This window comes from Grampus griseus, assembly GCF_964374135.1.
Source record: "Grampus griseus genome assembly, chromosome: 3".
In the NCBI taxonomy this organism is placed as follows: Eukaryota; Metazoa; Chordata; class Mammalia; order Artiodactyla; family Delphinidae; genus Grampus; species Grampus griseus.
In genome coordinates, this window is record NC_139019.1 from 126,294,259 (window position 1) to 126,400,225 (window position 105,967).

The 105,967-nt window shown below is 38.1% G+C and overlaps 3 protein-coding genes across 13 annotated transcripts; all 3 read right to left on the reverse strand.

The window, feature by feature from the left end:
• Positions 1-12,228: 12,228 nt before the first annotated feature.
• Positions 12,229-30,714, reverse strand: LOC309820825 (uncharacterized protein). Its single transcript, XM_082651835.1, has 3 exons — positions 30,612-30,714; positions 29,517-29,608; positions 12,229-12,593 (listed from the first exon to the last, which is right to left on the reverse strand). Exons 1-3 carry the CDS (start codon positions 30,674-30,676, stop codon positions 12,274-12,276), a joined length of 477 nt encoding a protein of 158 aa, XP_082507961.1. The 5' UTR covers positions 30,677-30,714; the 3' UTR covers positions 12,229-12,273.
• A 56-nt stretch (positions 30,715-30,770) lies between these two features.
• On the reverse strand, positions 30,771-49,824 carry LOC309819893 (uncharacterized protein; the record flags this gene model as incomplete). Its single annotated transcript, XM_082650345.1, has 5 exons — positions 30,771-30,883; positions 41,505-41,612; positions 44,612-44,766; positions 48,171-48,401; positions 49,819-49,824. The coding sequence occupies 5 exons, from the start codon at positions 49,822-49,824 to the stop codon at positions 30,871-30,873; spliced, it is 513 nt and encodes a 170-aa protein (XP_082506471.1). The 3' UTR covers positions 30,771-30,870.
• Positions 48,383-98,289, reverse strand: LOC309821276 (uncharacterized protein). Of its 11 annotated transcripts, none has more exons than XR_014296586.1 (12): positions 98,134-98,289; positions 97,271-97,394; positions 96,558-96,687; positions 91,352-91,478; positions 90,983-91,109; positions 88,088-89,859; positions 87,239-87,358; positions 87,060-87,112; positions 81,197-81,363; positions 61,417-61,552; positions 59,227-59,286; positions 48,383-49,060 (listed from the first exon to the last, which is right to left on the reverse strand). XR_014296586.1 is itself a non-coding variant. In XM_082652464.1 (6 exons), exons 1-6 carry the CDS (start codon positions 98,083-98,085, stop codon positions 88,311-88,313), a joined length of 2,034 nt encoding a protein of 677 aa, XP_082508590.1. In that variant the 5' UTR covers positions 98,086-98,127; the 3' UTR covers positions 87,509-88,310. The 11 variants fall into 11 exon arrangements, 1 of the variants encoding a protein (XP_082508590.1); XR_014296587.1 differs by having other exon boundaries at positions 96,558-96,677; positions 98,113-98,289; XR_014296588.1 differs by having other exon boundaries at positions 98,113-98,289.
• Between the last annotated feature and the right edge of the window lie 7,678 nt (positions 98,290-105,967).

Here is a 105,967-nt window from a genome sequence, read left to right on the forward strand (position 1 = left end):
TTTGAGCCTCAATGTCCTCACCTGTAAGACAGATGTAAAATTATACTTACATCACAGAATTGTTACGAGTATTAAATGAGGCCACAAATGCAAGGTGAAAAGGTAAAATACAGGAAATAATCAATGTGATCTATATGAATGAGTCTCAGTTTCTCGAGCCTGTCTGATGGTCGTGACAGTTACTTCTGAGTGTGGGGAGGATTAAATGAGATAATGTAAGTAAAGGATTTGGCCAGTGTCTGACTCATAGGAGTCTCTCAATAATGGTAACTATAAGGTAGCCAATAATGTAAAAACACTAAAGGCCTATGATCCTAATGGGTGGGATTTTAAAAATCACTAAAGCAGTGAGTTTAGCAGAAAACTTCCCCACTGGCACCCTGTAGAATTGGCACTACATTCACAAACGTCCTTAGAACTAATATAAAAATTGTACTTCTCCAGAAATTATTTCATAACTAACTCACAATAAAATACAAAGTTTTCCAGTTTTAATTCTTCACAGAAATTGCCTTCTAAACTTTTAAGAGTGCAAAAAAACATTTACGATCTTTAAGATAAAACTTTAATCAGGTCTCTACATAATTCTTGCTAAAGAGAAAGAATGGAAAAGTATTGTGAGATGAAATGATAAGAATAAAATTGCCTTTGAAACCCTTAATTCCAAAAGTTGAAGTAGCAACTTTTAAATTGTCCAAATCACACAAATAATTTAATTGAGGTGTATTGAAAGCTCTTCAATTCCCATAAAGATTTACATGCTAGAAAAAAAGTTTCTGTGTTAGCAGGTCTCTAACATTTTTTATGAAAATCATAAAAATTATTTTATGTATTTAAATTTGGACAGCTACCATTATACAGTGAATTGTTTACGTGCACAAACTTCTGAGTCAAGCAGACTGAATTCCCATCTGGCTCCGCCAGTGTGTTCTTGAAAGTAGCTGTCTCGGAGTCTTACTGCCCTCATTAGTTAAAGGGAAGGTTTGTTGATCGCTGCAGGGCTGCTGGAAGAATTAAGTCAGGCTCGGTACCTAAAATATTTACAGAGAGCCGGGCCTGTGTAAATACTCAATGCTTATGTTACCTAAAAACAAAGCAGGATTGTTAGCTCTGTCGTAGAGAATATAGATACAAGTGGGGCAGTTCTGCTGGATTGGTCTCCCTAGATTGGTTTCACCCAAATACCTCAGGGAACACTCATTCCCAGGGCATGAGCAGGAGAGTGGAAAAGGTGAGCAGGCTGGGGCGGAAGTGGGGTGGGAGACGGTAAGAGACAGCTTTTCTGTGCTCCTGGACCCAGTTCCAAAGTGCATGTGAGTTGTGGAGGTGCGGGCGTTCCCTGCACCAACAAGCAATGCTCAGACACCAGTAGGTGTCCAAGAGTTCAACTCAATTCTGGAACCTGAGAAGAGCACTAGATTCTACAGGTAAAGAACTCAGTCCCATAAGACCACCTTCTATTTTAGATGCCAGTGGCAAGCCTAGGTTGTTACCTGTCCTTCTGGCCCACTGGCTATAAATCAGGGGGTTTCCATGACCTCCTCCTTGGGTTTGATTAATTTGCTAGAACGGCTCATAGACCTCAGGAAATTTACTCCCTACATTACCCATTTATTACAATGGATATTAAAGGATTTGAATCAACAGCCAAATGAGGAGACATATAGGGCAAGGTCCCAAACAAAGGGGCTTCTGTCCTCGTGGAGTTTGGGGCTGGGTAAGGTAGAACATGAAAAATGTTCTCGTTCCCTAACCTGGAAGCTCTCCAAACCTCCTCCTTTTGGGTTTTTATGGAGGTTTCATTAATAGGCGTGATTAACTCATTGACCATAGGTGATTCATACAACCTCTAGCCTCTCTCCCGTACCCAGAAATCAGGAGGTGGGACTGAAAGTTCCACCCCTCTATTCCTGGCAGCCAGCCCCCATTCTTAAGTGCTTTCCAAAAATCACCTCACGAACATAACCCAGAAGTGATGAAAAGGGGCTTGTTATGAATAATAACAAGACTTATTTCACCTTTATGCTCTGAAGGGTTTTCAGGAACTGAGAACGAGACCAAATATCATAACAAAAGAGTATTGCTCTTATTGCTAAGGAAATTCCAAAGGTTTGGGGAGCTGAAAGCGACAACTGTGGATGAAGACCAAGTAAAATGAGGAACATATTTTGGTCATCTGAACAACCAAGTATATATATTTCTTATAAATTACAATATCACAACAGCTAAACAGTCTGAGGAGAAATTAGGGTAAGGTAAGCTAGCTAAGGCTGAGTTGGAGGGTTGTGATTGGTGAATGTCAGGGTTCCTTGTGGGTGTTTCCAGTAAACGACTGAGGTTTTGATCTGTGATGTAGGCTGGGCTGTGGGCTCACCCTCCATTTTGTGGCCCAATAAATGAACTCACTTTATCACAACAGTATAAGAAATATATATTAATGAATCTTTAAATTGTTATTAGTGGCTTTAGAATTTCCACTACTGGGGTTTTTTATACTTCATTACTTTTAATCAAGATTTGTACCTCAGAAAACATACTTAAAGTTTTGTTGTTATTGTTGTTGCTGTTGTTAGAAAAAATCCAGTATGACTGCTGCTGTGTCACTTGTTCACGGCAATTATCTGGGACATGTATAACAAAGAATGCATAACTAAAAATGAAGATATTTTGTGCTCTAGGAATCGAACCGCAGTTGGCCAAAGAATGATTTATGGAATCCCTGAACATCAGGGCAGTAGATTGCTCTTATTTTCAATTTTTCCATACTTAGTACTAAATTATTTTGAACTTATGGGAAGTTAGGCTAATAAACCACAACTTTTCATTTTGTTGCAAGAAGCCTGACACTTTCAAAAGGGACTAATACTCTTTCTTGGTGTAATGGATTGAACGGTGACCCCCCAAAGCTTTGTCCACTTCCTAATTTTCTGAACCTATGAATGTGAATTCATTTGGGAAAAAGGTCTTTGTTGATGTCATTAAGTTAAGGATTTTGAGATAAAGAGACCACTCTGGATTATTTGAGTGGGTTCTAAATCCAAAGACAAGCATCCTTATGAAAGTCACATAGAGGAGAGACACACAGAGAGAAGAGGAAGAGGCAATCTGACCATGGGGGAAGAGACGGGAGTGATCTGGCCACAAGCCAAGGAATGCTCAGAACCAGCAAAGGACAGAAGAGCCAAGCAATGCATTGTCCCCCAGAGCCTCTGGAGGGAGTGTGGCCCTGCTGACACCTTAATTTCAGACCTCTGGCATCCAAAACTGTGAGAGAATAATTTTCTCTTGTTCTAAGCCACTAAGTTTGTGGAAATTTGTTAAGGCAGCCCTAGGAAACTAATACACTTGGTAAACTGATGTGGGACAACAAAGTTTTTCAACAACTGTATGAATGGACTAAAAATTCTAAAAAGTAAACAATACTGGATAAGGAGAGATAACATTATACACACTAGAAAGGGAAAGGAGAAGGAGAAGGAAGGGGTTTGGGGAAGAGAGAAAAAGAAGGGTGGTAATCATAATGTGAGCTAAGATTTGTCAGGCTTCCAGCAAAAGTATAAACTGTTGGGGTCCAGGGCAGGCTGCTCCCAAATATTCCACAGTGGCACATTATTTTGAATTACAGTTATTTAAGAAGCGGCTAACACAAGAGGGACATGTCAACCCTCCTGTCTCCCGGAAGGCAGGAAATAAATCTCCCATGTGAAAGGTGCCCTCCCCACGTCTGGAGGTAAAAGGACACACTTATCGCCAGAGATAGGGAATTCAGCCTGAGAATCCTGTATAAACAAACCTGGTTACTTCTTTAATTCACTACCCAAGCCCCAAATCTGTTTAGATTCTTCACTAATTAAGCACCCAAAGCCTAAGTTTGTCCTGTTGATTCCTCACAAATTTATTGTTTGTCTAAAAAGTATAAAAGCTGCTTCTTTTGTAGGAATATGCTATAATTTGTTTAGTCGTTTTACTGTTTATGGACATTTAGGTTGGTTCCTATTTGGGGCTATTATGAACCGGGCTGCTAACACTCTTCTTTGAATCTTTTTGTGAACATGCTTTAATTTCTCTTGCATAAGTGCCTGAATGGAATTGTTTCGTCATAGGGTAAGATGCAAATTTAATTATATAACGAACTGCTGGACAGACCTTCAAAGGGGCTGTACATTTTATACGCCCACCAGCAATGCATGAGTGTTCCAGTTGGGTTACATCCTTGTCAACATTTGGTATAGTCTTTTTTATTTTACTCATTAATTTTGACATTTCTGTGAAATGATATATCATTGGTGGTTTTAATTTGCATTTCTCCATTGACTGAAGATATTGAGCACTTTTCCAGGAGTTTATTAGCAAACTACTGTTCTTTTCTGAAGTAACTGTTCAAGTCTTTTGCCTATTTTTTAAAATTGGGCTTTTTGGGAGACCCTCAGATGGCAGAGGAGAAAGACGTGGCAATCACCTTCCTCCCCACAAATACATCAAAAATACATCTACATGTGGAACAACTCCTACAGAACACCTACTGAACGCTGGCAGAAGACCTCAGACTTCCCAAAAGGTAAGAAACTCCCCACGTACCTGGCCGTGTGGCTGACAGGGTATTGGTGCTCCAGCTGGTGTCAGGCCTGAGGTGGGAAAGCCGAGTTCAGGATATTGGTCCACCAGACACCTCCCAGCTGCACATAATATCAAATGGTGAAAGCTCTCCCAGATATCTCCATCTCAATGCTAAGACCCAGCTCCACTCAACGACCAGGAAGATACAATGCTGGACACCCTATGCCAAACAACTAGCAAGACAGGAACACAACACCACCCATTAGCAGAGAGGCTGCCTAAAATCATAATAAGGTCACAGACACCCCAAAACACACCACCGGATGTGGTCCTGCCCACCAGAAAGACAAGATCCAGCCTCATCCACCAGAACACAGGCACTAGTCCCCTCCATCAGGAAGCCTAGACAACCCACTGAACCAATCTTAGCCACTGGGAGCAGACACCAAAAACAACAGGAACTACGAACCTGCAGCCTGCAAAAAGGAGACCCCAAACACAGTAAGTTAAGCAAAATGAGAAGACAGAAAATCACACAGCAGATGAAGGAGCAAGGTAAAAACTCACCAGACCTGACAAATGAAGAGAAAATAGGCAGTCTACCTGAAAAAGAATTCAGAATAATGATAGTAAAGATGATCCAAAATATTGGAAATAGAATAGAGAAAATACAAGAAACATTTAACAAGGACCTAGAAGAACTAAAGAGCAAACAAACAGTGATAAACAACACAATAAATGAAATTAAAAATTCTCTAGAAGGGATCAATAGCAGAATAACTGAGGCAGAAGAACGGATAAGTGACCTGGAAGATAAAATAGTGGAAATAACTACTGCAGAGCAGAATAAAGAAAAAAGAATGAAAAGATTTGAGGAAAGTCTCAGAGACCTCTGGGACAACATTAAATGCACCAACATTCGAATCATAGGGGTCCCAGAAGAAGAAGAGAAAAAGAAAAGGACTGAGAAAATATTTGAAGAGATTATAGTTGAAAACTTCCCTAATATGGGAAAGGAAATAGTCAGTCATATCCAGGAAGTGCAGAGAGTCCCATACAGGATAAATCCAAGGAGAAACACACCAAGACACATATTAATCAAACTATCAAAAATTAAATACAAAGAAAAAATATTAAAAGCAGCAAGGGAAAACCAACAAATAACATACAAGGGAATTCCCAGAAGGTTAACAGCTGATCTTTCAGCAGAAACTTTGCAAGCCAGAAGGGAGTGGCAGGACATATTTAAAGTGATGAAAGGGAAAAACCTACAACCAAGATTACTCGACCCAGCAAGGATCTCATTCAGATTCGATGGAGAAATGAAAACCTTTACAGACAAGCAAAAGCTAAGATAATTCAGCACCACCATACCAGCTTTACAACAAATGCTAAAGGAACTTCTCTAGGCAGGAAACACAAGAGAAGGAAAAGACCTACAATAACAAACCCAAAACAATTAAGAAAATGGTTATAGGAACAAACATATCTATAACTACCTTAAACGTAAATGGATTAAATGCTGCAACCAAAAGGCGTAGACTGGCTGAATGGATACAAAAACAAGGTCCATACGTATGCTCTCTACAAGAGATCCACCTCAGACCTAGGGACACATACAGACTGAAAGTGAGAGGATGGAATAAGATATTCCATGCAAATGGAAATCAAAAGAAAGCTGGAGTAGCTATTCTCATATCAGACAAAATAGACTTTAAAATAAACACTATTAGAAGAGACAAAGAAGGACATTACATAATGACCAAGGGAGCAATCCAAGAAAAAGATATAACAATTGTAAATATTTATGCATCCAACATAGGAGCACCTCAATACATAAGGCAAAAGCTAATAGCCATAAAAGGGGAAATGGGCAGTAACACAATCATAGTAGGGGACTTTAACACCCCACTTTTGCCAATGGACTGATCATCCAAAATGAAAATAAATAAGGAAACACGAGCTTTAAATGATACATTAAAGAAGTTGGACTTAATTGATATTTATAGGACATTCTATCCAAAAACAACAGAATACACTTTCTTCTCAAGTGCTCATGGAACATTCTACAGGATAGATCATATCTTGGGTCACAAATCAAGCCTTGGTTAATTTAAGAAAACTGAAATTGTATCAAGTGTCTTTTCCAACCACAACGTTATGAGACTAGATATCAATTACAGGAAAAAATCTGTAAAAAATAAAAACATATGGGGGCTAAACAATACACTACTAAATAACCAAGAGATCACTGAAGAAATCAAAGAGGAAATCAAAAAATACCTAGAAACAAATGACAATGAAAACACAGTGACCCAAAACCTATGGGATGCAGCAAAAGCAGTTCTAAGAGGGAAGTTTATAGCAATACAATCCTACCTCAAGAAACAAAAAACATCTCAAATAAACAACCTAACCTTACACCTAAAGCAATTAGAGAAAGAAGAACAAAAAAAACCCCAAGTTAGCAGAAGGAAAGAAATCATAAAGATCAGATCAGAAATAAATGAAAAAGAAATGAAGGAAACAAAAGCAAAGATCAATAAAACTAAAAGCTGGTTCTCTGAGAAGATAAACAAATTGATAAACCATTAGATAGACTCATCAAGAAAAAAAGGGAGAAGACTCAAATCAACCGAATTAGAAATGAAAAAGGAGAAGTAACAACTGACACTGCAGAGATACAAAGGATCATGAGAGATTACTACAAGCAACTCTATGCCAATAAAACGGACAACCTGAAAGAAATGGACAAATTCTTAAAAAAGCACAACCTTCTGAGACTGAACCAGGAAGAAATAGAAAATATAAACAGACCAATCACAAGCACCAAAATTGAAACTGTGATTTAAAATCTTCCAACAAACAAAAGCCCAGGACCATATGGTTTCACAGGCAAATTCTATCAAACATTTAGAGAAGAGCTAACACCTATCCTTCTCAAACTCTTTCAAAATATAGCAGAGGGAGGAATACTCCCTAACTCATTCTACAAGGCCACCATCACCTTGATACCAAAACCAGACAATGATGTCACAAAGAAGGAAAACTACAGGCCAATATCACTGATAAACATAGACGCAAAAATCCTCAACGAAACACTAGCAAACAGAATCTGACAACACATTAAAGGGATCATACACTATGATCAAGTGGGGTTTATCCCAGGAAAGCAAGGATTCTTCATTATACACAAGTCAATCAATGTGATAAACAATATTAACAAACTGAAGAATAAAAACCATATGATCATCTCAATAGATGCAGAAAAAGCTTTTGATAAAATTAAACACCAATTTATGATAAAAATCCAGAAAGTAGACATAGAGGGAACTTACCTCAACCTAATAAAGACGACATATGACAAACCCACAGCCAACATCGTTCTCAATGGTGAAAAACTGAAACCATTTCCTCTAAGATCAGGAACAAGACAAGATTGTCCACTCTCACCACTATTATTCAACATAGTTTTGGAAGTTTTAGCCACAGCAATCAGAGAAGAAAAAGAAATAAAAGGAATCCAAATTGGAAAAGAAGAAGTAAAGCTGTCACTGTTTGCAGATGACATGATACTATACATAGAGAATCCTAAAGATGCTACCAGAAAACTACTAGAGCTAATCAATGAATATGGTAAAGTAGCAGGATACAAAATTAATGCACAGAAATCTCTTGCATTCCTATACATTAATGATGAAAAATCTGAAAGAGAAATTAAAGAAACACTTCCATTTACCATTGCAACAAAAAGAATAAAATATCTAGGTATAAACCTAACTAAGGAGACAAAAGACCTGTATGCAGAACATTATAAGACACTGATGAAAGAAATTAAAGATGATACAAATAGATGGAGAGATATACCATGTTCTTGGATTGGAAGAATCAAGATTGTGAAAATGACTCTACTACCCAAAGCAACCTACAGATTCAATGCAATCCCTATCAAACTACCACTGGTATTTTTCACAGAACTACAACAAAAAATTTCACAATTTGTATGGAAACACAAAAGACCCCAAATAGCCAAAGCAATCTTGAGAAAGAAAAATGGAGCTGGAGGATTCAGGCTCCCTGACTTCAGACTATACTACAAACATACAGTAATCAAGACAGTATGGTACTGGCACAAAAACAGAAAGATAGATCAATGGAACAGGATAGAAAGCCCAGAGATAAACCCACACACGTATGGTCACCTTATCTTTGGTAAAGGAGGGAGGAATGTACAGTGGAGAAAGGACAGCCTCTTCAATAAGTGGTGCTGGGAAAACTGGACAGCTACATGTAAAAGCATGAGATTAGATCACTCCCTAACACCATACACAAAAATAAGCTCAAAATGGATTAAAGACCTAAATGTAAGGCCAGAAACTATCAAACTCTTAGAGGAAAACATAGGCAGAACACTCTATGACATAAATCACAGCAAGATCCTTTTTGACCCACCTCCTAGAGAAATGGAAATAAAAACAAAAATAAACAAATGGGACCTAATGAAACTTCAAAGCTTTTGCACAGCAAAGGAAACCATAAACAAGACCAAAAGACAGCCCTCAGAATGGGAGAAAATAGTTGCAAATGAAGCAACTGACAAAGGATTAATTTCCAAAATTTACAAGCAGCTCATGCAGCTCAATAACAAAAAAACAAACAACCCAATCCAAAAATGGTCCGAAGACCTAAATAGACATTTCTCCAAAGAAGATATACAGACTGCCAACAAACACATGAAAGAATGCTCAACATCATTAATCATTAGAGAAATGCAAATCAAAACTACCATGAGATATCATCTCACACCAGTCAGAATGGCCATCATCAAAAAATCTAGAAACAATAAATGCTGGAGAGGGTGTGGAGAAAAGGGAACACTCTTGCACTGCTGGTGGGAATGTGAATTGGTACAGCCACTATGGAGAACAGTATAGAGGTTCCTTAAAAAACTACAAACAGAACTACCATATGACCCAGCAGTCCCACTACTGGGCATATACCCTGAGAAAACTATAATTCAAAAGAGTCATGTACCAAAATGTTCATTGCAGCTCTATTTACAATAGCCTGGAGATGGAAACAACCTAAGTGCCCATCATCGGATGAATGGATAAAGAAGATGTGGCACATATATACAATGGAATATTACTCAGCCATAAAAAGAAACGAAATTGAGCTATTTGTAATGAGGTGGATAGACCTAGAGTCTGTCATACAGAGTGAAGTAAGTCAGAAAGAAAAAGACAAATACCGTATGCTAACACATATATATGGAATTTAAGAAAAAAAATGTCATGAAGAACCTAGCGGTAAGACAGGAATAAAGACACAGACCTACGAGAGAACTGACTTGAGGATATGGGGAGGGGGAAGGGTGAGCTGTGACAAAGCGAGAAAGAGTCATGGACATATATACAGTACCAAACGTAAGGTAGATAGCTAGTGGGAAGCAGGGAGATCAGCTTGGTGCTTTGTGACCGCCTGGAGGGGTGGGATAGGGAGGGTGGGGGGGAGGGAGACGCAAGAGGGAAGAGATATGGGAACATATGTATATGTATAACTGATTCACTTTGTTATAAAGCAGAAACTAACACACCACTGTAAAGCAATTATACCCCAATAAAGATGTTTAAAAAATTAATTAATTAAAAACAAAAAAAAAGAAGGTAAGAAACATACAACAAAATTATTCCCGATAAAGCAGTGGAAGGCACTAAGAGTAGATTAAGAAAACAAAGTAAACTAATAAAAATGATTGATTTAGAAAACAATGGTAAAATGGAGAGAATCAAGAAAGGCAAAAGAGAATTTTAAACATACATAACTACCAGGGCTTCCCTGGTGGCGCAGTGGTTGAGAATCTGCCTGCCAATGCAGGGGACACGGGTTGGAGCCCTGGTCTGGGAAGATCCCACATGCCGCAGAGCAACTAGGCCTGTGAGCCACAATTACTGAGCCTGCGCGTCTCGAGCCTGTGCTCCACAACAAGAGAGGCTGCGATAGTGAGAGGCCCGCGCACCGCGATGACTGCAATGAAGAGTGGCCCCCGCTTGCTGCAACTAGAGAAAGCCCTCGCACAGAAACAAAGACCCAACAGAGCCATAAATAAATAAATAAATAAATAAAAAAAATTGAAAAAAATATATAACAACCAATCCAGTATAGATTAAAATATAGTAAGAGAGTACCATCAAATAATTTATATTGATAATTCAACAGCTTAGATGAAATGACTGTTCCCGATAAAATATAACTTACTAAAATATATCAAGAATAAAAAACCTAAATAGTCCTATAACAATAAATGAAACTGCAAAAATAGTTATTATCTTCTCTTATAGGAAGCACAAGTACAGCAGCCATATAGGCAATTCTCCAACAATTTCAAAAAGAGTTAATTCCAATCCTTTACAAAATCTCTGAATATGAAAAAGGAGGGAACTACATCTTAATTTATTCTGTGAAGCTAGTTTAACTTGATAACAAAACCAGATGAAGACAGGATAAGAAAGGCACACTAGAGTGTCTTTTTACCCATGAGTGTATATATAAGAATTAAAACAAATTATTGGCACAATAAATAAAGCAGTCATTAGATGATTTTTCATTTTGACAGACAGACAAACATAAATGCAACTGGAGTCCTACAGGCAGAAGAAAGTAGAGAACAAGGTAGAAGTAATATTTGACTAAGAATTTTCCAAAAACAATGAAAAATATCAAGCCAAAGGTCCATGTCTGGAAAACCTCAGGTAGAATAAATAATGAGCAATATAGACAACAAAAACCTCAAATAACCAACCAAATAAACAACTCCACCCACAAATCTAAACTCGTCATTTTTGAACTGCTGACAATCAATGATAAAGAGAAAATCTTGAGACATCGAGAAAATAAAGACATTAAATCAGAGGAATAAAGGTAAGAAGTATATGTCATAACTGGAAGACAATGGTATGACATCTTTAAAGTTCTGAATCTCAAAACTGTCAGCCCAGAATTCTAGTCACGATAAAAATATTTTCAAAGTCAATGTGTCAGAAGCACAGCTGAGCTAGAGACAGCTGAGCTGCCAGGTGTTGGAGTAGCCAATTTAGACAACAAGGCAAAATGAAAATAACAGACAAGTTTTTAATCACTTACTGTCACAGTACAAGCAAGAGGCTAAACAGGAGAAAGCACTGACTCCTCCATTCCATTTTCCCTCAAGGAATGGTGCCTCAGTTAAGGGTTAAGTGGATTAGCACAGATGTGGGCCTTGTGTCACTGCTGAGGGAGCCCTGATCAGAAAGCTCCCGCAATTTCATGGACCTGGAAGCCAGGGGCAGGGAGAGTAGGCTAGACTTGGAAAAGTACTGAGTGCTGAGTCAGTGCGGAGAACAAGGCTTCAAGATTCCCTTCCCTCTTCCCAACAAAGGGGTTTCGGCAGAAGTGTCTGACAAAGGCTTCTGCCAAGAGCCCCAGTGAAGAGGCCTCCAGAGGCACTTGAAGTAGGAATGCAGATATACATAAGAGCATAGGTGGACAGGGGATGGGGGAGGTGGGGGTGGGGACGAGGGTGGGGGTGGGGGGTGGGGACGAGGGTGGGGGTGGGGTGGGCCTGCGTCACTGACTGCAATTCCTTTCAGAGACTGCAATGCACAGGCTGTGCTCCAAGTCTGGTGTGGGGAGGGCAGCCAGATAAAGCTATAAAAAATTAATAAACAGAAACCTCCATTAAATAGAGTTGGGAGACCAGAAAGGGGAGCTCTCACACCCAGCGCCATTGCAGAGCCCAAGAGGAAGAAGTCTCCTCTCCTTTCCTGGCAAGGACTCAGCCAAAGAAAACCACTGACTCTTTGTTAACCGCAGCCCTCCCAACTTCCTTTTCCCCTTTTCTTCTTTTGCTGTGTGGGGACTTGCATGTGGCTTGCCATGGTTGCAGATCCCAAATTGCAATTCTCTGCTGATCCTGAATACACCCATCTTTGCTGGAGAAATATCTGGCAGTCTATGTTTCAGGTCCAGAAAGACTTTGTAATTGCCTATGGCCAGATCTGAAAAAAAATCACACATAGGTTTTTAGTCAGAAACAGGACTACTTGAAAGGTAAAACAAAGACTCCATGACACAAATAAAAGTTGAGAGAATTCACTACCAGCAGAATGTGCTACAAAAATGTTAAGGACGTTGTTTAGGGAGGAGGAATATTATAGTAGACAGAAACTGCAACACCAAGAGTGAACTGTAATGTAAACTATGGATTTGGAGTGATTATGATGTTCAATGTCCGTTCATCAGTTGCAACAAGTGTACCCCTCTGATGGGAAATGTTGATAATGGGGGAGGCTGTGCATGTGTGCGGACAGGGGAGTCTATGAGAAATTTCTCTGCCTTCCTTTTCATTCTGCTTCATGTATGAAACTACCTTAAAAAAGTAAAGTCTCACAAAACAAAGAAACAGAAAACCAAACCACCACTCTTGCCATCATTTATGTTTTCATTAGTCTTGAGTCAGGGAGGCCTTAGACACCCCTGTACACCGGCTCTCCTGTGTCACGCTTACTGAGCACCAGGTGCTGTGTTAGGCAGTTTACTGACATTCTCATTAGATTCCTATGATAACTTATGAGCTGAGTATTATTTTACAGAAAACGGAAGTTTAGTTCTAGCTAACACAAGTTGAGCACTTCTTGTGTGCCAGGTATCGTGCTGTCTACTTTTCACAAATTGTCCTATTTATCCTCACCACCAACCTATGAGGTCACAGGTTCTATTATTTTCCTAATTCACAGTTGAAAAATCTTAAAGACAGAGTGTTTAAGTAATGTGCCCAAGCACATACAAGCAGGAAGCATTGGTGTCAGGATTCCAAAGACCCATGCTCTAAGCGCTAGCTACATGGTTGCCTGGGAAATGTGGGAATGACAGTAGAATACAAAGAGACACTAAAGCAACACAGAAACAGGAGAAAAGCAGAAAACTGGGAACTTTTCCACCTGGAAAAAAGAGTAAGATTAAATGTGGGAAAACAGTGCTAGCTATCTTCAAATATTTCCAAATTCTGAAGGGGAGAGTTCTCTGTGGTGCCAGGAACCAGAGCTGACTTGGCTCACTGGGGGTATAGTTTCATTTAAAGAAGAACTTTAAAGTACAAAGGTCCCTAACATCTCAGTGGGCAGCTTCAGTAGGAGGTGTTCTAATGTGCTGGAGTTAACCATAGTGAGTGATACAGTAGAGGGGATTCCTGCAAGTCAGGCATGGAAAGGATATGAGGAGTCAGAACTAGGTAAGTTCTTGTTCCCTTATAACTCTCAGTTTTGATTTCAATACTAACACTACAAACCTTGGTTGGCTAAAAATGTTGTGAACTTCGGGCTTCCATGGTGGCGCAGTGGTTGAGAGTCTGCCTGCCGATGCAGGGGACGCGGGTTCGTGCCCGGTCTGGGAGGATCCCACATGCCGCGGAGCGGCTGGGCCCGTGAGCCATGGCCGCTGAGCCTGCGCGTCCGGAGCCTGTGCTCCGCAACGGGAGAGCCCACAGCAGAGGCCCGCTTACCGCAAAAAAACAAACAAACAAACAAACAAAAACCTTTGAACTTCTGGAGTGACAACCTGGAACCAATGGCAAAGTGCTCCATTTGAAAAAAGAGCCACGCTGCCATCTGGTGATCATAATAATTGTTATTTTTATTCTTTTGTTTTTGAGCGTTTGGAAGAAAATCCATTAATACCCATCAGTAATTAAGATATAAAAGTTTCCTTAATTGTTGACATTTTTCCTTCAGTGCATTGTCTCTGTAACATTCCCTGCTAAAAAGGTCTATTTTGTTTTTACTTTTTATTTCCATAAGTAATAAAATTTTGCATCTATATCCCTATACAGTTGTCTGATCATTTCTTTGCAATAATTTCCTAAGAAAGGAGATGCTGTGTCAAAGAGTATTGTTTAATTTTTAAACTTTTGACATGCATTTTCCAATTGTTCTTCTCAGAAATATTGTGCCAACATGCCATCATTTTATAAGGGAACGTTCTTCCCTGCACCCTCACCAGTTCTACATAAGATCTTCAAGCTGTTTCTTTGCCTATTTGAGTTTATTTAATTATATATAGATAGAATTTCCTCTACTGTAAGTCTGTAGTTTCTGAATACTACTTATGTTTAATATTCAGATACACATTTTGTAAATTTTCTTGGTTTTCTTTTCTGCTGGTCTTTTCACCTGTTCTTCTTTACTTACTGATTTGAAAGAGCTCTTTATAAAATAAAAGAGTAATACTGTATTTTAAAACATTGAATATCCTTACAGGCCAGGCATACTGCTGCTAAAGCACATACTTGAAAATAGCTCAAATTCTCTAGGGGAGTTTTGTTTTCTTCTCTACCCCATGACCATGCAATCAATTAAAAAAAATTAACTGTCTAATATGCACTAGGCATATCACAGTGCTGGTGATATGTCCATGTCTTATCACTCAACCATGCCCTCTTATATAATACAGGAAATATTCGTAGTACCTTTACTAAATTGTGAAACTTTGTAGTGGTTCCAGGAGTCTAAGGGACAAAATTTTTATTGGAATATCAGGACTTCAATTCAGACTCTCAAACAAAAAATATATGTCTATTTTGTGCCAGTTACTGACCACAAAGAAGAGATTTACATAGGTAAATAAAACACTGCCCATCTCATTATGGGCTTACAGTCTAGTGTGTTGAAGGGGGGGAATCAAGCACAGAAAGCAATAATAATAACTACTACTTATGGTACAACTACGAATCAAGTACTATGCTTGTTACTTTTGATGCATTATCTCTAATCCTTACCACAATTCTGAGATGTGATTTTTGTCCGCATTTAAATAATAAGAGGCTGGAGTAAGATTGGTCAAGTTGGACAGTTCAGGTGAAATAGGGTGGTTTTTCCTGGAAGTAGGGAGTTCAACCTGGAGGAGGTTTAATGAGGAAAACAGAAAGATATTTAAGCTATGATTTAAATTCTGGCTCCAATAAAGAGCCTGAGTGTGACTATCTCTCTAGGGCAAAATGCTGGGGGGAAGTGGGGGAAAGCACAGAATGGGAGCTTCAGAAATTTTCACTTCAGAAACCATTAAAGTTGCTTTACATCCTTTGTGATTTACATCCTTTCTCTTTGAGAAAATTTTCCATTTTTTTCTGCCCTGACTTGAGTAAATGAGTCATTAAAAATAATTGGAATTATGGTTAAATAGGGAACAGTTAGCTAAGTTTGCCTCCTCTCATGTTCAAAACACCACTGTTATGACAAAAAATTTTTTAAATTAATAAATCCTTAGAGAGAAAATATGCCACAGGGATTACAAAATTCATATGAAGATACTGTGAACTAGTTTGACAATAAATTTGACACCTTAGATGAAATGTATTAATTCTTAGAAAACGTGACTTGCTAAAACCAATTCATGAAAAAATGAAAATCTGAACAAGTCTATCCATTAAAGCAACTAAATGAAACATTAAAAATCATCCCAGGGAATTCCCTGGCGGCCCAGTGGTTAGGACTCTGTGCTCTCACTGCAGAGAATGGGTTTTTCATCCCTGGTTGAGAAACTAAGGTCCTGCAAGCTGTGGGAGCATGACCATCAATCAATCAATCAATCAATCAATCAATCAATTTCTCATTGAAAAAAAATTAAAATAGGGCTTCCCTGGTGCACAGTGGTTGAGAGTCCGCCTGCCGATGCAGGGGACACGGGTTTGTGCCCCGGTCCGGGAAGATGCCACATGCCGCGGAGCGGCTAGGCCCGTGAGCCATGGCCGCTGAGCCTGCGCGTCTGGAGCCTGTGCTCCGCAACGGGAGAGGTCACAACAGTGAGAGGCCCGTGTACCGCAAAAACAATAAATAAATAAACAAACAAACAAACAAATAAATAAAAATAAAAATCATCCCATAAAGAAAGCTACAGGTCCAGATGACTTTCATGAGGAATTCTTCTAAGCATTTAACATGGAAGAAACAAAAATCTCCCACAAACTCTTCTAGAGAATAGAAAAATATGGATACTCTTCACCACATTTTGTAAGGGCAATGTAACTTTGATGCCCAAACTTGGTAAGACATTACAAGAAATGAAAATTATAGGGTACTACGTTAACAAAATAAATCAACTTATCTACTGATCTCTCTGTGTTACAACCATATTAAGTTTATTTTCGGAATGCCATGTTTATTAATATTTGAAAATAAATTGTTGAAAACCACCACAATGTTAGAGACAAAGGAGAAAAAACATGACAATCTCAATTTGAGAAGGACTTGGATGTAAGTATTTATTTGGAAGATGATCCTAGGAAACACAAATGAGGAAACTGGGAAAGTGAGACAAGGGTGGGAAAAAAGCTAAGGAAAATACATTAATGAGCAGGTTAATATTGTGGAAAATTGGAACTCTCTGAACACGTGTGAGAAAAATGGCTCAGAATCACACTAACAGAGGACAGGGATGCTGCGACATTTATCCACTGATTGCCATTCCCTGCACTTCTGGCTGCTCCTTCTAGCAGCTGAGAAAGCTCCCATGGTGCTTGAGAAAGCTCTCAGGCAGAGAAGAGAGATCAAGGCTCCTGATGTGGAAAGCTGCCAGGGCAAATACCTCTTGTGGTTACTGCTGAACCCACGTGGGCCAAGGGAATATGGGACAGGGCACCGACAGCATATGCTACAGAATCCAAGAGGATAATGTAAGAGACAAGAAGTCATGCACAAAAATCTGATAAAAATTTTAAGAGCTAATTTTTCTTTGTGGAAAAGAAATACAAATGTCAATCTAAATGATCAGAAAACACTGATATGGAAGGTGACAGAGGGTGGCAGATGCAGCTCCTACTTTCTATGTCAGGGGAGCTATGGAAATGTATTAGCTTTAGAAATTATGTTTACTGTTTAATAAAATAATAGGTAAGATTAATAGAAAGTATATTATATAAACATTACGACAAAACATATCAAATGTTTTTTACCTGAGATTTTTAAAAACTAACTCTGTTCTGTCAGATAGTTATGATAATTGCTATTATCATCCCATTTTCCTGTTAAGAAAATGAAGCTTAGAGAGGTTCAGAAACATGGTTAGGGTCACACCTAGCAAGTAGTGGAACTAGGAAATGTTCCCAAGCTGTCTGGCTCCAGAGCCAATGTTTTTACCTACAGTGCTGTATTACGGTTTGATGTTAAAAAGTTAAGCATAACTAAACAATAGATAAGTGAAATAGGAAACAAATATTGAGATGATGGAGCTAAACCAAAATAAACGTTGATTCTATTGAGTGTAAACAGACTACACCAAGTAGATGTAAAGATTGTTAGACAATAAGATACTGAACTACATGTTCCTTATGTGAGACATACATAACTTAAATATAAAGCAAACTAAAAATTTAGGTTAAAAGGTTTGGGGGGAAAAGCCCCATATAAGGTCTAACAAAAGGAGAGCTTGGGTGGCTTGCTAAAATTAGTCAAAGTAGACTTTATAGCATTAAGTATAACTAGACTTATGAAGAGACACTTTACAATTGTAAAAAGTTCAATTCACTAGGAACATATAAAAATTATTTCAGCCTAAATATCAGTAGTCATTGAATAATGGCATGTTTCTCTGTTGAGTGACAATATACTCAATTTCACTAAATCAAAATTGTAAATGAGATAAAATATACCCCCGATCAGGAAAAGATGTCTTTATGTCTTGAAGTAAAGGCAATGCATTCTATCAGGTGAACTCTGTTCTGCAGCTTAAGTTCGGTGGCTCTGTGATTCTGAGTTCCCATGGTGTTTGAGTCTCTGATTGTAATCTTCACCAAGTCAGTTGTTGAGGCAGCTAATTCATTCTCCCTGTCCTGTCTGGAAATTCCTGTAGCGGGAATGGACTCATGGGTTCCAGTGTGGGAGAATTCATCACCCTAACAGCTGGAGACAATGCACTTGCGAGGTGTCAGGATGACCAACTTGGGAAAAGAAGAGGACTTAGCAGCCTATGTGTTTTCTCCAGAGCACTGGCTTATCCTGATTTAAGACACGAAATTAAAACAGGCTTTGAGGGACTTCACTGGTGGCACAGTGGTTAAGATTCTGTGCTCCCAATGCAGGGGGCCTAGGTTCGATCCCTAGTCAGGGAACTAGATCCCACATGCATGCCACAACTAAGAGTTTGCATGCCACAACTAAGGAGCCCGTGTGCCGCAACTAAGGAGCTGGCAAGCCACAACTAAGGAGCCCACCTGCCACAACTAAGACCCAGTGCAACCAAATAAATAAATATATATATATATTTTTTAAAAGCAGGCTTTGAGAAGTATTGGAAGATTGGAATGTGTCCCTGTGGCTTGACTCAATGTGTCCCTATGGCTTAACCTCACAGTGAGGGACATAACTATGGATGAGTTGGATGATGTTAAATGTTGAAGACAGGGCACAATGACTGTGTTTTGTTAACCAAATGTGATTTAAAAAAAAAAAGCTTGACAAAGATACTGCTGACAAACTAATGGAAACTACACAGCTCTCTACAACCCATCTGGTCTACAGGGAAGGCGAAGCTGCTCAGGGGGTTGAACAAGTGAACTGCAATAGGCCTGGGGTGGAAAAGGCGGGGCGGGGGGCGGGGGGGGCACAGAATTCAAGTCTGAGGCCTGTGAGTCACTCTAGGGCCGGTAAGACCGTCCCATAATATTGTGTAGGTTGCTCACTGAACAAGGGCACCTGGTTCAGAGGTGAGGGTGAGAGTATACAATCCAGGCTGCATTACTTTCACCAAGCTGTATAGTCATCCTGGTGCTGGCTTGCCATAGCCTGGAGGAAAGGGCACCTGTCTACTAGCCAAACTGTGTGTCTGAGGGGCTGTGTCTGCCCAGAGGGCCCCTTTGTCTAAAAGGGCCCTATGTACGGGTTAACTGCATTTAGTAGGTGCTGTGCTTGTAGATGCTAGGGAAACAGACCCTTATGAGGCTGTTAAGGAAACTGGGACAAGAGATAATGTGTCTTTTCAGCTGTCTTGACAAAATATAGCCTTAAGCAATAAATCTGTGTTACTGCATTACATGGTTCAAATGGCTCAAGCCTGCAAAGACCTTAGAGCTGACCAGGTGAGTCTAGGCATTTCAGTCCCTCCCTTTAAGAATGATACAGCAGAACAAAGACAGTATTGCAAATAATACACTCCGACATGGAACCCAAGCTGTTAGGGGCCTCCCCATGGGAGGACTCCCAAATATGGCATGGATTCAAAGGAAAGAGAGATCTGACACAGCCCCAGAGGTTCACCAAGCCTTCATGGAGGAAGAGACCTTTGGCTGAGTGTGTAAGGGGGACTGTGGAAAGTAACACCAAACAAGGAGGTTGGGGATGTACAGTGGGCCTTGCATGCCAGAGTGAGGGAGGGAGGGAGTGATTCGCACGTACCTTTTTTCAGTAGGTGGCAGGGAGCCATTAAAGGTTTTTGAGCTGAGGCATGATGAGATCAGTGATGTACTTTATTAATCTGAATTAGGGCTCAACCTCTCAAGAAAAAGAGATGGATGTGAGAGGTGAAGTAGAATGTACAGGACTTGGTAACTCTTTTAACAGAAGGAGTGGAATGTGGCTGGGCCTATTTGTTTTCCTTCCAATTTTTTTCCACCTAATCTCCCACTCTTTGGCTCCCTGTAGGCTGTAGCCCTTCAACTTAATAAAGATATCAATCTGTAGTCATGGAAAAACAACATCTCCATCTGAAGGTTGCCAATAGCTGCTCTTTTTACCTCCTGGTGTGTTGCCCTGAGATCTTTTTGTTTATTGGGAAAACCTCCTGAGACCACCAGGGGAGAGTTCTAGCAGTGCTCAGGCCATCCCAGCTGGGACACAATGGATTTAGCTCCCTTTGAGGCAGAGGACAGGAAGAGTCTAGAAGTAAGACTTAGCAGATACTCTAGAAAATGGGGCCAGGGTGTTTTGGTTCCTGCAAAGCAGGTGGTGCTCTGGGGCTCACCTGAAAAATGAATTGCATTTGGAAGGGTTCGAGACCAAATGAGCCACCATTCAGAGGCCTTGCCACAAGGTTCCTAGTGCTTCCAAAGTGAGACTTCTTAGATACCAGCTCCTCCATTCGAATACCCACTGTTGTAATGCCTTCTAAATCATACTGACCATCCAATCTATTCTTGAACAATTACAAGTCCAATACAGGCAGTCTGATCTGTTGCGGGACATTTTTAACTAATAGAAAGTCCTCCCTTTATTTGAGTCCTAATCCATCTCCCTGTGACTGTCACGTATCGATTTTTGTCTACGTCAGAGGTGGTACAAGCTGTGTGCGTGTGTACAATTTGTTAGTCGCTATCAAAATGGCCAGCAGTCTCACTTCTAGGAATATATTCTGAAGATATATGAACAAAGGTATATAAAATAAAGGTCTATTGTGGCAGTTCTCTTTCTAACACTGGAACTATTCAAGTAAAACTTGAATCACCATCATATGGATACTAGAGAGGGGATTAAACAGGAGATTGGACTTGACTTCAGTCAAACTCTTGACTCATTCATCTACGGTAAGAGAGGGAGCAGGCCTTTCTGGTCTCACTCATTTTCTCTATTGGTTTTTTCCCCCTTGGCACAGGTCATGAGTATCTATGCAGAAGGGCATCAAGGTCAGGTCAGAATCAGGTGACTTCACATGATCCCTGAGATATTTAAGGTCATCTCTTCTTGTTATGCTTAGGTGGGAGCAAGGAGGAATCCAGTAGTCCTCCCAGACATACTGTGTTTATGGAAGCACACACTCTTTTGCAATCATGAAACCTATGCTGCCTGACTAAGGGGCAGCAGCAGGGGCCAGGGCGGCAGCACTAACAATAGGAGCCACAGCAGGTGCTATGGACATGGCATCCACCAAGTCTCCACACTCAGGACAGATCAACTGAGCACTGGCAGGAGCAGCCTTCATGGATCCAGGAGGAAGCAGAGCCAGCATGGCCAGGGCAGTTGCTTCTGACATGTCCCCACCTATGAGGTGAGGTCTTAACATGTTTGTGGCAATGGCTGTAAGCATCTTTTTGTCCTCAGAGGGCAATTCAGCATGTCAGCAGGAGGTATGAGTCTCTCCCCAGAGGGCAGCATGCATGTGGTGCTGGCAGGAACAGATACCACCAGCAAGCCTCTAATGGAACAGCTAAAGTTCCAGTGGTGGGACCCCTCATCTCAAGCTTGCAGACTGAAAGCTGCATGATTAACAGGATGGAAGCCAGAAGGTCTCCCAAACCATGCTGAAGCCTAGAGGGAAAGAAAGGAAAACAACAGAACTCCCAACAGAAGGCATTCCCGTCACCATATGACTGGAAGAGGACAAATCAACCTTAATATCATCCTCCTGCTGGCCCTTTGCCTGGCATGGAACCACTAGGGGTGGAAAAGAAAGAAAAAAGGCTGGAGCAGCCCAGGATGCAGAGGACACAGATCCTCCTCCCATGAAAAACAAAACAAAAACAAAAAGCCATCAGCCTCAGCCTTACCGAAAAGGAGTCTGGGTGGGTGGTCAGATTACTCTTCCTTTCCTACTTTCTACTGACTTCAATACAATTGTGAAAGGCCCTGTCCTCAGGTCTGGGTGGTGAATCAGGGGAAGTGAGAAACAGTAGTCCCCTTCTCAAGGAGCTTACAGTATAGTACAGTGTATTGCCATCTTTTCTCTTATTCTCTTTGCTTGCCCATGAGAATCACTAATGCTGAATCACAAATAGTACAAGGCAGATTGATGAGTGCCACAGGAAAGGAAATCATGTAAAGCTGAAATGATTGGAATGGTCTTCTCTCTGGACTATGGGCTCCAAAAGGATAGGGACATAGCACATAGGTCAACTCAATCGTGCAGTGGGAAGGAAAACAGTCTTGCTGCTGCCTACTCTGTGCCAGGCATTGTACTTGGCACTTAACCTACATACCTAATTCTCACAATTTTATAATGAAGGTATCATCATCTCAGTTTTACAGATTAAGAAAATGGAGGCCCAGAGGACTTGAGTAACTTACCCACAGACACACAGGTAATAAGTGATAAAGCTAGGATTGCAACCTATGTCTTTCTGACTACTTAAACTATGTTCTTGGCAGCAGTCCACAAAAGCTAATTTAATAGGCAAAAACTGACTTACATTTTAAAAAGCCTTATTTTGACCTACAGTAACGTTGCAAAAATAGTAGAGAGTTTCCATATATTCCTCACCTGGCCTCCCCTAATGTTAATATCTTAATACCATAGTACAATGATCAGAACCAGGAAATTAACATTGGTAACAATATTACTAACTAAACTAAAGCTTTCATTTGCATTTCATCAGTTTTTCCACCAATGCCCTTTTCTACTCTAGGATTCCATCCAGGATCCCACATTCATGACTTCTTTTCCACAGTAGTTTCATGCTAATGAGGCTACAAATAATGTACATACCCTGCATTTTGCTGAAATCTTTCTTAATTTTATGACACAGAATGTAAATGACACTTTGTAAATGGTCTGTAGGCACTTGAGAAAAAGTTGTATTTGTACTCTGCTGTTGTGTTGTGTTGTGGGATGTCCTATAACCATCGATTAGGTGAAGTTGGTTGAGAGCCATCTTTAAGTCTACTATGTCCTCACTGATTTTTCTTTCTACTTGTTCTATCAATTACTGAGATATTGTTATTGACATTTCTGAGTATATTGTAGATATGTCAGTTTCTTCTTGCAGACCTATCAGTTTTTTGCTTCATGTATTTTGAAACTCTGTTAATTGGCACACAAACAATTAGGATTGTCTTATCTTCTTGATAAATTGGCCCTTTATCATTTCTACATGGTCCTCTATCCCTGGTAATATTCTATATTTTGAAATCTAATTTGATTGATATTAATATGGCTATTAATAGAGCCACTTCCGATTTCTTGGATTAGTGTTAGCATGCTATATTCTTTACTATCTTTTTACTTTTCGCAATGTTTATTTATATTTTTATTGGCTTTCTTATAGACAACATACTGTTGTGTCTTGTTTTTTTATCCAATTTGATTTAGTTGGGTCTTTTGGAACATTTATGCTTAATGTTACTATTGATATGTTTGTGTGTAACACTTTTCTATTTGTTTTCTACTCGCCATCTGTTGTTTGCATCCTCTTTCCTCTACTTATACTTTATTTTTTAATTTTTTTTGTTACACAGGCATCTCACTGTTGCAGCCTCTCCCGTTGCAGAGCACAGGCTCTGGACGTGCAGGCTCAGCGTCCATGGCTCACGGGCCTAGCCACTCCACGGCATGTGGGATCTTCCCAGACCGAGGCACGAACCCATGTCCCCTGCATCGGCAGGCGGACTCTCAACCACTGTGCCACCAGGGAAGCCCCTTATACTTTATTTTTAATTAATTATGTTTTATAATTTTGTTTTACATAATGATGGATTCTTAGATAAATATTTATAGTATACATCTTTAACCACAGACCACCTTCAAGTAATATTAAACTTCATGGCACTTTAAGAACCATAAAATAGGACTTCCCTGGCGGTCCAGAGGTTAAGACTCCACGCTTCCAATGCAGTGGGTGCAGGTTTGATTCCTGGTCAGAGAATTAAGATCCCACATGCCCTGCAGCGAGGCCAAAAAAAAAAAAAACGAGAACCATACAATAATACACTTCCATTTATCCTTTCCTTGCCTAAGTACTATTCTTGTCACACATTTTACTTCTGTGTATGTCATAAAGCCCACAAATATGTCATTATTTTTGCTTTAAGCAGTCGATCATCTTCTGAAGAGATTTAATTATTAAAGGGAAAAAAGTCTTATATTTGTCTCTGTATTTATTTTCCTTAAATTTCATTCCTTGTACAAATCTGGATTTCCATGTGCTCTAGTCTCCTTGGGATTACAGGCCTTCCTTTAACATTTGTAGTGAAGCTCTGTTGGTAATTAATTCTTTCACCTTTTTTAGGGATGAATAAGTATTTTACCTTTGCTTTTGAAATTTATTTCTGGTGGGTAAATTGTAGATTGACAGTTAAAAAAATTTTTTTAATACTTTAAAGAAGTTACCCTTACTCTCTTCTGACTTGCATTTTTTCCACTAACAAGTCTGCTGTAATTCTTATTCTTATTACAGAATAAGAATAATGTATTGTTTTTCTCTTTCTAGTTTTTAGATTTTTCCTTTATCACTAGATTTCAGTAATTTGATTATTGTGTGACTTTATGTAGTTTTCTTCGTGATTCTTATGCTTTGGGTTCACTGAGCTTCTTAGATCTATGAGTGTTCACTATTTATCAAATTTGGGAAATTTTCAGCCAGTATTCTTTCAAAAAAATTTTAGCTATCTCAATGCAATGCACAACAGTTAATCTACAAGCAAAGTCAAGGATGGATAATGCTCATGATTACAATGCATTTACTTTGCACACAAGTCATGTCACTCAGACTGATGCAACAACAGGTGACTCATTACTGTGAACTGCAAATCATAATTGCCAACATCAGTTATCAGGGGAAAAAACAGTGACAGTGACTAAAGAAGGCAAATAATCTATGCTGTATTCATTTGATATTAAAAAGAGTGTTGCTTTCAGGGACTTCCCTGGTGGCACAGTGGTTAAGAATCTGCCTGCCAATGCAGGGGACACGGGTTTGAGCCCTGGTCCAGGAAGATCCCACATGCTGCGTGCCTGTGTGCCACAACTATTGAAGCCTGCGTGCCTAGAGCCCGTGCTCCGCAATGAGAAGCCACCGCAATGAGAAGCCCGCACACCGTACACCGCAAAGAAGAGTAGCCCCCGCTCACGGCAACTAGGGAAAGCCCTTGCGTAGCAACAAAGACCCAACGCAGCCATAAATAAATAAATAAATAAAAGCTAATAAGAAGCAAGTAATAAACAAAATTAAAAAAAAAAAAAGAGTGTTGCTTTCAGACCTAGTTTTTGGGCTGCTGCACTGGTTTTACAGTTTTCCTCCAACCTTCTGTACCCATTATAGAAAACTGGAGATTTCTGCATCATGAAAAGGGGTTTCCTGGGACACATGAATGTCATTACTAAAACCAGGCTCATCCCAGACAAACTGGGATGATTTATTACCCTAGGGCCAACCTTCTTGAAGCCTGACTGGAGAGCACCAAAGCTGCCAAAGCATGTTTTCACCCACCTCCCCAAAAGAGAGCTGATTCAGCTAAGGAGAGCACTTGGATATGGACGCCATGAGTCAGAGCCTCACAGGCAAAGGAGGAGCTCGGTGAAAGAACCCAGCAGGGGAAAGAGAGAGAGAAGCACCTGTATTAAAAATTGGAATCAATGTAGGGGTTTCCACTGTGATTCTGAAAATCAACTACATGATGGCCCTTTCAGTGGAATTTATTACTGCAATGATGGAAAACTGACAATATCAATTCTATTCCCCAGTAGACATGTAGCCTTCACATACTTCTTGCAAAAAAAAAAAAAAAAAGGTAAAAATAAATAATTTTAAAAGAAATGAAAAGAATCCATATTTTTCAACAAGTGAGAGACAGGATTCGAATGGACAGATCAGAAAGTATCCAGAAGTTTGAGCCGTATTTCCACCAATCCCAGACATACATACTGTTATGGGTAACCAGACTATGCAATGTGAAAAAAGAGAGGGCAAAGACTATAACAAAAATAGTCTGCCAAAATTTACTGTTTCAGATAGTCAAAACCTGGTAGAAACTCAATGTACTGAAATGTCTGTAGTTTTACTTTAGCTAAAAATAAGCATATTACAAATTGATGGCTAGTGGGAAGTTGCTGCATAGCACAGGGAGATCAGCTGGGTGCTTTGTGATGACATAGAGGGGTGGGATAGGGAGGGTGGTTGGGAGGCTCAAGAGGGAGGGGATATGGGGATATATGTATACGTATAGCTGATTCACTTTGTTGTACAGCAGAAACTAACAGAACACTGTAAAGCAATTATACTCCAATAAAGATGTATAAAAAAATAAGCATATTACAGAGACTGATGAAGAGTAAAAAGATGGAGTTATTGATTTTCAGACCCAGGTCAACTGTGATGAAGACATTTCTAGTAGACCATGGAAGTTCAGAAGACATAGAGAATGGAGAGACAGAAAAAATAACTTGGCACACAAGTATGAGTAATTACTAGCTCTCTGCTACTACAATTAGCAAAGTGAAGCAGACTGTGAATTCCTGGAAGTGGTCTCAGTAAGCTCCATAGAGAAATTTATTTTGACTATCTTTTGAAAGTTATGAGACTGTGAATCTAGGCATCAAAATGGTAACATTGCTTATGGCAAACAGATGATTAGATCATAAATTACATGTGATGTGTATTCAACTGAATATGAGGTTAAAGGTAAAACTGGCTCTTTCACACTGACCCGGCTGTGGATGAGAGGAAGTGAGAGGAAGGAAGGAAGCGAGGGAGGGGGAAAATGTTTAAAAAATTGTTCAACATGGTTTATATGAGATAGACTATGAAAACAAAGCTTTTGAATAATCTAAAATACAAAGGCCATATAGAAAAATGTAGAGAAAAAACTGGGAGTGAAGAAACTTTCCAAGTGTCAATTCTGAAGTAGCAAAAAAGGTTGGACAATTTTGGAGATGTGTTGGATAAAAGGAGAGGCTTGGGGAGGGGGTAATAAGTGCTCTAATTCAACTGGAGCTCTCTAAGCCCATCCAACCTTGGGGCCAGGCAAGCCCACTCCATGGAAGATGTTCACGTCCTCCAAAACTGAAGAAAAAGAACTAGGGCAAAGCCAGAGAGAGGTTTGCCCCAAACTACCCAGAAATCAAACTTCGGAAAGATGCAACAGAAACTATGCTTTGGGTAAAAGGATCAGTCCCAGAACAACTATTACAACTTTTAAAGCGTTTTGAGTCTTTCATTATATTGCAGAACATTTTCTCTCCCTATCGAAATAAGTGTGATAGGGAAACCACATGGCTATTTACCCCATCACTATTCTAAAATATGTGTTTTGCTTAATATGAATTATTTGGCCAAACTGGACAAATTAAACATATGAAGTCTTCCTCAATGGATGATAAGTGCCAATGCTAAGCCATGTTCTCCTGGATGACTGTTGAGGGTGACTTCACCTATTTTCTAGCTGTCACTCTGGATAACCAAGTCAGCACTGTGAAGTATAAGGGTCCATAGCAGGTATATTAGATTGAAGAGGATGTGGGATTAGGACAACGCAGCAGCATTTTGAGCACAGATTTACTTAGATCATGGAAAGAAGGAAGCCCCAACTGGCAGCTGCTGTTGAACACAAATATTACCAACATTGTATTTCAACTCAGAATTGCCCTTGCCTGAGACAGACACCACGGCAGAGAAGGGACTACAAGACTGCAAGTTTGTGTGTTCAGAATCCCCATCTCAGTTCTGTTACTAGGACTAAATTGGTCCCTGAATGTCTTTAGACCTCAGTTTCCTCACAGGGAAAATGAGGGATTGGGTTCAACATGTAATTCAACACAACATTAATCAAGTGCTTCCTATGTTTCAGGAATTTTACTGGAAGAATAAATTGTTAGGATTCTTACCATTTGGGGCTCCTGTTACAATTTTATGATTCTGTAACAAGAAAACGGACTGTTGTTTACACCTTTATTTAGTGTCTGGGTGGAGAAACCACAAATCCAGTTCCGCATCCATGCTAACATTCTTTGGTTTCCATGCTCGGGATGCCAAATGTAGAGGAAGTGGTCCAGGATGGGAAAAGGCGATGTCATGTGAAACAACTGGACCAAATCATGAGAGAGGAAGCAGGCCCCTCTTGAGATAAGGGGTTTTTTGCTCTTCCTCATCCACCCCTTACCCTCTCAGCATTCTCAGGTGATCCTTCCTGGTGGGTCTGCTCAAGCAAAGGAGAAGGCAGGGACCCAGCAAGGAGGTCAGAGTCTGTGGAGAACTGTGGCTCAGCAGAACATCTATTAAATGATGTTTGCTTTGCAGCTGATCCACCATTCTCCTTAAAGAGGGATCCTCACCTTATGTCTGATTAACTGATATGCATGGAAAGTATAACTAGAAAAAAATTATTGACTCTATTTTTTCTACAATTTTTTTTCAGAGTATTATACATTCTTATTATGGATAATAGGGAGGATCAGAAATATATGGAGAGTGAAATAAATATCAGCCATGGATATAAAAAGAAAACTCTGATTCATTCCAACTTATGTATTTTTTCAAATTATAATTAACTTTATAAAATATGGACATTTATACATTTTAAACTTAATATTTTCTTAAGTATTTTTTCATGAAATTCAATGCTTTTAGAGATTCATAATTCATATTATCATTTAATATCTCTGATCATTTTTAAAGTAAGAAATTTCAACTTTCTTTAATCAGGTATTTCCCCAAATCTCCCCTAATTAACATCTGGGGAAAGTGTTCTCCAGGAGAATGTTTGAGAAAGTTTAAATTATCTCTAAGTTATCCCCTTATTCAAATATGGGTTATATCTATACTTTTGGCTTCTTTTTAATTAACTTATTTTGGTAGTTTGTTTTTCTTTTGCTGCTGTGTGCACAGTGGTGTCCCACACTTCACTGCTGGACATCTCATCTGCTCCATTATGGGAACCAGGTTACTCAGGGCCCCTATATAAATCCTAACTGAAGCCAAACTAAGGGAGGCTGAAGGACTAGGGTCCATGTGGTAATCTACTCTGTTGGGCAAATAGCATTTTTTCCACAATAGCAAGACTGAGAATAACATGCCATTCAGTACCAAGATAAAACCAAGATTCCCAACTGAAGAAGTGCTACCAAAAAATGACCCTTCATATTCCTGCTTTCCAAGCCTTCAGTCTCTGTCACCTACATATCATTTAACTCTTTTAGATAACCGTTTTACTCTTCCAAGTCACCATCTTACTCCACCCAGTCCCAACAATGGACAAACTCAAATGACAGTCATCACATTTCCCCAGCCCACTTACTTTTAGATCTTCTTTGCACTGCAATGAAGAAAACAACCACGGAAATGCAGACCACAGCTAAAATAATACTCAAAGTTATCCATATATTATTTCTGTCATGAAGGAAAATATAGACATCAATTACGACAAGTGGCAATGTGTGTCAGTACATACTTAATTTCTCAAAAGAGCCAGCTATCTAGTTCATGCTGACCTTAAAGCATCTTACATTTTCTGTCTTTTTTTTTTTTTGTAACATTTAAATTCTCTACTGTAGCCCCTGTCTACACTAGATGGGATGGGTCAGTCCTAATCTGATCACTCCACACACACATGCCTCCACCATTTTTTTTGCCTCCACCATTTTCAAATCGACCAGTAAAATAATACAAATAACTTCCCTGGTGTCTTACAGACAAAACAATAATTTCAATGATTTTAATATAATTCAACTATTTACTGTGCCATTGCATAAATATTATGAATAAAAGAAGTGCTTATGTAAGGATAAAGGAAAGCTTCAACTTCACTGTGCTTCCTGTCAATTTATGGGGAGGGGGAAGGGTAAGCTGTGACAAAGTGAGAGAGTGGCATGGACATATATACACTACCAAATGTAAAACAGATAGCTAGTGGGAAGCAGCCGCATGGCACAGGGAGATCAGCTCAGTGCTCTGTGACCACCTAGAGGGGTGGGATAGGGAGGGTGGGAGGGAGGGAGACGTAAGAGGGAAGAGATATGGGAACATATGTATATGTATAACTGATTCACTTTGTTATAAAGCAGAAACTAACACACCATTGTAAAGCAATTAAACTCCAATAAAGATGTTAAAAAAAATGAGACTCTGGTAAGAAACCCAAGCTCAAGAAAGAATATTGTGAATTTTGAATTTCATATCACACCTCACTTAGCAAAGATATGCTAGCAACTCTAGTCCAAGTAGGAGACTTTGAATAGAATAGTTCAATTTGGTATTGGAAGGTTGCCTAAAAAAGTACAGTTCAGGGACTCAAAATCATTTTCCTTGCTATTAGAAATTCAACAATACACAAGAAACACCGCTTTTAAAACACTACTCAAGGCCAATGAGATGTAATAATATAGAAACTAACCTGACAACAGAAATAGTTATTTCCTTCTTCTCGTTGAGCCTGGGGTTGAGGACCAAAGAGGTCATGGCTACCAGGACTGAAGACTCAGTGGAGAACAGGCTGTTTCCACCTGCTCTGTTGTTTTCAGAGTGCGGCTTTAAATTCTGTCCTTAGGGATCTCCCCAGCTTGCCTCAGGCTCTGGGTACCAGCCTGCAGCCTGACACACCAGATGGACCACTCTGGCATCACTGTTCTTGATGAGAGGGTGTGGGGAACTTCCTAATCCTGTGAACTGTGAAGGGGACAAGGAGCTCAATTAAGAGAGCAACAACCAAAAATTGTTTTGATCCTAGGTTTTAGTACATTTAACCAAACAGAATGATTGCTCATCCCTTGTGTAACTTAGGTAGTAAGAATATTCTGTGAACAATTTCCTCAGAATGAATGATTATCCTAAGAGATCAAAGGTAGCAGAAAAAGGGACGAACAAGAAATCTTGAAGGAATGAGATATTAACAAATAGTCAAGCAAAGAAGGTAATAATGAGAAGTCGAGTGTTAGGATTTATGGTAATCTCAGAGGCTTGCTGAAGGACACAGTTCTGATTAAGTCATTACACTACCACAAATGTTCAACCGTCAGAACAGATTCACAGCAATCACATGCTGTACCTAGCATCAAACTTTACTATGATTAGTGATAGACACAAAAAGCAAGAACAGAGACAGCGACATCCACCTCTGAAATGGTCTAAAACCATCTGACGTACTTCTCAAAAAAGTCATTTTTCCACCCTGGGATGTATTTTGGTTTTACATTAAGAGATGAGTGCTAACAATATGTGTAACACATGTGATTTAAAAGTTAGAGCCTGAGGAAGCCACTTTAGATTCTTAGCTTTTACATTCCATCAATCACACAGGTAGGGAACCTACATGACTGACTTTCGCTCTCTAGTGCCCTCTCTAGTGCCCTATAAACCATAAATTCCAGTTTTATGTACAATAAGCAATGTAGAAAGATCAAGTATCCAGAGAGGCTGTTAACTCCTCCTTTCCCAGTTATGAGTGGGTGGATCAATGCTGTAGCCTTCCTTTTTGGGGATGTGCATGAGTTGCAGTCCTGGGAGTGGCAGGAGATTGAATCTGCATATGGAGGACGATTATCTACTCCCTAGACACCCTACTGTACATTGTGGACCCTGGGCCCTCTCAGGACTCCTGATGGAAGACATTGACAGATTTCTGAGCATCCATGAGATGGGCCTTGAGCTCCAATGAAAGTGCCTCTGGCCCTCTACTCTCTTACCTTTCTCCTGGGCTCAGAATTATTCAAGTTAGCACTTCTTTTTATACATCTTCCAGGTCTCCATCTCTGACTCACACTGAGGCCTATAATGCTAAACATATAATACTAAGAAAAAAGCAAGGCTACAGGCAACAGAAGAGAGTGTGAAAAAGGAATGAATACACTGGAGACACTAAACTGGTCCTTGGGATGCTCCTGGAAATGTAGTAGGGCTGCCCACTAGACAGTGCCCAGTGGTTTGGGAGACTACAAGGTAATAGACATTTCTGGATCTCAACACAATTTTTAAAGCACACAACACACAGAAGCACCATTCATGGTTGATATATTTGGCGAAATCAGGGAACAATGCTGTATTCTGTGTCTGGAGTGATATTTTGGAAACTAATAAAAGCAACTGAGGGAAAACAAATTGACCACTATACTTAGCTACTATTAGAATCCAGATGCTAGTAGCAAATTTGAGCTTTAGACTGTAAACATGGAAATATTTGGAGGCGGCTGTTAGACTTTGATATGATTTTTTGGACTAGAGGTTCAGGGCATTGTTTATTGTCAATGTCAAGATGATTGCTGCTGATATACCAAGGGTAGATCAGCAGCAGCAGCATTTATTGTGCACTTACTATGTACTATGAAATGTACTAATTTCTTTGCATGCATTCTTATTTAAATTACATAATATCTCAATGAAGTAGGTAGTAGAGTTGACCCTTGAACAACACAGGTTTGAACTCTGTGGGTCCACCTACATGCAGATTTTTTCCAATGATTTTTGTATTTTCATTTTACAGATCTTCATACTAAGTGTGGGGAAAAGTATATTCGATTAGAGATCATAATATGTGAAATCAAGAGAACCAGGGTTTGAGTTCTGATTCTGTTCACACTGGTTCAGCTTTCTGCCCTTGGGTGAGTCATTTATCAATTCCTTTGAGAGACAGCAGTACCCAATTTTCAAGGGCAGTGTTGGGGAGTGAGGGGTTGGTGCCTCAACCCTCACGTTATTCAAGGGTCAGCTGTATTTTTCTCACATTTGTTTAAATAATGGAAAAATGTTAAAGGTCAAGTAACTTGCATAAAAGTGTATTTCTAAAATATAGTAGAGCATGAACTTCTTCCCAATTTCTTTTTTATTCTTTGTTACAAAATAAGGAATGAATATTATCTTCTCAGAGGTGACTTCCTGTGAGTTTATTTGTGCTCCATCAGTAAGGTATAAAATCTCACCTTGAAATGATAAATAACATAATCTTAGAGGATTTCATCCCTGGAATTATACATTTTAGGCCAGTGTCCAGTTGTTCAACCCTACTAAAATCCTCTGTGCTGACAGGAAAGAGATGATGTGTTACTTCCTCCTACATTCTCTCAGGCCTTCTGCAGTGTTGTTGGGATAACATTTATTGATTGCAATCGTCAGTTAATAAAATTTAAGAAATGTACCAGTAAGTCACTTTGATATAAATATTTGATACTGAATTTATGAAAATATTTGTGGAGAGATTAAATTATAGACATCTGAGAATAGTAAACTTGAGACAGAGAGATGAATATAACATTTCACTGGTCTCATACAATGAGTTTATGGGGTTCTTACCATGATTCAAGGGGAGGAGGGATGTGCTACAAGAAAATTGCATAGAATGGAGATATACTGCACAAAATCACCAGGAGGAGGTGGAATTCCATTTTCTCTTGCCAGTTCTCCTTGTATGTGAGCAGAGTGGTCATGTGAGAAATGACAGGTCTTATCCTAGAACTCAGCCACACAGACTCCTATCCCAGAGACTCATCTGCCACATACACTTAAAGTACCATTACTGTGACAGGATAAATGCTCAAAGCTGCATCTGTACTGCTCTTCATCAGAAGGGTGTATCTTGCAGCCTCAGAGCAACACTCCCCATGGTGTTCCCTGATGATCAGACATTTAAAAAAACTGTCTTAGCTAAGGGGTGATCTTGAGTCCACTCACTCCATGTATTGGGCATCCACTTAGGGGGAGGGTCTGAGGTGACAGGGGAGCACAGCCTTGTGCCCCATCAGGGCAATGATTGGCTCGTTGGCTCCAGCACTGAGAACTTCCCTGGGAAAAAGGAGCTTTGCAAAAAAACACAAACAAACAAAAACTGTCTAAGTGAATCCTAACTGAGCCAAAGAAAGGAGGAGTCAGAACTCTCAGAACTTTTTGGACTCATTATAATTGGCAAGGATATCACTTGCTATTTCCAGAAAACTGCCCCATGTTAACCATTTTTCAAGCTCCTTTTGTATTAGCTAGAGCTTAGAAAACCTTTGTGGATTTTGAATCCACACCTACATAACTCCAAACATTCAGTCAGGCTGGAGTGAACCCTAGTTATAACTACAAGAAACACTAAAGTTTCAGAACCATATTTCTAGATGATAATCAAAATTTGACAATAATTTAAAAACAGAAATTACTCTGCATTATGATTCATTTAGCTCTTATCTATGAATAAGATATTTTATTGATGGAGTCATGATACTTAGCTTAAGAAAAACCCACATATTCTGGAATTCTACTTTCAGAATCCCAAAGAACTTATCTTACTCTGGAGACACTTGCAGCTTAAGGATTTATCTGGACTTTCTCTACAGACTTTGCAATTTGAATCAGATGCCAAACTTATTCTCTTATAATCCCCTCTCTGACAGTATGGGCATCAATGTCTCAAGAGCCACCCTCTCAGGCCAACAATAGCAGGTCTGATTCATGGAGCTTTCTAGTCAACAAAGAGGGCAGATACCATGAACATAAATAAGTAATTATACAGGTGAATTAACCTGCCATAATTAGTGGGTGATTCAGTCCCTTCACAGTTGCTGCTGGTTTATTATAGAATCCATCTCTGTCCTCCCAATATCAACAGATGCTCACAGACTCTTAGATCACTGTCTCTGAGCTCTCAGATCACCCTTTCTCCCAAGTGCTGCCTCCTTAGCTATATGGAATCCCAGGTCAAGTTCTCTGCTCTGACAAAATATATGTTAAATCACACTTAATAACCTGAAGAGCCTCAGCTACCAAAATCTCCATGTTCTCATGCTCAGATGCAAGAGACATTATTTATTCAAATTATTTGGCAAATTATTATTTATTGGACGTACAGCTATAGACTAAAGTTTGTGTCCCCTCAAAATTCTTATATTGAAAACTAGCCCCTAATATGTTGGTATTTAGAGGTGGGGCTGTTAGGAGGTGACTAGTCATAAGGGTGGTGTCCTCATGAATGGAATTAGTGCCCTTATAAAAGATACCCCAGAGAGCTCCTTCACATTTTCTGCCTTGTGAGGACACAGTGAGAAGACCACCACCTGTGAAACTCTTAAGAAGAGGGCTCTCACCAGAAATTGAATCTGCCAGTGTGTTGATCCTGGACTTCCCAACCTCTAGAACAGTGAGGATAAATTTGTTTTTAAGTCAGTCAGTCTATGGTATTTTTGTTATAGCAGCCCAACAGACTAAGACCTCTACTATGTGGCAATCATGTTCCAAGCCTTAGGGACAGAGCGTGCATTGCCACGAACAGTAAGGAGGCCAGTGTGGCTGGAGCACTGGGAGCAAATGTGGTTAATCATGTCTATATTCCTGTTTCTTTCCCTTCAAATAATGCAAGTCACTGTTAATATTCCTTCAAGTACAGCTGAAGTGTGACTCCAGCACACTCTCTGTCCTCTTGCCTGGACTCCTGTACAATTTAAGTGTTTTCACTAGAAGTCTGTGGACTCACTATAACAGATTTTCCCTTTCGAAACTGAGACTTGATGCCAACTCAAGGACTTTTAAAATTAAGTTCCCTCTGTCTGTACCACTTTTCTCCATGCAGGGCTCACTCCTTCACAATCTTCAGTATCTGAAAGTCATTATAGCAAATATTTTTATAATGAAAGTCCAGATAACAAGAGATCCCTATATTTGTGGTGTGCGCCCCCAGTGGTAGCCCCAGGATAGCGAACATACTGCCAGTTTGAAACTTTTATCTTAGTCCCTTTTATTTGCCAGACATTTTTTCTGTCTTTTACAGATTCTTCTGCTAATGCTATGAGAAAGGTGAGTACTATCATCCTCATTTATAGTTGACAAAATTGAGACAGAGGGAGGCTAACAGATTTGCTTAGTGTCTTCTTGGCAAAGAGTGGAAGAACAAGAATTCTGACCCTAGCTCTCAGCATACAGATTTAACTAAATCAATAACTGTATAGGAAAAACAACCAAACCAAACTAACCAACCAAGCCAAACCAACAAACAAAAGCACCTAGAATTCTAATATTTCATCACCATTAAATGAAAATAACTGATTCTGGGGTTATTGAGTAGAGACAATGTGGCTTCCATCATGAGTTGGGTGGAGCCAACCATGTCACTCACTATCACTCACTTACCCTGCCTCCTCCTGGATGCCACTTCAGAATATTGTGTCATTTTCATCCTAAGTAGTAGAACTTCCATCTAACACACACACACACACACACACACACACACACACACACACACGGTAAACACTTATTTTGCATAGATAGAAGAAAGAAGTTGAACAAACTCAATATATTTCTCTTCTGCTGAGCTTGGATTTTCTTGGATATAGATAAATAGTGCTTAAATAATATTCCAAAAATGTTCAGAGTTTTGGAGATGGAATGGAGCAACTCTGTTGCTGTTTGCTTTTTGTCTCTAAGCTGAGAGACACCAGCAAAGGGTGTAAGTGTAAACAATATGGGGAGGGATTGTTTGGTTCCTCTCAGCCCATCAGATGCTTTTCCATACTTTAAAGGCACATTTTAGCCAACATTTCACCTTCTACCCAGTACTAAAATCAGGCCTTCAAATGGATATCGAGGTCCAACCAATGATTCAAATGTAATGTGAAAAATGTATTTAAATACAAATAATAAACATTCATTGTAGAAAAAAGGGAAATAAAAACAAGAATAAAGAAAGCAAAATAATAAATAAAGGGAATTTAGAAACAAAGTGAGAGAGATGAAGTATTGCAGCCAGAGGAACATGATACAAGCAAATGCCCAGAAGTGGATACGTGTAGATGTTTTGAGGTCAGGGCACAAAACAACTGGGGAGTGTTGTAGGAAACTTGCATCACAAAGGTAATTAGATGTGTCAGTTCACAGAGAACACTGAGTGTCAATAACAAAAGTTTTCAATTTACCATGAAGTCCTTAGGGAAATAATTTTTGAAGAAGAATTATTTGCACAAACTTGTCAGTGACTTCATTTTTTACGTTTAATGAAACTATATGTTCACATTTCCACTTTGGTTATTTAATTAATTCACCAAGTCAGTAATGCAATAATGCAATAATGTAACAGAAAATCCATTACAAGTAGACTGTAAGGAATTGAGAAATTATAAAAGCAAACGAAAACAAAAAAAAAAATGTGTCCAAGAGCAGCTGTCCCTCCCTGTTTCCTCAAGTTTCAGTATTGTTTAAATAGTGCCTTTTTTTGAAGCAAGTGAGGTAATAAAGTAATAATAATACTTTACAGAGTTTGTAATGAAAGGACAAGACACTTCATTAGCTGGAACCTGGTCTAAATTTTTGTCTTATAGAGTGAAACCTCATTAAAATGTTTTATAATTGACTGTGCTTCAGTGGAGAAAGTACTTGGATTTCTATAGGAAATGATTTCATTTTAGTAGCTTGAAACATCATCCACTGGAAATCAAAATTAAAGTTTCCTAATTTACAAACTACTTTACAAATTATTCATAGAGGTTATCTACCTAAATACACATTGCTCATTTGGTACTAACTCCCCTGCCCACAACCAGATTCTCTGAGAAGATAAAGAACAAAAGCTAGACAAGGGAATACTCTTGGGAAGACCCCCCCAGAGCCAAACTGAACCACCAGGCAGCTGCAAAGTTGTTGCTGGGTGTGACATGCTGGGAATGATCCATGCAGGCAGCCTGAGGGTTAGACAAATGAGAGATAGATAGGGAGATGGAGATGGCAGGACGGCATGGATAAGAGAAAATAATTGTTTCAACATTGAAAAATTGGTGTCTCCAAGAAGTTTTGTGATACAAATAACAGAAGAGGGATGCTGATTTTAATAAAGCTGTGGTGGTATCCATACTTACACTATTTTAAATATTTTCAAAATAAATGATTAAAGTCATGACTAGGTGAGATATGGCTTACCAGCAACAATAGGGATTTGTATCTGTGTCTATATAAAGTGTTCCAAAACACAATTTTACTTTCTGAATATCTTTTCTACGCCAAATACCACAGGCTTTTCAAATAACTATGAAAAATTTGCACTGTTGTCATTCCCCTCTCAGTGTGAATGGTAGGAAATTCAGTTTTGTTTTGCTTGAGTGAATTTTTATCAAACTATAAGCAACACTAAGAGACGCACGATCCCGTAGTCAGCCAAGGAAGCTCCAGTTAGCCTGGGTTATGATATACATCAGTGTAACTTTCTGGTTGTCCAAGGCCGAAATCAGTTGCAGTTGCAGGGTGGTCAGTGAAAGAAGATCCATTCCATTGTCTAGGATCTTAAGGGAGAAATATAAGAGATTGGAGGAAGGTGTAATTAAAACTATAAATATGGGTCCACTCTGTCACATTATAGACTAGATCCTCTCCATAGTGATAGGACTGTCTGAAGGAAAGGAGGGCATGCTGAGAAAGAACTTCAAACGGATTGTCCTTGAGGCTCAGTGAATAGGAAACCATGGTCAACTGAGTATCTACATCCCTTCCTTCCCAGTGACCTGAGTCCAAACAAAAATTCAACAGACTTTCTTGGGACCCTCACCTCCCAGTAGTGACCACCATCAGTAAACATCTCTTCACCCAATGTACATATCAGAGTTTCAAAGTGTTTCCTGTTCTCTGAAGGATGATGCTTTTTGAAACTGGAGAAAACCAGTTTCCTATAACTAAGTATAACAAAGTAGGGATCCAAAGTCACCACATTTTGAAAAGGAAGGTCATTTAATGTACTTTTACTTCCATCCATGCAAAGGTAACAGCTACACAGAAAGTTCTCTCATCATAAATGAGTAAACTGAATAAAATTTATGAGACAGCTACTTTCAGACAATGGACAACAGGTAATAGAGGACTGGGATCTTTGAGGAAGGGAAACATAAGCTGAGCCCTAAAGTCACCCCAGCTTTCTATCTCCTCGCCATCCATTATTTTTATGCAAATGAAAACACCATAATCTTACACTCAGGGATCACCACAAAGGTTGACACCTTATTATATGTCTTGGTGGATCTTCTTCTACACATGTACGTATACCTGTAAGTGTTGGTTTTTAACCAAAGTGAGAACATAGTGTCTCTGCTGTTTTGTAAATTGTATCCTGGACGATAATATCGCCTCTGTGTTTCAGTAATTTAAAAAATTTCTCTCGTGATCTTGAAATGTCTTTACACTTATGTCCCTTCCTATTCCAGGATCATACTTTAATCATACTCTTAATCTAGCATAGTCCCTTTCTTCTGTTTCTGACTTACTGAACAGATTGGGCCAATTTTCTTATACTGATACCTGGCGATTTCCAGGCACCCGCACAAAAAGTGGGAATCAATAGATACCCTGCCATTCTTACTGAATTGAGTCCAAAACTCTTTAAGGGAATAAAACAAAACCTGTCACCCAATAATGTAAAAATCACACATCCAGCATCCAATTAAATTAAGTAGACATGGGAAGGAGTAGGAAAATGTGACTGGTAACCAGGAGAGACAAACAAAGAAGAAAAAGCAATGACGGAATGAGTAGAAAAGGACTTTACACATATGTTCAAGCATTTAAAAAATAAACATAATGAGATAAATGGACAGTATAAAGAAGAATGAAATGGAACTTCTAGAAGTGAAAATCACAATATCGGAAATTATGTCACTGAATGGAACTAAAAGCAGATCTAACTCTAAGGAGGAAAAAAAATCAGTGAAATTGTAGGTGTAATAACAGACATTTGGCAAAATAAAAGATTTTAAAACAAATTTACAGAATGATCAGTCTCAGGACCTGTGGGGTATATCAAGCAGTCTAACATACATGTAACTGGAGTCTCAGGAGAGGACAAAAAAGAAAAAATAATTGTTGAAAATATTTAAAACAAGTTGAAAACCATAATAAAATTCTATACAAGAGATAAAAAGAAATTCTAAAGCATCCAAAGGAAAAAGAGAAATTACATAGAGAAGTAAGATAAGAATCACTGCAAACTTACGGTCACAAACAATGAAGGTCAATAGAGAGACAGTTTTAAAGGGTTAAAATGGAAAAATTTCTACCTAAAATTCTATACCTAGCAAAAAATGTTGCAAAACACTTAGATTCACTTTCAAATTAGTTCTTTCAAGCTCAAACATTTTTAGGATCCAACTGAAAATGCGTACGACCATGCTGAAGTAAGGGAGGCACTCCAAGATCAGCAAGTGGGTCTGACCTGAGGTCCTTTCAAATTACTGCCCCTGCATTGAGTCTTGGAGCATGTAAGATTTTGTGTGAACCCTATAAGATTGGAGTCTCTGTTTCCTACAGTCCTCTGGCTCTCCCATACACAAGCCCCACTGGTTTTCAAAGCCAGATATTCTGGGGGCCTTCCTTCCCATGCAAGACCCCTGGACCAAGGAACATGATGTAGGGCTCAGACCCTTTGCTCCTTGAGGAGAACCTCAGCAATTGTGATTCTCCCCCTGTTTGTGGGTCCCCCAACTTGAGAGTGTGGGTTTCGACTATACCGTATCTTTGCCCCTCCTACCTATCACTTCACTGTGATTCCTTCTTTATATCTTTAGCTGCAGAAAATCTTTTCTGATAGTCTTCAGGTCATTTTCATCGACAGTTGTTCTGTAAGTAGTTGTAATTTTGGTATGCGCATAGGGGGTGAGCTCAGGGTCTTCCTACTCCCCCATATTGGCCACCTCAGCTATTATTTCTTTAAATAAACTATGTGCTCCCTTCTCCTCTCTTTTCCTTCTGGGATACCTATTACCCTAACGTTGCTATTCCTAAAAAAGGTGGATAGCTCTTGTAGACTTTCCTCACTTTACAAAATATTCTCTTTTCTCTTCCACTTATATCATTTCTATATTTCTATCTTCAAGCTCTCTAATTCTCTCTTCCATATGGTCTGCTCTATTTCCAATGCTTTCTAATGCACTCTTTGTCTCATTTATTGAGTTCTTCAGCTCCAGGATTTCTATTTGGTTCTTTTTAGAATTTCAATCTCTTTGGTAAAGTATTTCTTATGCTCATTAACTTTATTCCTGAGCTTACTGAACTGCCTTTCTGAGTTTTCTTGTAGCTTGTTGAGTTTCTTTATGACACCTATTTTGAATCCTCTGTTTGATCATAATATTTCATGACCTTAAGTTTGGTTTCTGTAGAAGTGTCATTACCTTTTTGTGGTATAGTGTTATTATTACTGTTGTTACTGTACTGCTTGATGAGTTGTTCCTCTGCCAGTGCGTTGAAGTAGCCAACTTGCTACTTGATTTTAATGATTCAGTTGTTTAGAAATTAGAGGACTTTCTTTTCATTTCCAGTAAGTGGCGCTATAGCACACCTTTTTGGTTTCTCTTACCTGAGCTGCCTCTGATTCACCCTCCACTGCCTCAGACAGAGGTGTCGCCCCATGCCAGCCTTATCACTGATTGTGCCTCTGGGGTTGTTCGGTTTGCTGGTGCCACCACTGTAAGTGAGGGAACGTAGGGTCAGAGTCATGGGTGTCTCTGCAGCTGCAGGGACAGGGTCCTAGGTCCTGCTGCTGCTGCTGCTGCCTGCTTACCTATGACCTAGGGCACTGTTGCAATCAGGAGGCTGGAGTCATCTTACATTTAAGTCTTTAAGTCATTTTGAATATATTTTGTATATGGTGTGAAGCAGTGTTCTAACTTCATTGATTTACATGCAGCTGTCCAGCTTTCCAAGCACCACTTGTAAATTCTTGCCTCCTTTGTCAAAGATTAATTGACCGTAGGTGTATGGGTTTATTTCTAGGCTCTCTATTCTATTTCATTGATCTATGTGTATGTTTCTGTGCCAGTATCATACTGTTTTGATTACCGTAGCTTTGTACTATTGTCTGAAGTCTGGGAGGCTTATGCCTCCAACTTTGTTCTTGTTTTTTCATTGTTGTTGTTCTTTTGTTTTATTTTCAGGATTGCTTTGGCAATTCTGGGTCTTTTATGATTTCATATAAATTTTAGGATTACTTGCTTTAGTTCTGTGGAAAATGTCATGGGTAATTTGATAGGGATTGCATTAAATTTGTAGATTGCTTTCCGTAGTATGGCTCTTTTATCAATATTAATTCTTCCAATCCAAGAGCATGGGATGTCTTTCTGTTTCCTTGAATCATCTTCAGTTTCCTTTATCAATGTTTTATAGTTCTCAGTGTATAAGTCTTTAATGTCCTTGGTTAGGTTTACTCCTAGGCATTTTATTTTATATTTTTGATGTGGTTTTAAATGGGATTGTTTTTAACTTTCTCTTTCTGATATTTCATTGTTAGTGTAAAGAAATGCCAAAAGATTTCTGTATAATAATCTTGTACCCTGCTACATTTCTGAATTTATTTATCAGTTCTAACCGTTTTTGTGTGGAGTCTTTAGGGTTTTCTATATAGAGTATCTTGTCATTTGCACATAGTGATAATTTTACCTCTTCCCTTCCCATTTGATACCTTTTATTTATTTTTCTTGTCTGATTGCTATCACTAGGACATCCAATACTATGTCGAATAGAATTGGTGAGAGTTGGCATCCTTGGCTTGTTCCAGATTTTAGCAGGAAGGCTTTCAGCTTTTCACCATTGAATGTTATGTTGGCTGTGGTTTTGTCATAAATGGTTTTTATTATTTTGAGATATGTTCCCTCTATATCCACTTTTGCAAGAGTTTTTATCATGAATGAATGCTGAATTTCATCAAATGATTTTTCTGCATCTACTGAGATGATCATGTGGTTTTTGTCTTTTCTTTTGTTGATGTGGTGTATCACATTGATTGATTTGCATATGCTGAACCATCCTTGTGACTCTGGGATGAATTCAACTCGATCACAATATATGATCCTTTTTATGTGTTGTGGGATTCAGTCTGCTACTATTTTGTTGAGGAATTTTGCACCTATATTTATCAAAGATTATTGGCCTGTAATTTTCTTTTTTGGTAGGGTCTTTATCTGGTTTTGGTATCATGGTGGTGGTGGCTTCATAGAATGACTTTGGGAGTGTTCCCTCCTCTTCAGTCTTTTGGAAGAGTCTTTTCGGTATAAGTTATTCTTTGTGTGTTTGGTAGAATTCCCCAGTGAAGTCATCCTATCCTGGACTTTTTTTTCAGGGAGTTTTTAAAATTACAGATTCTATTTCACTTCTAGTAATCAGTCTGTTCAAATTATCTGTTTCTTTTTGATTCAGTTTTGGCAGGCTGTATGTTTCTAGACACTTGTCCATTTCTTCTAGGTCATCCATTTTGGCATATAACTGTTCTTAACATTTTCTTATGATTTTTTGTATTTCTGCGGTATCAGTTGCTATTTCTCCTCTTTTATGTCTTTTTTTAATAAGTAAAAATTCTTTTTTAAAAATTTATTTATTTTTGGCTATGTTGAGTCTTCATTGTTGCGCACGGGCTTTCTCTAGTTGTGGTGAGTGGGGACTACTCTTCATTGTGGTGCTCTGGTTTCTCATTGCAGTGGCTTCTCTTGTTGCAGAGCACAGACTCTAGACATGTGGGCTTCAGTGGTTGTGGCATGCAGGCTCAGTAGTTGCGGCACACAGGCTTAGTTGCTCCGTGGCATGTGGAATCTTCCCAGACCAGGGATCGAACCTGTGTCCCCTGCATTGGCAGGCAGATTCTTAATCACTGTGCCCCAGGGAAGTCCCTATTTAGGATTATTTTTGTTTTTTGAGGAAGACCTGCATCACTACAAACTTCCCTCTTAGGACTATTTTTGCTGCATGCATAGATTTTGTATGGTTGTGTTTTGTTTTCATTGTTGTTTGTCTCGAGGTATTTGTTTTTTTATTTCCTCTTTGATTTCATCATTAACCCATTGGTTTTTTTAGTAGCATGTTTCTTAGTCTCCATGTAATTGCCTTTTTCTTTGTTTCTCCTCCTGTGGTTGATTTCTAGTTTCATGCCATTGTGGTCAGAAAAGATGCTTCAAATAATTCTTACTCTTTAAATCTGTTGAGGCTTGTTTTGCATCCTAGTATGTGAGCTATCCTAGAGAATGTTCTATCTCACTTTTGCGATCTAAAATCTGAAGATATTTACATTTAGAAGTAAAAGTATTTGTACTAAGTAAAATAATTCCATGTAGAATAAAGAAATAAAATTCAAGGAAAAAATAGCCACATGGATTATTGGGAACTCTACATAAGTCTTAAAATTTTCAAAGAAGAATGAATTCTCCTATAATAATACAAATACAAATTATTGGATGAAAGTCACTGCAGAAGACAGTGGAGGTTAGGATGTTAGATGTATTCACCTCTATCTTCCTTACTGACTCATTATTAATTAAATTCTAATTGACATTAGATACTGGAACTTAACCTGAGCCGTTTTCCTCAGTTGTGTAGATGGGTCTGAGTACAGGAAGCAACAAGTCACCTGCCAGGCTTGTTAGGAACACTGATGATTCATCAGTGGGAGAGGACCACACTGCACAATATTGCACTTACCTGAGCCAGGGCAGCACCAGAGGAAGGCAAGGAATGCAGGCGAGCCAGAACCCAGCACAACGGGGGAATTCCCTCAGCTCCCAGAGGCCTCGTGCTGTGGTCAGCACCATCAGAACCAGCCAATGTATGGAGAGAAGTTTGCAAGACATAAGGGCCTTGAGGAAGAGAGAAAATTGTAAGAAATATGATATTTTTGATTATGTTGCCAAACCCTGTGTTTATACACATTGACAAATTAGAATTCTGTGGTCACAGAGGTGAGTATATATAAGACACAAATTTGAGCAAATTTCCACTGGAGTAAATTAACTTCTAACTGTGCCTAAATTTTAACTATTGTTTGAAAGATTCTTATATCAAACAGGTCTATTAAGAGAGCAGAAGGAACATGTAATTTTCAAAAAACATTTGTATCATTTGAGTACAACATAATTATACTACTGCAAATATTTTTTCTTGAAAATTCTCCAGTTTAAAATAGAATTACCTTCATTGTCTAAAACTAATGATCAAAACCATCTCATGAAAGCCTCGGACTCCTTCTCTATATCTAAAACTATCCCATTCCCTGAGCTCAGTTTATTAATTAGTCATCATGAATTAAGGAGAAAGCTCTACAAGTCATAGAAATTAGGTTCCCTGATCTCTAGATAGTAGGATTACTTAAAATACTCCTGAAATTCTTCATGCTACCTTGGTTCTTCCTGTTCAATCTATTTTGTTCTGTAGGCTAGGAAGCTCCCTGGCATGAACAGCATTTACCAAAACTTTTCAGAGTGGCAGAGTTATATATTTTACATCTGATTCCCTAAATTAGCTAGTCCATATGCTTCCGGTCACTTATTTCTTTTTTTGAATCATTCTGCCTTCTGGTGTTTCTCTGAAAATACTTTGAAGCAGTTACTGTACTCTCTGCTGTGTTTGCTGTGTATGAACTTACTGGACTTTTATCCACTGACTCAGTAACTGAGATCATGAGGTAAACACTGTTCTCTTACTCCCTCTCCTTGAAAAACAAAACCAGTTTCCAAAGACAGTCACATTGTCTAGCCAGTTTCAGCTTCTTTTTATAAAATTCCCTAGGACTCATTGGCTTGCTTAGGAAAAACGTATTGCTTATTTCTCTGATCCTTTCCTGCAACAACTAGAATTTCATCATATAAGATAACATAATCAGAACTTGTAGGTACAAGCCTCACTTCAGCTGTTTTAGTTTTGCTCTAAGATTGTACAGAGACAAAACATCCCCACGCCTCTCCCTCTGCAGATGGCAGAATGTCATCTGTTTTTATCATTTCTATGGCTTGCAATACTCAGAGCAGTATCTTTGGTCAAGTCTGTTTTCCACAGTCTAATTGGCACTCACTGTTAAAAACAACAGGTAATAATCACGTGCCAAATTTTAACTTATTAATGAAAAAACCAATTAGAAGACAATGGGGTTGGTGGCAAAAGCATTTGAAGAACATAGTTCTGTACTATGCAAAGGGAAAAGAATCAAAAATTGCTCAGTCAGATGAAAATCTATAAATATTCTTCAAGAGAACAAGCCTATAAACTTTAGGGTTATCTTCTCCACAATGCAGCAAAATATCAAACCCTATAATTTTCAATAAACTAACCGCTAACTTTACAGAGCTGTCTGTACCCTTGCCAACTGTTAATTGTTAGTTATATTCCAGAGTCAGATGAAAGCCTAATTGATTTCTCTGATGAAGCTTTAGCATGATATGAAGGAATCAAGCAATGAGCATTTTGCCTTTTTCCAGGTTTGGAATAAATTTTTCCTCAGCATCAGCTCAGTCCTTTCAACCCTCAGAGGATACTTCCTAGTTCCTTGGTCCACTGTCTCAAATCACCTGCCTGCTACTCATCCATGGACTGAGGTCTACAGTCCAACAGCTCTTGAGTAACTGAATGAAATAATCACTTAAGTGAACTTGGGAGCAGATCCTTCCCTAATCAAATCTTCACACGAGTCCTCAGCACCTGAAACCTTGACTGAAGTCCTGTGAGAAACTGTGAGCCAGAGGACTCAGCAAAGCCATGCCCAAATTCCTGTCCCACGGAAACTGTGAGATAATAAATGTTTGTTATTTAAAGATACTAAACTTTCACCCAAGGCAATCTACAGATTCAACACAATCCCTATCAAAATACCAATGGCATTTTTCACAGAACTAGAGCAAATAATTTTTAAATTTTTATAGGAGCACAAAAGACCCTGCGTAACCAAAACAATCTTGAGAAAGAAGAATAGAGCTGGGGGAATCATACGTCCTGACTTCAGACTATACTACAAAGCTACAGTAATCAAAAGAATATGGTACTGGCACAAAAACAGACAGAAAGATCAATGAAACAGAATAGAAAGCCAGAAATAAACCCACACACTTATGGTCAATTTATCTATGACAAAGGAGGCAAGAATAGACAATGCGGGAAAAGACAGACCATTCAATAAGTGGTGGTTGGAAAGTTGGACAGTTACATGTAAAAGAATGAAATTAGAACATTTTCTGCGACCATATACAAAAACAAACTCAAAATGGATTAAAGACCTAAATGTAAGACTGGAAACCATAAGACTCCAGGAAGAAGCATAGGCAGAACACACTTTGACATAAATTGTACCAATATTTTTTAAAATCTGTCTCCTAAGGCAAAGGAAACGAAAGCAAAAATAAACAAATGGGATCTAATTAAACTTAAGAGTTTTTGCACAGCAAAGAAAGCCATCGACAAAATGAAAAGACAACATACCAAATGGGAGAAAATATTTGCAAATCATACATCTAATAAAAGGTTAATATCCAAAATATATAGAGAACTCATACAACTCAACAACAGAGAACAAACAATCCTATTAAAAAATGGGCAGAGGAGCTGATAGACATTTTTCCAAACAAGACTTTCAGATGGCCAACAGGCATATGAAAAGATGCCCAACATCACTTATCATCAGAGAAATGCAGATCAAAACCACAAAAAAAATCGCCTCACACCTATCAGAATGGCTATTGTTAAAAAGACCACAAATAATAAATGTTGGCAACTATGTGGAGAAAAGAAAACTGTTGTGCACTGTTGGTAGGAATGTACATTGGTGCAGCCATTGTGGAAAACAGTATGAAGGTTCCTTAAAAAACTAAAAATAGAACTACCATATGACACAGCAATTCCATTCCATAGTATATATCTGAAGAAAACAACACTAATTTGAAAAGATACATGCACACCAGTGTTCATAGCAGCATTATTTACCATAGTCAACAACAGATGACCTGTCCCTCAACAGATGAATGGATAAAGATGTGGTACGTACACACACACACACACACACACACACAGTGGAATATTACTCAGTTGTAAAAAGAATGAAATTTTGCCATTTCCCACAAGATGGGCAGATCTGGTGGGTATTATGCTTAGTGAAATAAGTCAGCGAAAGACCAATACTGTATTTTACCATTTATATATGGAATCTAAAAAATACAAATGAATGAATATAACAAAACAGAAACAGACTCACAGATATAGAAAACAAAGTAATAGTTACCAATGAGGGTGGTAAGGAGGCGGCAGCATCCCGGGCGGGCGGGAGGTGCACCAGCAGCGGCAGCGCGAGGGCTGTGAGGGCTGGGCCGGCCGGCTGGCAGACTACGATGCGGAACTTCTGCGCGGCCCCCAACTGCACGCGGAAGAGCACGCAGTCGGACCTGGACTTTTTCAGGTTCCCATGGGATCCAGCCAGATGCCAGAAGTCGGTGGAGAATTGTAGGAGAGCAGACTTAGAAGATAAAACACCTGATAAACTAAATAAACATTACTGATTGTGTGCCAAACACTTTGAGACGTCTATGATCTGTAGAACTATACATTTTGCAGAGGCATCAGAAAACTAAAGAATGATTGGGTTATTGTATTTCTCAAAATTAATTGAAGCAAATACATGTGAAGTCATTGGGAGAGTCCTTATAGGACAGTTCTTCGAGATAATGCAATGCCAACAATATTTGATCTTACCAGCCATTTGAATAATCCACACAGTAGACACAGAAAACGAATAAAAGAATTGAGTGAAGATGAAATCAGGACACTGAAACAGAAAAAAATTGATGAAACTTCTGAACAGGAACCAAAACATAAGGAAATAAACAGCAACAATGCTCAGAACCCCAGTGCAGAAGAAGGGAGTGAAGAGCAGGGTGAAGACATTTTAACTTTAACCCTTGAAGAGAAGGAAAACAAAGAATACTTAAAATCTTTATTTGAAATTTTGATTCTTATGGGAAAACAGAACATACCTCTGGATGGATATGAAACTGATGAAATCCCAGAAGGTCTCTTTACTCCTGATAACTTTCAAGCACTGCTGGAGTGCCGGATCAATTCTGGTGAAGAGGTTCTGAGAAGGCGCTTTGAGACAGCAGCAGTTAACACATTGTTCTGTTTGAAAACACAGCAGAAACAGATGCTAGAGAGCTGTGAGAGCTGCATTTGGGAAGAAACCCTAAGGGAAGTGAGAGACTCACTTCTTTTCCATCGTCACTGACGATGTGGTGGACTTAGCAGGGGAAGAGCACCTGCCTGTGTTGGTGAGGTTTGTTGATGAAGCTCACAACCTGAGAGAGGAATTTGTGGGCTTCCTGCCTTACGAAGCGGATGCAGAAATTTTGGCTGTGAAATTTCACACTACGATAACTGAGAAGTGGGGATTCAACATGGAGTACTGTCGTGGCCAGGCTTACATTGTGTCCAGTGGATTTTCTTCCAAAGTGAAAGTTGTTGCTTCTAGACTTTTAGAGAAATATCCCCAAGCTATCTACACACTCTGCTCTTCCTGTGCCTTAAAATATGTGGTTGGCAAAATCAGTGCCTGTTATGGGAGTATCTGTCACATTAGGAACAATTGAGGAAGCTTGTTCTTTTTCCCATCAATCACCACAACTGCTTTTAGAGCTTGACAATGTAATTTCTGTTCTATTTCAGAACAATGAAGAAAGGGGCAAAGAACTGAAGGAAATTTGCCATTCTCAGTGGACAGGCAGGCATGATGCTTTTGAAATCTTAGTGGACCTCCTACAAACACTTGTTTTATGTACAGATGGTATAAATAGTGACACAAATGTTAGATGGAATAACTGTATAGCTGGCCGAGCATTTGTACTCTGTAGTGCAGTAACAGATTTTGATTTCATCGTTACCAACATTGTTCTTAAAAATGTTCTATCTTTTACAAGAGCCTTTGGGAAAAATCTTCAGGGGTAAACTTCTGATGTCTTCTTTGCAGCCAGTAGTTTGACTGCAGTGCTGCATTCACTAAATGAAGTGATGGAAAATATCGAAGTTTATCATGAATTCTGGTTTGAGGAAGCCGCAAATTTGGCAACCAAACTTGATATTCAGATGAAACTCCCAGGGAAATTTCACAGAGCTCAGCATAGTAACCTGGAATTTCAGCTAACCTCTGAGAGTTACTATAAAGAAACTCTAAATGTTCCAACAGTGGAACACATTATTCAGGAACTGAAAGATACATTCTCAAAACAATACCTCAAAGCTCTTAAATGCTTATCTCTGGTACCCTATGTCATGGGACAGCTTAAATTCAATACATCAGAGGAGCATCATGCTGACATGTACGGAAGTGATTTACCTAATCCTGACACACTCTCTGCTGAGCTGCATTGTTGGAGAATCAAGTGGAAACACAGAGGGAAAGATATAGAGCTTCCATCCACTATTTATGAAGCCCTTCATCTGCCAGACATCAAGTTTTTTCCTAATGTTTATGCATTGCTGAAGGTCCTATGTATTCTTCCTGTGATGAAGGTTGAGAATGAACGCTATGAAAATGGATGAAAGCGTCTCAAAGCATACCTGAGGAACACTTTGACAGACCAAAGGTCAAGTAACTTGGCTTTGCTTAACATAAATTTTGATATAAAATGTGATTTGGATTTAATGGTGGATACATATATCAAACTCCATACAAGTTAAGTCAGAGCTTCCTACAGATAATTCAGAAACCATTTAAAATACCTAAGAGACTTTTAAAATAGGCTTTCTCTTATATTTGATATTTGAAAAAATCTGTAAGAAATTTGAAAATACCTTTCAGAAAAGTTGTAAGGTGTACGTAGGCCACTTAATCACTGAATATCTTGACCTGTAGGCCTCGCATTGAGTACATTAGTCATTGATAATCTTCCTGTTTAAATGGCCCGTTTGAAGTCCTATGCTTTGGAGACCTAACTGTTCTTCCAGAAGATAGCATTGAAAGTACCATGTTACACTCTGTGTGATCTCTGCTAATGGCACTTTGAAATTGTATTAGTTAAGTCATTTTAGATATAACATTTGTCACTGCGGATCCAATTGTCAGGTACTGAGTTATCAGTTCTTTGAAGAAATAAATTTTGAGGAGGTATGGGAGGAAGGAATACATTTTACAAAACATTACAAGGAAGCTCATGACTGACCTTTGAATAGTAGGAGTTTTGAGTATGCTGTTAAAAATCTGTAAGGGACAGTTAAGAAAATTATCAGACCATAAGAGAAACGTGTGAGTTTGCCAAACAAGGATTTCAGTGTAGATTTTGTCTTTATCAAATGAAGTTGAAGGAACAAGTTATAGTTAAAGTTTGAATGGAAGAGTCTTCCCTTGTTGTTCCACATCTGATTGTTGCTGTTTACATTCCTTTATTGAGCCTACATCTTCATAAGCTTTTTGACAGGTATATGTTGAACACTTCTGTTTCATGGTCAAGACAGGATCAGAGGCCATGGATACTGACAACTGATTTCTCTGTTTTCTTCTGTCTTTTTCCATGACTATATCTACTGCCTCACCTTGGTTTACAAGCAAAACCTAGAAAACCTACAAAAATAAGTGTTTTGTGGTTTATCTAGGAATAATACAGAAAATATTGCTGTTATTTTTGGTGAAGAAAATCAATTTTGTATAGTTTACTTCAACCTAAATAAAATGTGAATTTTGTTTAAAAAAATAAAAGTTACCAATGTGGGGAGGTAGGAGATTAAGAGGTACAAACTGGGTACAAAATAAATAAGCTACAAGGATATATTGTACAGCACAGGGAATACATCCAATATTTTATAATAACTTTAAATGAAATATAATCTATAAAAACTTTGAATCACTATGTTGTACACCTGAAACTAATATAATACTGTAAATCAACTATACCTCAGTTTAAAAAAAAGGAAAAAAAGATACAGATTAAAATTAGCCAGGAAAAAGATACACAGGGAAGAGTCTAGAAGAGCCATCAGATGCGAGCTTCCATCTGTCCTCTCCCAGTGGATTGATACAGACAACATTTAAGTCTTCTATCAACAATGAGAGACAACATGCACAAAGTACTGCCAACCCATGAAGTTCACTTGAGCCTTGGTGTCCAGAGTTTTTATTCAGGGTCAGTCATGTAGACAAGGTGTGCATACATGGCTGACCTTCGTTACTTAGTCTCTAGCCTCTCAGAGGCCAAACTGATACTAAGTGTCCCAAAGCCCCATGTAAAAAAGATGCTTTTATCAGGCAGGATATTCCAAAAACTTAGAGGTTACCTCCTGGGAGCCTGGCAAGTGGTCAAACCTTTCTTTGAAATGTGCAGGTTTTAGGCAACCCAGGCCTACTGAGTTTATCTTTTACTGCAGAGAAGCACACTCTTTCTTGAAATCCAGAGACTTTTGGTGCCTGACAACAACAGGAGTGGCAGTAGCAATGACAACAGGCACCATGCACCACTACAGGTGCTAGAGACATGAGAGCAACTGAGTCTGCAGACTCAGGACAGTTAATCTCAGCCCTGGCCAGAGCAGCCTTCATAGACCCAGGAGGAAGTGGAGCCAGCATGTCCACGGCAGGCACTGTGAAATATACTCAAGAATGTTTAAAATGGCTGCAGCAAGGGCCACAAGCCTGGCCTTCTAGTATGTCAGCAGGAACTGCTGATCTCTCCCCAGAGGGCAGCATGAGTGTGGTGATTACAGAAGCCTGTTGCAGAAACAGCTTAAGATTCAGTAGTGGGACACCTCATCCCAAACTTGCAGGGTTAAGGCAACACAAGTGAATGGAACAGAAGCCAGAGAGTTTCCCAACCCAAGAATGAAACCCAAATGGAAAGAAAGGGAAAGGATAAGTTCCAATTAAAGCCATTCCAACACCATAAGGTGGGGCAGTACAGAAAAACCCTCATATTATCCATATGCTGGTTAGCCTACCAGGGAACCACTAAGAGTTAAAAAGAAAAAAAGGAGGGAAAGGCCAGGGCATCCCAGGGAAGAGAGGATGCAGCTTCTCCCCCATCATAAATACTGGACTCAACCTACCACATAGGAGTCTAAGTGGGTGGCCAGAAAGCCCTTCCTTCTGTGAAAGGGCCTATACTAAGGCCTCTGTGAAGAATAAGTGAAACAGTAACCCTCTTCTCAAGGAGCTTGCAGTGTAGTAGAGTGGATTGCAAACTTTCTTTTTTTTTTTTTTCTTCAGCTGCTCATGAGGATCACAAATACCAAATCATGGGTCATGCAGGGTATATATTGATAAGCACAAGAAAGAAATTGAGTGAAATTGAAGTGATCTGACTGCATCCCTCTCTGGACTATGATCTCCATAGCACATGATCTCTGGACCATGATCTCCTATAGGGCACTGGGTCAATTCAATTGTGTAGTGAATTGACTGTCTCTTATGGGAAGAAAAACTTAGACTTGCTGCTACCTGTTCTGTGCCAGGTGCTACACCTGGTGCTTTACAAGCATAACTCATGCTTGTAACAATTTTATGCTTAAGGCATTGTCATCTCAGTTTGAAGAAAGTCATATGAAGAAAATGGAGGCTCAGAGGACTGAAGTGACCTGCATAAGTCACACAAGCTAATATGTAGTAGAGCTAGAATATCAAGCTGTGTCTTTCTGACTATATAACCTGTGCTCTTTGCCATATACTGGGAATTATTTCTTTTAATTACTAATGTAATAAGTGAAAATGGGTATTCTTTTTAAAGAACAAGCATATAAAAGTTATGTAAAAGTTGCAGGACTTCCCTGGTGGTCCAGTGGTTAAAAATCCATCTTGCAACGCAGGGGGATGCCAGTTCGATCCTCAGTCAGGGAACTAAGATCCCACATGCCTTGTGGCAACTAAGCCCACACACTGCAACTACTGAGCCCACGCACCACAACTAGAGAGCTTGCATGCCACAACTACAGAGCCCTGGTGCTCTGGAGCCCGTGCACCACAACTAGAGAGAAGCCCGCACGCCACAACTAGGGAGAAGCCCATGCACCACAATGAAGCACCTGTGCGCCACAATGAAAGATCCAGTGTGCCACAACTAAGACCCGACGCAGCCAAAAAAATAATAAATAAATACATAAATATTAAAAAATTAAAATTGCAAATATAACAGTGTCCTGATATCTTTCAACCAGCTTCCCCTCATGTTAACATCTTACATAACCACAGTACAAGCATGAGAATCAGGAAATTAACATTAGTACAATGTTATTGACTACTGTAAAAACTGTATTTGAATTTCATAAGTTTTTCCACTGAAACTATTTTTGAAAAGGTCCAGTCCAGGATCTCACACTGCACTAGTTATTTCTCCTTAGTCTCCTCTAATCTGCAGCAGTTCCTCTGTCTTTCCTTGTCTTTCATGACCTTGACACGTTCTAAGGGTGTTGATCTCCTATTTTAATGTTCCTCAATTTGGGTTTGTCTGATATTTCTTCATGATTAGTCTGAGGTTATGCATTTTAGACAAGAACACTGCAGAAGTGATTTTGTGTCCTCCTGAGGGCATCCCATCACAGGATTTAGGTTGTTGATATGTCTTATTACTGGTGACTTTGACTTTGATCACTTGGTTAAGAGGGTTTCCATCAGGTCTCTCCACTCTCAAGGTAATATATTTTCCTTTGCAGTTAATAAATATTTTGGAAGCGATGGTATGAAGCTCTACAAGTATATTTCTTCCCAAATTTTCACCTCCTAATTTTAGCATCCATCAGTGGATTTTATCTGCAGTTATTCCTGTGGTACTGACCTAATGGTGATTTTCTGTTTTCCTCATTCCTTTCACACTCATTAGTTGGAATTCTACAGCAAGGAAGAGCTATCTCTTCTCCCTCATTTATTTATTCAATTATTTATATCAGTATGGACTCATGTATAAGACTCTGGAATTTGGTTGTATCCAGATTGCCAAAGATCTCAAATACTATGTTAAGAGTTTGCACTTGATTCATTGGGCAATGGAGAGCCACTGTGGCTTTTTTTTTTTAAGCAGATAATTAATATAGACAATATTAATGGCTTTTGAATCAGAATCCATCAGTGAATTAGTTGAGGATCAAAGTAAGAATCCCTTCCTTCCCTCGTTGTCCCTGTAGGTCCTTTGTTGCTTATAGCTCTGGCTCTTCTATCTAGGGCTTCAAGTAAGAGCCCCAGTACAATTGGCTTTTTAAAAAAATAAATTTCAAAGCCTACCCTATTACACAAACAGTAGTCCCATGTTCTGAGTAAGAAGATACAGCAGTTTTGGCTCATTGTTAAAGAACCTCAAATCCCACACTACTCCATAGTGGCCCCAGGTTCTGAAAATAAGAGACCCAGAAGGACTGGCTCATTGCTGACAAAGCTCAAAGTCTACCTTATTGCACAGACAGTGGTCTGGGGTTCTGCAAGAACCTCAATGCCTACTGTACTGTGCATAATACAGAGGTGGACATCATCGGGTTGCAAGCTGTGGAGGAGAGCAGCACGTAATCCATCACACAGACAGAAGAGCATGGGGAAGGGCTGGAGGTCACTGGTGCCATCATATCTAAGACAAGGAGACAGTAACCTGTTAAGCCCATCAGAAGAAGAGCCAGAACATGAAACCAAGCTGTTTTCAGTTTAGTGTCCCTTAGTTTTAAATTCATTTTTAGAATGAATTACTATCTTCTTTTTGAACTTATGTATTCCACAGCATAGAAGTGACCTCACAGTGGATTCTGTGACATCAACCAAGCTTCAGCCTGAGACGACCCTAGTCTCCAGTCAAATGGAGCCTCACCTCATACCCATGCTCCATGGAGCTGATAGAAACACTCTACCTCACATTAACCCCTGTCTATCTTTGGTTCCTCAAGGTTATGGTTGAAAGTCACCTTCTGTGGGCTGGAAAGCACCACCACCTCCTTCTCTTGCTTGTCTTCCCTTTGAAGGTCCCTGAACATAGATACTATGTCTGGCCTGTAGATCAAGCAAGAACAAGACTCATGTTTCCTCAGTATACTCATGGGAGGGAGGAGGGGAACAGTAGTATTTGTCAGGCTACCATCTTGACTTGACTTCGCAATTCCACTTCTGGGTATATGAGAAACTCTAACACATGTGTACCAGGAGACAACTGTAAAATGCAACAAAATATAAGGGCAAAACATTGGAAATAGCCCCAAATGTCCATCAACTGGGGAACTGATAAATTATGGACTACATATACTGTTGGATACTATACAACAGTGGCAGACACACAGGCATGAATGAATCTCACCTATGGTAGGGTAAAAACAGTAAGTCACAGAACACATGTGCTTTAGTTCAATGTATAAAACAGTTAATAATAATACCTAGCAATAAATTATTTAGAGTATATATTTGGCAAAATTAGAAAAAAGGAAGTATCTATAGGGTATAAAGGAGGGAGATGTTATTAGGGAAGTATACACAACAGCTTCAATAGTGTTGGCGACTGTTCTATTTCATAAACAAGGTGGTGGGTACACAGGTATTTATTTTCTAATATTTTCACATTTCTGAAATCTGGATGGTCTTAAGATATAGCTGTCATTATCATGAATACACCTTAGTCAGTTTTTTAATACATTTTACTTTGTATGTATTCACAAGGGTGATAAATGTTAAAACCAAAGTCTGAAAAAAAATTTAATACGTATAAAAAATTCAAAATGACAAAAAAATCATTGTGTCAGTTTAATTGGTATAATTTTTTCTTTTTTAGTGGTACATAAAATACAATATGTATTATACTTGATGACATCTTATATTCAGAGGGATACTAAATTTTTAACCATATTAACTGTATATTGTATATACAGTTTTGCAAGTATGGTATATTTTATCATAAAAATCTATTGTCTGTTATCATTTTTCCATTTTTCACAGGGGTAAGAAAAAACACAAATACCTATGGGAAAAGGTATTTCATGTAAAAAGTAACTAAAGGAGAGTAGGGTTGGCTATACTACTATTAGACAAAATAGACTTTTAAGTCAAAAACTGTTACATGAGGGAATTCCCTGGCAGTCCAGTGGTTAGGACTCCGTGCTCCCTGCTGAGACCACGGATTCAATCCTTGGTTGGGGAACTAAGATCCTTAAGCTGTGTGGCGCAGCCAAAAAAAACTGTTACAAGAGACAAAAAAGGACACTACATATTGATAAAAGGATCAATTCACCAAGAAGATATAATAACTATAAACATATATGCACCAAATCACATACCTCCAAACTGTATGTAGCAAATATTATTAGAATTAGAGAGAGAAGTAGCCCGATCTACAATAATAGTAGACTTCAATAATCCACTTTCAATAATGTATAAGACAACCAGACAGAACATCAGTATGGAAGCAGAATACTTGAACAATACTATAGACAAATGGACACAACAGACACCTATACTCCTCTCAGCAACAGAATGTACATTTTTTTTCAAGTGCACATGGAACATTCTTCAGGATAGACCCCATATGTTAGACTACAAAGCAATTGTTAATAAGTTTTAAAAGATTGGAATTATGCAATGTATCCTTCAAATCACAATGGAATGAAACTAAACATTAATATCAGAAGAAAAACTGAAAAATTCACAAATATGTAGAAACTAAACAACATACTTTTAAACAACCAATGGGTCAAAGAAGAAATTGCAAGGGAAATTAGGAAATATATTGAGACAGATGAAAACAAAACACAATGCGCTGAAACTTATGAGAAACAGTAAAAGCATTGCTAAAAGGACAATTTATAACTGTAAATACTTACATTTAACAAGAAGAAAGATTTTAATTCAACAACCTAACTTTTCCTCTTAAAGAACTAGAAAAAGAAGAACAACCTAAACCCAAAGCTAGCAGAAAGAAGGAAGTAATATAGATTGGGTAAAGCTGCCTAAAAAGTACAGTACAGGAACTCAGTATCATTTCCCTTTCAATTAGGAACTCAACAGTATGCACTCAGTCTTAAAACACTTCTCCAGGCAATGAGATATAATTATAGACAAACTAACCTGAATCAGAAATATTTGTTTCCTTTTTCTGGTTGAGCCTGGAGTTGAGGTTGGAACAGGGCACAATCTTTTTGAGTTCAGTTACCAGAACTGAAGACTCAATGGAGAGCAGGTCTTTTCCATTTGCTCTGTTATTTTCAGAGTGTGGTTTTAAACTATGTCTCTGGAGATCTATCCAGCTTGCTTCAGGGTACCATCCTGCATCTTTACATACCATACGGACCACTCTGGCATCACTGTTCTTGATGAGAACATGTGAGGAACTTCCTATTCTTGTGATATGAGAAGGGAACAAGCAGCTCAATTAAGAAATCAAAAAGTGGTTTGATTCTAGTTTCAGTATTTTGAATATGATGGACCAAATCAAAGGATGGTCCATCTCCTGTATAACTTAGGTAAAAACAATGAAAAATTTCCATCAAAATACATAATTATCCTAAGGAATCATATATAGCAGAAAAAGGCAAGAACAAGTAATTTTTAAGAACTGAGATAATTGAAAATATGGAAGAAAAGAAGATAATAATGAGAAGCTGAGTCTAACAATTTATAGTAATTTCAGAAGCACCCTAAAAGCTGGTTGAATGGCACAGTTCTAATCAAAAGTTATTATACCACAACAGAAGTCAAATTGTCAAAGCAGATTCAGAGAAATTAGGCACCTTACTTAACAGCAAATTTTACTAATGATGAATTAAGGATACAAGCAAAAAAGCAAGCATAACATCTATCTCTGGAAGGGTCCAAACTATCATATGCACCTCCAAAAAATAGATTTTTGTACTGGGATGTATTCTGGCTTCAGAGCTAGAGATGAGTGTTCACTGTGTGTGCTGGACATGTGCTGTAAAAGTCAGCTCTAGGGAGCTATTTAAGTTTAGAGCTTCTTAGTTTTTATATTCCACCAGTCATGCAGAGAGGGGATCTACAAGACTAATTTCTGTTCTCTAAGAGGTGCTCCATAATCAATAAATTCCAGATTTGTTTACAATAAGCAATGTAAAAATTCTGGTAAAAATATTCTCACATGAGACCTTCTTTGGCTATCCTCCTACTTGTAAGTTTACATGGAGGAGAGAGTTACAGAGCTGTTGAAGGATTCAACACAATTCAGCCCATATCACAGGAGCAAACCAACTGGGCCTTCAAGAGACATGCAGTAAGGCACCAAGGGGAGGTAAAAAGAGTGTGTGAAAAGGTATGTTTTTAGAAGTATCATCTCATTGTACCTTCTCAGAGGTAAGGTAAGGTTTGGGCAAAAGTATTTGTAGGAGAAGAACATTACCTTGTCAGAAAACCTCAATTGCTTGTCCTAGTCCAAAAAATATTTGAATAACAGGATCTTCTGTAAAAAGAGTGGATATTAGGTTGAGAAAGGGAAACCAGAATAATCCAGAATAAAGAGAAGGCTGAAGGCTCTTCAGCAATGCCTTTCTAGAAGTTCCAACGTTGGGCCTAAGAGTTAGTTAGTGAAAGAGGACAAACAAGAATATTTCTCATTCAAGGGATAGTATATCCCAATTCTGAGGCTCCTGAGAGGTTGAATATACAAGGTTATAAATTTTTAAAAATCTGTATTATCCAGAATTTTAAATGAACAATTATAACTGCTCATAGTATATAAATGTGCCACTTTGGACATTTATATTCATTTTCTTATTTGATATTTACAACAGGGTATGGAGTTGGCATTATGGTCCCCATTGTATAGTGCAAGAAATAAGATCCAGAAGGCTCATAACTGCAGAGGCTACCATGAACCCATGTTTTCTGTTCCCAAGTGCAAATGCTATTCCCTCTTAGTCTAATCGTCTAACATTTTCTAAACATTCTTGACAAGGAAAGGATAACGAAGCACTGCTTTGAGAAGGCTAGTTTTGAAAGTTTCTTCATTTTTGGAGAAATATGATTTAAGGGACAGATTTGGAGGTGTTAGTACCAAGCAGCCTATGACAGGCCTTGTGGTGCTCAGGTTGCACAGCTCACTCTGGCTGCCTCTTCACCTTCATCTTGAGCCCACATGTAACAGCCAGGACCTAGTTTTTCTTAGCCTTTGGATCCACCTCCTACATAAATGCTACTGTACATTTCTCTTCCAGCCGTAGATCTTGGGCACAGGGTTGGGAATCTGTCTGGGGTCCTAAGGAAACACACAGGGCTACAGTACAAATTCTTTCACTGGGGGATTTAGACTTAGATCACTCTAGCCCTGCCAACCATCCATCTTCTGCTCTGGCCAGCCAGATACTTCACCTTCCTCCAAAACCTTATCTTGCCATTTTTTACTTTTGTTGATATATCTTTCATTATTCACTTAGTTATTGTATTTCCCTCTATTCACCTGCCCCATTAATGTTAATTTCTCCTGTTGTAAAAAAGAGAACCATTTGCTTCCCAAGATTCCCTTTCATGTGGATTTCCTTCTCTGCAGCTCTTGTACCACTTCTTTCCGAAGTGCTGTATTTCTTATTTCTCGTCTCTTTCACAAATACAGACTCATCCTAACTTCTGTATCTCTTCCCCATTGCTAGCCAACACTTTCAAATCTTTTCCCACTTTAGTCTCCTCACCTGAAGTTCCTCTCTTCCTTCAACAGGGCACACCCTGAGGGGCTAAGTTAAGGGGTCTGCTTCAAAGATATACATTTTAAATAGAAGATACAGAAATACTGAAAGTAATGGAAAGAAAAAATATATATCATTCATATACTAATCAAAAGAAAGCTGTTATATAGCTCTTCTTACACTGGACAAAATAGAGTTCATTAAAAGGGAGAGAGATCACCAGGCAATAAAAAGGGAAAACTCACTACAATATAACATTCAGTAAATATAAGCAATGAAGAAATATAGGCATGTTTATTGTTATGTGAAATGTACACATTTCTAAAATAAGGGTATATATAAGGTAAAATATTCTCTATCATCAGACCAAAAAAAAAGTCCTTTTAACTTCAAGATAAGAAATTATACTGTCTTGAGCTCCCTTGTGCCTTCAGTTCCAAAATTCCATGGTTCTGTAATTCTGAGTTTCCATGGTTTTGTGAACTTCTGATTCCAATCCAAAGCAGTTCATTTGGAGAAAATAGGGCTATTTTCACTATTCTTACTGAGAATTCCTGAGGCAGGTATCTTGGTTACACTGGTGTGGGACATGGGAAAGCAAAGAAGGTGACTTAAAAGTAGCAAAAAGTACACCTAAAAGGTGTGGAAGTAACCAAATTTAGGAATAACAGAAAGAAGAACCAACACATTAAACCACCAGATTGATTAATGTGGACACTGCCATACTCTAATTTAAAACTGAATGAAAACAGCCCTTGGGAAGTTTTTGGAGAAGATTCGGAGGTTCACTTCCTGCTTGACTTCTGTACCACCACTGCAGTGACTTTATCTTGAATGAGGATGTCATTAATGAAGAATATCATTACATATGGATGAGATGATCTGAATTATTTTGTATGTTAACCCCTTACCAGACATATCATTTGCAGATATCTTCTCCCATTCAGTAGGTTGTATTTTTGCTATGTTGATGGTTTCCTTATCTCTGCAAAGGCGTTTAAGTTTAATTAGGTCCCATTTGTTTATTTTTACTTTTGTTTTCCTTGCCTGAGGAGATAAATCCAAAAAAAATATTGCTAAGACTTATGTCAAAGAGTGTACTGCAGTCCAATGTTCCTAGTATCATTATTTACAGTAGCCAAGATATGGAAGCAACCTAGCTGTCCATCAAAAGATGAATGGTTAAAGAAGATGTGGTATATATAATACAATGGAATATTACTTAGCCATAAAAAAGAATGAAATTATGCCATTTCCAACAACATGGATGGATGTGGAGGGTATTATGCTTAGTAAAATAAGTCAGAGAAAGACAAATATTGTATGTTTTCACATATATGTGGAATCTAAAAATTAAAACAAAGGAATGATAGGGTCTTTGAGACAATATGGTATAGTACAATGGTCCTTAACACTGGCCTCACTTAATAATCACCTTTTAAAAATAAAATTACCAGTGCCACATTCCAAAGGAATTCTCAAAATTTTGTAGAAAATTTATATTTAAAATATAATATTATGTGGCAATTCTGGAAATCAGATTCCACCCTCTCCCCAGGGTTTGTTGTTGTTGCTGCTGCCATTGTTGTTGTTGTTGTTAGTATACTGACTTAAAAAATTGAAGTATACTTGATTTACAATATTATATTATTTTTGAGTGTACAGCATAGTGATTCATTATTTTCACAGATTGTACTCCATCATAAGTTATTACAAAATAATGGCTGTAACTCCCTTTGCTATGGAATATATCCTTGTTGCTTATCTATTTTACACATAGTAGTTTGTATCTATTAATCCCAAACCCCTAATTTGTCCTTCCCCTATTCCCTCTCCCCTTTTGTAACCACAAGTTTGTTTCCCTTATCTGCAAGTCTATTTCTGTTTGCATATACATTCATTTGTATAATTTTTAGATTCCACATAATAAGTGAACAATAAGTCTTTCTCTGACTTATTTCACTAAGCACAATATTCTCTAGGTCCATCCACATTGCTGCAAATGGCATAATTTTGTTCCTTTTACGGGTGAATAATATTCCATTGTGTGTGTGTGTGTGTGTGTCTTTGTGTGTGTGTGTGTGCACATTTGCACACGTGCACCACATCTTATTTATCCATTCATCTGTTGATGAATACTTAGGTTGCTTCCATGTCTTGGCTGTTGTAAATAGTGCTGCTATGAACACTGAGGGTGCAGTACACGTGTTGACATAAGTCTTAGCAATATTCGTTTGGATTTATCTCCTCAGGCAAGGAAAACAAAAGTAAAAATAAACAAATGGGACCTAATTAAACTTAAAAGCCTTTGCACAGCGAAGGGAAACTATCAACAAAATGAAAAGACAATACTGGAGTGCATGCATCTTCAAATTAGTATTTTGTTTTTTCCAGATATATGCCCAGGAATAGAACTGCTGGATCATTTGGTAGTTCTAATTTTAGTTTTTTGAGGAATCTCCATTCTGTTTTCCATAGTGGCTGCACCAATTTACATTCCCACCAACAGTGTACAAGGGCTCCCTTTTCTCTACATCCTCTCCAACATTAGTTATTTGTAGACTTTTTCATTACAGCCATTCTGACAGGTATGAGGTGATATCTCATTGTGGTTTTGATTTGCATTTCCCTCGTGATTAGTGATGTTGACTTTCTGAACAAATTTTAGACGAATGAAATCAAAAACACAATACACCAAAACTTGAGTTCAGGTAAAGCAGTACTTAGATGGAAATTTATAGCTATAAAAACCTACATAAAGACAAAGATAGGCTAATGACCCAAGCAAGATGTCTGCCTCCAACAAGAGTTCAAGTAGATGAACACTCTCTGATATTTCTGCCACCAGCTTTTAGGACCCCAGAGAGAGCAACAGCCATCCTCTGCCTCTGCAGGACACACCCCAAGACCAGCAGTGGACAAATCTGGAAGACACCATCTTAACCAAGTGATTAAAAGTTTACGTCAACAATAATGGGACAAATCAACATCACGTGCCTCCTGGTATGAGAAGAACAAAGCACCACTTCTCAGAAGGCAGAAAGCAGAAGCAAGAAGAACTACAATCCTGCCGCCTGTGGAACAAAAACCACATTCACAGAAAGACAGACAAGAAGAAAAGGCAGAGGGCTATGTATCAGATGAAGGAACAAGATAAAACCCCAGAAAAACAACTAAATGAAGTGGTGATAGGCAACCTTCCAGAAAAAGAATTCAGAATAATGACAGTGAAGATGATCCAGGACCTTGGAAACAGAATGGAGGCAAAGATCGAGAAGATGCAAGAAAAGTTTAACAAAGACCGAGAAGAATTAAAGAACAAACAAACAGAGATGAACAATACAATAATTGAAATGAACACTGCACTAGAAGGAATCGATAGCAGAATAACTGAGGCAGAACACATAAGTGACCAGGAAGACAGAAGGGTGGAATTCACTGCTGTGGAACAGAATAAAGAAAAAAGAATGAAAACAAATGAAGACAGCCTAAGAGACCTCTGGGACAACATTAAATGCAACAACATTCGCATTACAGGGGTCCCAGAAGGAGAAGAGAGAGAGAAAGGACCTGAGAAAATATTTGAAGAGATTATAGTCAAAAACTTCCTTAACATGGGAAATGAAATAGCCACCCAAGTCCACGAAGTGCAGAGAGTCCCATACAGGATAAACCCAAGGAGAAACACGCCGAGACACATAATAAGAACATTGGCAAAAATTAAAGACAAAGAAAAATTATTGAAAGCAGCAAGGGAAAAACGACAAATAACATACAAGGGAACTCCCATAAGGTTAACAGCTGATTTCTCAGCAGAAACTGTACAAGCCAGAAGGGAGTGGCATGATATACTTAAAGTGATGACAGGGAAGAACCTACAACCAAGATTACTCTACCCAGCAAGGATCTCATTCAGATTCGATGGAGAAATCAAAAGCTTTACAGACAAGCAAAAGCTAAGAGAATTCAGCACTACCAAACCAGCTCTACAACAAAGGCTAAAGGAACTTCTCTAAGTGGGAAACACAAGAGAAGAAAAGGACCTACAAAAACAAACCCAAAACAATTAGAAAATGGTCATAGGAACATACATAACGATAATTACCTTAAACATGAATGGATTAAATGCTCCAACCAAAAGATGCAGGCTTGCTGAATGGATACAAAAATAAGACCCATATATATGTCATCTACAAGAGACCCACTTCAGACCTAGGGACACATACAGACTGAAAGTGAGGGGATGGAAAAAGATATTCCATGCAAATGGAAAACAAAAGGAAGCTGGAGTAGCAATACTCATATCAGATAAAATAGACTTTAAAATAAAGAATGCTACAAGAGACAAGGAAGGACACTACATAATGATCAAGGGATCAATCCAAGAAGAAGATATAACAATTATAAATATATATGCACCCAACGTAAGAGCACCACAATACATAAGGCAACTGCTAACAGCTATAAAAGAGGAAATCGACAGTAACACAATAATAGTGGGGGACTTTAACACCTCACTTACACCAACAGACAGATCATCCAAAATGAAAATAAATAAGGAAACAGAAGCTTTAAATGACACATAGACCAGATAGATTTAATTGATATTTATACGACATTCCATTCAAAACCAGCAGATTACACTTTCTTCTCAAGTGTGCATGGAACATTCTCCAGGACAGATCACATCTTGGGTCACAAATCAAGTCTCAGTAAATTTAAGAAAATTGAAATCATATCAAGCATCTCTTCTGACCACAACACTATGAGATTAGAAATGAATTACAGGGAAAAAAACATAAAAAACACAAATACATGGAGGCTAAACAATATGTTACTAAATAACCAAGAGATCACGGAAATAATCAAAGAGGAAATCAAAAAATCCTAGAGACAAATGACAATGAACACACGAGATCCAAAATCTATGGGATGCAGTAAAAGCAGTTCTAAGAGGAAAGTTTATAGCTATATAAGCCTACCTCAAGAAACAAGAAAAATCTCAACCTTACACCTAAATGAACTAGAGAAAGAAGAACAAACAAAACCCAAAGTTAGCAGAAGGAACGATATCATAAAGACCAGAGCAGAAATAATGAAATAGAACCAAAGAAAACAATAGCAAAGGTCAATAAAACTAAAAGCTGGTTCTTTGAGAAGATAAACAAAATTGATAAACCCTTAGCCAGACTCATCAAGAAAAAGAGGGAGAGGACTCAAATCAATAAAATTTGAAATGAAAAAGGAGAAGTTACAACAGACACCACAGAAATACAAAGTATCCTAAGAAACTACTACAAGCAACTCTATGCCAATAAAATGGACAACCTGGAAGAAATGGACAAATTGATAGAAATGCACAACGTGCCAAGACTGAACCAGGAAGAAATAGAGAATATGAACAGACCAATCACAAGCACTGAAATTGAAACTGTGATTAAATATCTTCCAACAAACAAAAGCCCAGGACCACATGGCTTCACAGGTGAATTCTATCAAAAATTTAGAGAAGAGCTAACATCTAACCTTCTCAAACTCTTCCAAAATATAGCAGAGGGAGGAACACGCCCAAACTCATTCTACGAGGCCACCATCACCCTGATACCAAAACCAGACAAAGATGTCACAAAGAAAGAAAACTAGAGGCCAATATCACTGATGAACATAGATGCAAAAATCCTCAACAAAATACTAGCAAACAGAATCCAACAGCATATTAAAAGGATCATACACCATGATCAAGTGAGGTTTATCCCAGGAATCCAAGAATTCTTCATATATGCAAGTCAATCAATGTGATACACCATATTAACAAACTGAAGGAGAAAAACCATATGATCATCTCAATCGATGCAGAGAGAGCTTTTGACAAAATTCAACACCCATATATGATAAAAACCCTGCAGAAAGTAGGCAAAGAGGGAACTTTCCTCAACATAATAAAGGCCATATATGACAAACCCACAGCCAACATCATCCTCAATGGTGAAAAACTGAAACCATTTCCACTAAGATCAGGAACAAGACAAGGTTGCCCACTCTCACCACTATTATTCAACATAGTTTTGGAAGTTTTAGCCACATCAATCAGAGAAGAAAAAGAAATAAAAGGAATCCAAATTGGAAAAGAAGAAGTAAAGCTGTCACTGTTTGCAGATGACATGATACTATACATAGAGAATCCTAAAGATGCTACCAGAAAACTACTAGAGCTAATCAATGAATTTGGTAAAGTAGTAGGATACAAAATTAATGCACAGAAATCTCTTGCATTCCTATACACTAATGATGAAAAATCTGAAAGTGAAGTTAAGAAAACAATCCCATTTACCATTGCAACAAAGAGAATAAAATATCTAGGAATAAATCTACCTAAGGTGACAAAAGACCTGTATGCAGAAAATTATAAGAGACTGATGAAAGAAATTAAAGATGACACAAATAGATGGAGAGACATACCACGTTCTTGGATTGGAAGAATCAACATTGTGAAAATGACTCTACTACCCAAAGCAATCTACAGATTTAATGCAATCCCTATCAAACTATCACTGGCATTTTTCACAGAACTAGAACAAAAAATTTCACAATTTGTATGGAAACACAAAAGACCCCGAATAGCCAAAGCAATCTTGAGAATGGAAAACGGAGCTGGAGGAATCAGGCTTCCTGACTTCAGACTATACTACAAAGCTACAGTAATCAAGACAGTATGGTACTGGCACAAAAACAGAAATATAGATCAATGGAACAGGATAGAAAGCCCAGAGATAAACCCACGCACATATGGTCACCTTATCTTTGATAAAGGAGGCAAGAATATACAGTGGAGAAAAGACAGCCTCTTCAATAAGTGGTGTTGTGAAAACTGGACAGCTACATATAAAAGAATGAAATTAGAACACTTCCTAACATCATACACAAAAATAAACTCAAAATGGATTAAAGACCTAAATGTAAGGGCAGACACTATCAAACTCTTAGAGGAAAACATGGGCAGAACACTATAGGACATAAATCACAGCAAGGTCCTTTTTGACCCACCTCCTAGAGAAATGGAAATAAAAACAAAAATAAACAAATGGGACCTAATGAAACTTAAAAGCTTTTGCAGAGCAAAAGAAACCATAAACAAGACCAAAAGACAACCCTCAGAATGGGAGAAAATATTTGCAAATGAAGCAACTGACAAAGGATTAATCTCCAAAATTTACAAGCAGGAATGTAAATTGATACAGCCACTATGGAGAACAGTATGGAGGTTCCTTAAAAGACTAAAAGTAGAACTACCATACGATGCAGCAATCCCACTACTGGGCATATACCCTGAGAAAACCATAATTCAAAAAGAGTCATGTACCAAAATGTTCATTGTAGTTCTATTTACAATAGCCAGGACATGGAAGCAACCTAAGTGTCCATCAACAGATGAATGGATAAAGAAGATGTGGCACATATATACAATGGAATAATACTCAGCCATAAAGAGAAACGAAATTGAGTTATTTGTAGTGAGGTGGATGGACCGAGAGTCTGTCATACAGAGTGAAGTAAGTCAGAAAGAGAAAAACAAATACCGTATGCTAACACATATATATGGAATCTAAGAAAAAAGAAAAAAAAAAAAAAGGTCATGAAGAACCTAAGGGCAAGATGGGAATAAAGACATAGACCTACTAGAGAATGGACTTGAGGATATGGGGAGGGGGAAGGGTAAGCTGTGACAAAGTGAGAGAGTGGCATGGACATATATACACTACCAAAGGTAACATAGAAAGTTAGTGGGAAGCAGCCGCATAGCACAGAGAGATCAGCTTGGTGCTTTGTGACCACCTAGAGGGGTGGGATAGGGAGGCTGGGAGGGAGGGACACAAAAGAGGGAAGAGATATGGGGACATATGTATAACTGATTAACTTTGTTATAAAACAGAAACTAACACACCATTGTAAAGCAATTATACTCCAATAAAGATGTTAAAAAAAAAAAAAGAGGGCTTCCCTGGTGGCACAGTGGTTGAGAGTCTGCCTGCCGATGTAGGGGACACGGGTTCGTTCCCCGGTCCGGGAAGATCCCACATGCTGTGGAGTGGCTAGGCCCAGGAGCCATGGCCACTGAGCTTGCATGTCCGGAGCTTGTGCTCCACAATGGGAGAGGCCACAACAGTGAGAGGCCCGAGTACGGCAAAAAAAAAAAAAAAGAGAGAGAGAAAAACAAATATCGTATACTAACGCATATATGTGGAACCTAGAAAAATGGTATAGATGAACTGGTTTGCAGGCCAGAAACTGAGATAAAGAAGTAGAGAACAAACATATGGACACCAAGGGGGGAAAGCGGCGGGGGGTGGTGGTGGTGGTGTGATGAATTGGGAGATTAGGATTGACGTGTACACTGATGTGTATGAAATGGGTGACTAATAAGAACCTGCTGTATAAAAAATTTTTTTATTATTTTTAAAAAGATAGATGTTAAATCAATAATGTAACCTTCTCCCTTAAAAAGCAGAGGAAAAAGAACAGATTAAATGTAAAACAAGAAAATCATAGGATATAATAAAGATTACAGAAGAAATAGAGAACAGAAAAACATTAAACAAAGTCAATGAAACCAAAAGTTCATTCTTAAAAAGATCAATAAAACTGAGAAACTTTTAATTAGGCTGATTAAAAAAAGGACTCAAATTACTAAAATTAGGAATGAAGGTGGGACTATTACCACTGACTGAACAGAAATAAACATGGCTTTAAGAGAATACTATGAAAAACCTATGCCAACAAATTAGATAACCTAGATGAAACAGAAAAAATTCTCAGAAACACTCAAACTATTGAAACTGACTGAAGAATAAATAGAAAATTTGAATAGAATTATAACAAGTAAAAGATTGAATTACTAATTTTTAAAAATCCACATAGAATAGTCTAGGCCCAGATGCTTCACTGGTGAATTCTACCAAATGTTGAAAGCATGAACACCAATCCTTCTCAAATTCTTCTAAAAGTAAAATAGGAGGGAACATTTCCTAATCCACTGTAATTATAAGGCCAGTAGTACCCTGATACCAAAACCAGATAAAGACACCACAATGAAAGGAAATATATCAATATCTCTTATGAATATTGCAAAAACCTCAAGAAAATAGTAACACACTGAATCCTGCAACATATAAAATAGGTTTACACACTATGATCAAGTGGGATTTAACCCAGGAATGCAAGGTTATCTCAACATATGAAAATCAATGTAATACATGATATTTATAGAATAAATGATAAGAATCAAATGATCATATCAATTGATGTAGAAAAAGCATTTTAAAAATTCATCTCCTTTTCATGATAAAAATGCTCAACACACTAGAAATAGAAGAGATCTTCCTCAACCTGCTAAAGGTCATCTAGGAAAATGCGACAGCAAGCACAATACTTAATGGTGAAAGAATGAAAGTTTTTCCCCTAAGATCTGGAACAAGATATGGATGTCTGCTCTCACCACTTCTATTCAACCCTATAGTTATGGTTCTTGTCAGGGCAAAATACTAGCAAATGAAGATACAGTACCTTTCCAACCATAAATATTTCACTATATATCTCTAAAAAATATAGAGGGGTTTTTAAAAATTCAACCACAATACCACTATCCAGAAAGTTAACAATCATTACTTAATATAATCATTTTAGTACCTATTTAGATTTCTTCCTTTGCCTCTTGATTTTTTTCAGTAGGTTCATGCTAATCAGAGTATAAACTAAGGTTATGTCTCTCAATGTTATGGCTTACAATGTGATTTGTCTTTGTAAATGTTCCATGCACACGTAAGAGAAATGTTTGGTGAAGTGTCCTATAACTGTCAACTAGGTCAAACTAGCTGAGTGTTTTTAGTTCTACAATATTCTCAAAGAACTTCTTTTTACGTGTTCTACCAATTACTGAGAGATTGCTATTAAAATATTTTTAATTCTGGATTTGTCTATTTCTCCTTGCAGGTCTATCAGTTTTGCATCATGCATTTGGAAGCTCTGTTATTTGGTACATAAAAATTTAGTATTATTTCATTTCCTTAATAAATTGGCCCCGTTATCATTATGAAATGACCCTTTTTATCCTTGGTTATATTCCATGCTCTGAAATCTGATTTGCCTGATATAGTTACTCCTTCTTTGGATTAGTGTTCACATGGTATATTTTTTCATTCTGTTATTTTTAATCAATCTGGTCTTTATGAATTTCTTATAGACAACATATAGTTGGGCATTGTTTTTTTATCCAATTTGAAAATCTCTGGCTTTTAATTGGGTCATTTGGATCATTTATATTTAATACTATTAATGATACGTTTGTGTTTAAATCTATCAACTTACTATTCATTCTTTTTGGTCAATTTATTTTTTTTCTCTTATTCAGTCTTTTTTGGAATAATCAAGCATTTCTTTTATGATTCTGTTTTGCTCTTGTATTCTTAACCAGACATTTATAGCATACATCTTTAACTTATTTTAAACTATATTCAGGAACTATTGTACCACTTTAGGTACAGTTTACGAAGCACACAAGAATATACTTCCGTTTATCTTCTCCTTGCCTTTGTATCACTCTTATGCAGAAACAGTAAGTTATACATATTACTTACACATATGCTAGAAAACCCTCACTACATTGTTATTATTTTTGCCTTAAAAGGTCAATTATCTTCTGAAGAGATTTTTAAATAAAGGGGAAAAGTCTTGTATTTATCTATATGCTTTTTTTTCTCCTATAGATCCAGATTGCATCTCCTCTATTTTCCTTGCAACTGCAGGGCTTTCTTTAAGCTCTCTTGTAGTGCATGTCTGTTGGTGATAAATTTTCTTTCAGCTTTTGTAGGTCTGAAGACATCTTAATTTCACCTTTGTTTTTAAAATGTATTTCTGATGCACCAAGAATTCTAGATGGACAGTTATTCTTTTTTCTTTTCTTTCAGTACTGTAAAGAAGTTACTCCACTGTCTTCTGACTTGCATTACTTCCACTGATGAATTTCCTGTCATTCTTATCCTTGCTCATCAGTACATAATACATCTTTATTCTCTTTCACAGTCATTCTGCCTGTATATCCAATGTTCTTTTCTCTCTGTTGAATATATCTAAGTTAGGCCTTGTTGCCAGTCATGCAAGATTAATAAAACCACCCAACACTAAGAAGACATTCAAAGAAAGCATCACTGTTATCTCCAAACTCATCCAGTTGTATGTATTACATATGCACAGCTTTTTTTCAGTCATGAAGTGGTCTTAGGAAAAAAAACACTATTTTTCATTTCATTTCTCTTTTGCAAAGAAGTAATATCTCACTGATACTTACCCTAGATCAGTATCAAGGGAAGAGTTCAACAAAGATAGGATGTAGGGAAGAGAAATAAAATGTATTGATGGCAACTTTTATGCCACCTATAAGGTAAATAATAGACGACCTTACTTAATGAAACAGTCATTTTGGTGAGCAGTCATACTATCAACACTATTTTACAAACAAAGAAAGCAGGACCCTGAGAGATGGAATGATCTATTCAGGGCGCACATTCAGTGACTTGCAGAGCTAGGATTTGAACCCAGTTGTGCTGATGGAAACTCTTAAGCCTATAGCACTAAGTGGATGCTGTTCACTCTTCCCCAAAAGTTACTGTGAGCTGCAAGGACAGGTAACGTGTCCACTAGTCACTCCTACCAGATCCCCTAATTCACAGAGAGCCTCTGTCCTGCTCACCCTCTGCCTCATTCATCTCCCTAATTCTCTTATCTTCCTATAGCATCTGCCTGGACTGTAAGAAAATCTCCTATCACCTGCATGAGTGCCGTCAAGAACCCAGACTCCCCCAAGGAGTCTGAAGAGTCAAGTTTCACCTAAATGTTCAATACAGAGACAAGGACTAACTAGGACTTTATACAAGTTTAGCAACAATCACATGTAGAGTGCCAAGCTGGACCAGCTGGAGACAGGACAGTGTTACTCATTTAACCTCTCCTGGCCTCAGTTTCCTCCTGTCTTCTGAGAAATGCAGAAGAAAATAATGTACCCTAATCTGCCATGGGCTCAAATCTGTCTCTGCTCCTTAACATTTGTGACCCTAGGCAAGTCCCTCCTCTCAGAGTCTCACGCCTTCGAACAGTGTTCTGAGCCACAGGTGAAAGGATATCAATTAAGAGTATGTTTGAAATCCTGTGCAAAGTGCTAAATGGAGGTAAGTCTGACTGCATTGATTTGGACTGTTGATACAGACTGCCATGATATTTTACACAACACAGTTTGGTGGTAAAGAATGTGACTGGAGCTGGAGTTCCCAGCTTGGATGCTGGCTCTGCTATTTGCTATCAGTGTAACCTTAGCAAATAACATAAATTCTATGTTCCCTAGTTTCCTTATAGTTAACATGGGGACAGTAATAGTATTTAAACAATAGGATTATAATGAGGATTAAATGAGTAAATACACATGAAAGGCATAAAAGTGTGCCTAGCAAAAGTAATCAGTTCACATATATATAAAAAAGGTTGAAAAGTTGTTGGTAGAAAATGGAAAAACCAGGAGAGATATAGGGGCCATGATGGGATCTGCTAGGTTAGATAGTAGGGGATGGGGATTGGGTTCATCTTCCTCATTTTCCCCTCCCCCACATTCCAGAACCCTTTGTGACTGTTCCATAGCTCTGTGATGCAGGTCTGGAACTCCAGACTGGAGTGGGTAGTCTCTGTGCTCAGCTTCCTGAGGTGGTAGGGCGTTTTAGATGATGGAGAACTTTGGCTGGTTGTTTCTGCATTTTAGTGAGTCCGGGGACCTTGGTTCCATCTTTTACTTTTGTACAAAGTTGGGGTCACCTTTTTGTCTTGTTACTGCACCCAGTGGTGTGCATAATTACCAATGTTTGAATAAAAGCAGAGACATTAATCAGGTAAGGGAACTCGGCTCAGCCCACAAAAGAGACTAACTTGACTCTTATTTTTCCTTTTCCTACTCCCACTATTCTAAATCAATTATTGGAATGGAGAGATAACAGGAATGGGAATTCTCAGGAGAGATTAGCACATCATTTGACTAGGAAAACTGGTTGGGTGGACAAGGGGTATAGTGGAGACTAGAGTTTCTATCCAAAGTTCACAGACCATCTACCTAGATGTGGTAAAGAGTTCCAGGTTAAAATCCAAACGCTGTGATTCATGGGTCATGGATTGGATCATAAAGAGAGTTCAGGGCACATGAAGAGAAGAGGCCTTCAATGCTTGTTCAGCAGCTGCTTTCCCATTATAGTGTTACCTGGCCAAGCCTCTCTCTTGTGTTTGGGCTGACCCAGAGAGCAATGTTGAGCCTCTGATACAGATTCTATTCATGGAGCAGAATCCTATAGAATGGAGCAAACATGTTCCAGAAAATGTGAGTTTCTGTGCCCCTTTACAGTAGAGGACTACTATCTGAAATACCAATTGAGGACCAAAGGCAGTAAGCCCATTCTTTGAGAAAGATTCTTCTCAAAGAATTCTTTGTCATTCTTCTTTGACAAAGGAGAATCAGCAGAAAACATATCTACTTTACAAATAAATAACATGGAAACAATACAGGACTCAACTTTATCAATATAGAATGTCACTTTACTCATTAATGAATGTCTGCTGCTTGCTTAGAATAAGGAGTATAAGAAATGAGTCCCACTTCTCATTTTTTTTCTTGTCTTATCTTTCAGCATCAACTCAGTGGCAGGAAGAGAAAGTGGGAACTTTAAGAGCTAAGGTTTTGCTGTTCAACCCAGGCCTCTCCCATTGATATCCTTTTTGCTCCTTTCATTGTGGAGCAAATGGTCTCAGGTCCACAACTGTTGGGATGTCACTTCCTAAAGCCAATCCTCAAAAAACATAGCCCTCTGAGGAGAGCTCATTGGAAGTAAATCAGAATTGGGGACACTTCTAATCCCTTCTCTCTCCTCCACAAGAATTTAAACTGGTGGAGCTGGGCAGTGGGTCGTGTCCATGGGGTGGGGTGGTGATGTGAGATAGTAGAAGCAATATAGGTTGTTTTGGAGGCAACATTTTGGGGCCTGACTTTGTACAAGTTGTTATCTTCCCTAATATTCAGACTCATCCTTTGAGAGAGCATCTGGCTTGCCAAGAGCACAGCAATGTTGTGATAATCAGTTGGGAACAATGTGCATGGAAGCACTTTGTAAATGACAGCATTGGACCTATATCAGCCTTATGATTTTCTCACTGACCTTTTGACCTTAAGTCTTAATTCCTGGGGCTCTTAGGGTAAATTTTGAAATAGTCTTTTCTCAGTTGAACATTCTACAAAGCCTCCTATAAGATCCCTTACTCCTTCTTTCAACCAATAGGCTATTTTCCTAACTTGAGAGCTTCCCTTAAAGGCACCAGTTTTCTCTTTGGAAATGATTAATCTCTTATTTTTCCACATATCCCTCTTCCCGGCTTGCTTCTTGGAATTCCAGGACCCCATAGCAGTCTGGGGATGGCACAAAAAGGGGACACATAGAGAATGGAAAGTGAAAGGAAGCCTTGGGTTAAGTGATATAGGAATGAGAGAACAGGAATGTGGAGACACGTGACCTTTGCCAGGCCTGCTAGGCCAGCTTGTCCCCATTCTGCTCCTGGATGCTATTTTTACCTCTGGTCTCTTACAGGCGCCTGCTCAAGCTCTCTTTTGATGTGGCTTTCTAGAGCAGTCAGGGCAAGATCCTGCTCTGAGGAGTGTAACAGAGCAACCACAGAAGCAAATATTCTGTTATGGGAGAAGCTGGGGGAAATGTTGTTTTGACTCTACCACCTTTGGGATTCACTAAGTCATCACACACTCTGGCCTCCAACTTCCCACTGGACTGAACCACCTTCTCAGTTTCCTTGTTTTCACCATCAACACTGGGTGGCCTACTTCCATCAGAGCTCCATTAAACGCTGAATGCAACAATATCCATGGACTTTCTTTCACACCATCTCTTCCCTTTTCCTTTGTACCCCCAGAGAACACTCAGATCCTGGACCCTATTTCACAACTAGGCCCCCTTTGCCTCTGTACCATATCTCCTTACCTGACCCCACACTTCTGAAGATACCTTTCCCTCTTCAGTCATCTATATTTAAAAGGCTGACTAAATAGCTGAAGCTCCAAAGTCCCTTGGAGGAAACATTCAAGCAGATCAAGGAGAAGAAAAAAATCAGTTTTCTGCATGCTTACCTGTGGGTGAAGAGGGCCAGATGGCCATGAGGTCATCCCCCTAAAATTTTGCTCATAGGCTCAGGCTGGGGAGGGGAGCAAACAGGACAAGAATCTATCACCAGCTTAATAGAGAAAAGGTCCTAAGCATCCTAGGAAACCCTTAGCTGGAGAAGAGCAAGAAGGGAATGCAGACTGGAGACCCCAAGGAGAAGAGTCTGCTCAGGATGGCCAATTGCAGAGACTCCTGGGAACAAGTCATCCTACTACCTATCATAGGGTCCACCAAACAGTACTTGGAAAACAGGAATAAGTGTGTGCTCCAGTGGTTTCATCCACTGGATGAACATAGATTGATGGCACAAAACCAAGACACTGTCAACTTCTGTGCAGAGCTCAGATCCACTAGAAGTCAGAACTGCCTCTATGGGCAAAGGGGATATTGAAACTCAGAAGAACAAGTCAGTCACTGGCTAGATCCTAAAGAAAAAATGGGATTATGTACAGAATCAAGGAAAGGAAGTCTGCCTGAGGAACTCAAGGCCCAGGCTGAGTTCAAAGATATATTTTCCTGTGATTACAAAGATCCCTACATCCCTGTGGAAATGAAAGGGCTGAGGAACACATCTTGATACCTACAAGTAGACTCTTAAGTTGCTAAATGCTCTAAACAATAGGCAGGTCACAGTCAGAATAATAAAACTCATGAAAATTGTGAGCTTCCAGAATGAGCTACTGTGTTTGAAGTTGATCAGGGAGCCTGGACCAAGAATGCCAGGTCTAACAGACCATCCTCATACCTGCCCCAGGATCTGTCTCTGGGGGTGGGTGTTTCTTCTGGTCAATCATAAACTCCTCCTCTATTCCCTCCCTGTTGCCAGCAAAACTTCTCTCAAATGTTTCCATACAATTAGAGAAAATTAACTGGATTTCTCATTACTGAAGAGGATGTGCTCAGTTTCTCATGATCTCAAATATGTTTGTTTCTTCTAAAAGGAGAATAATGTCCTTTGTCTCTGCTGCACTTCTGAGAAGTTTAGAGTATCCGAAGATCTAGAGCTTGGAGAAAAAAAGAGGCCAGTTTTATCTCTTATTGAGAGCTGGCTTTGACTTCTTAAAGCTGATGAGGGTTAGGAAGGGCCAGTGATGGTGGCATGGCACCTACTGTCATCTCAGGTTGCTCTATTTATCTCTCTGAAGATATCCTGCTTAATACTTATTATAATACGCCCTTATAAAACCAAAAAAATATATTCAGAAGCTTTGAAAAATGATAAAACCCATAAATACCATGCCCAGGAGCTGGACTTAGCCCTCCCCCTGTTCCATCATTATTTTGAACTGTATACTGCCATGGTTGGAATGGTTGGGGTTACACAGGCATCAAAGGGCCAGAATTTTCCACTGAACCTCCAGGAATAGTAAGCAACAAACTTCTCATGTCTCCAAAATGGAACTGGAGTTTGAGAGTCCTAAGTTTAGAAAGGTAAGGAAGAATTCTCCGTGACCCCGAATATTTTGGTGTAGAATAGCTTCCACCTGCCCTCCAGACCCCCTTACATTCCTGATGTAGGCTGGGAGAATAAGAATTGCTCTCCACTTCTCATATCTTCCTTAAAATGTACAATGGACCACTAACTCTCCTTTCCTCTCTGCATGCAAAAGGCTCTGGAGCAGCAGGAAACACAGAATGCCTGGCTGTTTTATAGTAAGTGGGAGACAGGAGGAAAGTAGAGGAGGGTTAAGGTCTTAGCAAACCTGATGATTGAAGGAGAACATAGTTTTATCAGGCTTGGGAAAGAAATCTCCTCACATCTCCAGGTAGCACTCAGGAAGTGAGCTGAATTCAAACTGAGAGACATAAAAATTGCTGCATGTCCTGAATCACGATCACCCATCCTGCAGAAGATAGCCCCACTCTGAAAGTGTTTGGAAATGAGACCGTTTTCCAGAAAACAGTGTTTTTTGAATGCTAGAGAAACTAGGCCCATCTAGTGTACACAGAACTGGATGAGCTTGAAGGTGTCAGTTGTTTGAGAGTTATGCTAAGATGGATCATCAGACAGGTATGGCAAGACCAAGGAACAAATTAAGGATTGCCTGAGTCTATGGTATTCATTGGTCTCAAAAAAACCTTTAAACTCTGTGAATTCTCCCTGCTGAGTAGATATCTTATGGAAGGAAGCCCCATTCTACAATGCTTGACTTGATGATGTCATTGCAGGGCAAAGGGATCATACAGCCTTCAGTGATGGGAAGATTCATGGGGCAGTCATACAGCATCTACAGAAGAATAAGGACAAGAGTGGGGAAAGGCTGGGGAATGAGTGGGAAGGGAGGAAAAATAACCCAGCTAGTGGGAAAAAATTGGAACGTTTTCATCGTCACTAATCATGACACACCCTACCCCACCAAACAACACATGCGTGTGCACAAAGACACACACACAGACACACACACAGACACACACACACACACCCTGACCTGTTTATGAGTGTCTTAGACACCACAGAGTGTGCCTCAGAGCATGGAGTTAATGTACCACAGAAGGTTAGGATGGAATTTAGATTTTTCACAAGGAAATAAGCATTTTTCTCTCTCTAGGTTAAGTGTAGAACATCAAATTTCTAAATGCTTCATTTTATTAGGTTCTAAATTTACATCTTAATATAATCCTTAATGTGATCATCACATTAAAATTATAAATGTAAAAATTACACAACAGAGTTTCACTTGGAAAAGTAGTGTCTAGCAGCATGCACAAAGACTACGTATTGCCACATCAATAGGCACATAAATAAGACTGGTAATAGTTGTGCATAATGCCCACTTCAAAATAGTGAAACAAAAAGGTAACAGTGGGTTCCGTGGTGGCGCAGTGGTTAAGAATCCGCCTGCCAATGCAGGGGACACAGGTTTGAGCCCTGGTCCAGGAAGATCCCACATGCTGCGGAGCAACTAAGCCTGTGCGCCACAACTACTGAGCCTGAGCTCTAGAGTCCACAAGCCACAGCTACTGAGCCCACGTGTCACAACTACTAAAGCCCGCACTCCACAACAAAAGAAGCCACCACAATGAGAAGCCCCCCACACCACAACGAAGAGTAGCCCCTGCTCCCTGCAACTAGAGAAAGCCCAACTGCAGCAATGCAGACCCAGCGCAGAAAATACCTAGGGATAAAAGACATACCAAAGGAGGCAGGAGACCTGTACTCCAAAAACTATAAGACACTGATGAAATAAATTGAAGATGACACAAACAGATGGAAGGATATACCATGTTCTTGAATTGGAAGAATCAATATTGTTAAAATGACTATACTACCCAAAGCAGTCTACAGATTCAATGCAATCCCTATCAAATTACCAATGGCATTTTTCACAGTAGAACAAAAAAAATTTTAATTTGTATGGAGACACAAAAGACCCCAAATAGCCAAAGCAATCTTGAGAAAGAAAAATGGAGCTGGAGGAATCAGGCTCCCTGACTTCAGACTCTACTACAAAGCTATAGTTATTAAAATAGTATGGTACTGGCACAAAAATAGAAATATAGACCAATGGAACAGGATAGAAACCCCCAAAATAAGCCCACGCACCTACTGCCAATTAATCTATGACAAAGGAGGCAGAATAGACAATGGAGAAATGACAGTCTCTTCAATAAATGGTGCTGGGAAAACTGGACAGCTACTTGTAAAAGAATGAAATTAGAACATTCTCTAACACTGTACACAGAAATGGACTCAAAATGGATTAAAGACCTAAATTTAAGATGGGATACTATAAAACTCTTAGAGGAAAACATAGGCAGAACACTCTCTGACATAAATCAGAGGAGTATCTTTTTCAATCCATCTCCTAGAGTAATTGGAATAAAAACAAGAATAAACAAATGGGACCTAATTAAACTCAAAAGCTTTTGGACAGCAAAGGAAACCATAAACAAAACAAAGAGACAACCCACATAATGGGAGAAAATACTTGCAAATGATGGGACCAACAAGGGATTAATCTCCAAAATTTACAAAGTGCTCATTCGGCTCAATATCAAAAAAAACAAACAACCCAATCAAAAAATGGGCAGAAGACCTAAATACACATTTCTCCAAAGAAGAAATACAGATGGCCATGAAGCACATGAAACAATGCTCAATGTTGCTAATTATTAGAGAAATGCAAATCAAAACTACAATGAGATATCACCTCACACCGTTCAGAATGGCCATCATCAAAAAGTCTACAAATAATAAATGCTGGAGAAGGTGTGGAGAAAAGGGAACCCTCTTGCACTGTTGGTGGGAATGCAAATTGATACAGTCACTCTGGAGAACAGTATGGAGCTTCCTTAAATAACTAAAAATAGAGCTACCATATGATCCAGCAATCCCACTCCTGGGCATATATCCGGAGAAAACCATGGTTCAAAAGGATACATGCACCCCAATGTTCATTGCAGCACTGTTTACAATAGCCAAGACATGGAAGTAACCTAATGTCCATTGATAGATGAACGGATAAAGAAGATGTGGTACATATATACAATGGAATATTACTCAGTCATTAAAAAGAATGAAATAATGCCATTTTCAGCAACATGGATGGACCTGGAGATTATCATACTAGGTGAAGTATGTCAAACAGAGAAAGGCAAATAACATATGATATCACTTATATGTGGAATATAAAAAAAGATACAAATGAACTTATTTACAAAACAAAAAGAAACTCACAGGCTTAGAAAAGAAACCTATGGTTACCAAAGGTGAGAGATGGTGGGGAGGAATAAATTGGGAGTTTGGGATTAACATATATACACAACTATATTTAAAATAGATAACCAACAAGAACCTACTGTATAGCACAGGGAACTCTGCTCAATATTCTGTAATAACCTAAAGGGGAAAAGAATTTGAAAAAGGATAGATAGATGTATATGTATAAAAGAATCACTTTGCTGTACACCTGAAATTAACACAACATTGTAAATCAACTATAGTCCAATATAAAATAAAAATTTTAAAACAAACATTTGTACAGGAAAAAAATAGCCTATTTGTGTCTTTATATTTAAAGCATGCTTCTTGTAGGCAGTACATAGTTGGGCTGTGCTGTTTTAGCCAATACGACAACCTCTTCCTTTAATTGGTGTGTTTGGACTTATATGTAATGTGATAATTTACATTGTTAGATTAAGTCTATCATCTCCATTTTATTTTCTATTTGTCCTATCTGTTCTTTTTCTTTTTTCTGCCTTCTGTTGGATCAACTGAATGTTTGTTTTGATTCCTTTTTAACCTGTTTTGGATTATTAGCTATAACTGTGTTGTTGTTTTAGTGGTTTATTTAGCATTTGTACTATATACCTTTAGCTTACCCCAATCTACCTACAAGTAATATACAACTTCATATATAGTATAAGAGCCTTACAATATGTTCATGGTCATGTTTTGCCATTATATGACCACGTGGCTCCTCCAAAGATTGGCTTGACCTACCTCTGGCAGGTATAATTGTGGATGATGTAACACTCTTCAGACAGCTACACCTGGGAGCTCTCCAAGGATCTCCTTAGATAAGGAATCCCAAAGCAATATGAGGCATTAGATTAGATTTCCTCTTGATCATCTCAACAAAATCTGGAGCCAGTGTCTGTTGGTACCACCTGCAACAAAGAGAGAGTATCATCAATCAGTACACACCTCCTAAGGGACTATATTTCTAGATGCTTCAATCTTAGAGGGCCAGAGCTTAGGGAGTTCACTGAATGTGTAGTATCAATGGCTTCCCCAATGTTCTTCAGATACCAATTCTCTGAGCTCTTTTAAAAATCCTACTTGATTTCCATGTTTATCAACAAGCTATCTCATTTCCAGGACCTAGGAGAGGTCCGCTCTGAACACCAAAACTTAAGAATTAAGATTAAATCTTTAAATCAATTAAAATAGTGATTTTTAAAGTTTTTTTTTTAATAATAAATCTTGGCTAAATAGAAGGAGCATTTTAAGAAGAATTTTTCTGTTGATGCAACTGTTACTGGAGCTATTAATAGTATTTTATGGACTGACAACATTGGAATAAATCATCTAGAGCTGATGATGCTTATAGAACAATTTTTTAGAAAAGATTTAACTTTTTATACACATCATGTAAGTCTGAATTTAATTTTCAATGTAAATATACACAATGGCATTTTATTGTTTTCTCAAACATTTCCTGTAACTTGCAGAGGTCATATAAAAAAACAAAAAATGGCTTCAAGATTTATATACAATTCAAACATTTGTTTATATATTATAAAATATTCAGTTACAAGGGAAAAATGATTTCAAAATTGTCTGCCTTGTTAATGGCTAGTTATCCGAAGCTTCATGTGAGAATAATGTTTTTTGTTGACTAACAATCTTTAATTCCTGTATCTAAGTTTGTGGAGATTTGCTTTGCAATGCTGTAGAAGTTTTCAAAACCAGAGATTCTAAATCCTTTAAAGAATTTTAATAAGAAGTGAGTATGGTTTATTGCAAAAAAAAAAGATTACACACGTAAACAAGAACCACTTAAAAATAAATAAATAAATAAACAGAAGGAGCACCTTTGCGCAGGCATCACAAATCATGAACTAGTTCAAAACACAGTCTACAATGGAGAGTGAGGCAAGAGGGGCAGCATAACACAGTGGTCAAGAGCGTAGATTCTGGCATCAGAATAGTTGGGTTTGAATTATGATTTCTGATGAATGGAAACTAAGTTACTCTTTGTTTCTGTTTTGCTTTATTTTTGGTATCTTGATTTTCTTTTAGGTATAAAGGAAAGGAATTAAAGACAATTTTTGTTTGTTTTCTTTTGACGATGGAAAGTGTGTGCTGACTTTCAAAGCAGCTTTCTGGTTTTAAAATGTTGATATCAGCCTTTCTATAAAGATGCTCTCTTATTCGGTCTGGTGAAAAGATTCTGAGAGGAGGGTGTGATGACAATAGCATGCATTGGTAAAGAGATAGGCCATGATGGATGTGCTACCTATTACCAACAAGATGATGAAGCTCCTCGTGGTGAGAAAGAAGTGCAGTCCATTAGGAGACTGGAAATGACCCCAGAAAACCATCTCAAGGATTACCTGAGATCCCCCACAGCTCCAGATTTGCAAAACTAGCTCCTGGACAGTAACAATGATTTCCTAGAGAATTCTGTAAATTTTCAGTCTCCTCACCAAGTCAGAAATACAGTATTTCTCTATCGCAGAAATGTATCAAAACCTCTGTAGTCCAGTTAGAGCACAAGCCATTAAAATGTAGAATCCTTAACATCCTCTTTTTTCTACCCACAAAATTCTCTTTCTAAGTCACATTTGCAGATGAACCCTTGACATATTTTCTCACGTTGATCATTTTTTTAAAGTTTTTTTTAATGGCCAATTTTAAAGTCTTTTATTGAATTCGTTACAATATTGCTTCTGTTTTATGTTTTTTGGTTTTTTGGCCATGAGGCATGTGGGATCTTAAGCTTTTGCACAGCAAAGGATACCATAAACAAGACAAAAAGACAACCCTCAGAATGGGAGAAAATATTTGCAAATGAAGCAACTGATAAAGGATTAATCTCCAAAATATACAAGCAGGTCATGCAGCTCAGTATCAAAAAAAACAAACAACCCAATCCAAAAATGGGTGGAAGACCTAAATAGACACTTCTCCAAAGTAGATATACAGATTACCAACAAACACATGAAAAGATGCTCAACATCACTAATCATTAGAGAAATGAACATCAAAACCATAATGAGGTATCACCTCACACTGGTCAGAATGGCCATCATCAAGAAATCTAGAAACAATAAATGTTGGAGAGGGTGTAGAGACAAGGGAACCCTCCTGCACTGTTGGTGGGAATGTAAATTGATACAGCCACTATGGAAAACAGTATGGAGGTTCCTTAAAAAACTAAAAATGGAACTACCATATGATCCCACTACTGGGCATATACCCAGAGAAAACCATAATTCAAAAAGAGACATGTACCACAATGTTCACTGCAGCACTATTTACAATAGCCAGGACATGGAAGCAACCTAAATGTACATCAACAAATGAATGGAGGAAGAAGATGTGATACATATATACAATGGAATATTACTCAGCCATAAAACGGAAAGAAACTGAGTTACTTGTAATGAGGTGGATGGACCTAGAGTCTGTCATACAGAGTGAAGTAAGTCAGAAAGAGAAAAACAAATACCATATGCTAACACACACATATGGAATAAAGAAAAACAAAACAAAACTGGTACCGATGAACCTAGTGGCAGGGCAGGAATAAAGATGCAGACGTAGAGAATGGACTTGAGGACACAGGGGAGGAAGGGGAAGCTGGGACGAAGCGAGAGAGTAGCATTGACATATATACACTACCAAATGTAAAATGGATGACTAGTGGGAAGCTGTTGCATAGTACAGGGAGATCAACTTGTTGCTTTGTGACAACCTAGAGGGGTGGGATAGGGAGGGTGGGAGGGAAGCACAAGAGGGAGGGGATATAGGGATATATGTATACATATAGCTGATCCACTTTGTTGTACAGCAGAAACTAACACAACACTGTAAAGCAATTATACTCCAATAAATAAATAAATGTATATATATATATAAAAGAAGGGGAAGTTGAGCTTTCACAGATCTTCCGACTATATCTCCTTGAATACTTATCCTGTTGGCATTTTTAGCTTATTAATGTAACTATTTTTAATTTGGTTGAATTTTTATAGCCATTGAAATGGAAAAATATTAAAGCTAAGGAATAACATAAGAACAGACTTTGTTCATCTATTGTTTTTACTGTTTTAGTAATATTAGTGTTGAAAATTTGAAGTTTGTTTAAGCATACTATAAGCAAAATAATTTAGTAATTCTGCTAACGTGGTTGGGGAACATTATTTTCAGTGTAAGATGAAATACTAGTAAAATATTAAGGATTTTATGAAAAGTATGAATGGAACAGTACAGACTCACAATTTAAAACAGTATGTTCTGATCCCTTTCCAAGTCCACTGAAGGTGGTCTAAACTTAATGACTGGGGTAGTATAACTAGGCATTTTCTTAACACTGTATTTAGAAGAATAGATGTTATTATAATGAACTCTATCAGCTTTTAATGTCATGTTTTGTGGGGTTTTTGTCTTTGAAAAATCTTCGCATAATGAAAGTCACAATTACTTTGTTTTCTTCTAGAACTTTATAGTTTTCACGTTTACATTTATGCGCATGACCTTTTTCATGTTGATTTTTAGATATAGTATGAGTATGAGCTAGGAATCAAGAGTTTTTTGTATTGCTTTTTTCGCATATGGATTTCCAAATGTTCCAGCATTGTTTGTTGAAGACTACCTTCTGTCCATTAAGTTACCTTGACAACTTTGCTAAAAGTCTGTTATTCATATGTGTGGTTTGACTTCTATATTGTTTCATTGACCTGTCTATTCTTATGCCAATACTATATACTTGATTACTCTAACTTTATAATAAGCCTTGAAATCAGGTAATATGGGTCTTCTTCTTTCTTTCCAAAGATGTCTTGTTTATTCTAGGTCTTTTGCATTTCCGTGTACATTTTTGAATCAGATTGTCGAATTCTACACAAATGTCTGCTGAGTTTTTTGTGGGTGATTGCAATAAATATATAGATCAATTTGAGGAAAACTGATATCTTAACAGTCAATATTGAATCTTTCTATCTGTAAATACAGTATATCTCCTCACTTTTTTAGATATTTTGTGAAACCCATTTATCAGGTCTAGTAGATTTTTTTGTAGTCTTTGAAATCTTCTGTGTAGAAGACCATGTTATCTGCAAATAAAGAGAATTTTATTTTCCTTTCCTGACTGTATGCTCCACCACCCCCCCACTCCACTCCACCCCCCACCTTATTTTGTTTTCCCTACTGCACTGGCTAAGATCACCAGTACAATATTCACTAGGAAGAGCAGAACAGACATCTTTAACATTTCCCAATCTTGGGGCACACATTTAGTCTTTCACCATCAAATATGCTAACTTTAGAAGTTCTATAGATGTCCTTCAACAATTTGAGGAAGCTGCCCTTTATTCCTAGTTGCTGAGTTTTTATTCTAAATTGATGTGGAATTTTTGTCAAATAATTTTCCCCCATCTATAGAAATGACCATATAGTTATTCTTTTTAGGCTATTGGTATGTTGAATTATACCAAAATTTTTTTGTACATTGGACCAAACTTGCATTCTTGAATTAAACTCTATTTAGCCATGATGTACTTTTTTTTTCAAAATATTTCTAGACTTGATTTGCAAATAGTCTGTTAAGGATGGTTGTGGCTATGTTCAGGAGAAATACTGGTCACTAATTTTTTTTTTCTTGTAATGTCTGTCTGGCTTTAGCATCAGGATAATGGTAGACTCATAAAATATGTCAGGGATCCTTCCTCTTCTCTTTTCTGGAATAGATATTGTAGAATTGGCTTTTTTCTTTTTAATTTAGTTGTATTCAAATCTTTTCAATAACTTTTAAGTATCTTTAGAATCTGAATATGCCTACTGCTTCTTTTTCTTGCCTCATTGCACTGGCTAGCTCCTCTAGTAAAAAGCTGGAAAAAAAAAAAAGCTGGTGAAATGTTAAACCAGGAGGTGCTAAATCTGAAATGAGATTTTTATAGAAACCCATTATCAGATCAATGAGGCTGCATAGGAGCTGTAACAGTGGAAGGATCAAATGGGAAGTCTATGAGGTGGGAACTGTGAATCTTTGTTAAACCTATATAAGGTCCATACCTGTCACTATATAAAACCCCCTCTTCACTAAATTTCTCTATATTCCCAATATGATCCCTTGTCCTTCTCATGTCTCCATAAGAGCCAGTTAGGACATCTTCTATGAGGAACCCTCAGAGTAGCTCAACCCATGAGGTGTACTCTTAGGCCTTCTATCCCAGATCTGAATGGCCAGTTATATCTGATGACAGTGCTATCAACTCAGTGTTAATAATGAGACCAGAAATTTGCCCACACAGGTTCTCACATCCCTCTCCATCAGGTATGCCCTCTCCCCTGCAGAGATTCTCACCCAGTTTCATAATAGATAGTTCAGCCATGCAGGAAGGGGATAAGGTGGGCATGAAATGTGAAGGAATCAAGTAGGAGCTAAGGGAAGAACAATGTGAACATGGGCAAACCATGTTTTACCATATAGACACCCTCATCCTTGCCAGGTATGCTCTCCTGCAGAGCAGCTCCAGCAGGAGTCCTCATTTTAAGTCGCTCATGCAGGAATATGTGGGACCACAGGAAATTTTAGAGGTATTAAGTTCTCAAATCTATGGCAGGCATGAATTCTTACCCCAAGAGTTTTCCTTTGTTAGGTGTCCTCAGTTCCGGGGAGAACAGTTGCAGCTGCAGGACAGGGGTCATAAAGGAACTAAAGTGACATTAGACAGGGTCTTTATGTGCAAACACAACGGCTTATATAAATGTATGTAAAAAATAATAAAAGTATAATAAAATCTCACTTTAACATACCAGGAATCAAGACTACCATGGTCAAAGACAGTTAAATCAATCAGTCATAGGAATGGGGTACATAAGCAGAGTATCCAGACTGCAAAGCAAGTTCAGATGTATCATATTACTCTTAGCATCCTGTTATAGGACAATAGAAAGATGAAAAGAACTAACATTAACTGAAAGTGTGCTCTACACTGTACATTTATTTACCAATAAGAAAAAATATTCAGATGGGTAAAGTAGGCTTGCCTGAAGTCACACAATCTTTTGAGTAGTTGAGCCAGGATTAAAACCCAAACCATCTGGTTCAGTACTAAAGTCTTTCCACTATACCAAATTCCCAGTAAGAGAGAGTAAAGAGGAGATTTGGTCAAGAAGCATCAATTTCAAGGTCCAGGGTCCTTCCAGAGATACAGATCAACTTATATGCTTGAGATGGGAAAATGTACAATTATCACCTTTACTGAATCTGATCAACCTATCTTTCCATCTTTGTATAAGAATTTTACATGTATATTTAGGGATCATGTTAAGCAACCCCCCACCCTTTTTTTTTTTTTTTTTTGACTGCTCTGCACAGCTTGCAGGATCTTAGTTCCCTGACCAGGGATTGAACCTGGGCCACAGCAGTGAAAGCACCAAGTCCTACCACCAAGGAACTCCCAAGCCCCTCCTTATTAATACAGTTTCTAGGAATTGATTTTTTTAACTCAAGTTTTCTTCATGTCCTTTATAGGGAATTACTGTACATGGCCAAAATAATGGCAAGCTAATATTAGCAATTTCACAATGTGTTTATTGTTATGGTATAATAAGGAATATGTAATTTGACAATATTCTATATACATAATTTGTTCTACTGACCATTCAGTTCATGACTTTAAAAGCTTTACATGCCATGGTGAAATGTCCTTCATTTATGTAATTATTTCCCATCATCTTTGCTGAGTTAAGTATCACCACACTACAGACATGAATTCTCTTGTAAAATTTTCTCTATAAAGATGTTGTCCACAAATTTATCAAATTAATCACGTTTCTGTTGTTTATTAAGGCTTGAGCTAATATTGAAAGCTTGTCTGTGTTTTTAGTTTATTATGATTTTACCACTGCTGTGAATTCTCTGATGTACAGTGAGTTGTGATTTCTGGATGAAGGCTTTCCCACATACAGCACACTGATAAGGTCTTTCCCCTGTATGAATTCTCTGATGTAAAACAAGGTCTGATTTCTGAGAAAATGCCTTTCCACATTCAGCACATATATAAGGTTTCTCTCCTGTATGAATCCGCTGATGCCCTGGGAGGTGAGACTTTTGAGAGAAGGCTTTTCCACATTCAGTACAAACGTAAGGTTTTTCTCCTGTGTGAATCCTCTGATGTCCAATGAGATGTGATTTCTGACAGAAGGCTTTTCCACATTCACTGCATTTATAGGGCTTTTCTCCAGTATGCGTTCTCTGATGTATAATGAGCTGTGACTTCCGGGAGAAGGTCTTCCCACATGCAGTACATTCGTAAGGTTTCTCCCCAGTATGAATTAACTGGTGTGTAATGAGTTCTGTCTTCCTGCTGAAGGCTTCCTCACATTGAGCACATTTGTAGGGTTTCTCTCCAGTGTGAATCCTTTTATGTATGATGAGGTGGGACTTCTCACAGAAGGCTTTTCCACATTCAGTACATTCATAGGGCTTCTCTCCAGTATGAGCTCTATGATGTATAATCAGCTGTGACTTCTGGGAGAAGGCCTTACCACACTCTCTACATTCATAAGGTTTTTCTCCAGTGTGAATTCTCTGATGTATAATGAGGGGTGATTTCTGGGAGAAGGCTTTTCCACAGTCACTACATTCATATGGTTTTTCCCCAGTATGAACTCTTTGATGGATAATGAGGGATGATTTTTGAGAGAAGGCTTTTCCACATTCAGAACATTCATAAGGTTTCTCCCCAGTATGAATTCTTTGATGTACAATAAGGTGAAACTTCTCACTGAAAGCTTTCCCACATGCACCACAATTGTATGGTTTTTTCCCAGTATGAATTCGTTGATGTACAATGAGCTGTGACTTCTTAGCAAAGGCTTTTCCACATGTAATACATACACAGGTTTTCTCCTTAGTTTCAACATTCTGATACTGAATAAGGGATTGTTTCTTGCTGAAAATGTTTCCACACTCATTATCATCACAGGGAATTACTCGATTGTGAATTTTCTCAAGATCAGGATTGGACACACCATGGATGGATGATTTTCCACATGCAAAACTCTCATCAGGGTTTTTTCCTGAATTGCTCTTATTACAACTAGGTAGGTCAATACTAGATTTCAAGTCATTTTTAAATGTATCACAGTTATGAGGTCTTTGTCTTGAAGTGTCTGACCCTATGCATTCTTGAAATATTTTGCCCAATGCATTATATTTGTGGTCTGACTCCACAGTCATTGTTTTGTTGTTGATGACTGTTACTTGCCTGAAAAGTCTGTTTTTCTGACATCTCTGTAGGTGGCCATCACCTTGACAGACTTTTAATATGGAGTAAAATGAACCATCCTTTGTGACTCCTTTCAGTATCTTATTATGGAAGGAAACAGACCCCAAAATACATGATTGGGTGTTGTCAAGGTTACTTTTCCTGTCTAAAGGAAAGAAAGATAAAATAAAACAGTCATAAAGAATAATTAATAGAATGCAGAGGAGTATAAAAAATGACTGATCCAATGAAGGTGATGAACTCAAAACAGGGATGAGACAGGCCATTTCATAAGACAGACAGCAAATAGTATGATGAGGTAAATGGTTAGACAAGGATGTTAAAGTGAAATATTTATGGAAAAACTATACCTAAAGGAGATAGAAAACTATCTGAGTTATTATCACTCTAATCTTGGATTACTCTTCTAGAGTCTTCCCATTTCTCCTGCTTTCTGAAGGGAAATGCTTTTCACCTTTCAAATGCGTTTATTTTATAATTTGCTATATATACTTGACTAGTATTATCCTGCCACCACTAGCCAAAGAAACAAGGTCTCTTCTGTATTCAAAATACTTTAACTCTCCTCAGTCTACTTTCTTAAATAACGACTAATACAAACAGTAGAAAAACCCAAAATCCTGCTGTGGATTCAGTATCAGATTCACACCAAGAATCCAAGCTTGAATTCCACAGTTCTCCATAAATTCTTTCTCTACATTATCAAATAAAACTAGCAAAGTTCTCCCAGAAAAGCCATATTTCCCTAACTTCAAGGTTTTGTTCATATACTCTTCATGCCCACCCCCCATCAACAGTTTGTCTTCACCTTCCTCTCTCAGCATCATCAATACTCAATATATCTTTCAAAGCAGCTACAGCTGCATGCTCTGAAAAATGCTTTTTCAAATTCTGTTTCGTTTCTTTAGACTCTAATTTTCTCTGAACTTTTAAAAACAGTAGTAGTATTTGACATTTAATTCTGTAATGCAACCTGTGTTCTTAGAAGGAATTTGCCTTCTATTGCCTATTAAGCCTTTTCATAAAATGCATTAAATATATATTAAATATATTAAACAAATATATATTTAATACATAATATATACACATACAATCAATAAGAAATAGCTATCCCCTATAAAGGTTCACAGTTATTTAATTGATTAATTATTTGTTGAATGCCTACTAAATTCTCAGCATAGGAACAAAGAATAAGAGAATTCACTAAGGAGAGAAACATAAGCCTCAGGCATCAATCAATTAAAAAAAAAACCTGATATTTCACTTCCCTTGTCGCCCATCTGCCTGATCTTCATATGGATAGATCCAATTTGGTATGTCTCTCTTTATGATCCATGGATCTTCTCCTTGTTCCAACTTGGAGATGACATCTGGTTTGGAAACTGGATGCCCTATTAAATGGAAATCAGAGGAAATGGGATAGACTGCACAGAAGGCAAAAGAGAAGGTGCAGTTTAAGGAGGTCTACAATGAAGTAGTACATTTGGCCCTCAGCAAAGTAATTACCTCCATTGGGGAAGGTACGAAGATCATAAAAGTCATTATATATGTCAGGAACCACCTAACCGCAGAGACTGATAAGGAAAGGCACTTGATTGGACAAGTCTGAGTTATACAGGGAAGTCATCCTTACCCATTGAGACCAGGTGGCTGTAGTTCTCCAGCATCACATCCCTGTACAGGGTCTTCTGAGCAGGGTCCAGCTGCTGCCACTCCTCCTGGGTGAAATCCACAGCCACATCCTTGAATGATACTAACCCCTGTAACAGTATATTCCTGTTAATCTAAAGTGATCATTCTTATCATCTCTAATATAGTATGCAAAACTATACCTACATCTAGTTTTGTATCAGAGTATTTGGGAGAACCAATGTAAAATCCTGCCTTTGGCAAGAAGACCCAGACAGTACAGGAAAACAGAAAAGGTAAATCATAAAATGCCTACCTAATACAAATGGTAATTTAAGGGCAGCATTAAAGCAGCTGAGAGGAATTTTGGAAAACAATTCAAGTATGTAATAATAAAGAAACAATTACTTAAATTTGATGGAATAATATACAGCTCTTTCAACATGTGGAAATACTTACATGAAAGAATAAATGAAGAAAAACAGCATAAGTTAATATGTACACACTGAATATAACTATGAAAATGTATCTCTGTGCACTAATAAATTAGAAAAGAAATAGCATTACATAAAGATATGAGTTTAATATAAAAAAAACACACAGCTGAGAGGAAGATGTATTATTCAATGAATAGTACTGAAACAACTGGACAGTTAACAGGAAGAGAATAATGTTGAAGCCATATGTTAAAGGATGAATTGTATACCCTGAAAATTCATAAGTTGAAGTCCTAACCCCTAGTACCTCAGAATGTGACCTTATTTGGAAATAGGGTTACTGCAGATGTAATTAGTTATATGAGGTTATTAGGGTGGACCCTAACCCAATATGACTGAGGTCCACATCAAAAGAAGAAATCTGAACAGAGAGAGACACACACACAGAGGGAAGACAGTATGAAGAGACATGAGGAGAAGATAGTTATCTACAAGCCAAAGAGAGAGACTTGGAACAGATCCTTCTCTCACAGCCCTCAGAAGGAACCAGTCTTGCTGATACCTTAAGTTTTGACTTCTAGTCTGCAGAACTGTGACACAAAAAATTTCTGTTGTTTAACCCACACAGTGTGTGGTATTCTGTTAGGGCAGCCCTAGCTGCCATAATAAAATACATCAATTATAACTAATACAATGATATCTTATGTCTTGGAAAAGAGAAAAATATATATTCTGGATGGAGTAAAAATTTAAACTCTAAAAATACCCAAAATTATATAACAACAAAACAAAACCTGGCTGGGAAGATTTTTATTAATAATTTTTTTAAATTAATGTATTTATTTTTGGCTGCATTGGGTCTTTGTTGCTGCACGCAGGCTTTCTCTAGTTACTGGGAGCAGGGGCTATTCTTCCTCGCGGTGCACAGGCTTCTCATCGCGGTGGCTTCTCTTGTTGTGGAGCATGGGCTCTAGGGGTCACAGACTTCAGCAGTTGTGGCACGTGGGCTCAGCAGTTGTGGCTCGCAGGCTCTAGGGCGCAGGCTCAGTAGTTGTGGCGCACGGGCTTAGGTGCTCCGCTGCATGTGGGATCTTCTTGGACCAGGGCTTGAACCCATGTCCCCTGCATTGGCAGGCATGTTCTTAACCACTGCACCACGAGGGAAGCCCTTTATTAATAATTATAGAGAAGGATTTTTAAAGTATAACACATAAAAAAGAGAAAAGCCGCATTTAGAGAATCAGAGAATGTCAGAGTTCTTGAAGATTCTAATCCAATCCCCTCATTTCATAGGAAAGAAATCTTAGCTTCTTCTAAATCTAACAGTTCTCCTATATATATGCAATAGCTAGGAATATAATGAAATACATCAATTATAACAGCAATATTGAAAAACACACTTAAGAAATATGCAGGAAACATTCACGAGAAAACTATAACAAATTATTGACATGACACTGAAATAAAGGACTTGGGTAACTGCAGAGCCAGAGGTGTTTCTGGAGGGTAAACTATTTTAATTATGCCACCATTATGTATGTTCATAATAGTTGTCACCTAATAGTGGAATCTGAGTGATTTTTATTATTTTAAACTACTTTTGAGGGTTTTGCCCTAATTATTCCATTATTATCAAATATTGCTTTCAGAATGAAAAAAAAATTAAATATCAACATTCCCCTGCTTAAAAGACTCCTTTGGGTCCATCCTTGCATATATAATTAGTCTCATCTCAATGTTAAGGTTTCTCTCACCCCACATCAAGTCTCATATTCACACCATCAAGCTGCCAAGCATTCAGTTTGTTCCCATAACAACCCCTTTAGTTTTCCCACTTTACATATGAGAGAATTGAGGATTACACTGGTTAAGTCACTTCTTGCCAGAGGTTACACTGAATATATGACTGATTAACTGTCAGATTTAAAAGCGGGTGTCCTGACTCAGTAGCTGGGTTCTTGACCACTGTACTTATTCCACAATGCCTTCCTTGATACTGTAAACAAGACCTTTTATATTTTATTACCTTAATGCCGCCTTCAGACAAACTTGCCATGAGACACCCTCCGCTTTAGTTTTCTTCAAATTCTCAGCCTTTTCTACTTTTTCAAATGCTGTTTCCTATCCTCATCCTACTTCCTTCATGATCCAGAATTTAATAATCTTTTAAGACTCTTATCCTTGACTTATTTATAAAGCTGGCTGCTCCCCCTTATCGACTATAAAAGTCCCTTGCTCCCATGTCTATTATAGAGCTTTTATGTGTTAATGTTAGTTTCCACATCTGTTCACCCCATTTTTCTCTGCATTCTTCCCAAGAAAGAACCATGTGTAACTCTTGAGATATTTCACAGCCAGCCAGCACCTGTGACATATATTGACTACTCAAGAAATGTTTGCTAAAAAGGAATGAATGAAAATTATAGAGAATAAAATAAATTTCATGCTTAGTTAAGAACAGTTTTGTGCACTGTCAATAATATTCTTGTGATCTAAAGAACAGTAACATGAGGAAGATAAATGTAGAATGTAGAGGGAAACCATTCTGATAAGAAAATTAATAAACGTAATGCTGACATTCTAACTTTGCTTTATCAATGATACTAGAATGCTTTAATATACTAAATATGTATAAATTTTGTTAATTTTGAGTAAAATAGTGCATAATCAGTGGAAAATTGTACTTTCCAATCAGCTACAAGCAATTTTTACTGCTTGAGTGACTGGAAGAATGGAAGAGATGGAGGAAATGGAAGCGGAGTAGGTGTTAAGAGGGAGAAAAGAAAGATAGATACGTGTGAAAATGATGACTTCACTTCTGGACTGTATGGAAAAAATATAAATCTTTCTTCCTGAGCTAATAAGCAAGTTAATTAGCCATGATAGTTGGATTTATTGGGCCAATAAAAAATCCATTTTCATCTTTAAAGCAGCTCTAACAGAAATATAAAGCCAACCAGGTAAGTAATTTTAAATTTTCTAGTAGCAACATTCAAAAAATTATTTTCAATAATATATATTTATCCCAGTATATTCAAAATATCATTTCAACATGTAATCAATCTTTAAAAGTTATTAATGAATTTCTGCAATTATATCTTCAAAACCCACAATGTACTTTACACTCAAAGCACACTTCAATTCAGACTAGCCAATTTCAAGTGCTCAATAACCACATGAGGCTGATGGCTCTATATTGGACAGCACAGCTCCAAAGCTACTGAGACCCAAAAAGGAAAAAAAACCTGTCTTTTCACAATAGAACTCATTTGTTAAGCTCCACTGTAAAATATACATAAGAACTCCTAATGCAAAAGCTGATTCCAAGATTTGACAATAATAATGATGATATAATAATAATAGCTAATACTTAAATATAAAACAAACCATCCCCAGTTACTGTTCTAAGTGTGGTTTTTACTCAATTTCCACAACAACCCTATGAGGATTACAATCTCCATTTTACAGATGAAGAAACAATTCCAGTCCACAGGGTATATTATGGATCTGCTAAAATAATAAAGGAGAATTCTATATACCAGCATAGGAAGATATTCAAAATGCATACAAAAATTTTTATACTGGACAGTAAAGTTAAAAATCAAGTTGTAAAACAGAATGTTTACTATAACATTATTTTTCCCCAAAAAAGGAACAAGAAAGTAAGAGACACCCCTGGCACTGGTACTATTTTACACATGTATGCTCCATCACAAGGTTAGAAACAAATGGTTAATACTGATAATCTCAGGAGGAGGGGAGTTTAAGTTAAAAGGTCCCTCAGTGTTTAAATTTTTATCTTTTTGTATAGTTAAAGATTTTTATACCGTATATATAGTGAATATTGGCAGGGAGAAAAAATAACAGACTGTTAAAAACAGAAACACAGAGAAGGAACTAGCCCCAAGTTAGACAGTAATCCTACAAACTCTGAAACCATAGTAAAGGGTACAGAGCTTCAGTGACCCTTGCTCTCCAAAGCTCTGCCAGACAATTATATTTCAAGAACTACTTTTTGAAAGAAATATGTATTTTGGAAGACCATTCAAAACGTACCCATCCTATATTATCTAGACTTTATCAGTAGAGAAAGCTGGCCAATAGGAAGCCTCTATAATCAATCTGGTCCTCTGAAGAAGAGGTCAACTTTTTCAGTAAAGTATATATTTTACTGAAATTATATATTTTTACTGAAAATTATATATTTTTACTAAAAGTATATATTTCAGTCAAACTTTTTCAGTAAAGTATATATTTTCAGCATTGCAGGCCATATGGTGCCATTGTACTACAAAAAAAGCCATAGACAATATGTAAACAAATGGCATGGCTGTGTTGCCAATAAAATTTTATTTACAAAAACAGTTGGAGAACTGAATTTAGGCAATAGTTTGATGACTCCAGCTCTAAAGGATAAAGTTAAGGAGTTTGGCTATGACATTATGATAACTTCCCTCTAAAAGAAATCATTCTGTGATACAGCTACAAGAAATTTATAATTGCATTTACCACAGGAGTGTTGGTGAGAACACTGCACACTCCACCACCTAGAGAAAGACCCAAAAATGAAATCTTAGTCTTATATGGCAAGAAATAATTTCTTCCCATGGGAAATGTATCCGTCTACATATTACCTAGCAACTCTTTCTAGGTCTGGATCTTTATTTTGGCTGTCTTTCCCTGATCCTAATTTTAGCTATCTTCATTTTTCCATTTGATTGTATGAAGAACCAAAATAAGAAATTTAAGAAATTAAAAATTAAAGCAACTCACCTGGGACTTCATCATTTTCTGTTCTCTTCTAAAAAGGTAGATGCCTGAAAAGGCAAAATCGGTGATCAGAAAGATGTTTTCACAGATCAGACGCAGACTGCAGGTTCCACATTCACCAGTCTAGAAGCAACTACCACAGAAGTCAGGTAGATGTTAGGCCAACCTGTGGGAGAAGACTGTTCGGTCTTTATACAAAGATCAGCACGTATCATGTGAAGGAAGTCCTCTTGTGACTATGTACTATGATCATACAGAACTTGGACAAGGTTTTTTAATTTAATTGTATAGATGTGAACATATGTTTCCTGTTGATTTATTAACAATTTATTTTCTCCACTATGAACCAGCAATTCCACTCTAATGTTTTCATAAGGCAATACACACACACACACACACACACACACAAAGATGAAGCTCCCCGGCAATAAGAATGGGTAATGAGCAAATGAAAAACTGAGGAATGTATTCCCTTATTCCCCAGAAAGGAATCAGCAGCTGAATTCTAATAATCTCCCAAGAGCTCTCATATTTTCCTTCAACTCAGCAGACTTTCCTGCCAATCAATATTCATGGACCAAAATGTTAATTTTAAGATGTTTTCCGTTTAAATTTTTATTGCTGCTTTCAACAGTATGGTTGTCTGCATATAAAAATGGTGGTATGTTGGAACCACTGATACAACGGAATATACCCTAACGTAAGAAGGTACATACCTGGGAAATCCTTCTCAGTCCCAGGAGTCAGGTAGGTAAGACTTAACTGGTTCTGAGAAAGTGGGTGCTCCCATGATAGACAGACTGTTTTATATGGGGTATTCCAGGCTTTGTCAAAATAGATCTGGAAGGAAACAACCATGAGAAATAGTCATACTTATCTCTGGGCACCCAACATGTGTTCAATAAATGTTTCTTGAATAAAATATAAAATGATTTCTATAAACTTAGAAAGAGGTAGGACGAAAATCACACTTTTCATAATAATCCCATCTTTTTTGATTTGTTTGGTCTTGTTTCAAAATGATCATTTTTATACGGGGCACCAGACTAAGGGCATAATGGTTGAGAAGAGATTTGACCTTTAAGGTTGCGTATGACCTGTGGAAATTTTAATGTATGTAAGAAACAGTAGGGCTGATCATCAAGATTCCCTGATCCCGTTACTGCTCCCTCCAAATCTCTGAATCCTCGGACCTAGCAATCACATACCCCACAGATCTGCCCCATGCCCACCACATCACTGACTGCCACATGGATGCCCTCATCATTTAGTCCACAGCCTCCCTCACCAATCACTGATTCCTCAGAGTCCCCTAAATCCCTGACCCAGTCATCACCAGTCAGTCCCCCTACACACCATTTCTGATCCCACAGACAACCCCGTCACTGACACACCGTTATCCAATTACTAACCTCACAGCTCACCCCATCCCTGACTCCCAAATAAGCCCAACCCTAATCCTACATACCTTCCCCACCAGTGACTTCATCAGTCTCCAATCACTGATACTCACAGACCCCTCTCGTCCCATTACCAATCCAAAAGACTCACTCCTCACCACACATGTCCGCCTTCTGACCTGCAGTTCCGTTATCAGATCTAGAAACGCCCGTCACGGCTTAACCCGGGACAGCTGTCACATCCATAGCGGCGAACTCTCCCGCTTCCTGTCTGGGTGAGCAAAGCACTGGGCTCCCGGGCCTGCGCTGTTCGGTACCGGGCAGCTTTGCCCACTCCGCACCCTGGGCGGCTTTGTTCAGGAGGCAATATGGCCGCTCCCATGCGCTGTGTCTCAGTGGGAGCCGCCATCTTGAGAGGCCGGCCGGTTCCGTACAAGCAGAGGAATTCGGTTTATTCGGAGGCTGGGCTGTACCACCGCGGCAGCGAGGGGAGGGGGAAAAGATGACATAAAGGAGAATTATACAAACCAGTAACATGCAAAATTTTGCAGAGAGATTTTATAGGAGGACTGGGTAAGAAGTTTGAGTGAATGTCCTCTATTAGAAAGCTTCATTTGGTGGAAGAGGAAGAATTTAGAACAGTAAAATATTCTCATTAGAGACTTTACCTAAAAGTGTTTTTAAATGGCACAGCCCTCTACCGGGCGATTCTACTTGCTGAGAGGGGTGAAAACGTGGAATGGAGATTCCACTGTGGGAAAAAGGGGCCAGAGTGATGGAAGAGTTCACTGAGGAGCAGAGAAAGAGGACACACAGGAATAATGCACTTTACGCTAAAAACGACTATATGGAATTCTCTAGGGGAAACTACTACAACTGCAGTAACAAGTTGCAGAGGCCGACTGAAGAAAATAAAGTGAGAGGGAAGAGGAGATGAGAATCAGAGACTAGGAGAAAACAAGAATAATGGGGGAAGGAGAAGCTTGTGGAGACAGAGAGATGGGAAACTTAAGCGTGAAAAATGGAAGCACAGGAACAGAAGTGGGAAACCGGACACAACACGGGAGACTGAGACCGAGAAGGAGGAGACTAAAACAACAGAAGGAAAGAAAAGAGAGGAAGAGAGTGAGGAGGTTAGACTTTAGGGAAAATAACTTGATTAAAAAAAAAAGAACCAACGAAACACTTATCATAACCTTTACCTTACATCAAGCTTTTTTACTTAAAAAAAAGGCATACTAACAAAGTGATGTTTCCTGTACATAAATAGATACAATTTTGAATCATCACAGATTTCACAACAGCCATGATTTCTGGCTTGTGTGTAATTAAGTGAGCAGCAATTTTACATTAGCAGTTTTGTTTCCCATGTCAAATAAAAACATGTCTGGATTTAGATATGAAGAGATTTTATTCAGAAAGATTATTGCAATAGGGAGAATGCACCAATCTCAGAAAGCTGCAAGCACCTCACAAAATCAAACAGAAAAAGGCTTTTCTTTAGTAGGGAGGTGTAAGAAGGGTTAGCAGGAACTTTCAAGAGATGGAGGTGTGCAAGTGACAAAACCAGGGTACTTTAACAGGAAATGTTTCTAGGGTCTTCGGATTCTGAGAGTAAGCTGCTGAGGGAGGATGTTGCGCATATCCTTACCCTTTAATGTATATTTAAACTTGGGGGCAAGCCAAAATTTAGGAGTATGAGGGGAGGAAAAAGGCCTAAAATTTCGTCAAGGCAAAGAAGAGGGTAAGAAATGGGCAACCAACAGCACTCCAATTTAAACTTCCACAGTTACATCAATCTTTATTGAACGTCTTGTGCGTAAGACACTGTAGTCACTCACTGTGTTATGCACTAAGGGTATAGTAATGATTAATTCAGAATCCTAAAGCAGTGATACCTGTGGAAGTTGATATGGGAAGGGATCAGATTGTGCAGAGCCATGTAGAAATTGTGAAAATGTTAGCTCTTTATCCTAAGCATGATGGGAAGCTGTCCTTATTTTAATATTTAATTTAAAAAGAAGGTAGAGAGGAGTCCTCTCCTATAATAAAAGAAATAAAAATTAAAGCCACAGTAATTTACTATTTCTCATCTATTACCTTGTTAAAAAAAAAGTATTCTTAGTTTGGAAATACACAGTGTTAGTAGAGTCATGGGAACCTGGAATTCTCATATATTACTCATGGGACAGAAAAATGGTATAGCCCCTATACAGAAGATTTAGCAATAGTTAACAAAACTATATGTATTCATTATCTATTGCTGTGTAACAAATTACCTGAAATTTAGCAGTCTGAAACTATATACATTGTTGTAGTTAACTGTTTCATAGTTTCTGTGATTGGAGAATGTGGGAATAGCTTAGCTGGGTGGTTCAGGTCTAGTCTGTCATGAGGTTGCAGTCAAGCTGTCAGCCAGGGCTGCAATTATTTCAAGGCTGAACTGGAGGAGGATATGCTTCTAAACTCGATCAAGTAGCTGATGACAAGCCTCAGAATTTCAATCTCCAAGCTCGGTTATTCACCATGGGGGAATTTCCTTCAGCTACTCTATTATCCTCATGACATGGTAGGGGTCTTCCCTCTCAAGCCTCCCTCTTAGTATGGAAGCGGGCTTTTACCCACACCAGTGAGTCAAGGGAAAGATAGTGAGAGAGCACACACAAGATAGAAGCCATAGTCTTCTTATAACCTAAATTAAAAATGACATCTCATTACTTCTTTTGTATTTTATTTCCTGAAAGTGAATCACTAAGGGTGCCCACAATCAAATGAATGGGAATTGAGCTCTACCTCTTAAGGGGAGGATTATCAAAGCGTCTAAAACCACAACACTACATGTAAGCTTTTGCCTTTTAACTCAGAAACTCCATTCCAGGAATATATCCCAAATACACATTGGCAAAAAAAAAAAAAAAAAAAAAAAAAAAAATTACTCATTGCGCTACTATTTTTAATACCAAAAGACATCAGTCAATCCGAACATCTACTAACAGGTCTAGCTGTATAAATTACAGTATACACACAAAACAGTACTATTCAGCTGTAAGAGAGAGACAGAGAGAAGTGTCTCTATGTACTAATATGGAGGTAACTTCAGGATATAATGTTATATGAGGGGAAAAAAAGTAGAAAAAAATAAAAATAGTTTGTTATTACCATTTATTTTCTAAAAATGTGAATATGTATACAGTTAATTCTACTTATTCATGGTAGCTATGTTCAGTTAAGTTGCTGCAAACACAGAATTAGTGAATACTGAACCACTTCTCCAAAGGGGAATAAATCAACATAAAATAGATTATAATCTTAAATTACAACTTTGTATAATTAAGATTATAACCTTAAAAACAACTTATGTTGGTGGATTCTATTTTCTTTATTTTACCAAAAAAAAAACCCCAAGGTTCAGAACAGTTAAGTAATTTGCCTGAGGTCCAGTAACAAAGGCCAGAGTTAGATTCAAACCCTATCCAACTGACTCCAGAGCTGGAGTTTCTTGCACTACACTGAATTGCCCCTACCATCCCCGTCATCTGTTCATCTCTGTATGAGAGCTGAAACAGGAAGGCAGAGCATCCCCTTGTTTAAACTCAGCCGGGAATGTGCGCATGTGGTAACTCAAATTTTTTGCTACTCTGTGTATGTCTGCCAATGACTGAAAAAGCACTGTGAGTATCGATTTTGAGATTATAAATACATTTTAGCAAGTAGGTGAATTTGCAGATACAGAATCTGTGAATAATGAAAATCAACTGTATATGTTTACCTTAAAAATAAAAAGCAAATGATGGAAGAATAAGCCATCAAATAAAATATAATCTACAAAAGGTATTATTAGTTATCTATTGAATTGTAGCAACCTACCCCAAAACTTAGTGGCTTAAAACAACACACATCTATTGTTTCACAGTTTATGTTGGCCAGGAATCTGGACATGGATTATCTGAGTCCTCTGCTTCGGGGTCTTCTACAAATCTATAATCAAGGTATTGGCCCAGGCTGGGGTCTCTTTCATCTGAAGACTCAAATGGGGAGAGATTCATTTCCAAGCTCAACTACATGATTGTTGGCACAATTTAATGCCTCAAGGATTGTTGGACTAAGGGCATTCATGTCCTTGCTGGTTGTTGAGAGGAAGCCACCCACAGTACTTTGCCATCCAACTTACAACTTGCTTATCTATGGAGTCAAGAGAAGAGTCTGTAAGCAAGATGGAAGTCACAAACTTTTATAATCTTATTATCAATATATAAGTGACATCCCCTCTATGTTGCCATATGCCATTGGTTAGAAGCTGCTTACTTATGCAGAGGGTATTACAAAAGGCCATGAATATCAGGAGGTGGGAATAACTGGCTACCTTAGACACTTCCTACCCCAGGGAGGAAGGAAATAAGATGGAAGGGACAGAAATCATACTTAATTTTCTTTGAATATACCATGTTCTGTTGATTTGACTTTGTAACCACAAAAAATTTTACATAATTATAAAACAAAATTAAATTTTATAAACCAATTCCAAACTTCTGTTTCTGATCAAAGTGAAGTAATAGGGAATGGATGGGAACTTTCACCTGAACCAATGGAAAAACCAGAGAAGTGTATGAAGCAATGGCTTTAAAGGTATTAGACATCAGGCTGTGAAGGACAGTGACCCTTGAGAGATGGGAAACAAATTGAGGTGACCCCTCTGATTGCCCAGTTTACTGCCTTGAGAACACTTCTAGGTATGACACAGGACAAGAGAGTCCAGGCAGGGGCCAACAGACTTCCAGAGTGGAGGAGAAAGAACTAATAGTACAGAAAGACCAAGGCAGCTATATTCACAGAGCAGAAGCCAAAGAGGAGAAAGCTGCACAGAAAGAGAGCTCCAGAGACTTGCAGAGGGTCCACTTCTAGTATTTAGGAGAGTACTGGTCAGTGCATATATGTAAGGAAAATCAGAGTCTGGGAAAAGAGACACCAGAAAGGAAGGAGGAAACAGTAACTGAAGCTCACAAAAAGTCAAGATTAATGCCTGTCCCCACCAGCCAGACTGGAAAACTTTACAATTCCCTGGGAAGAATACACAGAAGGGTCTTGCCTCAATAGTGGGAAATAATTAGCTCTATATTTAAATCTTGCTCTGGTGCCACCTAACAATTGTTTCCAAGTAACCTAACTGAACTACAGAAAAAAGCTTCAAAAATATGTATTGGAACACAGAAGTATCTATCATCCAACAAGGTAAAATTCACAATGTCTACCACTAAATCAAGAATTATCAGGCATGTATAGAAACTGGAAAATGATACTCATACTGAAGAGAAAAATCAGCAAAGAAGAAAAAACAGACCAGAATTGAAAAAGATGTTGGAAATTGTAGAGATAGATATTAACAAGTCACTATAGATCTTGCAGTCATTAAAAGGATAATGTGAGAATATTATGAACAACTTCAGCCTCATAAATTTGGCAAGGTAGAAGAAATGGACCATTTCTTCAAACACCAAAACTCAACTAAGATGAAATAGATCATCTGCATGGTCCTATAACTATGTAAAAAGTTGATTTTTAAAGACCTCACAAAAAAGGAAAAATGGTTGCACTGGAGAATTCTACCAAAATTTAAAGAATTAACACTGATTTTACACAATCTCTTCCAGAAAATAGAAGAGGAGGGAATACTTCCCAAATCATTTTATCAGGAAATTATTACCAAAACCATACCAAGACTGTACAGTGAAAGAAAACTACAGATCAATATCTCCAATGAAAGTAGACATAAAAATCCTCAAAAAATATTAACAAACAAAATTCAACAATCTATAAAAAAAAATTATACACTATGACTAAGTGAAATGTATTCCAAGTGTTCAAAGCTGGCTCAAAATAGAAAATTAACCAACAAGATACAAAGAAAAAGTAAATGATTATACCAATTGACACAGAACAGGCATTTGACAAAAATCCAATACTCATGAAGGATAAAAAAAAATTCTCAGCAAAATAGTAATGGAGAGGAATTTCCCTAACTTAATGAAGAGCATATACCAAACAAACAAAAATCAAAAAAATACAACCCACAGAAAATATAATACTTAATGATGAAAGATTGAATGATTCCCCTTTTAGATCAGGAACAAGACAATGATGTTTGCTCTCACCATTCTCCTTCAACATAATACTGGAAATTCTACCCACCAAAATAACACAAGAAAGAAAAATTAGAAGCATACAGATCAGAAAGGAAAGAAATAAAACGGTCCCTATATGCAAATGACATGAATGATTGTCTATGTAGGAAATCCAAAGGAATTTATCAATATTATGCCTAAAACTAAGTGAGTTCAGCAAAGTAAGAGGATACAAGATCAACACAAAAATCAATCACATTTCTCTATACTAATAAAAACATGCAAACACAAATAAAAACAGTACCATTTTTAATCACTCCAAAGAAATTGAAACACTTAGGCTTACGCTTATCAAAACATGTAGGATTTTAGGAAGAAAATCACAAAATGTCATTAAAAGAAATCAAATAAATAGAGATATACCATGGTCCCTGATATGAAGACTATAAACAATAAAGATGTTAATGATCCCCAATTGATCTATAGGCTTAAAGCAATTTCTCTTAAAAATGACAGCAAGTTTTGTTTTGATTTTTGTAGACTTAGACAAAATTATTTTAAAATTTATATGGTGTTCCTTAAAAAAACTAAAAGCAGAGTTCCCATATGATCCAGCAATCCCACTCCTGGGCATATATCCAGAAAAGATGAAAACTCTAATTTGAAAAGATACATGCACCCCAATGTTCATAGCAGCACTATTTACAGTAGCCAACACATGGAAACAACCTAACTGTCCATCAACAGATGAATGGATAAAGTAGAAGTGACATATATACAATGGAGTATTACTCAGCCATAAAAAATAATGAAATAATGCCATTTGCAGCAACAAGGATGGATCTAGAGATTATCATACTAAGTGAAGTAAGTCAGAAAGAGAAATACAAATATCATAAGATATGACTTATATGTGGAATCTAAAAAAAGATACAAATGAACTTATTTACAAAACAGAAATAGACTTACAGACATAGAAGGCAAACTTATGGTCATCAAGGGGAAAGGTAGGGAGGAATGTATTAGGAGTTTAGGATTAACAGATAGACACTACTATATATAAAACAGATAAACAACAAAGACCTATTGTACGGCACAGGGAACTAGACTCAATATCTTGTAGTACCCTATAATGGAAAAGAATCTGAAAAAGAATACATATATATATATATATATATATATATATATATATATATATATAAATGAATCATCTTGCTATACAACTGAAACCAACACAACACTGTATATCAACTATACTTCAATAAAAAGTTGCTTGTTGGGCTTCCCTGGTGGCGCAGTGGTTGAGAGTCCGCCTGTCGATGCAGGGGACACGGGTTCATGCCTCGGTCCGGGAAGATCCCACATACCGCGGAGCGGCTAGGCCCGTGAGCCATGGCCGCTGAGCCTGCGCATCTGGAGCTGTGCTCTGCAACGGGAGAGGCCACAACAGTGAGAGGCCCGCATACCGCATAAAAAAAAAAAAAAGTTGCTTGTTTTGAAAAAAAAACTTACATGGAAAGAAACAGGCCCTAGAATAGCTAAAACAATCTTGACAATGAAGAAAAAAGTGGAAGGAATTACTCCCACAACTTCTATTAAACATTGTACTGGAGTTTCTAGTCAGTGCAATAAGGCAAAAAAGAAATTAAAACCGTCTGGTTGGGAAAGGAAAGGGTAAAACCACATTCACCTGTAGATAACATGATCTTCTATGCAGAAAACCCAATGTATTCTACCAAAAAATGGTACTAGAACTAATTAGTAAGCTCAGGAAGGTTGAAGTATACCAGATCAATATACAATAATTAGTTGTACTTCCATATACAATCAATAAATAACCAGAAATTAAAATTTAAAACATCTACAGTAGAATTTTTAAGTATGAAAGGTTTGG

Coding starts and splice junctions, on each gene's coding strand:
- LOC309821276 (XM_082652464.1), bottom strand. CDS start 98,085: ATGGGACGAGAGGGGTCTGTGAGTATCAGTGATTGGAGACTGATGAAG. Junction 97,395..98,022: donor TGAAGTCACTGGTGGGGAAG/GTATGTAGGATT, acceptor GTTTCCTTCCAG/ATCTATTTTGACAAAGCCTG. Junction 96,602..97,270: donor GACTGAGAAGGATTTCCCAG/GTATGTACCTTC, acceptor TTGCCTTTTCAG/GCATCTACCTTTTTAGAAGA.
- LOC309820825 (XM_082651835.1), bottom strand. CDS start 30,676: ATGACCTCTTTGGTCCTCAACCCCAGGCTCAACGAGAAGAAGGAAATA. Junction 29,609..30,611: donor ATAACTATTTCTGTTGTCAG/GTTAGTTTCTAT, acceptor CCTTCATGACAG/AAATAATATATGGATAACTT. Junction 12,594..29,516: donor AGTGCAAAGAAGATCTAAAA/GTAAGTGGGCTG, acceptor ATTTTTTTTCAG/ATCTGGCCATAGGCAATTAC.